Source organism: Lepidochelys kempii, chromosome 20, assembly GCF_965140265.1.
Source record: "Lepidochelys kempii isolate rLepKem1 chromosome 20, rLepKem1.hap2, whole genome shotgun sequence".
NCBI lineage: Eukaryota > Metazoa > Chordata > Testudines > Cheloniidae > Lepidochelys > Lepidochelys kempii.
In genome coordinates this window covers 20,140,330-20,282,924 of record NC_133275.1, presented here as the reverse complement: position 1 = coordinate 20,282,924, position 142,595 = coordinate 20,140,330, and the positions used below count along the sequence as shown (strand labels likewise).

General features: G+C 52.7%; 2 protein-coding genes across 2 annotated transcripts; both read left to right on the top strand.

Annotated features, from left to right (window-relative positions):
• Positions 1–25,063: 25,063 nt before the first annotated feature.
• LOC140901066 (syntaxin-binding protein 2-like) lies at positions 25,064–45,882 on the top strand. Its single transcript, XM_073319223.1, has 19 exons — positions 25,064–25,100; positions 28,816–28,865; positions 29,831–29,912; positions 30,513–30,589; positions 31,559–31,637; positions 32,371–32,474; positions 33,618–33,766; positions 34,099–34,183; positions 37,107–37,237; positions 37,381–37,488; positions 38,483–38,540; positions 39,049–39,114; positions 39,840–39,920; positions 40,258–40,396; positions 41,803–41,909; positions 42,412–42,501; positions 44,618–44,703; positions 45,109–45,266; positions 45,803–45,882. Exons 1-19 carry the CDS (start codon positions 25,064–25,066, stop codon positions 45,880–45,882), a joined length of 1,767 nt encoding a protein of 588 aa, XP_073175324.1.
• A 23,227-nt stretch (positions 45,883–69,109) lies between these two features.
• GTSF1 (gametocyte specific factor 1) lies at positions 69,110–139,209 on the top strand. The gene is made up of 7 exons (XM_073319222.1): positions 69,110–69,131; positions 74,915–75,015; positions 78,273–78,399; positions 79,761–79,847; positions 80,307–80,370; positions 85,085–85,179; positions 139,004–139,209. Exons 1-7 carry the CDS (start codon positions 69,110–69,112, stop codon positions 139,207–139,209), a joined length of 702 nt encoding a protein of 233 aa, XP_073175323.1.
• Positions 139,210–142,595: the final 3,386 nt, after the last annotated feature.

The window sequence follows — 142,595 nt, the reverse complement described above, 5'->3', positions numbered from 1 at the left end:
CGTCATAGGGTTTTGTGCTTTTTCACAATGACAGGTGGCACAGGCGTGGAAAAGAACACCTGTTAAACTCTAAGGCTGTGTGTACCCTGTCAACACTGGCATAACCGTCTAAAGAGTAGGAGCCTACCTGTAGTTCCCCACCCTGTAAAGCATGCCGTATTTGTATAGTTTCTTTGTGAGAGGTATACAACAGCCACTGAACAGATGGGGTCGAATATCTTTTTCCTGCCTGTGATCATTGTCTGGAGGGAGAAGAGCTACCGTGTTAGGCTCCAAAAACATAAACCTGTACATAGCCATGCAGACAGATGCCAGTGTTATGTACCAGAATGGATCTATACACAGTTTTATCTCGGTGAATTTACCAGGTTCTCTCTCTACTAGTTCTCCCTTCTCCATGATTTTCAAAATCTCTTTTCTGTAGAGGATACAAAGCTGTCTCAAAATTTTGACATCCTGCTGACAGTAATATGCGAGCTCTTTCTGCAAGTCAAACGTCTCCTACCTGTGGGCCTGCTACCAGTCGAGAAACTCTGCTTTTTCCCTGGGCATCATGCTTTCTACGCCATAGTGCTCCACACCGGGCATAGGCCCCATGTCATTTTGATTTTCTAAAGTGTTCAAAAAATGTGGAAAATACCCTTTGCACCCTTCAAACCCCATCACCTGCGGGAGCTTACCAAGCTTCATGGGTAAGAAGTTTAAAGAGTCTATAAAACGAATGCCCAGGACCTTACCTTCCACACACATTACTTTACTGCCCTGAGTGATCAGTTCTAGGCACATCTTTTCCTTCATTAACTGTCTAATGATGAAGTATGCATCGTAACCTTTGGAATTGTGCGCCTGGAACGTGTAGACCCGGAACTCTTTGCCAATAAAGGTCTGAACAAACACAGAAAGACACTCATCACCCTTAAATTCCCAGGACTTTTCCGGCTTGAGGGACATAGCAAAAATGTAATTGGGAGTGTGCAACCCAGTCTCCTGTGTGTATTCAGAATCATAACAAATACACTTTTCTGAGGATTCGGGCTTTCTAAGGCTGTCCATAAAACCGAGGTGACCGTCTACATCACCAGCGATCAAAGCCTGACCCCGCTTATAGCGCCTCCCTTTACACCTGTGCCGCTTGTCCACGGAAGACTGACCCTTATCGCACAACGTTTTAGACAGGCATTCAACTTGTTCTGTCGACGCCCAGTCGATGTGTCTGTCTAAACGCTCTCTGGACTGACAATACAGTCTACAGCGAGGAGACCTCAGCTGCACGTCCACGCTGTCTGAGCATGTTATGCTCAAGCAGAGGCAGCAGCTGGACCTGCAAGAGTGGCCGTGACTGTGCACCGTGGGGCAAAACTCACCGTAATTTTTTGCTCCAAACAACTTTTTCACAACCAGAACCCCCTAGTAATGCTCATCGTGCAACAGGATGAAATAAGTCTTGGGGTAAACTGCCCCCCCCATTTTAAAAAAGCCCCTTTCGCCGCATACAGCACCACCTGTATGTTGACTCCTAAATTCTGTTCAGACATTGCTACGTCACTGAGCATAATCTTTCTTTGATCTGACCAGCCCAGTTTCTCATGCAACTTTCTCGCCCCCGCTAACGATTCCGCGTCCGTAGGTTTATGGTCGGACATGACAGCCAAGAGTCCACGCGCAAAACACAGATGGGTACCCGTGTAAGTCAGGTCTACTAAACATTGTCTCTTTTTTATGGATGATTTGACTACTGAGGATAGAATTTAAAACTCTATGAGCGGTCCCCACCCCTGTTTTTTTACAACTGTCACAACGAGGTGCAATGTCCCATTGACATGCAACTCTATTGCTCTGTGGCAGCTTTGAGGTCTGATTGAAGAAATCTTCAGCAGACAGCTCATCCCTAGTTCTTCAGACCAAAAACAACGGTTTAGTTAAATTACAGCTCTCTAAATGTAACTGAACATAATCATCAGGGCCTACCCTACCATTAACGTCATTGAGAACTAACTGTATCCCCCTGTGTATGGCTTCAACAACCTGCTGAGCTGAATTTATTCGCTCAAGATTGACAAAATGAAATTCCTCACAATACACCGACCCCCCAAATCTAGGTAATTCACGTTGCCAACTTCTCACTCTCTCCATACACACCTCTGCATTTTCAGGGTTACTTGGGGGTTCCTCTACGGGACCATCAGCGGCATCTTCTACATCAGATGCTATTTGAGAGTCAGACTCCGAGGCGCCTCCGTGAGGGTCATCGGGAGAAGATGGGGACCCATCATTCTAAAGAGCCCTCTGGGGAATTTTCTAAACCAGACTCTGTGTGAGAGTCTGATTCCACCTCCCCATTTTCAGACATGCCAGTTAGAGAGCCTCCAGTCGAGGGCATCTCTTTTTGTCCCCCCTCCCCATTACCTCTTTAGCTCTTTTTAAAATTTTTACAGCGATCCTGGCCTGGAACTTTTTGGCAGCCATTTGTTTGTCCACCAAGCGCTATCCCCCCTTTTGTTTACACCTGAGCTGATGTGTATCCTTGCGGGTGCCCTTTTCCATGACTAGTCACGCCTGCGCAGAGCCAAAAATTGAAATATTTTTCAAAAAGTCACCCACCAAAGCTTTTGCTTTGTTGATGTGCTTTCCAGCCCTCCGTTCTTTTAGACCCCCTGAAGATACACCATTCACCGGTATTCTGAACGAGGCATCATATTTTCCCCAAACCTTTTTTAGAATGCCGTTCTTTTAGAACCCCCGAGGATACAGCGTCCCTCAGTCTTCTGAACGAAGCATCGTAGGTGGGCGTTTTCACTCACGGTTTTCTCAGGGCTTGGTGTGGAGGTGGCCGCTGAGGAACTGGAGTTGTGTTTGCGTGGTTGGTTTTCACCAGAGTTTTTTGTTTTGTCCTTGGCTTTGACGTAATTGAGGTTTGGACTGCCCTGATGCTTCATCTGCACTCTTGTGCCGTTTTGAGTTGTTAAAGGTCTCAAAGCAGATTTCTGGTTCTTTGGCTGGTCTGGTGGAGGTGTCCCTGTAGCTTTGACTACAGCATTGTCAGGAGAACTGCACATACCCGATTAGGGGGGAAGGAACATATTACAAAACTTAACTTTACCATCTTTCTCACCCACACCGATGTATTTACTTAAAATACAAAACCTCATAACCTCACAAACACAATATATTTACTGGGCTTCATCCATACATCTGGGGAATTTTTCTTTTCAGCTGTCTCTTTTCTTTTTCTTTTAAGCTTGTTTACCCTCTGGTCTGAGGGTCTCTCATGTTTTGATCGTACTGTGGAGCAGACAATATTATTATGATTATTATTATTATTATAATTATTATAAATCACATGAAACTGTCTTGTAAACTTAAAAATAAAATATTCATTAGGGTGTTTTTCTATTTAAAAAGTCAGAGCTTTCAAACAAAATAATCCATTTCAGGCTGTACAACAAACAGGAGTTTTGAGTTTATTTCTACCACTTTAAAACAAAAAACAACAAACCCGCAAACATTTTTTTTAAATACACCTCATTTTGCAAAATAAAAACCAAACTGCTTTTAAAATCAACTTTTAAAATCCAGTTTAAAACACATTTTGCACAGTAAAAAAACACCCTGTTAGTTTGAAACACACCATTACCATCAGTTTGCAGCCATATACTTTAAAAAAAACCCACCTATGTTTTTTTACACACAGAGAGAGAGAGAGAGAGAGAGAGAGAGAGAGAGAGAGAGAGAGAGAGAGAGAGAGAGTTTAAAACACAAAAAGAAAAGGAGTACTTGTGGCACCTTAGAGACTAACCAATTTATTTGAGCATAAGCTTTCGTGAGCTACAGCTCACTTCATCGGATGCATACTGTGGAAAATACAGAAGATGTTTTTATACACACAAACCATGAAAAAATGAGTGTTTATCACTACAAAAGGTTTTCTCTCCCCACACCCTACTGTCCTGCTGGTAATAGCTTATCTAAAGTGATCACTCTCCTTACAATGTGTATGATAATCAAGGTGGGCCATTTCCAGCACAAATCCAGGTTTTCTCAACCCCCCCCCCCCCCCAAAGAAAAACAAACCCACTCTCCTGTTGGTAATAGCTTATCTAAAGTGATCACTTACATTGTAAGGAAACCTGGATTTGTGCTGGAAATGGCCCACCTTGATTATTAATGTGTGTGGTGGGGTTTTTTGGTTGGTTGTTTTGGTTTTTTTTGGTAAATATAGTATTTTAAACTTTTAATGGCTTTGAATTGCTAGAAAGAGTGACCCATAGCATTCAAAACCACTCCTGGGTCATATTTAAACTGTCCAGTAGAGTTCTGCCAGTTCCTGGGTCATTTTCACTGTCCAGTAGAGTTCTGCCAATTCCTGGGTCATTTTCACTGTCCAGTAGTGCTCTACCAACTCCAGGGATTATATTTAAACTGCCCAATAGCATCTGCGAATTCCTGAGGTTTTATTTCATTTCATATTAATCCGAACTCACCCACCCACCTCCCTTATTATGGGTGCACACCCATCAAATTTATCCCTATAGCAACAAGGGTAAGGAATCACAGTTACCGTCACTATTCAGTGGGGGTGTGGTTAAAACCATTCAGTTCAACAGGATGAGGCAACTCTGTTGTACTCAAACACATGTCTGAACCATCCCTGTTTTGTTTTCGTGTTGTAAGGAGGCAGGATGAGCTCTACCCTGACATCTGGTGGTGAGTTGTGGAAAAGGACTTCAGGAGCTGATCTCGTTTGCACAGGCACACCCACCCCGCCTAGCATGAGCCCACAGGAGCCCAAACGGTCACTTTGGCTGCTGTGGGATCCCCAGTGTCTCTGTTATTGGGGCAGGAAGAATAAAGTGTCATTATCCTGATTATGTGAACCAAGGACAGTGGAACTGTACTTGGCCTTTTATGACGGAGGGACTCACCATCAACTAAGTAGCACTCGCTAGGCAAGGGACAAGGATTGCAAAAGCCAGTGAATTGAGAGAGTTTGAGGATGGAGGTTTGTGCCTAGTGGTGTGAGCCCCCTTCTGAGGGCCCCAAACACCAATTGCACCTTCTCTCCATTGTGTAATATCAGAGAGAATTTTAATTCTATTAGGAGTTTGGTTACAGACTGAAGAGCTGAATTCACTTTGGGTTTATGGTGCCCCAGCTCTGAGGCCCACTACTACTTAACACAGTATTCAGTGATTTCAACTTGTCGTAGGGGAGCTTCAGTGCCCCACTGGTGGGGGCTTGACCTGGTTTTGCATTGTGTTACTGGAATGGAACTCCTAGATACTGAACCTAGACCCTGTTGTTGCCAACTCTGATGGGCAGAAGGGTTACACTGTAAACACATTTTTAGGATTTGTTCCCCTCCCACTTCACAGCTTGTTGCTGTAAATGGGTCTCTTTTACACAAAGACACAAGAGCTAGGTTCTCACAAACCATTTTTTTTCAATTTAAAAGTCATACAGCTTCTTGAAAACAAACCCAGATCTCCATTAAAACTTTTAGCTCACTTAAGGGCCAGAGACCTTCTAACAGAAACACAGATAATCACAAAGCCCTTTTCATTCGATTTTTTAAAATGTACAGCGACCAAGTTTGATATTGCATGTTTGTCCTCTCATCATTCTCTCAATTAATCCTTTTAGATTTCTTACAAATAGTCTTTTTCTTAAGCAGGGTTCTGTCACTTTTTGTGTGGACCAGACGGTCAATGTAACGCTGTAAGCAGGCATCTTCCATTTTGGACATTTTCTTTAAAACACGGTCAGGGTCTCCACTGAATTGCACAGCATTTCTCAAGGTCACCGCTTGCGCTAAATGTTCTTGGGTTAGGCACAGATGTTGCATAACATAACCTATGGCAATAATAGTGTTCAATAAGCTTTCCAAACACAGCTCAGCACACAGGCCCCAGAGCTTGCAGTTTCTATCCATTGAAGTCCAAGTCACACAGGCATGGTGCCATTGGGCTGGGGCATTTATGACACAGCCCTCACCATTTTCAAAAAGCTTTTCCCCAAGACAGTGATGAAGAACAGCATAAACAGCAACGTGTACAATAGTCCGCATAACATTTTTACGCTCGTGACGTGGCACTGGCTCAGCGAGTTCCATGCCAAGCCTCTCCTACACTCCTCATAGCCGTCCTCCTCGGAGTCATCTTCAACAATTTCTAGCAGCGTTGAGCAAAAACAAGGCGGGCCTGGTTCACCTTCGCTGTTTGATGCAACGCCGTCCAGGGCCTCCGGGTCCTCTAGGCCCAGGCATCGTCAAGCTGTCGAGAGATTTTCAGACAAGAAACAAGCGTAAGTTCCCACTGCTTGTTTTTAGATTTACACAACCCCTGGTTCCTAACCCCATTACACCCAATCATCGACCGTCGCTTCTTAATCATTCATTTACCTGAGCTACGTCTTTTCCATTCACCTTGTCTGCCAGTGCCTCCCCCACGCCATGATGGCCTTCCTCCTCCAGGGTGGCGGATGACGAGAGGCCACCATGCTCATGGGGGTGTCTCATGAGCAGTTGGGCTTCAGGGTCGGATACTGGCATATCCATCAATGGCTGGGCCAAAGGAATCCCCTTGGCTTCTCTCTCATCCTCTTCAGAACTGTCGCTGCTGTAGCGCTTTCTCCACACAACTCCAAAGGTCCTCGGGGCTAAAACAAAGTCTGAAGGTCTCACAGGAGTGGTAAAGGAGTCCACGTTTCCTCTCAGCCTTTCCACAATTTCTAAAACATGTCTTCTTGGTAAGAGATGGCCTCCTCTTCCCACCGCTGGGACTTATGAGGTGATGGTGCTGCACTCTGATTGGCAGAGGACGTTGGAAGGGGTCCTTAGAGGGGTCACACGACCCTCTTCTGGGCGGTTGACCCTGTCCCAGAACCCACCCTGTTTTGGTCGAATCTCCTTTTGGGGCTGTCCTCTGTGGCCAAAACCCATCACGATTGGTAGAGGGTGGTGGGAGGAGTTCTTAGAGGGGTCGCACGAGCCACTTCCTGACGGGTCACCCCGCCCCAGAATTCCCCCCAATTGGACAAATCTCCTCTCGGCGTGGTCCCCAGCGGCTGAAACCCTTCCTGATTGGTATAGGGCAGTGGGAGGAGTTCTTAGAGGGGTCACACAAACCCCAGAACTCCCCCTGATTGGTCAAATCTTCTCTCGAGTCCTTCCTGTCAGGGCAAAATCCATCCTGATCAGCAGAGGACAGTGGGAGGAGTTCTTACAGGGGTCACATGATACACCTTCCTTCCGGACATGTGTCCGCCTTGACCCTGGAAGTAATACTCCGGACATGTGTCCGCCTTGACCCTGGAAGTAATACTCCGGACATGTGTCCGCCTTGACCCTGGAAGTAATACTCCCATGAGGTGGGACTTCCAGTGACCTGTGTGCAGGGCTTACAGGGTCAAGGGGTGGGGTTAACGTTTGATTGATGGTAGGGCCTTTATACTACTCGCTCCTGCGACCCAAAATTGGAACAAGAGAGACTATAATACTGGAGAGAAAGAAAGGAATGTTTTAAATGTTTTAAATCCTTGTACTGAGCTGTAAATTCTTTTCCCCAAATTAATTCAAAACAATCATTTGTATTTTTTATTTTTCTATTTATTTTGTTGTTTTGTAACACGATACAGCAACTATAATACTGGCCAGTATTATACTTTTATAAATAGAATACAACAACCATAATACTGGCCCGTATTAGCCATTCTCCTCCTGCTCAGATGCTGTAAGGGAGAGAAGGATCAGGCCCTGTAAAGTAGGCTGGGTTGATTTTTTATGATTCAAAGTGTTTTTATTACACATCAGGACATCTAGTCGTTCTGATTTAATTAGGGATTGGTCCTGCTTTTGAGCAGGGGGTTGGGCTCGATGACCTCCTGAGGTCCCTTCCAACCCTGATATTCTATGATTCTATGCAGCCTCTGGACAAGCTCAGTGATAAGCATGTACATTACACTGCTTGCTCAGGGGTCATTACTATAAAAACAGCCAAGTACTGGCCCAGATCCTCAAATACACCTGAGCTTTAGACTCTGGGTTGTTCTAACTTACTCTGTCTTGTAAGAGCCATTGCTGTACGGGAGATTGCTGTAGCACCAGGGTCGGTAAAGTTTGGCACGCAGCCCCCCAGGGTAAGCCCCCTGGTGGGCCGGGCCAGATTCTTTACCGGCCGCGTCCGCAGGTTTGGCCGACCGCGGATCCCACTGACCGCGGTTCCCCACTGCAGGCCAACGGGGGCTGCAGGAAGCCGTGGCCAGCACATCCCTCGCCCCGCGCTGCTTCTCGCAGTAAAACAGAAGGTTTATTAGATGGCAGGAACATGGTCTAATACAGAGCTTGTAGGTGCAGAGAACTGGACCCTTCAGCTGGGGGGTCCATTTTGGGGGGCAGTGAGCCAGACAACCACGTCTGCCTTTCACTCCATGTCCCAGCCAGCCCCAGACTGAAACTCCCTACAGCCCCTCCTCCTCTGGGCTTTGTCCCTTTCCCCGGCCAGGAGGGCACCTGATTCCTTTGTTCTCCAACCCCTTTAGCTCTCACCTTGCAGGGGGGAAGGGCCCAGGCCATCAGTTGCCAGGAAACAGGGTGTCGGCCATTCTCTGTGTCCAGACCCCTGCACACACCTGTCCTCTAGGGATCTGCAACGATCATACACCCTTACCCCACCACCTAGATACTTAAGAACTGCCTAGGGGAAACCGAGGAACCACGCACTATTCAGAGGAAACATTAAGAACAGTCCCACTTCGTCACACTGGGTATGAGATTTTGCTGTTTGTGCAGGGAGCTGGGAGCCCCAGGGCACCCTGTTTAACCCTGGGACTTGGTGCCTCTCCAAGAGGCCCTGCAATGAGTGTTGGACTGAAACCCAGCCAGCTTGGTTTACATCCGGCCCACAACAGCGTCAGATCGAGCGAACGGGCCAAAGTGAAAGCAGAGCCTCTCCCCAAGCCTCTGGGAAAGACCGACCTGCCTTGCGGGGCGGGTGTGCAATTCCTAGCTTCTCCCTCCCTCCCGGCTGCTGTTAACGGGAGGCAAACAGAGACTGCAATAAACCCCTCTGGTAGGAACGAGCCTGCGCCGCTGGGGAACGGAGCCACCCGGAGCAGATTAAAAGCCCTAGTCCCAGAGCCAGGGCAAGCACTCTCCTCTGGACAGCGGTTGGGGACGTCATACAGGGCGGCTTTCGGGCCCAGGGTTCTCATCCTGGCGCTTCAGCTGCTAGTTACCTAGGGCCTCCTCTTCTGCAGCGCTGAGTCCCACAGCTGCACTGAAGTCACTGGGGCAGATCCACTGCTCGTGTCAGTGACCACGGCTCCAGGAACGGGGCTGGAGAATGTGCTGTGCCCCTGAACAGGGCTGGGACAAACTGCCCCAGCTGAGGTCTGCCCCGGTGGGAGCTGTGGGGAGCCCAGTGTACTGGAAGCTGCTGCTGCCCCGGGGTTTGTGATGGAGAATGTGGGGTGACGGGGGTGGGGGGCAATTCAGCACAAACAGCTCCTTTCGATTTCCTCCCAGCCACCCCAGCATGCCTGGGGACTCCCCTCCCCAATCAATCAAAGCCCAAGACGGGGATCTGAAGCTCGACATGAAGTTATTCCTCCGCCAGCTGATGTAACCCACACACCTTCTGGGTGTGGTATTGTGTCCCATCGAGTGGCACCAAGACCATTCGAGAGAGAGATAAGATGAGTCTGCTCTGCAGCCGTCGCTACCAGCCAGGGGGCTTTTAGCTCACGCAATAGAGTCATGCACTAAGCTCCAGAGGCCCCAGGTTTGATCCCCACCCGCCGACGACCAGGGTCTGTGGGAGTGACGCTGGCGTGGCTGGCAAGGGGCAGCAGGAAGGGTTTCCACTGAGCGTTAAGGGAAAGGAACTTGCTGGCTGTGGCACGGTGCAGCCGGCTGGTTGGCACACCGGGAAAGGAAGATGGAGAAGAGCTCCAGCCCTGGCTGGTTCCCAGCTCTTGTCTTGGCCTTGTAAAAGGCTGACAGACGTAGTGCGAGGTTTGAAAGCGAACACACCGTGTTCTGGGCCTGGAGCAGTGGCTGGGAAGCGTTCCCAATCAACAACCGCGCCGGGATCCCTGTAATCCGCACCAGAGCGCAGGGGGAGGGGAGGGAGCTGGAGGGCCTTTGAAAACACAGACAGCTTGATGCCAGCCTTCCCTGGCTGCATGAAGCTATCCTCCAGAACCATGCCACCAAGGGCCCAGTCCTGCAGCGGGACAGCCGGAGGGTTGGTGTCACTATCCTCCTGTTCTACAGAGGGGGAAACTGAGGCACAGAGCTGGGCCACGTCAGGGCGCGGCTGGGGATGGAGCCCGTCAGATCCTCACGAGCTGCTGTGAGGCGCTAGCCCTTGTGTCTGTGCCAGGTATAAACCCAGGCCCCATGGGCAGGCCCAGCCGTCCGTCCCCTGGCGGGCAGCAGGGCCCATGCGGGAGCCCCCACGCAGCCCCCCACCGCCCTCGGCTGCAAAGCAGCCCCAGCCCCACAGCTGGCCCAAAGGAAACACCTCCACGGTCTTTCCAGGTGCCACCCAGTCCCCCGGCACCTGCAGGAAGGTTTGGGGTAATCACGCACACGCTGGGTCTCCCAGTCACCAATGCTTTGCCCGGAGCCTGGCTCGGAGGGAAGCGCAGACCCAGTCCAGCCAGCCTTGACGTCCCTCTCCGCAGAGCTGGGAACGCGCCTGGAGCTGCCAGCCCAGTCCTGTCTACTCAGCGAACGGCTTGCTGCTGCTCTTTCCCGGGTCTCCTCCTCCCTCCCCAGCCCTGGAGCCAGACGAACACCCACACACAGGCCTACTGTGCCCATGGCTGTACAGCGGCTGCAGGGCTGCAGCCATCGCGTCCTGGACATATTCAAGGGGAGCCCGATGGGATTGGCCAGGCAAGGAGGGCATGAGCCCTGCCCAGCTAGGATAGGGCACCGTCCCCAGGCTGCTGCATCAAAGCCAGCCCTGGCTAGGAGCAATTCTGCAACCCAGGAGAGATTCTGCAACCATCCGCCTGCTGGAGAAAGACATCAAGGTGAACTTGTCCCAGCTTGGGACTCCCTGTAGCCAATGGGATACATTTGGGTTAGGAAAAAGAAAAGGAGTCCTTGTGGCACCTTAGAGACTAACCAATTTATTTGAGCATAAGCTAAAGCTCCCTTCATCGGATGCTTATACTCAAATAAATTGGTTAGTCTCTAAGGTGCCACAAGTCCTCCTTTTCTTTTTGCGAATACAGACTAACACAGCTGCTACTCTGAAACCTGTCATTATTTGGGTTAGGGTGAATATATGTCAAGAAGACAAAACCACTCCTTGAGAGGGGCATGGCAGTGAGCTAGGCCCAGCCTGAGGGCCTCAGAGACCCACTTGTCCCACCCTCTCTGCCTAGCTTCGGAACAGTCTAGCGGGTTCTCTGTGTGTGAAATTCCTCTCACTCTGCCCTCATTACCGGGGCTGGAGGGGTGCTGGAATATTTAGCTGCATGCAGCACATTGGCTTCTTGGGGTGAAGTCCCATCACAGAGAGGTGCACACAGGGCTAGGGAATGGGCAGCTCCCTCAGACAGTCATAGTATTCCCTGAATCACACATGCAACATGAAGGGCCCATGAGAGTGCTGAGTCCTGAGAGCACCACAGCTCCAGTTGGACTGGATCTCCTAGCTCTCCCCCTTCCCCCAGAAGGTGGGAGTGAGCAGCTCTCAGATCACAAGGGATGCTTTGCCAGCTTATACAAGGCTATTGGAATGCATTGTTTATTGGTGGGAGAAAAGGACCTAGAGAGGTGAGGTTTATGGGCCAACAGGCTTTGCAGTCTGCACTGGGTTCGAGTGCTGATGCACACCGTCAGTGAGACCAGGGACAGCACACGCACAGGGCTGTGGACAGCTCTGGCCCACGGGCTGGGCTGGGCTCAGAAGCAGCCAGTGGAAGGAAGGCTTCGGTATTTCACCAGAAGGGGGGATAGGTCAGAGGCGAATTGCCAATTGGAGCTGGCTCACTCGTGTTGGCAGGCCCCACCCTTTACAGACACGCGACTCCATCCTCGTGTCCATGCTCCCCAAGCCCTTTAAAACAAGGGTAGCCAAAGGCAATGTTTCCTTGGCTGCCCCAAGGAGCTTGGCTGCTGGAGGTTACAGGACACAGGCAGCGATGCTCTACCTTGAACCAAGCGGCTAGGCCAGGAGCACGACATGCCAGAGACCCAAGGTCTCCACCAGCCACACCACCTACTAAAGATGATGCAGCTGGATTCTTTGCAAACTGAGCAAGGCCCTCAGGTCCTCTCACCCATCCCCTCCTGCTCCCCAGGCCTCCCCGCAGATGCTGCTGACTCTGCATTCCAGTGCTGGGGAATGGCAATGCTGGATGGAGACTCCCCTACTGGGGCTGTGCAGGAAGGTCTAGCAATGTGGGGGCATTTATCATGGGTCAGTGCTCCTGCTCTGTGGCTGATTATCAGCTTCAGTGACCAATTTCTTGCTCTAACAGCACCCAGAGAGCACAGGATTTGTTGTGCTAGCTCACTGCAGCGCCCAAAAGCCAGGTATCCTGTCTCCATAATCACAGGCTTCAAGGAAGGTACCAGAGACCCTGCAGTGTGTAATTATGGAATAACCTTCTCTTTGGGGAATCAGAGTAGCAGCCGTGTTAGTCTGTATTCGCAAAAAGAAAAAAAAAAGCATCTGAGGAAGTGAGCTGTAGCTCACGAAAGCTTATGCTCTAATAAATTGGTTAGTCTCTAAGGTGCCACAAGTCCTCCTTTTCTCTTTGGGGAATGTGCCCCCCTGTAGTCAGTGGCTGACTCCTGCCCTGTGGAGATGGTTTTATAGTCCTGTGTCTCCTGCCCTCTCTAGCTGGTGATATTTGGATTATCCCTAGCTATGTCTCATCCTTTTTTGAATCCCACTAGACATTTGGCCCCCTCAATATCCTGTGGCAGTAAGTTCCGCTGGTGAATTATGTGTTGTTAAGAAAGCCTTTCATTGGTAAGTCCTGAAAGCCCAAGGTGCCAAGGTGGCTGTGACTGGCTCATGGCTGCTGTGTTCCCTGTTGGAGGGTCAGTGGGGCATCATTCAGGCTGCCTGCCCGCACCCCCGGGTAGAAGTATGGCCGCAGGGGCTCCAAGAAGATGCCACTGAAGGTGTAGATGTGACAGCTGCCAGTCACGTTGTAGAAGGACACCTCTCCGGCCTCAAAGTCCAGGAGGATGCCAATCTGCCGAGGCTTCACTCTCAGCATAAGCTCGGGCAGGGGGGAAGTGAGCGCTGCATACTCATCCCCATTGTGCAGCCACACCGTCCCGAAACCAGTCGCTGGTGAGGCCGTGAATATTCCCTGCCTGCTCACACACTCCTCACAGACCCCCCATGTCCAACATGGCTTGTCCCCCACTTCCACCTCCCAGTAGTGCATCCCGGCTGTGAACCGCTGCCGGCCCAGGATGCAGCTGCACATGTCAAACCGCTTGGGGTTACTGGGGATGTCCCGCCTCTTGTTGCCCACCCTCACGCTCCGCTGATCCCGGGACAGGAGCAGGTAGGCATTGGCTGTGTTGGGGTCCACAGTCACACGCGCTAGGGACAGAAAGAGAATCACATGGTGCATCCCATTAGTGTCTGTTGGTTACTTATGTCCTGCCCTTTCCTAGCACCTCCCTCAGAGGTGCTGTATAGACTGGAATGAATCCAGCCCCAACCCCCAGGAGCTGGGGCGGTGTCATTATCCCCGTATGACTGAGGCACGGGGGGGGGGGGGAATTGCCCTCAGTCACACAGGGAGTCAGCTGCAAAGCCAGGAGGAGTCCTGACTCTCCATCTCCTGATCTAAACAGTAGACAACCCTCCCTCACAGATCCAGGAATAGAACCCAGGAGTGCTGACTCCCACCCCCAGCCCCCCCACTCATACCCACTAGACCTCGAAGTTTAACTTACGAATGCAGATTTTTTTTTTGGTTACCTAACCTACTTCTTATTCTGCCAATCGCTCAGACAAACAAGTTTGTTTACACTGACGGGAGATACTGCTGCCTGCTTCTTAGTTACGTCACCTGAAAGTGAGAATGCATGGAACTTTTGTAGCCAGCGTTGCAAGGTATTTACATGCTAAATATGCTAAACATTCATATTCCCCTTCATGCTTCAGCCACCATTCCAGAGGACATGCTTCCATGCTGATGATGCTCATTAAAAAAATAATGCACCAATTACATTTGTGACTGGACTCTTTGGGGGAGAATTGTATGTTTCCTACTCTGTTTTACCCACATTCTGCACATATTTCATGTTATAGCAGTCTCAGGTGATGATCCAGCACATGTTCGTTTTAAGAACATTTTCACTGCAGATTTGACAAAACGCAAAGAAGGTACCGATGTGAGATTTCTAAAAATAGCTACAGCACTCGACCCAAGGTTTAAAAATCTGAAGTGCCTTCCAAAATCTGAGAGGGACAAGGTATGGAGCATGCTTTTAGAAACCTTAAAAGAGCAACACTCTGATACGGAAACTACAGAACCCAAACCACCAATAAAGAAAATCAACCTCCTGGTGGCATCTGACTCAGATGATGAAAATGAACATGCGTCAGTCCACGCTGCTTTGGATTGTTATCAAAAGCAGAGCCCATCATCAGCATAGAAGCATGTCCTCTGGAATGGTGATTGCAGCATGAAGGGACATATGAATCTTTAGCATATCTGGCACGAAAATATCTTTCAACGCCAGCGACAACAGTGCCCTGCGATCGCCTGTTCTCACTTTCGGGTGTCATTGTAAACAAGAAACAGGCAGCATTATTTTCTGCAAATTGTAACCAACCTTGTTTGTCTGAGCGATTGGCTGACCAAGAAGTAGGACTGAGTGGACTTGTAAGCTCTAAAGTTTTACATTGTTTTATTTTTGAATGCAGTTTTATATATATATATATATATATATATATATATATATATATATATATATAATTCTACATTTGTAAGCTCAACTTTCATGGTAAAGAGACTGCACTACAGTACTTGTATGAGGTGAATTGAAAAATATTTTTGTTTGTTTTTTACAGTGCAATTATTTGTAATCAAAAATAAATATACAGTGAGCACTGTACACTCTTTATTCTGTGTTGTAATTGAAATTAATAGATTTGAAAATGTAGTAAACATCCAAAAATATTTAAAAGAAATGGTATTCTATTGTTGTTTAACAGCACAATTAATCGCGTAATTCCTTTTTGAATCGCGCGGTTAATTTTTTGAATCGCGCAGTTAATCGCAATTAATTTTTTTAATTGCTTGACAGCCCTAATTTTAATATGGCTAATGTAAACGTATACATCCAAGAACAAAACCTGTAGGCCTTAGTTAGAGGATGGGGGACTCTATCCTGGGAAGCAGTGACTCTGAAAAAGATTTGGGGGTGGAAGTGAATAAGCAGCTGAACATGAGCTCCAAGTGTGATACAGTGATCAAAATAGCTCTAGTGATCCTGGGATGCATAAATAGGGGAATTTTGAGTAGGAGTAAAGAGGTTATTGTACCTCAATAGTGGCACCGGTGTGATCCCTACTGTGTCCAGTTGCGGTATCCACAATTCAAAAAGGATGTTAATAAATTGGAGGGTTCAGAAAAGAGCCACAAGCGTGATTAAAGGACTGGAAAACATGACTTATAGTGATACAGGCAAGGAGCTCAATCTATTTATCTTAACAAAGAGAAGGTTAAGGGGTGATTTGATTACAGTCTCCAAGTACTTACATGGGGAACAAATATTTAATAATGGGCTCTTCAATCTACCGGCGATTGGAATAACATGGAAGTTGAAGCTAAACAAATTCAGACTGCAAAAAGGTGTAAATGATTGACAGTGAGGGTAATTAACCATTGGAATAATTTACCAAGGATTGTGATGGATTCTCCATCACTGACCATTTTAAAATCCAGATTGGGTGTTTTCCTACAAGATCTGCTCTAGGGATTATTTTTGGGAAGCTCTCTGGCCTGTGCTATACAGAAGACCAGACTAGATGATCCCTTCTGTCACTGGAATCTAGGAATCTATGATTTGCCTGATTTTGAGATAAAGATGGAGCTAGTAGCCCTGGGGATGATGGAGAAAGGAAGGGAGAATTGAGGCTGTGCAGCTCAAGCCAACAACCCTAATCCGATGACTGCTTCATCTTGAGCAGATACTTTTGAATAACAAATTCCCTTCCAAACTGAGGTGGCACCCCCTCTTCTCTCCCCCAGCTGATACACTGGAAAGGGCCCAGGATGTCTGGCTGCGACAGGCCCGAGGATCGCAGCCCTTCAACAGCTGCGCCAGGACCGGGGCTCGCAGCCCTTCAGCCTCTAGGCTGGGCCCGGGACACGCAGCCCTTCACCCTCTAGGCTGGGCCCGGGGCTCGCAACCCTTCAGCCTCTAGGCTGGGCCCAGGGCTCGCAGCCCTTCAGCGTCTGCGCCGGGCCTGAGGCTCGCAGCCCTTCAGCATTTCCACCTGCCTGCAACTCACAGCCCTTCTGCTCAGCTCTTTGGGACTCAACCCCAGCCACTGAAAAGTTGGAATTCTTTTTTAAGCAGAAAGTGGATTTGTGCCCATGACTCAAAAGCTGCAGGACAGATTCTGTCCCAGCCTGGCCCCAAGCACGGATTCCCCTGGGATTTGGCTGAGATGGGAGAGGAGGAACATCAAGGTCTGAGGGGATCTGGAGAGCAGCGCAGGACAGGGGTTGAGAGAGATGCTCTCTCTCAGCTTTGCTGCCAGGACTCTGAGTTGTCTGTAGCTCATATCTGGAGGCTGGGCACTGCCTGACTGCGGGACAGGCTGATGGCACTGCTCTACTCACCCGAGACAGGCTGTGTTCTTGGAGCAGGGCTCTTCCCTACACAGGTTCAGACCCTGCCTCACAGTGTCCTTACCTTTCCTGAGTTGGCGTTTATATTCCCTAGCTCTGGGCATGTTTCACTGGCCCTCATTTTCCCTAATAAGGGAAGGGTTTGCTCCTTCCTCTCTTCCCGAAGCCCTGAGGATCCTCCAGCCCTGCTGAGCTCTCGATGGTTCCCTTGGCCTTGGCCTCACAGCCTATCACGTTTCCCACTTCTGGTTTGGAAGAAACGTGCCTGCGAACATACAGCCGGCCTGGGCTTGGCGAGATGCCGGGTGAGGCCAGTGCAGCGTCTCAGGAAGGGCCATTTTCCAGTTACATAATTTCACAGAATTTAATGGGACATTGGACCATCAAGTCTGACTTCCTGTATAACACAGGCTAGACAGTCCTTCCACCCTGACACCCCTTCCACCTGGACACCCCAACACCCCAATGGTAGGGAATCTACAAGTTTAAAAATATTGACAAAGTTTAAAAGCTTCAACTCTTCTCCAGGCTGCTCCTTCCCATAGCAAGAGCCTCACAGAGAGCCTCAAAAGAGAGAGAGAGAGAGAGAGTCAGGAATGACAACAATACTGGCGGGGAAGGTACTACATTTATAAACAGCAGGTCCTGCTGTAATGTCACATGCTATGCTTGAGTTATGTCAAGGTTACAGAAGATGACGACCATGTTTTCAGAGTCAGAAGCCAAGGCATCAAATAGAAGGGTTGAGCCACTGGCTAGACCAGTACAGTTAAAGTGAGGCACCCTCGTGTTGAGGCAGTTATGCTGGTGTAGGAGTGCTAGTCCTGGGATCGCTATTCCTATAGGAGAAGCGGAATAAGCTCCACTGGTATAAAGATGTAGAACTGCAACCACACTAGGCCCTGGTCCACACTAGGAGTTGAGGTCGAATTTAGCAGCATTAAATCGATTTAACCCTGCACCCGTCCACATGATGAAGCCCTTTTTTCGACTTAAAGGGCTCTTAAAATTGATTTCCGTACTCCACCCCCAACAAGGGCATTAGCGCTTAAATCGGCCTTGCTGGGTCGGATTTGGGGTACTATGGACGCAATTAGACGGTATTGGCCTCAGGGAGCTAAAGAGCTCCAGCATGGACCGAACGGGAGGTACGGGATCTGATCGCTGTATGGGGAGAGGAATCCGTGCTATCAGAACTCCATTCCAGTTTTTGAAATGCCAAACCATTTGTCAAAATCTCCCAGGGCATGAAGGACAGAGGCCATAACAGGGACCCGAAGCAATGCTGCGTGAAACTTAAGGAGCTGAGGCAAGCCTACCAGGAAACCAGAGAGGCAAACAGCCGCTCCGGTTCAGAGCCCCAAACATGCCACTTCTATGACGAGCTGCATGCCATTTTAGGGGGTTCAGCCACCACTACCCCAGCCATGTTGTTGACTCCTTCAATGGAGATGGAGGCAATACAGAAGCAGGTTTTGGGGACCAGGAAGATGATGATGATGAAGTTACAGATAGCTCACAGCAAGCAAGTGGAGAAACCGGTTTTCCCGACAGCCAGGAACTGTTTCTCACCCTGGACCTGGAGCCAGTACCCCCCGAACCCACCCAAGGCTGCCTCCCGGACCCACCAGGCGGAGAAGAGACCTCTGGTGAGTGTACCTTTTAAAATACTACATGGTTTAAAAGCAAGCATGTGTAATGATTAATTTGCCCTGGCATTTGCGGCTCTCCTGGATGTACTCCCAAAGCCTTTGCAAAAGGTTTCTGGGGAGGGCAGCCTTATTCTCTCCACCATGGTAGGACACTTTACCACACCAGGCCAGTAGCACGTACTCAGGAATCATTGTAGAACAAAGCATTGCAGTGTATGTTTGCTAGCATTCAAACAACATCTGTTCTTTATCTCTCTGTGTTATCCTCAGGAGAGTGATATCATTCATGGTCACCTGGTTGAAATAGGGTGCTTTTCTTAAGGGGACATTCAGAGGTGCCCGTTCCTGCTGGGCTGTTTTCCTATGGCTGAACAGAAATGTTCCCCGCTGTTAGCCACGGGGAGGGGGAAGGATCTAGCCACGTGGTGGGGGGAGGCAAAATGCAACCTTGGAACGAAAGCACATGTGCTGTGTATGTAATGTTAACAGCAAGGTTTACCGTGAAAGAGTGTAGCCATTGTTGTAGAAAATGTGTCTTTTTAAATACCACTGTCTCTTTTTTTTTTCTCCACCAGCTGCATGTATTTCAAGGATCACAGGATCTTCTGCTTCCCAGAGGCTAGTGAAGATTAGAAGGCGAAAAAAATGCACTCGTGATGAAATGTTCTCTGAGCTCATGCTATCCTCCTACACTGACAAAGCACAGACGAATGCGTGGAGGCAGACAATGTCAGAGTGCAGGAAAGCACAATATGACCGGGAGGAGAGGTGGTGGGCTGAAGAGAGTAAGTGGCGGGCTGAAGAGAGGGCTGAAGCTGAAAGGTGGTGGCAGCGTCATGAGAGGAGGCAGGATTCAATGCTGAGGCTGCTGGAGAATCAAACCAATATGCTCCAGCGTATGGTTGAGCTACAGGAAAGGCAGCAGGAGCACAGACCGCCGCTACAGCCCCTGTGTAACCAACCGCCCTCCTCCCCAAGTTCCATAGCCTCCTCACCCAGACACCCAAGAAGGCAGTGGGGGGGCCTCCGGCCACCCAGCCACTCCACCCCAGAGGATTGCCCAAGCAACAGAAGGCTGGCATTCAATAGGTTTTAAAGTTTTAAACTTTTAAAGTGCTGTGTAGCCTTGTCCTTCCCTCCTCCACCACCCCTCCTGGTGCTTCTCTCCTCCACCACCCCTCCTGGGCTACCTTGGTAGTTATCCCCCTATTTGTGTGATGAATGAATAAAGAATGCAAGAATGTGAAGCAAGGATGACTCTATTGCCTCTGCAAGTGGTGATCGAAGGGAGGAGGGAGGGTGGTTAGCTTACAGGGAAATAGAGTGAACCAAGGGGCGGGGGGTTTCATCGGGGAGAAACAAACAGAACTTTCACACCATAGCCTGTCCAGTCATGAAACTGGTTTTCAAAGCTTCTCTGATGCGCACTGCGCCCTCCTGTGCTCTTCTAACCACCCTGGTGTCTGGCTGTGCGTAACCAGCAGCCACGCGATTTGCCTCAATCTCCCACCCCGCCATAAACGTCTCCCCCTTACTCTCACAGAGATTGTGGAGCGCACAGCAAGCAGTAATAACAGTGGGAATACTGGTTTTGCTGAGGTCTAACCGAGTCAGTAAACTGTACCAGCACGCTTTTAAATGTCCAAATGCACATTCTACCACCATTCTGCACTTGCTCAGCCTATAGTTGAACAGCTCCTGACTACTGTCCAGGCTGCCTGTGTATGGCTTCATGAGCCATGGCGTTAAGGGGTAGGCTGGGTCCCCAAAGATAACTATAGGCATTTCAACATCCCCAACGGTTATTTTCTGGTCTGGGAATAAAGTCCCTTCCTGCAGCTTTTGAAACAGACCAGAGTTCCTGAAGATGCGAGCGTCGTGTACCTTTCCCGGCCATCCCACATTGATGTTGGTGAAACGTCCCTTGTGATCCACCAGTGCTTGCAGCACTATTGAAAAGTACCCCTTGTGGTTTATGTACTCGCTGGCTTCGTGCTCCGGTGCCAAGATAGGGATATGGGTTCCGTCTACGGCCCCACCACAGTTAGGGAATCCCATTGCAGCAAACCCATCCACTATGACCTGCACATTTCCCAGGGTCACTACCCTTGATATCAGCAGATCTTTGATTGCGTTGGCTACTTGCATCACAGCAGCCCCCACAGTAGATTTGCCCACTCCAAATTGATTCCCGACTGACTGGTAGCTGTATGGCATTGCAAGCTTCCACAGGGCTATTGCCACTTGCTTCTCAACTGTGAGGGCTGCTCTCATCTTGGTATTCTTGTGCCTCAGGGCAGGGGAAAGCAAGTCACAAAGTTCCATGAAAGTGCCCTTACGCATGCGAAAGTTTCGCAACCCCTGGGAATCGTCCCAGACCTGCAACACTATGCGGTCCCACCAGTCTGTGCTTCTTTCCCAGGCCCAGAATCGGCATTCTACCGCATGAACCTGCCCCATTAGCACCATGATGCCCACATTGTCAGGGCCCGTACTTTGAGAGAAGTTTGTGTCCATGTCCTCATCACTCACGTCACTGCGCTGACGTCGCCTACTCGCCCGGTATCGCTTTGCCAGGTTCTGGTGCTGCATATACTGCTGGATAAGGCGTGTGGTGTTTAATGTGCTCCTAATTGCCAAAGTGATCTGAGCGGGCTCCATGCTTGCAGTGGTATGGCGTCTGCACAGGTAACTCAAGAAAAAAGGCGCAAAACGATTGTCTGCCCTTGCTTTCCCAGAGGGAGGGAGGGAAAGGGGGCCTGACGATATGTACCCAGAACCACCCGCGACAATATTTTAGCCCCATCAGGCACTGGGATTTCTACCCAGAATTCAAATGGGCGGCGGAGACTGCGGGAACAGTGGGATAGCCACCCACAGTGCAATGCTCCGGAAGTCGACAGTTGCCTCGGTACTGTGGACACATTCCACCGACTACATGCACTTAGAGCATTTGTGTGGGGACACACACAATCAACTGTATAAAAACGCTTTCTACAAAACCGACTTCTATAAATTCGACCTAATTTTGTAGTGTAGACGTACCCTTAGAGACTAACCAATTTATTTGAGCATAAGCTTTCGTGAGCTACAGCTCACTTCATCGGATGCATTCAGTGGAAAATACAGTCAGGAGATTTATATACACACAGAACATGAAAAAATGGGTGTTATCATACACACTGTAAGGAGAGTGATCACTTAAGATGAGCTATTACCAGCAGGAGAGCGGGGGGAGAAAATCTTTTGTAGTGATAATCAAGGTGGGCCATATCCAGCAGTTAACAGGAACGTCTGAGGAGCAGAGTGGGGTGGGGGAAGACAGTGGCAAGAAGATTTTGAATGGCCCCTAACTTTGGGTGCCCACGTTGAGACACCTGGGGCCTAGAGTTCAGAGGTGCTAAATACCCGCAGCTCCCAGGGGGGCTTGTGGGCACTTAGGGTGTGTCTACACTGCAGTTATGTGCCCACGGCTGGCCCGGGCCAGCTGACTCCGGCTAACAGGGCTCGAGCTGAGCAGCTGTTTATTTGTGGTGCAGACGTTCTGGCTTCGGCTGGAGCCCGAGCTCTGGGAACCTCCCACCTCGCATCGTCCTAGAGTCGAAGCGCCAGCCTGAGCCCCAAAGGCTACACCGCAGTTAAACAGCCCCTTAGCCCGAGTCCCGGGAGCTGGAGTCAGCTGGCCTGGGCCAGCTGCAGGTGTGTAATTGAAAATCAGCCCCCAGCCGTCTCTGGGTGGGCACCAAAACCTGAAGCATCCAGTGCTGGCCATTTACTCCCTACTGAATCCCTGGACCTGAACTCCATGGGCGAAGCCACCTTGCCTGGCCTGCGTTTGGCTCTAGGCTACATCTACTGGGAGCTTAGCAGGTCCTCTAGATTTGATGTATCGTGAGGGCAGCACCTGGCTCTGGGAAGGCTCAGTAATTGGATGAGTCTGTTCAATTCCACGGATCTGCTTCTAGCCAGGTTGCTGCTTGCGTTTTGCTTGGGTCTGTAAAAGAAAACAAAATCAAAGTGGCTGGTGGAAGCAGCACAATGAACATTTAAAAAGAATCAGTGGCAGAGCTAATAGCGGGCCGGGGGGCAACTGCCCCCCTCACCAGCCATTAGGTATACGTGTGGCGCCTTTTCAAGCCAATAGGTATAACTGAAGGTGGAACCACCAATGACCCAGCTGCCTCCTGGTTCCACCACTGCTCAAAATGTAGCTCCGCTGATGCTAAGAATCCAGAGTCTATTGAGCAGGAACATGGGACAGACAGCACCCTTGCTTGGAGAACCCATGCTTTGCAAAATGAGACATGGACTTTCATTCACCCTGCACTGAATTGCAGTCACTTCTGGAGTGGAGCATAGTACCTGCATAACAACACACGGATTGCTCGCCCAGCACGGAAATGCAGATACCTCTGGGGTGGAGCGCAGCAGCGTATCATAGAACGTGAGGGTTGGAAGGGACCTCAGGAGATCATCTAGTCCAACCCCCTGCTCAAAGCAGGGCCAATCCCCAATTTTTGCCCCAGAACCCTAAATGCACCCCCCCCTCAAGGATTGAACTCACAACCCTAGGTTTAGCAGGTCAATGCTCAAACCACTGAGCTATCCCTCCCCCCCACAACACAATACAGGGATCACTCACCTGGCATTGAAATGCAGACAGCTCTGGATGGAGCATAGCAGATGTGCAACAGCACTCAACAACACTACACAGGGATCACCCACCCAGCACTGAAATGATGCCACCTCTGGGGTAGGAATGCAGCAGCTGTTGAACAGCCACAGAGCGACACTCCTCACAGTTTAGAGCAGGATGTGAAGAAGACTCTCACTTCCATTCGAAAGCTCTGGGGGAGTTCACAGAAACAGACCATGCTGTTAACCTGAGCTGAACAGCAGCCAGGACACAATAGATTGGGTCTGCACTGCGGGTAACCAGACAACAGCTCTGCCATGAGGGATTCGTTCTGATTAATGGAGGGAGGGATGGGGCAGGGAGCCAGTCAAGCTGGGGAACAAATTCCTTCTCCAGGACGCTTTGCTCCAGGATCTTAGAGCCCAGGCTCTACGCCATTAATTCCTGCACCACCCAGCCGGAAGGGAAGGGCTGGGGCAGGTCTCTGCGCTCCACATGTCACAGGAGGACAAGGCAGAACGAACCATGTCACAGAATGAATCAATTGCATCGCCTGGACTAGAACCCAGGAATCCAGCTGCCAGCTCTCTGCTCTAACCATTAGACCCCACTCCGCTCGCAGTCAGGATAGACCCCAGGAGTCCTGATTCCTAGACACACACACACACACACACACACACGTTTCTCTAACCCTCTGGTTCTCAACCAGGGTTACGGGTGCCCCTGGGGGTACGCAGAGGTCTTCCAGGGGGTACATCAACAGGCTACACAAAAAGCATTAGCGAAGTCAGGACAAACTAAAATGTCATACAGACAATGACTTGTTTATACTGCTCTGTATACTGTTGGGTGTGTTTTGTTATAGGATTATAGTCTGTTAAAATATGTGTATATTAAATTCAATATGGGGTTTGTAAAGACAGAGCAGCAATCCAAGATGGCGTCGGAACGGCCATCTTGTGACCGCCATCTTGTTGTTTACGGTGATCATGGCCCAGTCACAACTGGATCCAACCGGTTTTTCCCGCCATTGGCAGCTCCCAGGACAATTTTACCTCAGACTGTTTCCACCCCGCTGGGACTGTACCATGTTTTCCCGCCGCTCCGTGCAGGAGGGGCCGGGACTGGCTGAGCAGTGGTACAGTCCGTTCCCTCCGGCCCTCCCCGCCCCCGGCAGCGCTGAAGGACGCCATTCCCGACAGGGGCGAGACGGGCAGAGGCCGTTCGCTCCATTCGACCTGCTCCTGTTCCTGGGTACAACACGGGGCCTGGCTGAGGGGGGCTGGGTGGAGGTGGGCGAGGGGCCTGACCGAGGGGGGAGGTGCGTGGAGGGGGGGGCGAGGGGCACTGCTGAGGGGGGGACACTGGTTGGAGGGGGGACTTGCAGCTCACTGGGGGGCCCTGACTGGAGTGGGCTGAGGCCCCACTACCCCAACCCAGTCCTCGCTTTAACCCTGCCCGAGGCCCCCGCCTCCCTCTGCGCCCCACATGACCAGGTGGGGGTTCAGTGGGGACCTGCGTGGCCCTGTCACTGGGCACCCGCCCCTTGGTGCCCAGGCCCAGCCCTCGCAGCGCCAGAAGTGGGGGGCTGCGGCGTTCGGCCGTCTTCAGCCTTGCAGACATCGACCCGCCAGCACCCCAGTTGCTTTATACTGAAATCAGTCACTGGGGGGGCTGGGCCCGTCCATCAGTGACACAAGGGGGGGCCGGGCCCATCCACCAGTGACTGATTTCAGCGTCACTAGGGGCCGTCGTCCAGCGTCACAGACACTCCCCAGAGCATGGCAGGGAGAGGCCAGGGCGTGCCCAAGGACAGGAGCAGAGCCGGGGCAGGACCCAGGAGTCCTGACTCCAGCCCCACCCCGCACACAGCTGAGTCCCACTTCTACCCACAGGGCTCGAGGGGATGTGGCAAGAGGCAGAAATGGCCCCGTCCGGACTGAAGGCGGTGGTGCGCAAGAGTGAGTGCGGAGCCGGGGGGTCTGAGTGCGGAGCCGGTCGGGGGCAGGGTCTGGTTGGGTGTGGGTCTGGGGGGGCAGGGCCCAGTTGGGGGGCCCTGGGGAGGGGCGCTCCTGGGGGTGTCTCACCCTCGGGGAGGATTAGGAGTCAGTCGGAGCAGAGAGCTCCCCCCCGCCTGCCTGTCACACACCAGGAAGGGGAGGAGGCTGTCTGCCCCACCCCCAAGGGCTGCCCCCTCCCATAGGAGCTGCATTTTGCGGGGGCGTCATCGTCGTCATCTCTTTCCATCAGGATGACTCCCACCAGGGCCGGTGCAAGGATATTTTGTGCACTAGGCGAAACTTCCACCTTGCACCTGTCCCTCGACAACCTCTGAAAACTAGTAAAGTTAGCATTATAAACAGCCTGTCAGAACGGGTAACGGCTGCGCGCGAGGAGAAAAATGACGTCATAGCCGCTTTGTAACGTAGTGAAGCAGTACACTTCTGCCCGGCCCCAACACAGAGCTGGCGTAGGCTATAGCTGTAATGTAGGAGAGAGCAAGTTAAAGCCTTACACTTCAGAAGCCCAACCCACTTCTGTTACTTCAGAAGCCCAGATCCACTGCTGAATCTCCAGCCCAGGCTGCAGTGGACGGGGCCTGTGGCTAAATCCAGACCACAGACCTGGGGTTTAAAAGACTCTTGGAAAGTGGATTCAGTTCTGATGTTCCATGGTTGCCCCCAGAACTGGGACAGAGCAAAAGTGGCCCACAGCTCAGGACGGCCGGTGGTGCTAATAACCCTTACGTCTTCTCTTAGCTTTTCCTCACTAAATCGCACAATTAGGTGGGCCTGACACGTGACTTTTGAATACTTGGGGTGGGCCATACTGCCCTGGTTCAAGAGGGGTCTCTGAACAGGAATAGCAGGGGGCTGCGGGTCAGGAGTGAGGGGCATCTGCAGAGCCGTGGGGAGGGGGGAACCCAGGACTGGAATAGCTGTGGGTCAGGAGTGAGGAGCACCGGCGGAGCTGGGAGTGGGGGGTAGCCCAAGGCTGCCATAGCAGGGGGCTGCGGACAGGAGTGAGGGGCACTGGCAGAGCTGGGAATCGGGGGGGAGCAAAGGGCTGGAATAGCAGAAGGCTGCGGACAAGAGTGAATCATAGAATCATAGAATATCAGGGTTGGAAGGGACCCCTGAAGGTCATCTAGTCCAACCCCCTGCTCGAAGCAGGACCAATTCCCAGTTAAATCATCCCAGCCAGGGCTTTGTCAAGCCTGACCTTAAAAACCTCTAAGAAAGGAGATTACCTCCCTAGGTAACGCATTCCAGTGTTTCACCACCCTCTTAGTGAAAAAGTTTTTCCTAATATCCAATCTAAACCTCCCCCACTGCAACTTGAGACCATTACTCCTCGTTCTGTCATCTGCTACCATTGAGAACAGTCTAGAGCCATCCTCTTTGGAACCCCCTTTCAGGTAGTTGAAAGCAGCTATCAAATCCCCCTCATTCTTCTCTTCTGCAGGCTAAACAATCCCAGCTCCCTCAGCCTCTCCTCATAAGTCATGTGTTCTAGACCCCTAATCATTTTTGTTGCCCTTCGCTGGACTCTCTCCAATTTATCCACATCCTTCTTATAGTGCGGGGCCCAAAACTGGACACAGTACTCCAGATGAGGCCTCATCAATGTCGAATAGAGGGGGACGATCACGTCCCTCGATCTGCTCGCTATGCCCCTACTTATACATCCCAAAATGCCATTGGCCTTCTTGGCAACAAGGGCACACTGCTGACTCATATCCAGCTTCTCGTCCACTGTCACCCCTAGGTCCTTTTCCGCAGAACTGCTGCCTAGCCATTCGGTCCCTAGTCTGTAGCGGTGCATTGGATTCTTCCATCCTAAGTGCAGGACCCTGCACTTATCCTTATTGAACCTCATCAGATTTCTTTTGGCCCAATCCTCCAATTTGTCTAGGTCCTTCTGTATCCTATCCCTCCCCTCCAGCGTATCTACCACTCCTCCCAGTTTAGTATCATCCGCAAATTTGCTGAGAGTGCAATCCACACCATCCTCCAGATCATTTATGAAGATATTGAACAAAACCGGCCCCAGGACCGACCCTTGGGGCACTCCACTTGATACCGGCTGCCAACTAGACATGGAGCCGTTGATCACTACCCGTTGAGCCCGACAATCTAGCCAGCTTTCTACCCACCTTATAGTGCATTCATCCAGCCCATACTTCCTTAACTTGCTGACAAGAATACTGTGGGACACCGTGTCAAAAGCTTTGCTAAAGTCAAGAAACAATACATCCACTGCTTTCGCTTCATCCACAGAACCAGTAATCTCATCATAGAAGGCAATTAGATTAGTCAGGCATGACCTTCCCTTGGTGAATCCATGCTGGAGTGAGGGGCATCTGCAGAGCCATGAGGCGGGGAACCCAGGACTGCAATAGGTGCGGGTCAGGAGTGAGGCAGAGCTGGTGGGGGACAGACCAGAGCTGGCATAGCAGAGGGCTGTAGACAGGAGTGAGGGGCACTGGCAGAGCTGGGAATGGGGGGGAGGAAAGGGCTGGGATTGCAGGGGCTCCAGTCAGTAGTGAGGGGCACTGGCACAGCTGGTGGGGGCAGCCCAGGGCTGGCGTGGGGAGCTGTAACTGCAGTTCAGGGTCAAAATGCCTGGGCGGAGTTGCGTGGAGAAAGCAGGTTCATGTCTGCCTTCACCATGTCTGGATCCAGGCTGTGCTGCCGGCCCCTTACCTTGCACTAGAGCTCCACGTGCCCCGCTGAACGGGCGTCCACATGCCACAGGTGTAAAGGAACTGCAGGAAAGCAGCAGGGAAGCCAGTGCGTCCTGGTGCAGAATAGCCCCTGGAGCCTCATTAGGACCGAGCAGCCAAGTCCTGATGGGCTAGAGGTGGGGTAGGGAGAGGCATTGCTTGAGTTATGTTGGAAACATAGTGTGTTGGGCAGTGCACTCACGCACACCAGCTACCGGGAGTGGGAGTGAGAGTGAGAGCACAGGTCAGGGTCGTGGGGCTATTGCCCTACGGGGCCAGCCAGAATCAGGTGCTTCGTAGGGGTAAAACAAACAGATGTGTTATGGTAGCACCCAGGAGCCCCAGTCATGGACCAAGGCCCCATTTTGCAAGGCGTTGTACATTATTCATTAGGTGTATTACGGTAGTGCCCAGGAGCGCCAGTCATGGGTCAGGGTACCATTATGCTGGGCACAACAAAAAGATGGTGCTTGGCCCAAAGAGCTGACTATCTAATTGCTTAGCTGGGCCGTGGAAGGTGCCCAGGAGACAGGCCGGCAGTTCTCTGAGCGGGGCATGCCCTGGAGGGGTTCTATGTGCAGGACTCAGGATTTGAAGTCTTTGTTGTGTTGTTGTCCCCCACACACTGTAGAGGGTCCCTGGATCCCCTCCAGTCAAGAGGTGCTGGACAGAATCTGTTCTCTTGCTGCACGGGGCCAGATCCTTAGTTCAGCTGTGCTCGTATCCAGCCTGGCAGAAAGGAAGGGGGATCAGACCCATGGCCCATCTAGCCTGTCACCCCACCACGATCGCCGACTGGGGGCTCGGCTAGGAGCACATCGCTAGCTGGCCTGAAAGCAGCCTCTGAGCCACTTCCCGGAGGGGTCCTTCCACCAGCCAGTGGGTCCTGGCTCAGGGCACAGCCGTCCCATCCGAGCCCCACCACTGATCCTCATCTCTTTCACTCGCAGAGATCCTCAGCGTTGTCCTTCACAGCGTGAAGAAGGAAAGAGAATGGAAGGTAAGCAGGCCGAACCTGTTGCCCTGGTGTCCCCCTGGGGATATGCTGTATCCATATATCATGCTCCTCCCCCTCCAGCCTCTTGAGATTCATTAGGAACCTGAGCTTTTCCAGGCTGGATCAGATCCCTGCTCTGTCTAGCCCATCATCCGTCCCCAGCTAGGCTTGGGTATGTCTGCCTTCCCACTGCGCTGGATCAGACCCAGCTTGTCCAGCTAGCCCCATATCTCCCCCCCCACACACACACCGGATCAGACCACTGGGACCAGTGAATCAGCCTGGGTGGGAGGAGGAGCAGGAGAGTGCCAAGCATGGGGGCAGTATGCACCATTGGGCAGGCAGGTTATTGAGCCCCCGGCATGGACTGGGCTGGGGGATGTGGAGCAGCGGGTTAGGCCGGTGCGGCAGAAGGAGCATTCGGCACGGCAGGAAGGTGGTGGAGATGTTGGGCCAATGGCCTACAGGGCTTTCCTAGGGGAACACGGAGACTCCCCTCGTTCCATTTCTTTGTGCCCTGATCCTGGTTCTGTCCGAGAGAACAGGGCTGGGGAGCGGATATCTGGTGGATTGGAGCAGGGGACTGGGAGCTAGGACTCCTGTTCTGTCCCTGCCTCTTGCACTCACCCTGTCACCTGGGCGAAGAGGCTGATCTCCTCCAGTCTAGGAGGATGGAACCATTCTGAATGGCCGGGTGTCCCAGGTTTGTCTCCTACATCTCGTACCAGCCACTCTGCTCGGAGCCGCTCTCCCTGTAGCTCCTCACGCAGTCCTTAGCACGGTCAGCTCAGCAAAGTGCAGGCTTGGTACCGGCCCTGCTGCTGTGCTGTGAAAGGGCTGTGGAAGGGCTCTGCCATTAGCAGTCGCTCTGCTCCCTTGGCTGTGCTGTGGATGATGATGGTGGGCAGCTGGGCTCAGGGCAGTGACTAGTTCATCCGAAGTGGAGCGCTCCCCTCTCGGTACCCCAGGTGCTGATCATGGACAACCCCAGCACACGCATCCTCTCATCATGCTGCACGATGTCCGACATTGTAGACGAAGGCATCACACGTGAGTGGCCCCTCCCTCCCGTCTGCTCCCCCCGCCAGGGCTCCCCTCCCCATTGGATACACCTCACAGTCAGGGAGTTGACTTGTCTACATTCACGTTTGCATCTAGTTTCCCCGCTTTGCAGCCCCCTAGACGCCCTCCTTGCTATCGGTACCTTCCCAGCCAGGTCTAGTTCCCTTAGCCCGGCACTTTCAGCCCGTGGAGCCTCTTCACCGCTTTTCTCAGACTCCCGCTAACTCCTCGCTGCTCCTCCCCCATGCTGTGGGCAGGGTCCTGGCTGGGGAGGGCGAATGCTGGCTCCCTGCTTTAGGGTGGAGGAGCCCTTGGGGTTGAGGGGCACAGAGCTGAGCCAGCACTCTAGCGGGGTGCCCCCAGCACAGTACAGAGGGCCATTCCTTCCCTGCTCCATACTGTGGCAGCATCGCAGCCCACGGCCCCACATCGAAGCGGCTGCTGCATTGTCGCCTCTGGAACGCCCCGGCCTGCTGCCAGCGAACATCACTGTGCCCCTTGGCTTCCCCTCCCCACATCCTGGTGGAGAGCGGCTGGGGCGGGTGGCTAGGACACACTGACCCGCGCCCAGTGTCTGCTCTCTCCTAGTTGTGGAAGATATTAACAAGTGCCGGGAGCCAATCCCCAGCCTGGAGGCCGTCTACCTGCTCAGCCCAGTGGAGGAGGTAGGAGCTCGGGCCTGGGGCAACTGGATGGGGAGCAGGGGAGACCCCGGGACAGCTCCTAGTGCTGCCTGGAGGTGGCGCTGTCCGGGGGGATGCGCAGCACAATGTCAGGAGGGGAATAGGGCCAGTCAGGGCTCCCCAAGAGGCTGCTTCCCCAGAGCTGGGCTTCATGTTCTTTGCCACGTGAGGCACAGACTGTCCCCCAGACCTCTCCGCAGTGCAGTCCTGTGGGGGTTGGATAGGCAGGTGCAGCAGGTGGAGAGAGGCAACCTCAGCTGAGACTCAAAGCGAAGGAGACTCGCTGAGGCAGAGGCTCAGGGAGCAGGGGCTGTTGGGGAGGAGGCTCCTGCATCTGCAGCAGCGAGGTGAGTGGAGGGAGACCAGGGGCAGGGGCGCTGGCAGAGCAGGGTGAAGCCCAGAACCCGCAGGGGCTGCCCACGGAGGGAGCGCTGTAGGAGAGGACTGCGAGCTAGAGCCTGGGGCTTGGGACAGGGCAGCCAGGTTCTCACCTGTCACAATGGCCGGTCGAGGGGTCTGAACAGGTTCCAAACACCCTGCCAGGCTAGCTGGCGTGGCAAAGCTGCAGGTGCCCAGCATGGCGCCCGGGGAGGGAGGAGGCCCTGATGGTAGTTGCCTGGGATTGCTGCTCGGCCGGCTGTTCCCTGGACACTGCTCAGAGCCCACTTAGTTCAGCAGCAAGGCAATGCCAGGCCTCATCTGTGGCCGGGCATGGACACTTCTGTGCCAGTGAGAGATGTGGCTGGGCTCTGAGGATGTCCCGGGCACATGGGCACAAGCCCTGCTCCAGGCAGGGAGGGAGCCCAGAGCCAGGGGGGTGAAAACCAGCCCACCTCCCGATGGCATCATGCTTGGCCCTGAGTCCCCAGGGCCTGGGCATGGGCTGGGCCATTTGAGCAGCAGGGAGGGGCCTCAGCAGGTGCTGACAACCCCCCTCTCTCCGCTTTGCAGTCGGTGCAGGCTTTGATCAATGACTTCCAGGGCACCCCCACCTTCAACTACAAGGCAGCTCACGTCTTCTTCCTCAGCCGTGAGTATTGGGGGTCGGGGGATCCTCCAGCTGGGAGCCTGGGCAGCAGCACACTGGAGCCTGTGGGCGGGGGGTCTCTCTCTGCCGGCAGGCCAGTGCGCAGCACCCTGATTATGCTCTGCCCTCCTGCAGGGGGATGCAGCCCCAGCAGGCCAGACCGAATGACTCCACCTATCCCTTCCCCCACTTCTTCCCCACGGGCCTGCCTCCAGCCAGCACGGCTCACAGACACCTGCAGCGTGTGCCCAGAAAGGCGGCCTCTGGCTACCATTCCCAGCATGCATTGCTCCATCAGTCCCAACTCGGTGGGGGGATGGGACACCACCAGAATACCCAGTGTGTCAGGGTCATATCTGCTTCTCCCCATTACAGCGGCAGGGGGAGCCCAAGTCCCCGTTCCTCCTTGTGCATCATCCTGAGTTGTACACTCCGGTCACTCAGCCCTGCGGGGGGGCTGAGGGCAGGGTGTGAGACAGGGGCTGCATCGGAGAGATTGTGGCTCCCTCTCGCTGCTGATGCTGCAGAAGGCGAGAACCCGGCATGACTCTGGTTCGGGGGGGCTGGACTCATCGTTGACTCCTGTGTGGCCCGCTGGCTTGCCCAGGTTCCCCACAGGCGTGCAGCACTACTGCCCCTGCTGTGCCCGTCCTGGCCCCGTCCGTGGGGGTTGGCGCTGTGCTGGGGGTCCTGAGCCCTGTGCCTGTCACTCCCACCCACTGCCTTTGCCTTGCAGCCTGTCCTGAGCCTCTGTTCAAGGAGCTGAGGAAGTCACGGATCACCAAGGTCATCAAAACCCTCAAGGAGATCAATATGGCCTTCCTGCCCTATGAGAGCCAGGTGAGGGGTGGCCGGGCTTTGGAGGAGCAGGTCCACGGGGCGGATGGTGACGTACGACACCACACCCTTATTGTTTCATGTGGCTTGGCGGGGGAACCTTTCCCTTCTAGGGCCCCGGGTTTGACGCCAGCACAGGGCAGCAGGGACTAGCTGGCTGCTCACACCCTGTGAGAGGTGGAATCGCTGGCTTGCACCTGGTGGGGATGGTAGATGTATGGGGGAGGAGGGCCCTGCCTCCCTGGCTTTACCAGCTCTTACTGATGGTTTATACTAGGCCTGCAAAACAGCCCGATACTCCACACGCCTGCCCTTTACCCAACCACCCCATCCCCTCCTTGTGTCATCAGTGGATTTCCCCCCTCCTGACCCTGAGGGGCAGGACTGTGGTGTCAGCCCCATTGCATTGATGGGGAAACTGAGGCACAGAGAGACATGAGCCTGGTCTACACACAAAAGCTTTGTTGGTATGGGTTTGTTACAGGGACATGAGAGAAAAAATCCCCCCTGTAACTGATGCAGCTGTGGTGGCAGAGCCCCTGGGTAGATGCCGCTACGCTGGCAAAGCAGTCCTTTCGCCACTCTAGCTGATTTCATCTGAGGTACCGGTGCCAGCTGTGCCAAGAGAAGCTTTGGCTGGTATAAGCTGAGTGTCCGTCAGGAGGCTTTGCTGGCTCACCTGTCCTGTTGCGCCAGCAAACCCTTCATGGGCCGATACTGTTTATTGGTGTCCAAGCACGTTTGTCCCAATGGCTCGTTCTGTTCGGCCAGTGAAATAAGCGACAGCGGCAGACGCGCCTTGATGCCAGGTTTGCCCGTGGCTATGCTGGGGCTTTCGCCAGACTAGAAGCGTCGCCAAGCCCCCTCCCCCAACATTGAGGGCACCTGGGGGTCTGCAGCCAAGTAAGGACCTGAGCCTGGAGCATCTTCATCCCAGGCTGGTGCATGAATCTCTGGCTCGCTATCCCTCTACCACAACAGGAGTGGCACTGGCAAAGGGATCTCTCCCTCACTAGGGACTCACTACAGCTCCACCAGGCTGGCCTGATCCAACAGCGCATCTTAGGGGCGCGGTATGGGACACAGCTGGCCTGGCTGCAAGCAGTTGGCACCGGGGTCTGATCTCTGCTCTCCCCTGTCCCCAAGGTGTACTCCCTGGACAAGCCAAAGACCTTCCACAACTGGTTCAGCCCCCACCGCTTTTTTGAAAAGAACAAGCAGCTGGAGATGCTGGCAGAGCAGATTGCCACATTGTGTGAAACCCTGGAGGAGTATCCAGCCATCCGCTACAGGAAGTGAGTGTGCCCAGGGGAAGGGGTACCCAGCTATCCCCTATAGGAAGTGAGTGAGCCATGGAGAAGTACCCAGCCATCCTCTACAGGAAGTGAGCGTGCCCAGAGGGAGAAGGGTACCTGGCCATCCGTTACAGGAAGTGAGTGTGCCCAGGGGGAGGGGTACCCAGCTATCCCCTATAGGAAGTGAGTGTGCCATGGAGAAGTACCCAGCCATCCTTTACAGGAAGTGAGTGTGCCCAAAGGGCGAGGGTACCTGGTTACCTCCTACAGGAAGTGCGTGTGCCCCTCGGGGAGGAGCTGTTTCTGACCCACAGGGTTTGTCTTTGCTGCAGGGACCATGAAGATAACTTCCACTTGGCGCACGCTGTGCTGGCCAAACTCAAGGCGTTCAAGGCATACGAGCCCAGCATGGGAGAGGTGAGTGAGCTGTGTCGGCCACACCCTTGCCATGGGACAGAGCCACGGGGGAGCACATGAGAAGTAGAAGGAAGGAGGAGTGATTTAGAACCTGCTCGGAGATACTGGTGGGGGGAGGGGTGGGGTCTAGACACCCTTGGAGATCCTGAGGGGTTGGCAGAACAATAGCATTCCCTGTGTGGCTGGACTAATGGCCCCAGCCCTTCTCTAACACTGGCTGTGGGCAGATCTCAAAGTGCTCTACAAAGGCTAGTGTCCTTATCCCCTCTGTATAGATGGGGAAACCGAGGCACCAACTGGGGAAGTGTGTGCCCAGCACAATCTCTCTGTTTATAAACAGGGTAGTTCGGTCAGAGAACTAAGCTTCGCACACAGAGCCTCTTCCACACCTGGACACTCCTGTCTGTGTGTGCTCCTACACTCATCACCATGGTATCAGAATCTCACTAATGAATTCAGCCTCCCAGGGGAGGCAGGGTGGCCTGTGTTACAGATGGGAAACTGAGGCATACAGGGAGTCTGCCAGAGCAGGAATAGAACCCAGCTCTCCCGAGCCTTAGCCACAAGTCAGCCCTGGCCTGTGGGCTTCCCCTAGCTCCTGCCATCCCCGTCCCACCCCCAGCAGAGGGGAGCTGCAAACCCACCCTGCCCTGGATTCTCACACGGGAAACCCAGTAGCTCCTACCCCCCTAGGAGAAGCAAAGTGATGTAAAATCCAAGGCCTGCCCAGATCTCTCCCTCCTGTTGCCTCTGCTCTTGCTTCCAGCCTTTGCTGAGCTGCTGGGAGACTGTGCACCTGTGACCAACTGGGAATGTTTGTAATATCTTTTATGAATCTGATGCGTGCCTCAGTTTCCCTATATATTTCCTGGCTTCTCTGGCAGGGGGTGAAGGGGAAGGATTCTCGGGGAAGGTAAGAGTCATGCCGGGGGTGGGGGGTGTCACCTCCCTGTCTTAGTGAAATGAAGAGAATCCAACACAGATCAGCCTGGGGGCCAGAAAGACCGTGCCGACTCCAATGGCTCCTGGCTGGATGCTCCCAGCAGGGAATTGGAGCAGGGCCCCCAGCTCGAGAACACAGGGTTGGGAAGGTTTGAGCTGGGGGATGAGTGCGGGAAGCTGGGAGCTCTTGCCTGAGAACTGACCAAGGTCAGGCCGAGGCCTGGTCTACACGAGGCAATTGGGTCGGTGCCACTGCGTCGCTTGGGGGTATGGGAAAGGCGGAGTCACTGAAGCGGAGCAGCTGAAGTGGTTTACATGTAGACAGGCCCTGAGTGAGAGACCCGGAGCTGAAAACAGGTTTCTCTGCAGCTCGGCCAGGCTCTGGGCTGACCAGAACGGCCTCTTGCTTTAACCTTCAGTGGGCTGGGCTGCCCAGGCTGGGGTCCAGGTGCCTAAGAAACCCAACTGTTCTGGTCTCCAAAGCCACCCAGCCCGCAGTCCTGGCACCCTGGGGCCTTGTTTGCACTAGTCCCTCTTGCCTTGATGTTTCCCAGCTGCCAGCCCTGAGAGGTAGCTGGCACAGGCAGTGCTGTGGCACCCACCAGTGCACTAACCACCCCTCTGCTCTGGGCAGGGTGGGGTGACCCGGTGGTTACGCCAGCCCCCATCTGCACTCGGGGATCCCTCCAGCAGAGCCGAACTGGCAAAGGGTGTGAGCAGAGTCCCGTGGGGGGTGGGGGCGGGGGCTGAGCATAGCAACCCATCCAGGCTGGGTAGGGCTAGAGGGGAATGATGGTGCCAGCTCTGGGTTCATGTCCCTGCTCTGCCACAGACTCCCTGTGTGACCTTGGGTGAGTCACCCAGCCCCTCTGGGCCTCCATCCCCCTCTGCAATGAGGTGACAGCCCTGCCCAGCCCCACGTGCATGGGGGGGCAGGATGCAGCAATGATAGTGCTACAGTGGTGGGGGCCAGATACTCCTCCAAGAGAGGCGCTCCCCCGTCAGCCTCAATCCATTTACCCAGAGGCTGTGGAGACCTGCCAGGCGGATGGGTGGTGGCCGGTCCGACGTTCTGCTCCCGAGCGTGGCTGAAAATCGGGCCACGTAGTGAGGTGGGACAGTTGGGATAGCATCAGGGGCTGTACGTCCCCACCCCACCCACCCCTGACTGTCTGTGCTACCCAGCAAAGAGCAGACGCAGCCCCCCCCTTGCCGAGATGCTCCTGGGTGGGCTTGGGTTCCACTGGGGCTGCTGGAGCCGGTTTCAGAGCCGTCTGCCATGAGAGCGCAGGGCTGGTCTCCTATCGCCACCTGCTGCGCAAAGAGGGCAGTGCATGCTGATCAGGCAGGAAGCGGGGGCTGGGCCAGCCCCCCCATGATGTGGGTCTGAGATGCTGACCATTTGAGTGGTCTCTGTCCAACTGGATGCTGGGGGGCCACACAGGCTGGGACTGGGGAGCTAGAGCTTCATATGGGGTCCCAGCTCAGATGCAAGGTGGGACACAGGGATAATGTCCTGTCGTCCCCCTCTGGGACCTTGTATCAAAGAGTCTCTGGGCCTGGTGTTGGTTAATGATAGACTAGCCAGGCCCTTCTGGTGTAGTTCCCTCCGTCCCCACACAGCATATGGAGCAGGGGGCAGTCAGGGAGCTGCCTTGTAAGGGGCATGCTCCCGTTGGTGGAGAGGCACGAGCAGAGAGCATGCTTGGGGGAGGGGGGCATTGCTATTTGCATGAGGGGTAGGTAGCCCGTCCCTGCAGGGGGCGTTGCAGTGCAGCTGGTCAGGGCAGGACCCCAGGGCACGTCCCAGCTAGCTTGGGGGGTGTCTCTTGGCTTCCCCCTGGGGTTGGGGGCTGGGCCACAGAGAGGGTGGGTAGTGAAGTTTCAGGCCACCAGGGCCCATTGGATTGTGCCGTGTAAGCCAGGCCAGGAACCCTCTGCCAGAGCAGGAGGTGACGGGTTTCTCTCTCCTTTGCCCCAGGGCCCCAACAAAGCCCGTTCTCAGCTGCTGATTGTGGACCGAAGCTTCGACCTGGTGTCCCCGCTGCTGCACGAGCTCACCTACCAGGCCATGGCCTACGACCTGCTCAGCATCGAGAAAGACACCTACAAGTAGGGCCTGGCTGCCAGCAGGGGGCGCCCCGCACCCCTCCTCAGGCGGGCTGGGGGGGATGTGGCCCAGGCACCTGCACTGCTCCGCAGCCCCCACGCTCGGGCGAGGGGTGCCGCAGCCTGACCCCATCTCTCCCCTGCAGGTACGAGACGACGGGCATCAGCGACTCGCAGGAGAAAGAGGCGCTGCTGGACGAAGACGACGAACTCTGGGTGCAGCTACGCCACATGCACATCGCTGACGTCTCCAAGTGAGCGCGCTCGGCCCCGCCCCCTGACGCACCCCTCCATGCCCCGCCCATCCACCGGACATACCCCCCCGTGCCCCACCCAGGGCCAGGACCCATCCCCCCCGGACACACCACTCCGTGCCCCACCCAGGGCCAGGACACCCCTGGACACACCCCTCTGTGCCCTGCCTAGTGCCGGGTCTCGCTACTCCCCCCCACCTTCGGCACACCTCTCCCCTCCCCACCCAATGCTGGGACCCCCTACCCCCACTTTGGCACAGCCCTCCCCTCCCCGCCCGCTGCCAGGACTCCCCCCTTGGACACACCTCTCCCACCCAGTGCCAGGACAGCCCACCCCGTTGACACACCCCTCCCCCTCTTTTCCAGTGCCGGGACTTCCCCCATCCTCCCCTTCAGACACACCCCTCCCCTTTCCTTCCCACCCAGTGCTGGAACCCCACTACCCCTTGGATACACTCCTCTCCCACCCAGTGCAGGGACACCCACCCCCCGCAACACACCCCTCTCCTGCGCAGTGCCAGGGCCCCCCTCCCCCTCCCACCCAGTGCTGGAGCTTGTCCCTCAGACATACTCCTCTCTGAGTGCTGAGACCCCCTGGACCCAGCCCCTCTCCCCAAAGGACCCCTGAGCGCTCCCTTCCAGAGCCACTGTCCACATCTCCTCTTGGGGATCCGCCTGGACACTGTCTTCCCCCGATTCCAGGGTCTCCCCATGCACCTTACAGCTCCCTTGAGTGAGTCCCTCACCGACCTCTTGCTGGGCCTGCCGCTGCCCCCAGACCCCCCCAGCAGGGCACCAGGAGCCCCCAGAGGTGCACTGAACTCTGCCTTGGGGTAACTTAGGAAGAGGGCCTCCCCCAGCCTGTCTGAGGCTCTTGAGGCAGAGAACCCTGGTGCCTGTGGGGCGGGGGCTCCATCCCCTGTAGCATAGGACAGGGTACCCCCTACCTCCAAGGCAGTGCCTGGCTCCGTCCTGACCCCTCTCCCTGCTGCAGGAAGGTGACGGAGCTGCTGCGCACCTTCTATGAGAGCAAGAGGCTGACCATGGACAAGGTGCGGCAGGGGTTGTGGGGAGCGATTGGGGAGTTCAGGCCGGAGGGACAGGGGGACCCATTCCACTGCCACTGATGGGGAGGGGAGGCTTCCCTGCTGCCCCAGGAGGGGTTGGCGGGGGCAGGGGAGCTGTCCCATTGTTCCCAGGGTTTGCCTGTAAAGGGCTTGGAGGTGTATGTGGAGTCCCCTGCCCCCCAGCCAGAGTTCTGGAGCTCCCCACAGTGGGGGAGGGCAGAGGCCCATGGGGCGGGGTCAGACAGCAGGATCGGGACTGCGCAGGGAGAGCTGCAGGGAACCAACGCTGGCATCTCCCTGGCCCGCTGCTGCATTACACCTTGAGGGGCGCTCGGGTTGCGGGGCTCCCGTCTCGTTCCAGCTGGCCTGGAAAGGGCAGGTCTAACCTAAGCCGCAGCCACGCATGGCCTGAGTGACCCGCCCTACTGCCTCTGCCCTGCAGGGGGCTCCAAGCGCTGGGAGCAGCCGGGATCTCACCACCGCCTCCCTCCAGGCCAACATCAAGGACCTGTCCCAGATCCTGAAGAAGATGCCCCAGTATCAGAAGGAGCTGAACAGGGTAACGGGGCTGGGCTTTTAGTGGGCAGGGGGCAGGCCATTCAGTGGGGCTGATGGGAGGGGCAGGGTGCTCTGTGGGGCTGGTGAGGGACAGTAGGGACTCTCTTGGGGGGCAGGGCACTCTGTGGCACTCCGCTTTACTGCCTGATGAGAGCTGCTGACCTGTCCCGTTGGGCAGAGCCATTTTCCCCCCAGGTGCTGTGTGGCACCATGGGCAGCAGCCTGCCCATCAGTGCCCAGAGCTGCCACGTTAGCCCCACCAAGGGCAGCCCTTGGGTAAAGCCCGTGCCTTGCTGCTGCAGCTCTCGGGAGAGGGCCTTGGTGGGCTTCCAAACCAGCCTATTGGAGCCACTCCTGGTGCCACTGAGCCATGTGCCAACAGAAAGCTCCTGGCCACTGGCACAGGTACCCCGACACCTGCTGATCTCCAGCCCCCAACCTCGTGGTGACTAACAGAAAAGCCGTGGGCTGTTTTGGAAGCTGCTCCCTCCTCCTGATCCTCCCCTCCAGCTGCCCCACTCCACCCCAGAGGTGGCTGCACATCAATCCCTATGTGGCAGCCCTATATGGTGGCTGGGCAAAACAATCCCTATATGCTTGGCTTCTACAGCCAATTGGGGCTGCCCGTCTGGCTGAGGGGCCCTCCTTGTGGGTTGGGAGGTGCAGGTGCTCTGGACCAGCCAGTGATACGGTAAACTCCCCCTGTGCCCCGGTCTCTCCCCGCAGTACTCCACGCATCTGAACCTGGCCGAGCACTGCATGCAGCACTTCAAAGGAAGAGTGGAGAAGCTGTGCAGCTTGGAGCAGGTGGGTCTGTGGGCAGAGCCTGGCTGGTGGGCAGAGTCTGGCTCATGGACTCAGCCCGGAGAGAGGGGTCTCAGAGCTGCAGGCTCGCTGGAGCCAGGGTCAGCCCCCCCATGCAGCACCAGGGGTGTAGAAGGAGGACATGGGGCTCGGGTTACTCCCTGCGGACCAGTTGCTCACCCCAGAGGGAGCTGACCCCAGGGAGGAGGGGGCCCTGGCACGGGGTAGGCGAGCTGTGGGTCAGGGGGCCGTCACATCTCCCATCCTGCTGCATGGGCGGGAGGAAGCAGAGTGGCCTGACCTGGGCCTTGTGTGTGCGCCCCCTTCCCCCCGCCCCCAGGACCTGGCTATGGGGACGGACGTGGACGGGAAGAAGATCAAGGACCCCATGAAGATCATCTTGCCTGTCCTGCTGGACCCCAGCGTGCAGGCCTACGACAAGATCCGCATCATCCTGATCTACATCTTCCTGGAGAATGGTAACGCCACAGGCCTGCAGGGGGAGCACTGCGGGGCCTGCTGCTGCAGGGGGGTGCTCCTGGAGGTGGGGCCCAGGCCTGTGGGGCTGGTGGGGAATAGCACTGCTCAGACTGGCAAGCCCTCCTGCTATGTAGGGCGCCCCCCGGCCAGCCACTTCCCAGGGCCTGTGTCCAGCCTGGCTTTACAGCCCTGTCTTCCCTCTGCCCACCTCTCGGTGCCTGCAAGCCTGCCAGTGCGCCATGCCCATGCTCCGATCTGGGGTCAGATCTGGGGTCAGATCTGGCGGCCTTTGCTCCCTACTACTGTCTTCCGAGCAGTGTCCGCCCTCCATGCTCCCCCAAGCCCATTCTCTACAGGGAGGGAGGGAGGATGGAGACACACACCCAGAGCAGCCCCCCAGCCCGTTCTCTGCAGGGAGGGGGGACTTCCCTCCCTTCCTGCAGGCTGTTCAGATACCATGTTGTGTCTCTGAGCCTCCTGCAACCAGTCCCCTGCCCACCCCTTGTGTCATCCCTGCAGCAGCTCCCTGCTTTTTGCTGCATCCAGCCCCTTCCCCAAACTCACCAGGGCCTGGGGAACCTCCCTGACTCTGACACTTGGCACAGTCCCTCTTCCCCCATCGGTTCCTATCCCATGCTGGCTCGGTGGGGCAGGGCCCTGCTCCGGGGCCCTTCCTGTAACCCTGCTCAGGCACTGCCCCTGTGCCCATTGCTCAGGCCAGGGTGCCCTCATGGGGCTCCTCTGGCTGCCTGGCTGCCCAGTTTCCTGGCCAGGGGGTGCTGTGGAGTTGCCAGGCCTCCCCGTCTGCACTAAGCAGCAGTAAATGGTTTGGGGGGGCAGGGGTGGGGCACGTTGCCCTCCCTCCAGCTCAAGGCCTCACAGCCTTTAAGAGCCAGGCCTCGGCTCTGACTCTGCACCTGACTGGCCGCAGAAGGGGGAGCCCAGATCAGGGGGATGGGGGCTCCCATTGCACTGCCAGGGGGAACTAGAGAGACCCCTGACCCCAGCGCCCGAGAGAACCTGTTGAGGGAGGAGCAGCAAGAACCTAAATTCGATCATTAACTGTGTGGGGTCCAGTGGGTTAGAGCGGATGGTGCTGGGAGCCAGGATTCCTGGGTTCTATCCTCAGCTCTGGGAGGGCAGTGAGGTCTAGTGGGTTAGATGGGGGCTGGGAGCCAGGACTCCTGGGTTCTATCCTCAGCTCTGGGAGGGCAGTGGGGTCTAGTGGGTTAGAGGGGGGCTGGGAGCCAGGACTCCTGGGTTTACCCCCAGCTCTGAGAGGGGTGGGAAGAGCAGGATCTCAGGATTTGATCGGGGAACTAGGACTCCTGGGGCCATGGACTCATGTGCCTGGGCTGTGGGTGCGTCCCGGGGTGCTAGGGCTGACCTGTCTCTCCCCGTGAAGGTGTGGACAAGGAGAACCTCACCAAGCTGATCCAGCATGCCAACATCCAGCAGCAGAGAGACATCATCAACAACTTGCAGTTCCTGGGCATCTCTCTCACGCCTGGGGTAAGGGACTGGGGCCAGAGGCCAGGGGCCAGCAGCTGTACCCATGCCAGGGGGCAGATCTGTGCTGCACAGGGGAGCCCAGGCCATCCTGGAGGTGCCCCTCTATGGCAGTGACCTACTCCCAGCACAGAGGTGGCCTCTGTCCCTGTACAGTGGGGTGACGCCCTCCCCATAGGAGGGTGACCCCCGAGTTACTCCCCATCTGGGGTGACTTCTTCTTCCCCGGCAGAGGATACTGGAAGTCAGGACCTCAGATCGCCAGCGAGCTGGAGCTGGTGACCACTGCATGGGGTGGCCATGCGGCGAATGGGGGGAAGCAGCTCTGTTCTCCCATCAGTCTCTCTCCCCTCCTCTCCCTCTCTCTCTCGCTCAGTGATCCATTCTGTTCTTTTCTCTGCCTCTCCCCTGCCAGCCTGGTAGGCCGCGCTCTCCCTGTCTGCCCCCGTTCCCACCCCGCACCTCCTCCCTGCTGCCTCTCACCCCCTCTCCCTTCCTCCCCCAGAGCAGGCCGCTGCGACCGGAGAGGAAGGTGCGGCTGGAATCCAGCTACCAGCTCTCCCGCTGGACCCCCATGCTCAAGGACATCATGGAGGTACCGGGCCATCTGCTTCCTGGCCTTGGGGGTGGGGTTGCAACTGGCAGGCTGGGCCCAAGGGGGAGGGGTTGGTTTGGGGTCAACCATGTGTAGAGCCCTGCATATCTGCACACCATTTCTGCGGATAGTGGATCAGCTGCAGATACAACCGTGCAGGGCTCTACTTCCCAGCAGCACCTGGCCCGTGGCGTCTGGCTCAGGCAGCCTGGGGGACGCAGCGCGCTCGGGGCCGCTGGCCCGCAGCCAGTGGCTGGGCGACAGGTCAGAGTCGGGGCTGTCCAGCACCCACTCGCTCTGCCGCGCTGCTTCCTGTCCAGCAGCTCGAGCAGCACCAGTGTCCCCACCAGCTCCTGGGCAGCAGGATTTGGGATTGGAGTGGGTGGGGCCCCGGCGCCCCACCCCTCCACCCCACTGTGATGCAACATGCTCTGCTGCTGCTGTGTACTGTTGCTCGTGACCCCCCAGGAGGGCACGTGATGAGACACCCCTTCCCCCCAGCCCCCACCCCCTCCACACTGCCCCCTTCTCCTCGAGACCCCGCCCCCTCCACGCTGCCCCTTTCCTGCGAGACCCCTTCCCCACCCTCGCTAGCTGCTGCCGGTGAGGATGCGGATACAGGTAAAAGGCGGCTTGTGGATCGCGGGCTGATGCACATCCACACTTTTGTATCTGTGCAGGGCTGTAGCCATGTGAGGGGCTCATCAGAGAGTCCTCTCCTGCTGCTGTCCTTAGGGGTCTTAAATCATAGACACGAGTGCAGGGGAGTTGTCTTACTCGGTGCTGAGATGCTGCCACCTCTGGGGTGGGCCATGGGCGGTTTATACAGTGGTCCCTCACCGGGGCTGAATTCTTCCTAAGGAGTGGCAGGCAGCTCTTAACAGCCGCCCAGCAGCGCTGCCCGAGAGTCTAGGGCAGGAGGTGATCAGTGTGTGGGGCTGGAAGTGCAGGGGATCCAGGCAGCACACTGTCATGACTGGCACTGGAATCTGAATGGCTGGCAGGGTCCTTGGCCTAACCTCCAGTGAGGAGCAGCTGTTTGACGCTCATCTAAAGGATGAACTCCTGCAGCACAGTACTGGTCACGCCCCCTGCAGACCCCCGCCCCGCCTGCTCTCTGCAGTACAGCGCCCCCTAGCGCCGCACTGGGGTCATAGAGCACCCTCTGCTGACTCACTCGCACCCCCCAGCACCCAGTAGCTTTTCCCTAGAGGTCTCCTATCCAAGCACTGCCTGGGCCCAAACCTGCTTAGCTTGTGAGAGGTGACATGGTCACTCCATCCCCTAACCCTTGCAGGGAGCTGAGCCCCTCATCACCCTGTCCTGTGGGGCACTCCTCAAGAGGGTGGGGGGGCACACTTAGTTGCCTTCAACCTACTGGCTTGGGGCTCCTCCAGGCCAAGAATTAACCCCCTGACCGGAGCTCCTGTCCCTGGCAGATCACAGGTGGGAGGCTCCCAGCCCCTTGATCCAGTGTTGTGATGGTTCCTCCTGTGGGATTTTGGGGCAGGCAGTTGCAGTAGCCTCAATCCCACGCCTAATCCAATCAGGGGTGCCCCCCTCTGCGCCAGCCACAACTTGGCAGGCCTTAAGCTTCCCTGTACAAGTCAATGCAGCAGACTAATGTAAAAGCCCCTATTATGTGGCATTAGGATGTATCATATCCTGGGCCCCCTGCGTGCCTGGGACACACCTCATGGAGCAAGAGGCAGGGCCTGGATCTGCCCGCAGCAGGAAAGGGGCACTGAGGGCAGCCCCCTGCCTCTTCCCCCCCACCCCCCAAATGAGGGGCCCTGGATCTGGCTGCAGGAGGTCTCCGCCCTCCTCATAACGGTGGACGGGTGGAGAGTTCACAGCAGGGCACTGAGCAGCTGAGGGGGATGTGGGGAGATGGGGGGGCATTACTGGAGGAGTCAGCGTGTTCTTTGCTGGCTCCGCATGCCCCCCCCTGGAAAGGGGGCCCCAGGCTGCTCCCCCCAGGGACTGTCAATCATTCAGTGAGGAGCCGTCCCAGCCCCTCCACCCCAATGGGGCCTGGCTTGGCCACCAGATCCAAGGTTCCTGCTGCTTGGCCCCTGCTGATCTGTCCTCCCCCCACCCCCCCACCCCCTGCCAGGACATCATTGAGGACAAACTGGACAAGAATCTGTGGCCCTTTTTGTCGGACCCGGTCCCTACCACCAGCTCCCAGGCTGCTGTCAGGTAAGGCTGAGCCTGGCTGGGCTGTGGGGGGCAGAGCCCTGACACACACACCCCAGAGTGTAGGAGCCTCTGTGCCTGGGAGTGTGTGGTCAGGACCCTGCCCTCTAGGGGGGAGGGGATGTCCAAGAGCCTGGAGCCCTGGAACCCTCTTACCATGTCCCCCGCACCCCAGCAGTCCCTCAACACACCAGGGCCCAGGATGGAGGAAAGGGACTGGCCGAGCTTTAGACAGACCCCCAGCCCAGCGCAGGTGCCACCCTCCCCTACTCCCTCTGGCCTGCTTTGGGACTCCTGTCCCACTCCCTTGGGCAGGGCCTGCCCCGCAGCCTCCTCCAGGCCCTGCCCTTCCATCTGGCATTCCCTCAGCGAGCCCCTGGTATCCACACTGCCCCTCTCTCCCCCCAGCGCCCGCTTTAGGCATTGGCACAAGAACAAGCCAGCGGCCGAGTACCGGACGGGCCCGCGCCTCATCATTTACGTGCTGGGTGGGGTGTCCATGTCTGAGATGCGCTGCGCCTACGAAGTGACCCCGGCCATCAAGGGCAAGTGGGAGGTGGTGATCGGTGAGTGGGGCGAGTCCTGGGGGGAAGGGCGGCTGGAATGCCCAGGTCAGGGAGAGTTGGGACCCCCTGGGAGGGGGAGACCCTAGAACTGCCTGCCCAGCACCCACAGGGCTCCCATGCTACCCTCTGTCCTCCCACACCCAGGGGCCTGGGAACAGATGTGCTTGCCCCACATGGCCTGTATCTAGCCGCCTGATCTCCTGGCCTCTGTCTCCCCAGGCCTCTCATTGCCCAGGGACCATGTGTGGGGCCCCAGTCAGACACCCCCAGTAACTCCCATAGGGATATGGCTCACCCCCTGCACACACCCCTCGAAGACCCAAGGGTGAGGAACACTGTCAGCGCATGGATTCTTGCCTGGCTGTGCAGGGTACAGCGGCACGAGGGGTGCGGTGCCAGGCCAAGGGGGATAGGAGACAGTCCCTCCCCCCCTGCACTAGAGCAGGGTCCAGCTGCAAGGATGGGGGTGATGGTGATGCCAGCCACATACCTGCCTCACTGTGCCCAACACTGCCAACCACCTCTCTCTCCCCCAGGTTCCAGTCACATCCTGACCCCCAAGCGCTTCCTGGATGACATCCAAACCCTCAACCAGCTGGACCCCGAGGAGGCCTAGAAGCAGCCCCCTCCCCCCAGAGACTCTGCCCCCCACAGTTTGCTGCCCCCAGCTCCACCTCCTCTTCTCAACAAGGCATCTTCCCCCCTACTCTTGGCTGCGGTGTCAGTTCTTGGGCGGGGGGAGGACCCCCAGGCTGCTTGGCTGTTCGGGCAGGGGGCAGGCCAGGCTTCCTCCCTCTGGCACAGCCTCTAGGGCCATTACCCTTTGTGCCCCGTGGCCACCCTGCCCCCGATTGGGTAGGAGAAGAGTCAGGCTCCATTATCTACCAGCTTCAGCCATTCCTACCTCCCCTCCCTGGGACCCAAAGCACAGCCCCTCTCCCTCCCCCTCCTGTCACCCCTCTGCCAGCGATGGGGGGCGCACAGAGGCTGCTACCAGCATCTGGCTTTGGGGGGGTATGACCCAGCAACTGAGCCCCAGGCTGTGTCTGTCCAGTCTGAAAAGAGTTAAAGAAACCCCCCCCCCCCCTTCTGCCCCCATATCATCCCCATTCATCGCCTTGAGGTGCTGGCCCAGCCCTGACTCCCTGCACCCCTCCCATCACAGCCTGGCACCCTGGCCTCTTGGCCCTGTCCCCCAGTGGGGACCTCGGCTCCCGAAGGGGGGAGGGGTCCTAGCAGGAGTTGCAGTCAGAGTGCCCAAGTAAGTGGGGGTGGAGCCAGGACTGCGTAGGAGGCGCGTCCAGGGTTGGTCAGCGGCAGGTAGGGTGACCAGATGTCCCGATTTTATAGGGACAGTCCTGATATTTGGAGCTTTTTCTTATCTAGGCTCTTATTACCCCCCACCCCTTGTCCCTATTTTTCACACTTGCTGTCTGGTCACCCTAGCAGCAGGGCAGAGCGGGCTCGCCACCTGATGGGCCTGGATCAAATGCCCCTGCCCAGTGGCAGACACCTCCCCACTGCCTTTCCCTGGGTATCAGAGCCACGCCCTGGGCACCTGGAGCCCCAGCTCCATCTGAGGCAGCCAGCTCCAGCCCCCTTGGGTCTGATCAAGCCCTGAGCCACGCCTCACCCCTTGAATCCCACGGGCCCTAGAGATCTTCTCCCTCTTGCCTGCCAGGCGGGCTGTGCTGGGGCAAGCGCTGGCAGGAGTGATCCCAGGTAAAGGCAGTGACCTCCTTTACTGGGAGTGACCTCCAGGGGGTGGGGGGCGCAGGGGGAGAGTTTGTTTGTTCGGAGCTCTGAGCCCCTGCCCCCCCCATTATCACAAAGTCAGTGCTGGCCCTGCCCCCGGCTACTGCCCTGCTGGGCATGTGCCTGGGCCAATGAAGTGCATTGCCAAAGGCTGGCCGAGGTCTCTGCTGCTGTTCACAGGCAGGGGAAGGGAGGGCACAGGGCGGGGCGGGTGGCTGAGGGCCCAGGGAGCGGGATCTCCCCAACTCCCCCTCCAGCCCTGCTGCAGGTCCCAGGTGTCCTGGCTCCGAGTCACCCGGCCAGCGCTGCCTCCCCGCACCTGGGAGCAGGGTGGGGCAGTGGCTGCTCCTTTCACTGTTGGACCAGGGCCTGGGGGCTGCTCTGCTCTGGCCTGTGGTCGCCCCCTGCTGGTGCAGTGCTGGCTCACCCAGCCGTGCCCCAGAACCTCCACAGTTCCCTGTGGCCCCCTGCTCCTAGTGCCTTGTTCTGCCTCTGGTCCGTGTGCCAGGGGGACCAGGAGGGAGCCTCAGGAGTCCCCTCAAGCCAGCTATGGGGTCCCCATCAAGTGTGGGGTTGGGACAGGCACTGAGCGAGCACCAGGGCCCAGCCCCCAGGCTGGCCCCACAGGGAACCATACCCACCCAGCCCCTGCCCCTCCCAGAATCAGCGCTGGAACCCAGCCCTCTGCGTCCCAGCCCCTGCTCTAACCACTAGCCCCTGCTTCCCGCTCAGATGTGGGACAGAACACCTGCCTCCTTGGTCCCCCTCTAGGGCCTGGCCTTTGCCCCAACCCCCACCTCCTCCATCCTCCTGTGCCTAGAGCTGCCCCAGGGTCCCGCCACCCCGGCTGCTGCTGGCCCCCAGTCCTTGGGGCCCTGGCTGGCACCTGCATTGTGTGAGCAGCTGTGTAGGCTCGTCCCGTCAGCCAGGCCAGGGCTCCCCTCTGGCACCCTCTAGCCTGTGCCAACAGCTGGGGGTGCAGTGGCAGTGTCCCCACCCCCCTCCTTGTTGGAGGGTGAAAGGAGCCAAGGAGGGGCTGTGAGAGAGCCCCATTCTCCTACCCTTCCCGCACCCTGCTCCCCCGGCTCAGCTCGGAGACTCGTCCTGCCTCTGTAGTCACTGGGCATGGGGGTTAGCGCCCTCAGCAACCCCACCCCCACCAGCTGGAGACAGTGAGAGACCAGTGCCAGGTCAAGGACCTGCCCCAGGTCCCGGAGGAGTATTATGGGGGATCAGGGCCCAGAGCAGGGGTGACCGTGGTGGGGGATCAGACCCATCACTCATGAGGGTTGGGGGTTGTCTAACTTCTCCTCTCAACCTGCTCGCAGGCTGTGGCCCCTCCTGCCCTCTCCCAGCCCATCCCCTGCTCCCTTGGTGCCCAGGGGGCACTCAGCCAGCCACACATGGTCGCGCACCCCATGAGGTGGGAAGGAGGCTTCAGGCCTGTGAGCTGTGCTGTGCCAAGGACCAAACCCAGCTTACCCAGGTCCTGGGAGATTTTTGTGATGCACAGAGTCACTGCTCTGGTTGCCTGTGACCCCTCCCGCCCTGACCTGCGGTGTCCCAGCCAGGCCAGTTGGGGCGGGGGGGGGCGGAGGGGGGGAGTAGCACGGCTATTGCAGGCAGTTGGGGAGGGCGGGGGGCTGGAGGGCACTGACTTGGCCATGCAGCCATGGGTTGGGGCCTGGGCTGAGCCAGGTTTGGCGCAGGGATGGCCTGGCTGGGCGCGCCCTGTTTGTGATCATCTGGGCCTGGCCTAGGCCGCGTTAGGCTAGCACCCCTTCAAGCCCAGTGCCCCTGGCTGGTTCACGGGAGGGCAGGCGGCTGCTTCCCAGCCCAGCTGGGGGCTGCCCTGGGTGGGAGACAGGCAGAAGGAGAAAATGCAGTTCCTCTCCGCAGCAGGAGGGGACCTGCCAGGTCAGACACTCTCAGCCTATGCGCCCCCCTGCAGCCCAGACTCTGCATTGCACCCCTCCTGTGCCCCTACCCATCTCACCCTGCCATGGCTCCCCCGCACCTGCCAGCCTCAGAGTGCCCCAGGCTTGGCAAAAGACGATCCCAGCCCCCCAGGGGGCTTGGAAAATGCCCAGCAGCACCCATGTGACATGAAACCTCAATAACAGGCACCCAGAGCGGGAGTGACTCACATGGATTTGGGGGCAGAGCTGGGCATGGAACCCAGGAGTCCTGCCTCCCAGCCCCTGATCTAACCCCTAGACCCTACTCCCCTCCCAGAGCTCAGCACAGAACCCAGGAGTCCTGCCTCCCAGCCCCCCTGGCTCTGCCCATCCTTCTCTCCCCTCATACTCCTGCTAATAATTGCACACGCAGCCTGCTGGGGAACGTGCCCCGGCACAGGTCAGTCCCGTAGAGCCCAGCAGGCCCCGTTTCCCCTCCCCCTGGGCCAGCTCCTGTCTCCTTGCTGGGCACACGAGCCCTGCCAGCACTGCGTGCCTGCTGTGGACGGGGTGAGAGACCCTGGCACCTGGGATCTGCTGCTCGGGCCCAGCCCCAATCTGCTCAGCTGCGGAGCTTTCCATCCCTGATCCCCGTGGGGAATTATCAGCCGTAATTAACAGCCATTTGGATAATTGCTGCGCGGCTGCCAGGCAGGTGGGCGGCGAATTGGGGGCGCGGAATTAAAAAGCTCCGGTGGAGACACCTGCCCGACTGTGGGCTCGCCAGCTCCCCCCATGGCTGCCCTTACAGCTGGGCTGCCACCGGGGCTCCGTGTGCACCCCGGGCCTGCACCTTGAGCAAGGGGCACCCCAGCCACACACGCTGTACCCCTCAGCCTGCCCCCAGAAGCAGGAGGGGGGTGCAGGCCTGAGACAGCTGGCCATGGGCCTGGTCGGTGCCAGGAGGGAGGGTGGGTCCAGCAGACAGGCCCAGCCCCTCTGCCCTGGCTCTGCCATGCTCTGCCCCAGGCCCTGGTGAGGGAAGCTGGAGAGGGCTGCACGCATCAGCCCATGCAGTGGGCCTGGGGGAGCTGATCACTGTGCTGGTCCCAGCCCTGGGGGCTGGTGGGAATGGGGTGCCAAGATGCCACTGTCTCCCAGTGCCAGCTGTGCCAGGGCCCCCAAGACCTTTGGGCCTGGATTGGGGGGATCATGACTAGGGCGGAGCTGGGACCCAGGGACAGGTGAAGCTGCACCAGGCTTGCAGAAGAGCTCATCCTGCAGAGACCTGCATGCAGACCCTGCTGGAGGGAGATTGTTTGGGGCAGAGCGGGGTGACTTGGGGGGCTTACAGCAGGGCTGAGGGGAGGCAGTGGGGGTAGCAGGGAGGGGGAGAGGTTTACAGTATCTGCAAGCTGTATACAGTGCATGGGTGGAGGGGCCAGGGGGTGATTTGGGGTGGGGCAGTGGGAGGCAGGAGGTGCGGGTGGGTGATACCCCCATGCAGCAGCAGTGCCCCCTGTAGGCAGTACGGGTGCATCCAATGGGCCCTAGAGGAAATATTGTCTAAAGATCAGAGTTCACCAAACCCAGGCTGAGCTAGCCCTGTCCCCAACCTGCCCATCCCTTGTGGGTATGGACTGCTGGGTCCCTGCCCTGGGCCAGGCCATGCTGGGGGCTGAGCAATCCCAGAATGATGCCCAGCACACACCCCTTCTCCCGGGCAGGGACCCAGCATCTCGTTCCCCAGCCCTCCCCAGAGTCGGCCCCCAACCTCCTGGGCTGGGCGGGGGTGGGGAAGGCGACCAGCCTGAGCCAAGTTCACAATTATGCAACCAACCAGCCCGTGTGATGCTGCTTATCATCTTACCGCACAGCCCAAAGCCGGCTCACCCGCCACTTTCGTGGCATTTTGTTGCCTGAAATTAAATCTCATTTCCTAATTACTGGGTGGGCTCCAGCTGCTGGGCTGGGCTGGGCTGGGCTTTAAGAAGGGGGCAGCGTAGTGTGATCAGCATCAGTCACAGAGACAGCTTGTTGCAGAGAACCCCCCCAAAGCCTAAGACCCCCCTCACCACAGCCAGCCCCCCAGGCTGCATCTAACGAGGCCCACTCACCTCCCTCTGCCCTGCAGGAAACTCAGCCTGGCTGGTTCCTACAGGGCCTATCCAGCCCAGTATCCCCTCTCCCTGCTGTGAGCAAACATCAGGCCCTGCCCACTTGCACGTTCCCAGAATCTGGCCAGCCCAGCGCTGATCATGCAGAAACACACAGTCCTGGACAGTGCTCGCCACAAAGGACTCACACAAACACATTCCAGAAGCGTGGTACAAAAACCACAATATCAAGAATGGCACAAAAACATTCCCCAAGGATAACAGGAACACACTGAGCCCTCCTAAAAGATAAGGTCAAATAGCAACGTAATAAATACAAATGTTTTAATCAAACCAACATGTTCAAAAAAAGTGGACAATAACTAGCCAGGTCAGAGGGCAGTATCTAAGTCAGAGGGGCAGCTTGTTTGTATCAGGGTATCTCTGAGAGAATGTGTTGGTCCAGCCAAGGGGGCAATGGAAAGTCCCACCATTCACTGAGCTGCGTCCATTATCACAGGCATACGTGTCTTAGTATCCTCGTAGAGTCTGCCAGGTGCTATTAGCATGCCTTGTCAACAATAAACCTGGCCGGGTGCCTTCGTCCCTTAACGGATCTTGTGGTCATTGGGCGGTTCACTCAAGGTCTGCTGTGCTGGCTGTCTGCACAGAGCTGGGGCAGCACACAGGGAGAATACACACACATGCAGTGAAATATCTAACAACAGAGGCAATCAGTAAGGATGTTTCACAATGGCTCGTTTGGTTTCAATGGGCAGGCCCAGCACTTTACACTAATTCATGCTTCTCCCCTGTTGGGGGAGTTACACAGGCCACGGCTATACTACAAAATCAAATTGCCCTGCATGCAGCCTCCACAGTAGTTACAGCACTTGTGTGTGTGTACACCTGGCTCTTTGTGTCTGTGGTGTGTGGTATCGATTGCACTGTCAGTGTGGGGCATTGCGGGACAGTCGATGTAAGCAACGCAGTATGTACACTGACACTGCATTGACCTAACTACGCTGACTGGGGGAAGTGGCATGATTAAGTCGGCAAAGCAGGTGAGTTACATCAGCGGGAGCCAAATTTTAGTGAAGACGCAGTGTTAGGTGGACGTAAGCTGCCTTGCAAACTCAGTGGTGTAGAGCAGTTACAGAGGTTTACAATGCAAACATTCATTCTAACTTTATACCACGGGCTACAGAGGTTATGGGAGAGATCAATCCTGCAAGCAATTCCACAAGTCGAAACACTCCACACACGCTGATCAGCAGCTGTTGTCACACGGCTAACACACAGGCTGGGTCAAGCTCTGCATTTGCCAGTGTTCAGTGAGGCCTAAGGGCCTGGGCATGAGCTGGCACCTGGTCTGCTAGCGTCACAGGACCCATCTAGCCCAGTACCCTGCCCTCTCCCTGCTGCCTCCTTCCCCAAATCAGATCAATGGGGCCAGCCACCCCAGCACCAGCTACTTCAGAGGAAGGTGCAAGAACCCCCTCCTAATGGCTAATGATGACATAACCAGTCGGGGGAGGAGGGGAAGGGAGGCATATCTCCCTCATCCTGACAGTCAGTAGTGGCCTTGTGCCCTGTTTTCTAAATTCTGTCCTGACACCCTTGCTCCCCCACCCCCCACCATCCTTGTTTGAATCCTGCCAGGCTCGCAATGTCAGTGACATCTAGTGGCAGTGAGTTCCCCTGGCTAATTATGTAACTTCCCTTGACATTTGCTTTCACAGAGCGTCCCATTGCTCTTGTAACACTGGGGCAGGTGAAGGGGGGGGGCAAATAGGAGCACCCCCCTCCTTTCATTATATTCTGTACCTATTTCAGCCCTGCTTCTTTCGCTCCTCTTTAAACTAAAGCCTGAGCTTTTTTGTTGGTAAATTGGCCGTTTTCTTGACAGTGTTGTAGAAAAAATTTGCTTCTTTCTAAACATTTCAGGTTTTTGATGAGCAATTTAAAAAAAGCCTTCAAAAAATTACCCCTCCCTCCCCCATTTCTCTGCCCTTTGTCCTTTTCTCATTTGCCACTGGAAAGTGGATGGGAGGGGATGAAAAAAACCACACACACACACACACACACACACACACACACACATAGACATATTTTTGGCTTTTGAAAATTTTTTGCAAGGGGTGAAAACATAAGGGTTCCACACACACCCCCAAATTTCCAAGGCAGCTCAATTGTGGGGCTGCTGCTCTTCCTGCTGCCCTTCTAGTGCCAGGGTAGACCAACACCGTGTCACACTTTAACCCTTAAATGGCCAGCATTGCCAACGCCCATCATTGCATGGTGAGCCCAGCAGTGGGTGGGTGGGTGAGTTGGAATGGGATCAGTAACGAAGAATCTTCGCTTTCGTTAGATAAAGTGCCCACCCTCGGCATGGAGGAGAAGCCCCAGACCTCGCACCTCCCAAACACAGCCGTGCCAGAATGCAAATGAATATTAAAATCTTGTGATTTTTTAAGCAAATCTCATGATTTTGAGGCCTGACTAGTGACTTCTGAATGTTGAGGGGCAAGAGGGGCACCAAAGCTGATGGGCCCGCTCGGCCTTTGTGCCATCTGGACAGAGGCACCTGTGTGGGACCCGGGGTGGCTCGTGCCTCCCCACACTTGGGACAGACAATACTAAACATCTCATGCCTCCCCCTGGTGGTGCGTGGAGGGAAAGCCGCTCCCGAGCTATGGCCACAGAGTCAAGGGAGGCAGTGTGGCCTAGTGGGTAAAGCACTGAACTGGGATGCAGCAGACTTGAGGTCTATGTCTGGCTCTGCCACTGGGTGACCTTGAGCAAATCCCTTCCCTGCCCTCTGCCTCAGTTTCCCCATGTGTACAGTGGGAATGATGACACCGACCTCCTTTGGGAAGTGCTTTGCTGGACAGTGCTATGTAAGTTGAATAATAATATTCTGGGCTGGCGGGGTAGGGGGCGTCTCTCCCCTCTGGGGCACGGGTTCGAATCTGTCCCAGGGGAGCAGTGTCTGACAGTGGGTGGTGGCTGTGGAGAGGGGCTCAATCCAGTTCCTGTTGGGACAGCACCCGCGTTGCCTGCCGGCTGTGGGACTGGCACGCTGGGGCTACAGAGCCTGAGCTCCGCTCTGCCCCTAGATGGGTCCCTTCAGGGCAGGGCCGTTGGCGTGGGGGATGGGGGTGTGATGCAAGCCTTGGGCTCTGGGGCAGTCGAGCTGGCCCTTTCCCCAGTGCTGGAGTCCCCTCCACAAGGCCCAAAGCTCCCCAGGCCTGAATCCTGGCCCCACGGCCCCAGGCACAGCTCTCCTCTTTCTGCATCTTCCCCTCCTGCTCTTTAGGATCTGGCCCCCTGGGGTACCCAGGTGTCAAGGAAACCCGCTCCCGGCTGGGGAGCCATGGTTGGCTTTTGGGCCCCAGGCTTCTGCATGGCCCTGGCTAACGAGCCCCCTGGGAGGGCAGCGCTGCCCGGCCTGGGCCCTGGGGCCTCGGCAGGAGCTGCCACAGAGCACCAGCGGCAAAGCTGCCAGTGGAGGCTTCTCCAGAGCCCTGCAGAGTGGGGGAACGGGGCTGAACTGGGGCCAGCGTCAAGGCCGTGGGAGGGACCAGCAGTTCCCCACTGTTGGGCCCTATGGTGGGGCTGGCTGAGGGTCCCTGTGCCCATGGTGGTAGAGGGATCGCAGGGACGAGGCCCTGGGGGCTGCTGGGAGTTTGGAGAGGGGTCCGTGTTCAGCTCCCATCTCCCCACACACGCTTCTGATCCAGAATGGCCTGGGTGCGAGACCTTCCCCTGGCTGGTGCCGAATGACCGACTGGCTAATAACATATTGGGCTGCATTAGTAGGAGCATTATCATCAAGTCGAGGGGTCCCCTCACCCTCCTCCTATACAACAACTCGAAAGGGGAAAACCCTGTGGATTCCTGGGGCACTTCCCTGTATGTGAACAGCAGGTGGGTTAAATACTTCTCCCAGTCCTGTGGGTGCTGGTCCATAAAGGTTTTCAGCATCATCTTTAGGGTCCCATTGAACCTCTCCCCCAGCCCGTTGGACTGAGGGTGACACACTGAGGCCCAGGTGTGTCCAACCCCACACTTCTCCCACAAGCACTGGAGCAGGGTTGACTGACATGAAGTTGGACCTCTGGTCTGTAAGGACCTCCTGGGGGAACCCCACTCTGCTGAAAATGGTGAGCAGCGCATCTGCCACGGTGTCTGCCTCCATAGACGACATGGCCACTGCCTCGGGGTAGCGCATAGCGAAATCTACCACCACCAGAATGTATTTCTTCCCCGACCGGGTTGCCCTGCTGAGGGACCCCACTATGTCCATGGCCACCCTCTGGAAAGGCTCCTCTATGATGGACAGAGGTCTCAGAGCTGCTTTACACTTATCCTGGCCCTTCCCCACCCTCTGGCAGGAGTCCCAGGCCCTGCAATACTGTTGGACAGCGTCAAAGGCCCCGGGCCACTAAAAGTTCTGCAGCAGCCTCTGCCTGGTGCGCCAGATGCCCTGAAAGGGGAATATTGTGGGCCAAGTACAACAGTCTGTGGTGGTACCTCTGGGGGAGGACCACCAATTGCCTCCTGGCTTTCCAAGGTTCAGTTGGCCCTGAACCAGCCTGTCATAAATATAAAGGGAAGGGTAAACCCCTTTAAAATCCCTCCTAGCCAGAGGAAAAATCCTCTCACCTGTAAAGGGTTGAGAAGCTAAAGGTAACCTCGCTGGCACCTGACCAAAATGACCAATGAGGAGACAAGATACTTTCAAAAGCTGGGAGGAGGGAGTAAAACAAATGGTCTGTGTCTGTCTGCATGCTGTTTTTGCCGGGGACAGAACAGGAATGGAGTCTGAGAACTTTTAGTAAGTAATCTTGCTAGGTATGTGTTAGATTATGATTTCTTTAAATGGCTGAGAAAAGAGCTGTGCTGAATAGAATAACTATTCCTGTCTGTGTGTCTTTTTTGTAACTTAAGGTTTTTCCTAGAGGGATTCTCTATGTTTTGAATCTAATTACCCTGTAAGGTATCTACCATCCTGATTTTACAGAGGTGATTCCTTTACTTCTATTAAAAGTCTTCTTGTAAGAACACTGAATGCTTTTTCATTGTTCTAAGATCCAAGGGTTTGGGTCTGTGGTCACCTGTGCAAATTGGTGAGGATTTTTACCAAACCTTCCCCAGGAAGTGGGGTGCAAGGGTTGGGAGGATTCTGGGGGGAAAGATGTGTCCAAACTATGTTTTCCCAGTAAACCCAGATAAAGTTTGGTGGTGGTAGTGGAAATCCAAGAGTAAAATAATTTTGTACCTTGGGGAAGTTTTAACCTAAGCTGGTAAAAGTAAGCTTAGGAGGGTTTTCATGCAGGTCCCCACATCTGTACCCTAGAGTTCAGAGTGGGGAAGGCAACTTGACACAGCTCATTCCCGGTACAGGAATCCCTCCCGGCAGTCCTCCCCCTGGGATCCTGCACCACTGTGGCCAGCAAGGGCCCTCGGCTTCTCTAAGGAGGGATCCTCCTGCAGCTCCATCTGGAATTTGGCTGCTGGGTTTGAGGGTACAGCCCCGGTTGGTGATGCCTCAGTTTCCCCACCTTGGGACAGAGGCTCTGGCCCAGCACTGTCAAGCCCTACCCTCACTCAGTGTCCCCCCCCCACTCCCAACATAGCCCTGTGGACTGTGGCCCCCTGGACCCGCGGTGCCCCCTCTTGGTGGGCTTCGGTTGACCCCCCACGGGTTCTGCTTGGCTGCCATTTCCTCCATCTTCAGGCACTGAGCCACCTTGTGTCCTTTTTGGCTACAGTAATTACATTTCAGGTCCCTCAAGTCCCACGGGGGGTCAGCCTGCCCCAGCCTTCAGGGGCACCTGTGAGTTGGGCTTCCTGGAGTCCCACCCTAGAGAGGTCTCTGTGTGACTCCCCTTCTGAGTCATAGAATATCAGGGTTGGAAGGGACCTCAGGAGGTCATCTAGTCCAACCTCCTGCTCAAAGCAGGACCAATCCCCAACTAAATCATCCCAGCCAGGGCTTTGTCAAGCCTGACCTTAAAAATATCTAAGGAAGGAGAGTCCACCACCTCCCTAGGTAATGCATTCCAGTGCTTCACCACCCTCCTAGTGAAAAAGTTTTTCCTTATATCCAACCTAAACCTCCCCCACTGCATCTTGAGACCATTACTCCCCGTTCTGTCATCTGCCACCACTGAGAACAGTCTAGATCTATCCTCTTTGGAACCCTCTTTCAGGTAGTTGAAAGCAGCTATCAAATCCCCTCTCTTCTGCAGACTAAACAATCCCAGTACCCTCAGCCTCTCCTCATAAGTCATGTATTCCAGTCCCCTAATCATTTTTGTTGCCCTCCGCTGCACTCTTTCCAATTTTTTCACATCCTTCTTGTAATGTGGGGCCCAAAACTGGGCACAGTACTCCAGATGAGGCCTCACCAATGTCAAATAGAGGGGAACGATCACATCCCTCGATCTGCTGCCAATGCCCCTACTTATACATCCCAAAATGCCGTTGGCCTTCTTGGCAACAAGGGCACACTGTTGACTCATATCCAGCTTCTCGTCCACTCTCACCCCAGGTCCTTTTCTGCAGAACTGTTGCCGAGCCATTCGGTCCCTAGTCTGTAGCGGTGCATGGGATTCTTCCATCCTAAGTGCAGGACTCTGCACTTGTCCTTGTTGAACCTCATCAGATTTCTTTTGGCACAATCCTCCAACTTGTCTAGGTCCCTCTGTATCCCATCCCTACCCTCCAGTGTATCTACCACTCCTCACAGTTTAGTGTCATCTGCAAACTTGCTGAGGGTGCAATCCACACCATCCTCCAGATTATTTATGAAGACATTGAACAAAACCGGCCCCAGGACCGACCCTTGGGGCACTCCACTTGATACCGGCTGCCACCTAGACATGGAGCCATTGATCACTACCCATTGAGCCCAACAATGTAGCCAACTTTCTATCCACCTTATAGTCCATTCATCCAGCCCATACTTCTTTAACTTGCTGGCAAGAACACTGTGGGAGACCGTGTCAGAAGCTTTGCTAAAGTCAAGGAACAACATGTCCACCGCTTTCCCCTCATCCACAGAGCCAGTTATCTCGTCATAGAAGGCAATTAGATTACTCAGGCATGACTTGCCCTTGGTGAATCCATGCTGACTGTTCCTGATCACTTTCCTGCCCTCTAAGAGCTTCAGAATTGATTCCCTGAGGACCTGCTCCATGATTTTTCCAGGGACTGAGGTGAGGCTGACTGGCCTGTAGTTCCCAGGATCATCCTCCTTCCCTTTTTTAAAGATGGGCACTACATTAGCCTTTTTCCAGCCGTCAAGGACTTCCCCCGATCGCCATGAGTTTTCAAAGAGAATGGCCAATGGCTCTGCAATCACATCCGCCAACTCCTTTAGCACTCTCAGATGCAGTGCATCCAGCCCCATGGACTTGTGCTCTCCCAGCTTTTCTAAATAGTCCCGAACCACTTCTTTCTCCAGAGCGCTGGTCACCTCCTCCCCATGCTGTGCTGCCCAGTGCAGTAGTCTGGGAGCTGACCTTGTTCGTGAAGACAGAGGCAAAAAAAAGCATTGAGTACATTTGCTTTTTCCACATCCTCTGCCACTAGGTTGCCTCCCTCATTCAGTAAGGGGCCCACACTTTCCTTGACTTTCTTCTTGTTGCCAACATACCTGAAGAAACCCTTCTTGTTACTCTTAACATCTCTTGCTAGCTGCAACTCCAGGTGTGATTTGGCCTTCCTGATTTCACTCCTGCATGCTTGAGCAATATTTTTATACTCTTCCCTGGTCATTTGTCCAGTCTTCCACTTCTTCTATGCTTCTTTTTTGTGTTTAAGATCAGCAAGGATTTCACAGTTAAGCCAAGCTGGTCGCCTGCCATATTTACTATTCTTTCTACACATTGGGATGGTTTGTCCCTGTAACCTCAATAAGGATTCTTTAAAATACAGCCAGCTCTCCTGGACTCCTTTCCCCCTCATGTTATTCTCCCAGGGGATCCTGCCCATCAGTTCCCTGAGGGAGTCAAAGTCCGCTTTTCTGAAGTCCAGGGTCCATATTCTGCTGCTCTCCTTTCTTCCCTGTGTCAGGATCCTGAACTCAACCATCTCGTGGTCAGTGCCTCCCAGGTTCCCATCCACTTTAGCTTCCCCTACTAATTCTTCCCGGTTTGTGAGCAGCAGGTCAAGAAGAGCTCTGCCCTTAGTTGGTTCCTCCAGCACTTGTACCAGGAAATTATTCCCTACACTTTCCAAAAACTTCCTGGATTGTCTGTGCACCGCTGTATTGCTCTCCCAGCAGATATCAGGGTGATTGAAGTCTCCCATGAGAACCAGGGCCTGCGATCTAGTAACTTCTGTGAGTTGCTGGAAGAAAGCCTCATCCCCCGGTCCGGTGGTCTATCCCACCACAACATCACCCTTGTTGCTCACACTTCTAAACTTAATCCAGAGACACTCAGGTTTTTCTGCAGTTTCAATCTTGAGCTCTGAGCAGTCATACTGCTCCCTTACATACAGTGCAACTCTCCCACCTTTTCTGCCCTGCCTGTCCTTCCTGAACAGTTTATATCCATCCATGATGGTACTCCAGTCATGTGAGTTATCCCACCAAGTCTCTGTTATTCCAATCACATCATAATTCCTGATGTGGAGCTCCCTCCTGCCCCCATCTGCTGTTCACAAACTCATCCACTAGTGCCCCTGCACTGCGCAGATCTTTAGGCTTCCAGTCCACTAACCACATCTTAAGGTCTGGAGGGCAGATGTCATACAGCTGCCCCAACCCCACCGGGTTACACACCTCCTCTGTGGTAGTGGCCCCTGTGACCTTCCCACACCTACGGAGATATTCCCCCAGCAGATTGGCGACCTTCTTGTGACACCTGGGGTCTTGCGTACACCCCGGAATTGTTTCCTGTACGCCTCAGGGGTCAGTTCATACTTCAGCAGCAAAGCCTCTTTGAACAGGTCATAGTCCCCCATCTCAATACCATCCATTTGGCTGAATGGCTCTATGGCCTTGGGACCCAGCATGGGGGTCAGATAGTGTCATAACCATACAGCTCAGGGTAGCCTAGAATTCCTCCTTATCTAGTGTTGGCCCATTCCCAGCTTCTGGCAAACAGAGCCTAGGTACACTTCAGAGCTTGGTTTTGCATCCCTGCTCATCCTGACTAATTCATGAACTTATCTAGTTCTTTTTTAAACCCTGTTATAGTCTTGGCCTTCACAACTTCCTCTGGCAAGGAGTTCCACAGGTTGACTGTGCATTGTGTGAAGAAATACTTCCTTTTGTTTGTTTTAAACCTGTTGCCTATTAATTTCATTTGGTGACCTCTAGTTCTTGTGTTATGAGAAGTAGAAATAGCACTTCCTTATTTAGTTTCTCCACACCAGTCATGATTTTATAGACCTCAATCTTATCCCCCCTTAGTCATTCCTTTTCCAAGCTGAAAAGTCCCAGTCTTCTCTCTCCTTATAAGGAAGCTGTTCCATACCCCTAATCATTTTTGTTGCCCCTTTCTGTATCTTTTCCATTTCCAATATATCTTTTTGAGATGGGGCAACCACATCTGCACACAGTATTTAAGATATGGATGTAGTGTGGATTTATATAGCAGCAATATGATATTAATTCTGTTAATGTTGCATTTGTTTAATCACTATACAGTGCCTAGCACAACAGATCTTTGTCCATGACTAGGGCTCCTGGGCACTATGCTAATACAAATAAATAATAACAATGATGATGCAGAATACACCTGAGCTCTCTCTCATGTAGCTGGGCTGGCTCTGCAGAGTTAAGACGAGCAAAATGCAACAAATCCTCCCCCTGCTCATTTTTGTCACTACTGTCACAGCTCTGATTCTCACACACACACACACACACACACACACACACACACACACACACACACACAGCAGGCCAGCTAAGGAGATGCCATTTTTAGCTAGTCACGTTTCAGAGCAAAAGCACATCATGGTACTGAAGTGACAACTTCCAGAGGCCCCAGCATGGGCCAGGCAGCTTAGTCTAAGCAGGGCAGCCCATAGCTCATGAGCAGACACCCCTCCCTACTTGACCACACTCCCAGCGTACATAGGGTTGCCAGGTGTCTGTTTTTTGACCGGAACGCCCAGTTGGAAAGGGACCCTGAAAAGGGTCCTGTTAAAAGTCCGGTTGGCAGTGCTGCAGGGCTAAGACAGGCTAGTCCCGACCTGTCCTGGCACTGCGTTGAGCCCCAGAAGTGGCCAGCAGGTCCAGCTCCTAGGCGCGGGAGCCATGGGGCTCTGTGTGCTGCCCCCACCCTGAGCACCAGCTCCACACTCCCATTGGTTGGGAACTGCAGCTAAAGGGAGCGTAGGGGGTGTCAGTGCTTGCGGGTGAGAGCAGCGCACCGAGCCCCCAGCCTAGGAGCTGGACCTGCTGCTGGCCACTTCCAGGTCAAGCGCAGAGCCAGGACAGGCAGGGAGCCTGCCTTAGCCCTGCTCACTGAGGTAAGCATGTGCCCCAACCCCCTGCTCCAGCCCTGAGCCCCTCCCCCAAACCCAGAGCTCCCTCCTGCACCCCAAACCCCTCATCCCCAGCCCCACCCCAGAGCCTGCACCATTAGCTGGAGTCATAGAATATCAGGGTTGGAAGGGACCTCAAGAGGTCATCTAGTCCAACCCCCTGCTCAAAAGCAGGACCCATACCCAATTAAATCATCCCAGCCAGGGCTTTGTCACACCTGACCTTAAAAACTTCTAAGGAAGGAGATTCCACCACCTCCCTAGGCAACGCATTCCAGTGTTTCACCACCCTCCTAGTGGAAAAAGTTTTTCCTAATATCCAACCTAAACCTCCCACACGGCAACTTGAGATCATTACTCCTTGTCCTGTCCTCTTCCACTGCTGAGAAGTCTAGAACCATCCTCTTTGGAACCACCTCTCAGGTAGTTGAAAGCAGCTATCAAATCCCCCCTCATTCTTCTCTTCTGCAGACTAAACAATCCCAGTTCCCTCAGCCTCTCCTCATAACTCATGTGTTCCAGACCCCTAATCATTTTTGTTGCCCTTCGCTGGACTCTTTCCAATTTATCCACATCCTTCTTGTAGTGTGGGGCCCAAAACTGGACACAGTACTCCAGATGAGGCCTCACCAATGTCGAATAGAGGGGGACGATCATGTCCCTCAATCTGCTTGCTATGCCCCTACTTATACATCCCAAAATGCCATTGGCCTTCTTGGCAACAAGGGCACACTGCTGACTCATATCCAGCTTCTCGTCCATTGTCACCCCTAGGTCCTTTTCCGCAGAACTGCTGCCTAGCCATTCGGTCCCTAGTCTGTAGCTGTGCATTGGGTTCTTCCGTCCTAAGTGCAGGACGCTGCACTTATCCTTATTGAACCTCATCAGATTTCTTTTGGCCCAATCCTCCAATTTGTCTAGGTCCCTCTGTATCCTATCCCTGCCCTCCAGCGTATCTACCACTCCTCCCAGTTTAGTATCATCCGCAAATTTGCTGAGAGTGCAATCCACACCATCCTCCAGATCATTTATGAAGATATTGAACAAAACCGGCCCCAGGGCCGACCCCTGGGGCACTCCACTTGACACCGGCTGCCAACTAGACATGGAGCCATTGATCACTACCCCTTGAGCCCGACAATCTAGCCAACTTTCTACCCACCTTATAGTGCATTCATCCAGCCCATACTTCCTTAACTTGTCCATACCCACTCCTGCACCCCAACCCCCTACCTCAACCCACAGCCCCATCCCACACTCTGAATTCTTCAGCCCCAGCCTGGAGCCCCCACCTGCACCCCAAACCCCTCATCCCTGGTCACACCCCAGAGACTCCAGCCCTCACTCTCTCCCACACCCCAACCCCTTGCCTGAACCCACAGCCTCCTCCCACACTCTGAATCCCTCGGCCCCCAGCCTGGAGCCCCCTCCTACACCCCAAACCCCTCATCCCTAGCCCCAACCTAGAGCCCGCACTCCAGCTGGAACCCTCACCTCCTCCTGCACTCCAATTCCCTGCCCCAGCCCAGAGCCCCCTCCTGCCTGACCCCCTCATTTCTGGCCCCAGCCCAGCCAAAGTGATGAGGATGGGGGAGAGCGAGCCACCGAGGGAGGGGGAATGTAGTGGGGGGGGGAAGGGGAAGAAGAAGGGCTCGGGTGTTTGTTTTTGTGCAATTAGACAGTTGGTAACCTTAAGCATAAACAGCTCCCAGACCCTCAAGCTGCACTCCCAGAGTACACTGCTCCCCTGTCAGCTGCTGTCCCAGCATACACCGCTCCACCTCTGACCCACGGTCCCAGCATGCACTGCTCCTGCCCCTCAGCTGCTGTCCCAGCCTGCACCGCTCCACCTCTGACCCACGGTCCCAGCATGCACTGCTCCTGCCCCTCAGCTGCTGTCCCAGCCTGCACCGCTCCACCTCTGACCCACGGTCCCAGCATGCACTGCTCTACCATCCAGGCTGCGCTCCATCCCCTGCCACCACTGCTGTCCCAGCCTGCACCATGGCCCCTTAGCCGCACTCCCCCTATTCGCCCCGCCCTCCCAACACGGCCTGCTCCAATCCAAGCCCGACCCTGGGGGGCGCCAGCTAACCCCTGCGCCGAGTGCTCAGGCCCCTCCCACTCCGCCCCTTCCGCGGGCGGGCTGACTTGAGCAGCCTCGCTGGGGTGCCCGAGGGGGGGGGGGGTCGGAGCCTCGCTGTGGTGCTGGAGGGGAGCCTCGCTGTGGTGCCTGAAGGGGGGCGGGGGGTCGGAGCCTCGCTGTGGTCTCACGGCGCGGGACGCGGGAGCTTCGCGGTGCCTGCTCCGGAGCTGCAGGAGCCGCCTTCGCACTGAGACCACGCGCCCCCGGTTCGGCACAAAGTCTGCTGGGTAATGCCTCCCGCCGGGTTCCCTTCCCCTCCCCCGGGCGGTAACCTCTTCCCTCCCCCCGGCCGGGTAGCCCTTCCCCCTCCCCTCCTTCTCCCTCCCTCTCCCCCCGGCCGGGTAGCCCTTCCCTTCCCCCGGCTGGGCCGGCGGGGTAGCAAACATATTTTCTGATGGGCAACCAGATCTGAGATTCAGGTTGTCTCTAGACTGTGCAGTCCTTTAAATTCTGTCTTATTTAGACTTATAATCTTGGGGGGGGGGAGGATTTTTTTTAGATGACCGATGCATTCAAATTGTATGAATTGCAGTGAAGACAGGAGAGAATCTAACTCTTTGCGTTTTTTGTTTGTTTTAACTTAAACATCAGGAACAAAGTTCTTCATACAGATGTGTAAACGTGTTGACCTCTCAGGCAGGTGGAGGGGCTCAAGATGGAGTATTACTTTAAATGTGTATAAGAAAAGATAACTGAGCTGCCCAAATACATGGCTTAATTTTTCTTGGGAACTGGTTCTTTGAATCCTCTTAAATGTATTGGGAAAAGAGGATGTTTCAGACAAAAATCTGTGGATTTTAGCATCTTGGAGGAAACCTTTTCTCTGTGGAGCACAAGAATACGTGGTTTCCGGTACCCTACATTATACGTGGGCCCCCAAGAATAAGCTTGTATCCTATGTTTGCACAGCGTAGCTGTAAAGTCTACCACTTGCTGTAGTGCAGTTGATTTTTGACACTTAATAGCTGTGATGGATAAATTGAAATGACTTTAAAGTTATTTCCAGTGCCTGGAAGTTGAAGCTAGAAAAATGCAGAATGGAAGTAAGGTTTATTTTTAACAGTGAGGATAACTAACCACTGGAAAAATTACTAACTGTTGTAGATTCTCCATCAAATTTTAGAAAGACTGTTAGGGGGCTTATTCCTTCACCCACTTACTTCCCTGGTCCTTCTCGCATGAACAGAGAGCAACAATACCCGAAGTCCAAAGGTGCAAACAATTCGATGTTTATTGGGGTGAACTTCCAGCAAGCATGACTCCAGTTTCCTTCCTTAGTATCCTCCTTCCCAGCTCTGACACCACAGAGCCTTACACCTGGGTCCCTGTTCCCATTCCTACCCTTAGCCAAACATGATTCCAATTTCCCCACTCCCATTCCCTGTTCCCATTTCCCCCTTTAGCAAAACATGATTCCAATTTTCTTACCCCCATTCCCTGTTCCCATCTCCCTCACCCGCATGCCCACCCCCACCCCCCTACTTCCTGATTGACTGCAGACTATATAGAAAAACTTGAGTTCTGCTTTGCTATACCTTAACCAATCATTTTCCTGAAATTTAACTAACCAATCCTAACATATTGTAACATGATTATGTAACCAATTATATCCCACCACCTTAATTAGTTTACACCCAGCAAAATTAATTATACAGCAGACAGAAACAGTCACAGAACCAGACAGAGATTATACAGACAAACAACAGCAAAGTGGGAACTATAATGACAAAACAATACAGAAGTGAGGATTCCACATCCCAGCTATTGATAAGTGAGTTCTTGCCAGACAGGATGCTATCAAACTAAGTTTCCTTTTACATTTTCTAGGCACTTCCCTTTCTCTGGAAGTGATAGGCATACAATCCTGTCCTGATAGTGCCTAACAGCCCAATAGCACCTTATTTCAATGTGACTAGTTTGGAATGTGAGGATGTGACTGTTCGCTTCCCAGCTTATGGCTGCCTCTGCTGCTTAGCCAAAGGCCTTAGCCTAAGAACAGGGCCTCAGACTGTCACAGTAAGAGAAGGCCCTTACACTGGCAGACAGTGGTTTTGATTCTTTCTTTTATACCTCTATAACTAGCCAAGTGATAAGAATACACCTAAATTCTTAAAGTACAGGCCTTTGCAGACTGGCCTGAATATCTTTATCCTAACACTCCACCCCTTTTTTTTTCTTTTGGGATCCTCCTGCCCAGGTATCCCTGGAAAAGCATAGGACATATGGCGACACATTTCCTGATAGGGCCAGGCATCAAGGTGGAAGGTGTCAATATTCCATTTGTCCCACTGCCCCTTGTGTAGTATAGTGCCCTGCACCTTCTCTCGTACGGGCATACCACACCTATTCCAATTGGTGTTCCAGACTTCCCATTATAGTGGGCCCAAGAAGGCTGGGTCCGGGTTGTCTAGTACACTGCAGGGTTTGGGGGGCTTATTACATTACTTATAGGTTATCTCCCTATGCAACGTAACACAAGTACAGGTAACAATTCAAAATCCACAGCGACACTGAGTCCTGACCACTGCAGTATGATCCAACATCCGAGACACCACCAAAACACTGCCTCTCCTCCTCCGACGAGGTCACGATCTTATTTGTCCCGTTGCTGGTAGTTGCAACAAGCTGCTCCTGCAAGTTTTGCATGCTTTTGTCCATATCATAAGTCCATTGAATGTTCACAGAGAAATGGGATATTGTCCAAACCAGCTTGACCACTTGGTATGGAATCAGGCAGTATGCCCTGGTTTGATTATTCACAGCAATAAGATTGACAGATCCATTTGTGCACCAAAGTCCAGATAGCAGCATGTAGATGTGTGTAGTTTGGTTATGGGCTGGTGTAATTGTGCCCCCAGTAATATGTACATTCCCAGCAAAACACCTTATACACAGTACACCCAATTGTCCACCCCTTGCATAGGCTTCTCTATAGTCACAGGAGAGGGGCACATCCAAACATCTTCTATTGATTTACACTATTTTACACACCCCTCCATTGATTCCCAGTGAGCTTCTCCCCTTCTCATTAGTTCCATAGGGCTTGTGGGGGCCACCTTAGTTGCCATTCCATTTCCAGGTACCACGGTAGCTATTACACAGATGCTGGCCTCCTAGTTGAGCATTTTGCATTCCCATACACATCTTCCCCCACAAGGTCAGCCTTTTGAAGCCATCCCCCACCCATGTCATGAGGTTTTCTGTTCACTAAAACACAATAATGCTAGAAACAAGACAAACACCACAGACAAACAACACAAAACATAGATCCATGGTATTCTGGGTTATTTTTCCTGCTGCCGCCAGCTTGCTTGTAGAGTGTCTGAAAAACAAAAGAAACAGTTTTCACCCCCCTGGTAGGGACAGATTATTGCTTAATAATAATAATACCACTTTCTTTTACAAATTTCCTTGCTAATAGCAGGAAAAACAGAAGAATTACCTCCAGGCTGTCCTTATTTTGTTCTATAGTCAGGCTAGTGAATTACCCCACTCACTGGTCATTTATGAAATTCATGAGGTGGTGTACCTCAGTTTCCCCTCTTGTACAACAGACCAAGTTTGCAATAGTTTCTCTGCTGTACCAAGCTTTAAGTTTATTCTCAGGTAATAGCTGAGACACAGCTTCAGATTTTAGCACTGTACACACACACACAATTCTCTTTTGCCTAACGTCCTCCTTGCACTGTGATTACTTTTTACACAACTGTACCCCGATTACACTTCCATCTTGTACAACTAGACACAACCAGGGGCAGCCAAGTTAAGTTCCAAAAGAAACCCCTTCCATCCTTTAGTGATTTTGATTACATTACCCAAAAGTCAGATAATTTTGATCAGATTCTCTCTCTGCCTGCTGCCTGCAGCAGTCCCTTATAGACCATTTTTGTGGGAAAAGGGCCCATTTTCCCTCAGAATAGCTGTAAAGGCTTCTGGGGACAGAAGCATAGTGGTGATAGTAGCCACTCTACCTGATCCCCTTGGAAAATTTAATTACCAAGCTTACATCCAATGTGACTCCACAGAGTTGCACATACAGTTACATTTATATAACTGGGTTTTATCGTTAAACAAAAACTTCCTTCTTGACATCTCACATAAGTATCCAAAGTACCCTCCATTAAAACTTCAGAAAAACAAGAGTGTGGAAAGGCAGGTTGCACTTTGAAACTTTCTTCTTTTTTTTTTCTTTTTTTCCTTCTTTCTCTCCACTTGGATACATCGCATTGGATAGGTGAGTGGCAGCCTGTAAGTCCCCCTCCACAACAGTCTGCGCAGCTGCTTGGAGGGAGTATTGCGAACTCTCGTGATGGTAGTTGCGGGTTCTGGCAAGCCAGGGTAAAGGATTTTTTGGATAAATGGATAAGGGAGAACCAGGACCCATACCAGGTACAGGGGTCAACCTGGGATGAGATTAAAAAGGAAATGGAGAAAGTGTTAAGGGACCCAGAGGGATGGGGGTTGGCTGAGGAGCCCACCCTCCTTGGTATATGGGTAGTAGAAGGTCCCTTCCCATGGGGACTGAATGCCTTCCATGGAAAGGAGGCACTTCAGTCTGCTTATGAGAGGTTTGAAGTAAGGGCAGCATTATGGGAAGCTGCCAGTAATCTTTCAAGTTTGGTGCTGCTTCAGCAAGGGCTGCTGAAGGTTTGTAAATTAGTTAGGGGTAGTGAAAAATGATTTGGCACAACAGGATTTAAAGTCAAAAGCAGAGTTAACAGACCACCTTTAGAGACTGGATCTGAGACTTGGTCCTGGGGGAGTGGGGGTGCGGGGGGGAGTGGGGGTGGGTGTGGGAGATGGGAACAGGGAATGGGAGTAGGGAAATTGGAATCATGTTTTGCTAAGGGCAGGAATGGGAACAGGTGTACGGCTCTATGGCGTCAGAGCTGGGAAGGAGGACACTAAGGAAGGAAACTGGAATCATGCTTGCTGGAAGTTCACCCCAATAAACATTGAATTGTTTGCACCTTTGGACTTTGGGTATTGTTGCTCTCTGTTCATGCGACAAGGACCAGGGAAGTAAGTGGGTGAAGGCATAAGCCCCCTAACAAAGACATCCAATTTTGATTTCAAAAGGATCTGCTCTAGGTCAAATGGGAATTAATTCATGGCAGTCCTATGCCTTGTGTTCTACAGAAGGTCAGCCTAGATCAGTAGTTTTCAACTTTTTTTCATTTGAGGACTCCTAAAAAATTTTGAATGGAGGTGCAGGACCCCTTTGGAAATCCTAGACATAATCTGTGGACCCCCAGAGGTCTGCAGGTGACAGGTTAAAAACCACTCCTAGGTTATCATAATTGTTTCTTCTGGCCTTAGAAATCTGTGACTCTCCTCATTTTTCGTCTGTAGGGTTGATATTTTTAGGAGGAGAGTGACACTCAGAGACTGGCTCAAAGCGTTCTCCAACAAACCTTCAGTTCTTTCCGCATCAGTAAAATGGATTTAGAAGGCAACTATGGTAAGTGTTTCTTTGCTGGCTTCTAATATTCATGCAGGGAACTGGACTAGATGACCTCTCGAGGTCCCTTCCAGTCTTACAATTCTATATTTCTATTCATGGTTCCTGCAAAGATACAGTGAGAGACCGCTTAGATCTTTGAAAGTATGAAAATATCTTAAACTTGGTTAAAGGAGGGAGTGGAGTAACTTTCCGCTATAGGCATTAAGTTTGGTGAATATATGCTTCTGTGTATTAGAGCAGCAGTTCACAACTTCTTTCATTCTGGGACCCAAAACCAGGTGCAGTGGTGGTCTTGCAATTCAAAACCACACAAACGTTAGAGGCAATAAAGGATGATGTGGGTCAATATCACCGCAAGAAACAATACCTAGGTTTTGCAAGGTGGGTGTGAGACTGGCTGGATAATATGTAGTTGTTGGGTCGGGGACTGGGTGTTCTGAGACAAATGCTTCTAGGCAGTGTATTGGGTGCAGATACTCTACATCATGGCCCAACCTTTGTGAGCCAGGAAGGCTGGAGTGGGGGCATAACTCAGCTGTGTGTGGTTCGTTTTATTTATTTAGTGTTTGCAATCCGGCCAAGCCGCAGCCTTCTTATCAGTGATGTTCAAGGCATGAAGACCTCCAGGAAGTTGCCATTTTGCAGTCCTCCACAGTGTGCATCATGGTTTGTGGGTTCCCACATTGACCTAGTAGACTATGTCCCCCAGCTGCAGCATGTCTGTGGTCTGGAGAAATGGAGGATCCAACTAGCAGATCAAATTTGCTGTGTGGGGTACAAACTGGTTATAAAGCTACAGTCATGTCTTGTGCAGCCAGGGCCTAAATCAGTTTCCTGGGGATCATCCCAGTGAAGTGACTGTTCTTATTAAGGCCCTGTCCTTGCCATAATTCATAATTGATTTTATTACCAGTGGCTGGCTCCAAAATGCGTTTTGCTACAGACGCAACATGGTTAATATCCTGTTAGTACAAGGGCTGTCAAGCAATTTAAAAAATGTAATCGCGCACTTAAAAATAATAGAATACCATTTAAACATTTGTGGATGTTTTCTACATTTTCAAATATATTTTTCAATTACAACACAGAATACAAAGTGTGCAGTGCTCACTTATATTTATTTTTTATTACAAATATTACAAAAAAACAAAAGAAATAGTGTTTTTCACTTTGCACTATATTACTTGTATTAGGTCATCTCTTTATCATGAAAGTTGAACTCGCAAGTGTAGAATTATGTACAAAAAAAATTGCATTCTCAAATAAAACAATGTAAAACTTTAGAGCCTACAAGTACACTCAGTCTTACTTCTTGTTCAGCCAATTGCTAAGACAAACAAGTTTGTTTACATTTGCAGGAGATAATGTGTCCATGCTGATGAGTTCTGCTCAATAATGATCCAAAGCAGTGTGGCCCAACACATGTTCACTTTCATGATCTGAGTTGGATGCCACCAGCAGAAGGTTGATTTTCTCTTTTGGTGGTTTGGATCTGTAGTTTCCACATTGGAGTATTGCTCTTTTAAGACTTCTGAAAGCATGCTCCACACCTCGACCCTCTCAGATTTTGGAAGGCACTTCAGATTCTTAAACCTTGGGTCGAGTACTGGAGCTATCTTTAGAAATCTCAGATTGGTACCTTCTTTGTGTTTGGTCAGATCTGCAGTGAAAGTGTTCTTCAAATGAACAACCTGTGCTGGGTCATCATCCGCGACTGCTATAACAGGAAATCTGTGGCGGTGTGCGGTGAAACAGTGCAGGGGGCGCACCGCTCTCCCCCAAGGAGTTCAGTCACACGTTATTTAACCCATTATTTTTTTAACAAGCGTCATCCGCATGGAAGCACGTCCTCTGGAACAGTGGCCGAGGCATGAAGGGGCATACGAATGTTCAGCATCTCTGGCATGTAAATACCTTGCAATGCTGGCTACAAAAGTGCCTGTTCTCACTTTCAGGTGACATTGTGAATAAGAAGTGGGCAGCATATCTCCCGTAAATGTCAACAGACTTGTTTCTCTGTGATTGACTGAACAAGAAGTAGGAGTGAGTAGACTTGTAAGGTCTAAAGTTTTACATTGGTTTGTTTTTGAGTGCAGTTATGTAACAAAAAAATCTACATTTGTAAGTTGCACTTTCATGATAAAGAGATTGCACTTCAGTACTTGTATGAGGTGAATTGAAAAATGGGATTTCTTTTGTTTATCATTTTTACAGTGCAAATATTTGCAATAAATAGAATAGAGTGAGCACTGTACCTTTTGTATTCTGTGTTGTAACTGAAATCAATATATTTGAAAATGTAGAAAACATCCACAAATGTGTAATACGCAATAGAATACCAATTGAAATGTAACTGTGCGATTCATTTTTTTAATAATTTTTTTTTTAGTTAATCGCGTGAGTTAACTGATTAATCGACAGCCCTAATTAGTACCATGGTCAGGTAAGGGTGCTGCCCTCTCCAGAGGCCTAGCCAGGTATATGGTGTTGGTTTGATGCACTGGGGACTTTTTTCCCCCCTATAGTAGATCATGGATGCACGGGCTTGGTGCTCTGGAACCACTGAATGAAGTTCAGGGCTTGTCTACGCTTCCGCTTAAGTTGATGTAACTTATGTCAGTCAAGGATATGAAAAAGCCACCCCCCTGAGCTGTCCGCACCAGCACTAAGTCAGTGGGACACTTTCATTCTCTCATAGCTTCCACCTTTCACCTGAGGTGGAGTAATTATGCTGACAGGAAAGCACTCTCTGGTCTTCATAGTGTGTTTACACTACTGCCCTACATTAGCGCAGCTGCAGTGAGTCTGGTGAAGACTAGCCCCCGGACCAGGACCCTTTTGCAGTGTGACTACCCCTCGGGGCACACTCTCGCTAGGACAAGCCTCCTGGGCTTCAGCTCCTCCTTGCTCTGACCTCGGAGCATTCAGCATCCCTGTCTCACGCCTGCAGTGAGCCACCTGAATAGGACAGCTGGGGAAACCTTACACGCCCTCCAAAGGGGCCATGCACCCCCGACTTCAGCAGTCAGGAGTGACTCTCAGCCAGCGGTGTAAAACAGAAGGGTTTATTAGTCGTCTGGAACACAGCATAGAGCAGAATCTTGTTAGCACAGAAAGCAGGAAGTTACAGCAAAGTTCAACTTGAGGAGACCCAGAGCCATGGGTCTCTCCTCCTGAGTCCAAAACCAGGAGTCTGGCCCGGCAGTCAGTTGCCAGGATACAACTATTGTCTGGGCCCAGGGAGCTAGATGGCACTTGCACCTTCCCTCTCAGGGTATCTGCAAAGGTCACACACCCTTATCCCACTACCTAGATACTTGTGCAACACATAGGGAAAACTGAGGCACGCACAGTATTCATGCAAACACTAGGACATTTTCCACTTTGTCACAAGTAGCCATTTGTCCTAAGTACCTGTGTCAGTCTTTCTCAATGGCCTGTCCCTCAGATCTCCCTGACACTGTTAGAAAGGCTGCAAGCTTTGGATTCACCAAGGGCAAGTGATGCCTGACCAACCTGATTGCCTTCCATGATGAGATAACTGGTTCTGTGGATATGGGGAAAGCAGTGCATGTGATAGATCTTGACTTTAGCAAAACTTTTGATACGGTCTCCCACAGTATTCTTGCCAGCAAGTTAAAGTAGTGTTGACTGGATGAATGGACTATAAGGTGGATAGAAAGCTGCATGATTGTCGGGCTCAACGGGTAGTGATCAATGGCTCCATGTCTAGTTGGCAGCTGGTATCAAGCGGAGTGCCCCAGGGGTCAGTCCTGGGGCTGGTTTTGTTCAACATCTTTATTAATGGTCTGGATGATGGGATTAATTGCGCCCTCAGCAAGTTTGCAGATGACACTAAACTGGGAGGAGAGGTAGATACGCTGGAAAGTAGGGAAGGGTCCAGAGTCACCTAGACAAATTGGAGGATTGGGCCAAAAGAAATCTGATATGGGCCCTCACTATGTTCAGTGAGTGTTGGGCTCTTAAGCACCTGCCAACCTCTGCACTTTACAGGGCCAAGTGCACTGTAGTGCAAATTGCATCCTTAACTCCAGGACAAGGACAAGTGCAGAGTTCTTCACTTACGAAGTGCAGTGCAGAAAAGTGCAGTGCAGAAAAGGACCTGAGGATTACAGTGGATGAGAAGCTGGATAAGAGTCAGCAGTGTGCCCTTGTTGCCAAGAAGGCCAATGGTATATTGGGCTGTATTAATAGGAGCATTGCCAGCAGATTGAGGGAAGTGGTTATTCCCCTCCATTTGGCACTGGTGAGGCCACACCTGGAGTGTTGCGTCCAGTTTTGGTCCCCCCACTACAGAAGGGATGTGGACAAATTGGAGGGAGTCCAGCGAAGGGCAACGAAAATTATTAAGGAGCACATGACTTACAAGGAGAGGCTGAGGGAACTGGGGTTACTTAGTCTGCAGAAGTGAAGAGTGAGGGGGAATTTGATAGCAGCCTTTAACTACCTGAAGGGGGGTTCCAAAGAGGATAGAGCAAGGCTGTTTTCAGTGGTGGCAGATGACAGAACAAGAAGCAATGGTCTCAAGTTGCAGTGCGGGAGGTCTAGGTTGGATATTAGGAAACACTATTTCACTAGGAGGGCGGTGAAGCACTGGAATGGGTTACTTAGGGAGATGGTGGAAACTCCATCCTTAGAGGTTTTCAAGGCCCGGCTTGACAAAGCCTTGGCTTGGATTATTTAGTTGGTGTTGGTCTTGCTTTGAGCAGGGGTTTGGACTAGATGACCTCCTGAGGTCCCTTCCAACCCTGATATTCTGTGATTCTAAGCTGGTCCCTGGTATCAAAAAGGTTGATTACATAAATCAGTGTTTTTTCAATCTGGCCCGTCCCCCTTACTTCCAGCTATCTAGAAAACCTCACACAGTCTGTTGGCCCATGTTCCTTTCTGTGCATGCCCTCTGTACACTGATACAAACGTGGATAAATAGCATGGAAGGTGTGAGGGGAGACACATTTGTGATGGCAAGAAATCTGCTGCATGGACACAAACTGAATCCTGAAGAAGAGGTCTATGTATGCTTGAAAGCTTGTGTCTCTCACTATCAGAAGTTGGTCTTCCCCTACCTTGTCCCTTCTGTGTAACTGTTAAGTGATTAAGGTGACTTGTGCCTGTCTCTGGGTCATAGTATGGACTAGGAGGGAACATTTTCAAAAAGTGCCTGTGACTTAGGCCCTCACTATGTTCAGTGAGTGTTGGGCTCTTAAGCACCTGCCAACCTCTGCACTTTACAGGGCCAAGTGCACTGTAGTGCAAATTGCATCCTTAACTCCAGACATGTTTGTTTTAGTTTGATTTTTTCTTAATCCAGCAGAGATGGCCTTGGAGTCTGAAGGTAAATGCAAAAGGATTTACTTCAGAATGCCGTGCTTCTGCCAATCCTTAGCATGTCACTGCTGTACAACTACCTAATTTGGTAGCTTCAAGGGTTTTTATAGTAATGTTTATTTCCAGCTCACTGTTCTGCATAAGTATAGTCATTAATATGTACTGGCCACTCTGCCCTACTGATTGCGCTTTCCTCATTTTTAATTGAATATTCCACTCACCCAAAATCCGAAGTGAATTTGGTTGGGTACACACAGAGTGTGCCAACTTAGCAGTTTGGCATTTTTGTCTCGGCTATTAAAAATTGATGGCTTAACCCGTTAGAGGGCAGCTCCAGTACCTAGTATGTTTCCACTCTTGTTAATTGTGTTGATGATGAACTTGTTTTACAGAATGTTTTCTTTTGTCTTTTTTTATTCCTTCTCTTCCAGTTGATGCTTTGGATCCAGAGAGGTTAATACAATGTCCCTATGATAACTATCATCAAATCAGGGCCTGTCGGTTTCCCTATCATCTTATAAAGTGCAGGAAGGTAGGATGGGATGTTAAGGTCTCTAATGCACTTGGGAAATCATATTTTTGTAAATGCTAATGTATGGTGAGCTCAGTACGCTGTGCTGCCTTTTGCTAGAAGGATGCATTCACTTGCTATTAGGCTGGAAGAAGCCTTCTTTATTTCATATTTACATCGCTCATCCATTTACCACTTCGTAAAAGCATCCAGTTCATATTTAGTAATGCCCTTCAGATCAGTGCATTTACCCTGAAGAAAGGCGAAACAGATTCTTCAGAATACCTAGCTCAGTGATGGGATTCTATTCTCTTCCAACAGTTCACTCATGGGACCAGGGTATTTACTTCCCACTTCAGGCCATGGAGCAAATGCAGCCAGTGTTAGATGGATGCCTTCTGGCTGGCCAAAGCAGAAGTGATCTGATGTTGCAGTTAATTCTTTACTTTGCAATCAGAGCAGGAGAGCTGCTAAGCCATCTTTTTTTATATTGCTAATAACTCTATTCAGTGTACATCTGTCTGCAAGTCCCTCTTCTCAGTCTTCTATCCTGGGCGAGAATGCTGTATATTTAAGAGGAGAATCTGCTCCTTTCTTTTGTCCTCTGTTTAGTATCTTATTTTAAGCTCTCTAGTGCTAGTGTATATTAGTTGTACAGGTATAAGCACACTTATACCGGTATAACTGCATCCACGTTTTAAGATGATTTCCTGGTGTGATTGTATTGGTTAGGAATCACACCCCTAGCCAACATCGCTATAGTGATAGAAAAGCCATGCAGAGCAAGCCTGAGCAGTGGGTTCTTCCTCTTTGTATTCTTGCTCTTTTCTAAGGGTAAAGGCTCTTCATTCAGTGGGGGACAGTAGTGCTCTTCTATGTCCGCACTAGTTTACCTATACTGGCAAAATGCTCCCAATATAGATGTGGCCTCAGCTGGAACATTGAGTAACTTTCCTCCTGTTTCAGAAGGGTTAAATTAAGTGCAAAGACTTAAGCTCTAGCGCAGGCAGAGACTTATCATAGAATATCGGGGTTGGAAGGAACCTCGGGAGGTCATCTAGTCCAACCCCCTGCTCAAAGCAGGACCAATCCCCAACTAAATCATCCCAGCCAGGGCTTTGTCAAGCCTGACCTTAAAAACTTCTAAGGAAGAAGATTCCACCACCTCCTTAGGTAATGCATTCCAGTGCTTCACCATCCTCCTAGTGAAAAAGTTTTTCCTAATATCCAACCTAAACCTCCCCCACTGCAACTTGAGACCATTACTCCTCGTTCTGTCATCTGGTACCACTGAGAACATAGAATCATAGAATATCAGGGTTGGAAGGGACCCCAGAAGGTCATCTAGTCCAACCCCCTGCTCAAAGCAGGACCAATTCCCAGTTAAATAATCCCAGCCAGGGCTAGATCCATCCTCTTTGGAACCCCCTTTCAGGTAGTTGAAAGCAGCTATCAAATCCCCCCCTCCTCCTTCTCTGCCACAGACTAAACAATCCCTGTTCCCTCAGTTTCTCCTCATAAGTCACGTGTTCCAGTCCCCTAATCATTCTCATTGCCCTCCGCTGGACGTTTTCCAATTTTTTCACATCCTTCTTGTAGAGTGGGGCCCAAAACTGGACACAGATGAGGCCTCACCAATGTCGAGTAGAGGGGAATGATCACGTCCCTAGCTCTGCTGGCAATGCCCCTACTTATACATCCCAAAATGTCATTGGCCTTCTTGGCAACAAGGGCACACTGTTAACTCATATCCAGCTTCTCGTCCACTGTCACCCCTAGGTCCTTTTCTGCAGAACTGTTGCCGAGCCATTCGGTCTCTAGTCTGTAGCGGTGCATGGGATTCTTCCGTCCTAAGTGCAGGACTCTGTACTTGTCCTTGTTGAACCTCATCAGATTTCTTTTGGCACAATCTTCCAACTTGTCTAGGTCCCTCTGTATCCCATCCCTACCCTCCAGTGTATCTACCTCTCCTCCCAGTTTAGTGTCATCTGCAAACTTGCTGAGGGTGCAATCCACGCCATCCTCCAGATCCTTAATGAAGATACTGAACAAAACCAGCCCCAGGACCGACCCTTGGGGCACTCCACTTGATACCGGCTGCTAACTAGGCATGGAGCCATTGATCACTACCCGTTGAGCCCGACAATCTAAACAGCTTTCTATCTACCTTATAGTTCATTCATCCAGCCCATACTTCTTTAACTTGCTGGCAAGAATACTGTGGGAGACCATGTCAAAAGCTTTGCTAAAGTCAAGGAATAACACGTCCACTGCTTTCCCTTCATCCACAGAACCAGTTATCTCGTCATAGAAGGAAATTAGATTAGTCAGGCATGACTTGCCCTTGGTGAATCCATGCTGACTGTTCCTGATCACTTTCCTCTCCTCTAACTGCTTCAGAATTGATTCCTTGAGGACCTGCTCCATGATTTTTCCAGGGACTGAGGTGAGGCTGACTGGCCTGTAGTTCCCTGGATCATCCTCCTTTCCTTTTTTAAAGATGGGCACTACATTAGCCTTTTTCCAGTCATCTGGGACCTCCCCCGATCGCCATGAGTTTTCAAAGATAATGGCCAATGACTCTGTAGTCGTATCTGCCAACTCCTTTAGCACTCTCGGATGCAGCGCATCCGGCCCCATGGACTTGTGCTCGCCCAGCTTTTCTAAATAGTCCCGAACCACTTCTTTCTCCACAGAGGGCTGGTCACCTCCTCCGCATGCTGTGCTGCCCAGTGCAGTAGTCTGGGAGCTGACCTTGTTCGTGAAGACAGAGGCAAAAAAAGTACATTAGCTTTTTCCACATCCTCTGTCACTAGGTTGCCTCCATCATTCACACTTTCCTTGACTTTCTTCTTGTTCTCTAGTTTGTCTCTTACTTAATTTAAAAATAAAGTGGCTGAATTATTTAGGGTTTCAAAGCACTTACTCCCTATGTAGGGTTTTTAGGGCAATTTCATCTGTGCACTGAACCATGCCAGTGATGACGCTGCAACAGTTTCACTGTGCTTGTTCTGGGGCTGATCTTCAATCAGATAAATTCAGGGCGTAGTTTAAATGTGAAAATAAACAAACATAGGCTGTATCATAAAGGATGCATATGCTTTGCTGTTTTTCCACTGCTTTTGTGCTCAGGACCTGAACTAAGTTTGACTTTCCTTGTTTTAATTTTTTCAACCTATTTCAGGATGCAGATTGCACAAACCCTTCTCTAGTGATTAGAAAACACAAGGGTTTGGGTGAATTCAGTGAGATAGCACATGCTTTTTCTGTTTCTCTAGAACCACCCTGAAATTGCAAAGCAGCTAGCCACATGCCCCTTTAATGCCCGCCATCAGGTTCCCAGAGCTGAGATCAGCCGTCATATATCAAGCTGTGATGACAAAAGCTGCATTGAGGAAGACATTGGTGAGAAAATATTAGACTCCTTTGGCTCTGTAAACTCACTTTGGGAACTCTTGGGCTAACGGAGTTCTAACGTAACTTCTGCTGTTAATGTTAGATTGTTTTAATGCTCTATTATTCCATAAGCAACCCTTTACCTATAGTGCTTCATGATCCTGAAGCAGTAGGAATCCTTTAAGGCTTGAGTTTCATTCATTCTGTGTCCATGCAAATTCTCCTAAGCATCTGAGAGGCAACTGGCTTGCATTACATGTGTTATCTGCCAGAGATTTTAGCATTAAAATGGGAACTGTGCATTATGCCATAAACTGTGTGTGTTGAATGAGATCTAGTTGGGAATCTGGATGGCTTAGAGAGGAAAGATAGTGGCCATGAGAGGGGTGGGTCTCCAGTGCAGATCTGACCTGATAGTGACCAAAAATCTTTATAGCCTGTCTAGTGGCATATGTGAAATAAATTGGTCTCAGTCCAGTTCTTAATGGACAAGTGTCTAGACCATAACAATCCTCACTTCTGTTACATCCTACTTAGCAGAAAAGCCATGACTGAGCCAGGGAGGCTGAACAACTTTCCCAACAGGAGTTGGGTTCCTCCAGTTCAGAGTGGGGCAAGTTGGGGAGGGGACTATGGAGAAGCTTCCCTACCACTGCCCATGCTGTCTCCTCTGTGATGAGGAGTTCACTATCCAGGTCTGTCAGCCCAGCACCTAAATCACTTGGTTATGTGGGTCGTGTTCCAGTTCTTCCCCCCACTGATATCTATATGGCTATCACTACACTGGAAAAAGTACCTATTCTCTGGCAAATGTAGAGTTGTACTGAAGATAACAATGATGTGCATGTTAATGTAGACAGGGCTTAGAGCATGACAGTAGTGAAAAAACCCTGAGAAGATTTTTGTGACATGACAGTAGAAACACACCTGAACCCTCTCCCAATTCGTATGTTGGAGCAGCTGCACCATTGCTGAAAAATGTGTGCAGAATTGTTTAGCTTTAGAAAAGGCCTAAAACAGGCATTGGCAAATGGGGGCCACATCCACCCTGCCGGATCATTTGATTTGGCTTGCCAAACATTCGGTGTTGTAGCAAACCTTTCTTAGTTAGACAATATATAGCCTCTATGGCCCACTAAAGGGTTCTCATGGATTTTGTATCCCTTTGCTACCTTCAAGATGCCCATCCCTGGCCTCAAGAGTTTTGCTCCTAAGACTAGGGGAGTACCTGATCAGCTTCCAGTGTATGCTGCTCCTCGCCAAGGCCTAGAGCTATTCTGCAGCTAGGTCAAAAAATGATTAATGTACCTAAAATAGGATTTTATTTTGTCCAAAAAGATTTTCTCACTAAGACTCTTCTTTCCTTTAAGTGAGTCAGTCAAATAACTGCCAGGGAGAGAAGATGAACATTGTCAGCATGTGGCAGCCGCCCCCATGTGACGAAGATTGGGATAGAGGTAAGGAAGTAGGTTGATGACATGGGCTGTCAGCGCCTGCTGTTCCCTTCTTCTTGTCCCCGAAGAAGTCACGTGGACTAGGAGAGAGAGGTCCCATAGATCCTTCTGCACAGATCATGTGTGGGACACCCAATTATACTGTCCCTGAACAAATGAAGTTCTCCTGCTTCACAGGCTCTTCCACATGCCTTCTATTCTCTACAAAACTTCTGTTGTTTTCCATATAGTCTGTTGCACCATCTGTGCTTTGATGAAAATGGAAATTGATGATAACCTTTACACTTCATATTTCTCAGTTAAATGTCTGCTTTGCTGTCACTTACGCCAAGCCTTAAAAAATTCTCATTCCGTTTTGTAAACCTAGCAGCGTCTCTGCCATATTTCTTATTTGATGTTGCTATGACGCTTGCAGAAGTTACTCGGTACTGAGCCACAATGATGTCTGTTTCCTTTTGGCAGATCTACAGGAGCAATCAAATTCTGCTTTCGTTTGGGGCACGTTCAGTAGTGGCATAAACAACAGGTAGCAAAAGGTGTATTTCTTGTGACAGTGCTTTCCATAAAAGATGTGCTTTCAAACTACTTTGAACTCATGCTGCTGTGTTGTTGGGAAGATGCAATTTACTTTATGAATTCTATTTTTGGGGTGATGGTGGGGGCGTTCCCACTGGCATGACTCAACATTCCTGTGCCCCGGGTCAATGTTTCCTGTCTCCTTTTAGTGGCAGATCCATAGGAGAGTATAAGAACATACTGTTGCTACCAGATAATGGTTACTCCTCTAGTTCTACTGTAGTACTATTAGTGTGGATGGTCCTGGGTTCAATCCCCACTGGTTCTGTATTTGTTGGGGGGGTTATTAAACACTAAACTGTTCTGCTGGGCTTGATAGAAATGCAGACTGATGTCAGCTGTTAAGCAATTTAGGCTTAAACTTCTGACAGCTAATCTAATCTCTCATGACCTGAGTCAGAAATAATCATTTTGTTGTTTGTGTAATCACAATGCAGGATTGGAAAATGAAGCATAATGTGTCTGGTCATTATCTCTGTCTCACCCCTGAACACCCAAATCATTGTACTGTGCCTTACCTCTCTAATCAGAGGTCATCAACATATGAACTTCTACAGCCTGTAACAGTGACATAGAATTGTAGGACTGAAGGGACCTCGAGGTCCTCTAGTCCAGTCCCATGCACTCATGGCAGGACTAAGTATTATCTAGACCAGTGGTTTTTCAAACTGCGGGTTGTGACCCAGAACTGGGTTGCGGAATGAAAGGCACTGGGCCGCGGCGGCTCTCGTCAGCACTGCTGACCGGGCCGTTAAAAGTCCCGTCAGTGGTGCTGCCCAGCTAAGGCAGGCTAGTCCCTAGCTGTTCCAACACTGCACTGTGCCCTGGCAGCGACCGGCAGCGACCAGAAGCAGGTCCAGCTCCTAGGTTGGGGGTAAGTCCCAGGGCTCCATGCGCTGCCCCCGCCCAGAGCACTGGCTCTGCACTCCCATTGGCCAGTTCCCGGCCAGTGGGAGCTGGGTGGGGCAATGCCTGTGGGCGAGAGCCATGCGGAGCTGCTTGCACCCCTGCGCCTAGGAGCCGGACATGCTGCTGGCCGCTTCCGGGGTGCAGCGTTGTCCGCAGTGCCAGGAAAGGCAGGAAGCCTGCCTCTGCACCCCAGCTGCACCGCTGACCAGGAGCCTCCCCAGGTAACACCACACCCCTGTCCCAGCTCTGAACCCCCAAACCCAGAGCCCCCTCCTGCAGCCCCAGCCCAGAGCCCTGACCCCCTCCCACACTCTGAGCCCCTCATTCCTGGCCGCAGCCCACACCCCAGACTCCTCATCCCCAGCTCCTTTGGATCGCGGGCATCAACAATTTTTTTCAACTGGGTCACCAGAAAAAAAGTTTGAAAACCACTGATCTAGACCATCCCTCACAGCTGTCTGTCTAACCTGCTCTTAAAAATCTCCAGTGATGGAGATTCTGCAACCTCCCTAAGCAATTTATTCCAGTGCTCAACCACTTGGACAAAAGGAAAAACTTCCTGTCAAACCTAAACCGCCCTTGCTGAAATTTAAGCCCATTGTTTCTTGTCCTATTCTCAGTGGTTAAAGAGAGCAGTTTTTCTCCCTTTTCCTTGTAGCAACCTTTTATCTACTTGAAAACCGTTATGTCCTTCCTCAGTCTTCTCTTCTCCAGGCTAAACAAACCCAATTTTTTTCAATCTTCCCCCATAGGTCATGTTTTCTAGACCTTTAATCAGTTTTGTTGCTCTTCTCTGAACTTCCTTCAATTTGTCCACATCTTTCCTGAAATGTGGCACCAATCATTGGACACAATCCTCCAGATTTCAGAGTAACAGCCGTGTTAGTCTGTATTCGCAAAAAGAAAAGGAGTACTTGTGGCACCTTAGAGACTAACCAATTTATTTGAGCATAAGCTTTCGTGAGCTGCAGCTCACTTCATCGGATGCATACTGTGGAAACTTCAGAAGACATTATATACACAGAGACCATGAAACAATACCTCCTCCCACCCCACTCTCCTGCTGGTAATAGCTTATCCAAAGTGATCGCTCTCCTTACAATGTGCATGATAATCAAGTTGACACATTTCCAGCACAAATCCAGGTTTTCCCACCCCGCCCCTTTCCAGATGACATTTAATCAGCATGGACTAGAGCAGAAGAATTACTTCTCGCGTCTTGCTTACAACACTCCTGCTAATGCATCTCAGAATGACTCCTATTTAGCTTGTGATCCAGTTTGACCCTCAGATCCTTTTCTTCAGTACTCCATCCTAGGCAGTCATTTCCCATTTTGTATGTGTGCAACTGATAGTGGAGTACTCTGAATTTGTTCTTATTGAATTTCATCCTGTGACGGGTTCCCCCCAGGGGTGCCACCTGGGACTGGGGTTCCACTGAGCCCACTGACTCACCAGCCTGGGCTCCCTCTCAGCACTGTGCTGCTGTCACAGGCTATAGACTGCTCCTGGACCTACACTCCCAGCAGCATTCACACAGGCAGGGACACACCCAGCTGCAGTTTCATGCAGGCTTTGGACAGCCACTGCATGATCCAGCAATAGAGAGGCTACAGCCAAAATAACCCCCAGTCTGGGACCCCAGAGCTGTACCATCCCGCCCTGATCAAAACCCCAATCAGTATGAATTTATTACCCAGTTCGCCATTCCCTCAATGTGGAGAGGACAATGCATACTTGTGTTAACCAGGCTGAGATTTTTCCCCAGACACTTTGATCACAGCCATTCCAGTTTAGATAAAGCAAAAAAGTTTAACTACAAAAGAGAGATTATAAGTGGTAGAAAACAGACCAAAGCAGATTACCTAGTAAATAAACAGAACTGCAAACTATAAGCCGAAAATACTAGAAAGATTGGATCTGAATTAACAAATTCTCACCCTGGTTGATGATACAGTCAGGCTTGCAGATTCTTAAGGGACAAGCTGCATTTGTTTTGCAGCTTGGGATCTCCTACCCTGTTCCAAGACTTTTTCTTTTAGAGCTTCTCTCTGAGTTGTGGGGAAGTGAAGAACAACCAACGATGTCACTCCTTGCCTTATATAGCTTTTTCATATGGCAGGAGCTCTGTTTCAAACTTGGTTCCCAGACCAGTTTGTGGAAAAATTCAGGTACCCCAAATGGAGTCCAGAAGCATGGTCTGGTCACATGCCCTTGCAGAGTCATAGCAGCCATAACTTAGACTGGCCTTCCACAGGAAGGCTAAGCTATTCCACAGCCCATTGTCTTTGTTGATGAGCCATTAGCACTGTTTGGCTTCTTCATTGTTGTACCTGAAAGGCTGGCTGTGGGTGTTTTCCAGAGTAAGCCCCTTTGAAATACAGATACCTAGTCAATATTCATAACTTCAGATACAAAAATGATACATGCATACAAATAGGATAATCATATTCAGCAAATCATAATTTTTCCAGTGACACCTTACATGACCGATCTCGTACAAAACATCATAATTATGCCATAATCATCCTAATAATAATACTATGACGACTATGGAGTGTTGCACATCCTATTTACTTCAGACCATTTCTCCAGTTTGTCCAGATCATTTTGAATTTTAATCCTATCCCCCAAAGTACTTGTAACCCCTCGCAGCTTGGTATTGTCTGCAAACTTTATAAATGTGCTCTCTATGCCATTATCTAAATTGCTGATGAAGATACTGAACAGAACTGATCCCTGTGGGACCCCACTCAGTATGCCCTTCCAGCTTGACTGTGAGCCACCTACTCTCTGGGAACGATTTTCCAACCAGTTATTCACCCACCTTGTAGGAGTCCATCTAGGTTGTATTTCCCTAGTTTGTTTATGAGGAGGTCATGCGAGACCATATCAAAAGCCTTATTAAACTTAAGATACACCACATCTACCATTACCCTCCCCCATCCACAAGGCTTGTTACACTGTCAAAGAAAGCTATTAGGTTGGTTTTGCCACGATTTGTTCTTGACAAATCCATGCTGATTGTTCCTTATTGCCCTATTTCTAGGATTCGGCAATTTGATTGCTTAATTATTTGCTCCATTATCTTCTCGGGTACTGATGTTAAGCTGACTGGTCTGTAATTCCCCAGGTTGTCCTTATTCCCCTTTTTATAGATTTGGCGCTATATTTGCCCCTTTTCCAGTCCTCTGGAATCTCCTGTCTTCTATGACTTTTCAAAGATAATTGCTTATGGCTCAGATATCTCCTCAGTCAGCACCTTGAATATTTTAGGATGTATTTCACCAGGCCCTGCTGACTTGAAGACATCTAACTTGTCTAAGTAATTTTTAACTTCTTTCCCTATTTTAGCCTCTGATCCTATCTCATTTTCGCTGGCATTCACTGTTAGACGTCTGCATGTATAGAGATGACTAGGGCATGTGTGCTGAGATGCCATTTACAGTTGAGGGCAGCGCAATACTGATAATCAAGCTTTAACTCTGGTTTTTCTTGCTGTCTTTAGCTTATTTCTTTCTTGTCTGGATGACTGATTCTGGGGATTTTAGTCAAAGTAGATGGCATCAACATGTTGTTCACTTTTCTCTAGCCTTTGCGAGGAGTAGTAACTGTTCTGATTGCATGAAGATTTGTTTAAATTAACATACTCTGTTGTCTTCAGTTTTAGAAAAATACTTCAATATTTATAGTAAAAGGTACTTGACTAAAAGAAGTACACATGTGTAGGATAATTCGTATTTGATCTCTTTCAGCCCTGGGTCCAGCGTGGTAATGGAACAAAAGAGTAACCTAATGTCAGGCATGAGAGCACCCAAGTCCTTGCCATATAGCCTATCCTGGAAAAGCAGTAAGTACAACAGCTGGTGGTCTCCTCGTGCTGTAAGCTGGGACCTACATGTTAGCTCAAAGTGGAACGGGATAACTTTTCTCTGTATTTTTATTCCGTGTGTCAGCATTCTCCTCCATAAACTGAAATGCTTTTATTACCACCATCAGCAAGTGGAGATGGAGAGCTCTGTAACACAATCCTCCCTAGAAGCAGCTGCATTTCTGTAGTGTCTTCTGTATCCAGGTTTTATTTTGCTGTAGGTGGCATTGTGTCAAAGGTTGTCAGGCTCCACGTATTGCCCCCATTACTGTAGCATCTGACATTTAACTTATTCACCGCTATTGGTCGAACAAAAGTCGAGGCTTACAAACAGGTCTGAGTCTGGCACAGTGGAGCTCAACACAGTTGTAGCTCTTCGGGTATAGCTGCTACTGAAGTCAGTGGAAGCTGTACACGTGTGTAGCAGCTGTAGCATTTGGTTTGGTTTTTCCAAGGGGATGTAATCTAAACTAAAAAGGCCATTGTTTGGAATAAGTGTTCATGTCGGAAGTCACCCACATAGTGGTGTAGTAATGTGTATTCCTGAGGAAATTCTGCACTAAAAAATTAAACGTTCTGCACACAATATTTTAAAATTCTGTATATTTTATTTGTCAAAATAATAATATAATCACACCAGTTTCAATTATTTTGGGATCTTATTTCAAAATACCTGTCAGTCTGTATGTCTGTAACAATACAGACCGCAAAAAAGATTCCCCCAGGAGTAGAGAGTCAAAGAAACTCCTACAACAACCCAGTTCCTGTTTCTCTGTTATGCTTTTGTTGGGCACCTGTCTGAGTGTGTCACACACATCAGCTGGGCCCATCTTGGGAGAAATCTCTGTCCCTCCAGTCTTAGACATCCACACCCCCTACCCTCCCAGAGTCCAGCTGTGGGGCACCCCCTTAGTCCCCCAGACACCTGCACCCCCTACCACCCAGAACCCAGGGATCCAGAGGGAGAAACAGCCTGATGCTGGGTCCCAGGCTTGTACAGAGTTTCCTGCATGCCACTTCCTTCCTTCAGGACCTGCTGGGAACTGCACCTGCATGGAAAAGTCCAGCTCCCCCTCCCCCTGGCAGTGTCATGTAGTTGCAAGCTGGAGAGCCAGGCTCTGCTAGGTCCCGCATCTGCTACTGACAGCCAGCAGCTTTGCAGCACTAATTCTGCTCTGGGGGGGGTGGGGGGGAATGAAATTGTGTGCAAATTCTGCACTGTGTTGTGGCACAAAATTCCCCCTGGAATAAATGTTGGTAAATTTCCCCTATATACAAGCCTGGGTCTGTTCCCAATGGTGTCTATGGATGAGTCTAGTGTAGTTTTGGGGAGTGTGGGCTCAAGACTTGGCATTTTCTCAGTCATCTGAGTCCATCCCTGATGAGCTGAAATGGCTGTTATCCCTCCCAAAGTCAAATCCTGAGCTTCAGCTCCATGCCTTACTCTGAATGCCCTGTCTCAGCCCTTTGCTGCATGGCTGCCGTGCTTTCCTGTCCACCACATGTCCTGCTAGTGGAGGGGACGAGGATCTCCAAACCGCAGATGTCAGGCTGTGGGGACTGGAAACGGCTCAGAAAAGGAAGCAAAAATTACCCAGGGTCTGGAATGGCTTCCATACAAGGAGAAAAGGAGTACTTGTGGCACCTTAGAGACTAACCAATTTATTTGAGCATGAGCTTTCGTGAGCTACAGCTCACTTCATCGGATGCATACCGTGGAAACTGCAGCAGACTTTATATACACACAGAGAATATGAAACAATACCTCCTCCCACCCCACTGTCCTGCTGGTAATAGCTTATCTAAAGTGATCATCACGTTGGGCCATTTCCAGCACAAATCCAGGTTTTCTCACCCTCCGCCCCCCCCCCCCCACACACACACACACACAAACTCACTCTCCTGCTGGTAATAGCCCATCCAAAGTGACCACTCTCTTCACAATGTGTGTGATAATCAAGGTGGGCCATTTCCTGCACAAATCCAGGTTCTCTCATTCCCTCACCCCCCTCCAAAAACCACACGCACAAACTCATTCTCCTACTGGTAATAGCTTATCCAAAGTGACCACTCTCCCTACAATGTGCATGATAATCAAGGTGGGCCATTTCCAGCACAAATCCAGGTTTTCTCACCCCCACCCCCATACACACACAAACTCACTCTCCTGCTGGTAATAGCTTATCCAAAGTGACCACTCTCCCTACAATGTGCATGATAATCAAGGTGGGCCATTTCCTGCACAAATCCAGGTTCTCTCACCCCCCCCCCTCCCCCGGAAACACACACACACAAACTCACTCTCCTGCTGGCAATAGCTCATCCAAACTGACCACTCTCTAAGTTTTTAAATCCAAGTTTAACCAGAATGTCTGGGGGGGGGGGGTAGGAAAAAACAGGGGGAAATAGGCTACCTTACAAGGAGAGACTAAAGAGATGACTAAGCGGGATGTGATAGAGGCCTATAAAATCATGATTGTTGTAGAAAAAGTGAATAGAGAAGCATTATTTACCATTTCACACAATACAAAAACCAGGGGGTCACCTGATCAAATGAATAGGCAGTAGGTTTAATACAAACAAAAGGAAGTACTTTTTCACACCGTGCACAACTAACCTGTGGAACTCATTGACATGGGATGTTGTGGTGACCAAAAGTGTAACTGGGCTTAAGCAAGCATTGGATAAGTTCATGGAGGATAGCTCCATCAACAGCTATTAGCCAAGATGATAAGGGATGTTACCCCATGCTTTAGGTGACTCTAAATCTGTAACTGCTAGAAGCTGGGAGTGGAAGAGAGGGGTGGATCACTCCGTAATTGCTCTGTTGTGTTTACTCCCCTTGAAGCTCTGGTAGGGGCCACTGTTGGAGTCAGGATACTGAGTAAGATGGAATATGATCTGACCCAGTATTGCAGCTCTTATGAGCTCTTGCCACATATGACTCTTCACAAGGTTTTGTTCTTTAAAAACTGATTCAGTTGCCCAGTGTCCCAAGAGCCCGATTCCCAAAGCATTGAGTTCAGGGTATCTATTATTAAACAGCCTGGTGGTATTCCATGCCATTTGGATCTTAGGGAGGGAGTTTCATGTATTTACACTATACTTAATTGAAAATCTTTTACCCCTTAAACAGCAACAAGCATTAACTGGAAGGAGGTGTGACCCATTGAGCGCTTTTCTTGGTCCCCTTGTCAAACTGTAGCTGTGACGGACTGGCCATAAAGCTGCCCTGTTCCGGGGATGCCTGTGGCTTGAAAGAAAGCAAGATTTTGCAAGAGAATTCCTTTGAAGTAGCCATTAGTTTAAACATTAGGGAGGATTATGGTCTTTTACTTCTGAGTATATGACAGAGTTTCTGTAATCTGAGCATCTGTTCCCAGTGTGAGCCCCACTTGCTACAGAGACTGTCTCCTTGATCTTGGGCAAGTTACTTAAGCTCCCCGTGCCTCAGTTTCCCCCTCTACAGAATGGAGGGATAGTAATTTTAAGGTCAGGCTTGACAAAGCCCTGGCTGGGATGATTTAATTGGGGATGGGTCCTGCTTTTGAGCAGGGGGTTGGACTAGATGACCTCCTGAGGTCCCTTCCAACCCTGATATTCTATGATAATACTTACCCTGCGAGTTAAGTATTACTAGTTATCTGAGAAGATAAACATGCAACTTATAAAGCATCCTCAGATGAAAGGTGATGGAGAAGCACAAAATAGCATTATTACGGTTTACACTTTGGGTAGGAATTTGCCAGTTTAAAAAAAAAAGGCCTCAACTTTTGCAGGAGATCCCCATTGAAATACACATGCTACTTGACGCCTGCTGTAAATTGCCAGGCGAAAGCGTGAATGAACTGAGAATGCAGCATCATGGACACAGTTATTTGCAGTGCAAAACACACTCCACATAAATGGGGGCTTGGTATGAAGCTTATTTCTGTAGTTTATTTTTATCACTGCATTTTGAGCTAGTAGGTCAGGATTCATGTAACTGTAACTCTCTGAGGTGCTGAGTGATGAATACGTTTCAAAAGCATAACGTCTAATAGTCTGGTTGTAATCTGATTTAAGAAAAATCTGAAAATTGTAACACACTATGCTAATCGACTCCTTCTTTGCACCAAGCAGGATATTTTTTTTTACCCTTTAAGTGCAGTTCTCCTGTCAAAAGCAGCCTTACATAAAACACATGGGCGGGGGAACAAGAGAGAGGTGATTAATTCCCAAGTTTTCCTCAGGTGTTAGGCCAGAAAATTCATGACGATATTATTTATATCGTTGTTACAACCAGGATCTCATGGTGCTAAGGGCTGTACAAACAGAGAACAAAAAGACAGTCCCTTCCCCAAAGAGCTTAGAATCCAAGTAAGAATCTGAAAGTCATGCTGCCTTGTGCATTGCCAAGAATTAGAGATTCTGCAGCTGGAACTCAGTTTGACTAATCTGGCTATACACAAGCCAGCTCTCCCTCTCAGCTTTGCTGGCTTTGCAGGGCTAGCAGAAGTAGTTTGGTCAGTAAAGTAAGCAGAAAGATAACAAACAAATGCACATAAGTGGCAGGTCAGAGTAAAGGGAACTGTCTAATATCCTCGCTTTTCAAGCCAGAACTAAACTTTAAAAATGTTCCAGTACTTAGAGCAGCAGTGAAGCTTGCATTTTGCCTTCAAAACACCTCTTTTGGACTCCTTTTTAAGCAGACCTGTTAGGTACAACCAGATGCTTAATCACCTCCCATGATTAAAAAGCCAGGCAGCCCAGGATATTGTACCAATTTCACAATAAAATCTGCTGGGTGCATGTGTCTAGGGAGTACAGGGATGCGTTGTCGGCAGCCCTCTGCTTTTTTTTATGCTGAGGTGCATGGATGGGAAATTGATACTTGAAAAATGACTGCTCATCAGCTTTTGCTACGGTCATCACTATGGGCTGGCTGGCTGTGGTATGGAATAGTCGACCATTTCCAGATGCTGGACAGTAGGTGTCCTGATTTCAGGTGGAGAGTCCACATGAATCATTGGAGAGGTACTGGAACATTTCACAGACAAAACCTGCAATCAGTCTTGTCACTGTATGGGCAGGCCACCTTGAAATTGTGTGCACCTGTATCTGATTAGATTTTCTAGTACATTAATCTTGTGAGATGAGGTTTTCTAAGGAGGATACTTGGGTGAAAGGGGGAATGGCTTAGCTCAGCGCCTGAAGGTCACAGCATTGATAAACACACACTGGAGATGAGTTCAGATGTGTCTGTGTACATTTGGATTGGTTGAGAGTGAGCTAAAGCAGAACGACTTACTCCAAGTGTGTGGTAAGGACCCTTAGCGTGCCCAAATAGAGCAGCTGGTCATATAAAGCTTTAGCCAGCTTTCTAGCCAAGGTGTGGTGAGGATCCAGTCTAGCAGGGCTTCCTGGAGACCTACAGAACATACCTGTGCTTCATATTTGATCTTTCTTAATGAACATTGCACTATGGGCTGATGCACGGGATCAGCCTTGTTCTGCTGGGTCGGCTCCCAAAGTCACAGCAGTAAGGACGGTTGCTTGGTTTTCATTCCACTGAAGGTGTTGGAGCTCCAGCCAGTCAGGCTGGGTCTATTTTTGGGAAGGAACTAATGCTGAGCTCTGGGCTCAGGTTGGGCACTAGTCCTGATCTTGCATGAGCACAGCCAAAGGGGCAGGAATAACAGCATCCCACCATACATTGGGACTCTATATAGAGCAGTGAGACACCTGCTTCCCCCAGTTAAGGAGCTTTTCCTGCATGTTGCTTGTAAACAGAGAACGGTTTGTCTAATAAACTCCCCCCCTCTCTGTGTATATGAAAGGGCCCCATAGCCCGTATCCAGGCCTCCAGTCCCATTCCCCTACTCCCTGGTATGCTGACCAAGGAGCAAAACGCTAGCTCCCCTGTGCTCGTACAGGTGTTGCTTGTGCTCTGGGGGTGGTAGCATGAGGAGTGCTGCGTCGCTGCTTTGGGGAGACCGCAAACTGCCTGGCTGTGAGCACGAGTGTGGAAGAACAGTCCAAGTGTCTGCGTTTCAACACAGTGATTGACTTTGCTGAGGGGGCAGCTTATGGACCTAGACTGAGTCCAAAGCAGCTTGTCTGATGCTTACAACTGGGGGATGATGTTAGAGCTGCTATTGTTGATTATCTAAAATCTCTTGCTTTTTCATCTAATTGCAGGAGCTGGTAACTGAAGACCAGAGAAGAGGCTGCTATTGAGTGCTCATCATCTGTTTCCTTTAGAAATGTGAGGTGCTGGTTAGGAGACTCAGACTTATAAATTCCCTCTGTGTTGGCTAAGCACTCGCAGCCCTAACCTTCCTGCAGAACTGTCCTTCATGTATCGACTGCTGTCCCGAAATTATCCCAACCAAGGTAATTAGACAGAATGCTGTTAACCCTTGATATCAGAGATCAAACCCTCAAAAACTAACTCCATACACGCTGATGCCAAGGAGCTAGCAGAGTTCAAACTGTCTGGATCAGCATGCTCTACAAGTTACCTCCTGCAGGGGGTTTGCGTAAATCATTGCTCAAGCCCTGCATGTCTTTGGATTTAAATGTGTTGCAGCTGTTTACCACTGCATGGTGCTGATGGTACGTCCCTCTCATAGGGATTGCTGTGCCAGGTCAGACCATTGGTCCATGTGAGCCCACACTGGGGGTAAGCTCTCGGTGGTACATCTCTCCCCGATGGGGAGTTAGGCACCTGAATGTTTGGTTCCCCTCTGTTTCTCTCCAGAGACCTTGAATGTGTTTGTGTGTCCCAGGGTCAGATCAGCTGCAGCTCTAAGGCCTGCCTGTTATGCGCACCCACCTAGATGTGAAAAAGGAGCTGCCATTCAGACTGTAGATGGTGTATGGGGGAGTCAAAGCAAAAAGTCTTTAAAACAAAATATTCTCATTGCTGTTTAGATTAGGCCTAAAAGTTCATCTGTAAGGGAGCTGGGATGGGGGATTCTGCTGAAAAGTGGCTGCCTTATCAATAAAACAGTTGCACTGTGCCCTCCCACTGTGGCAGCCCTAACACCACACTTCTCATATGTGATGCCCAGTGCATGCTGCTGCTTGAGCACCTCTGGCCTGGTGCCCCTCTCTAGTCTTGCTCAGACTCTCTTGGGCTGTGGGGACTTGCAAATGATTTTTGTACTCCGTCACAGGGAGTGCCATTTAGTTCTGAGCAGGAGCATGTGTGGGTGTCCTTGTGCTTCATGGAGAAGGTGAGGGAACGTTAATTGTTGTAAGGACAGGGCTGGGGTGGCAGGAACGTTACGCATCCTGGAACATCCCCCCCAGTCTAACACCTGGTGTCACGTGATCTGGATAACATTAAAGCGTGAGACTATCCAGCCAGATCCTGGTCTGTAGCTCTGTCCCATCTGTGTCTGTCCAGCAGAGCAAAGGGAACAGAGGGCAGCCAGGAATTTCCCTGACATCAAGCTGGCATAACGAGTTTCATGCTACCTGCTCCCTTCTCCTGGGGCAGAGAAGTGCTAGAGTGGGCCTCCCTAAAGCATCAGACACTCCAGCCATTCTTGGCCCAAAGAGCAGTCTCGGGAGAACTGTGGTAGTCAGCATAGTTTCAAGTAGTCCTTAGCTTACATTAATTACACTAGAAGATATTTCTATCCCCGGCTTGCTCCAGCATCTGCATGTCAGCCAGACATAGGATCTGGCCATCACATTCTAGTCAAACCTGTCTTGTCCTGTTCCCCTCCACCACACAAAAGAGAAGATTTGATATTCTGAGTAAAGAGCAAAGGCCCCTCCTTGCTCTTAGGCTAGCATCACTGCTCGATCCTGTACAGGAAGAATAATCCTGCACTTGACATCCGCTTGTCACCGTGGAAACAACTATAGGGCTGGCCCTTTGAGGGAGTGAAGTGTGTTTGGTCAGAAGGCAAGTGTAGCAAAATCCGTTTTTGCCACCTTGCCATTCTGACAAGAAATAAATATGTGCTCTGGTTAGTGAGCTCTTCATACACCCATTGTTGCATCCACGAGATACTCTGCTGGGAGGGATTTCAGTGTTCCACTCCTGGCATTGTGGTTTAGTAGGTCCCACTTGCAAACCCGATGAGAGAAATGTCTAAAAACTTGTGATAACGGGTAAGTAGCACCTTCCCCTCCATTAGCAGCAGCTCTGTTATAAAACTTGTTACGTAGTTTTTTTAAGTCTTTGCAACTTGAACATATTTCTCTTGAGGGCAGAGTTAAGTAGTCAACTTCTTAGCAGCAAAGCAAACTCTACATCTTTAGTTTGGCCATTAAAACTAGTCTGTGAAGATCCCAGTGTATGCAGAATAACTCTCCCTAACAATTGTACATAGTGGCAGCATGTCACTAACCTCCGCACTTCAGACTGGCGCAGTCTGCAGAGCCTCCAGAGAATACATTCTGCGTGTGCTGTTAGGTCAGCATGTTCACCTCCAGAGGACAGATGTCATGGGACTTCTTTTAGGCTAGCTATTCTGATGCATGGCCTCAAAGATTTGTGGAGGCAGGAAGGTGCACAGACCTCAGACACTGAGCGTGCCCATCAGCACCAGGGCAGGAATTGAAACAGCGTTGCGTGGAGCTACCTCTGGGATTTCCCAAAGGGCTTGGTGTTGGCCTTCAAGCTTGTCTACAGTGGGAAAGTTATTGAAATAGCTGTTCCGGATTAACTCCCTCTGTGGACATTTACTGCTGAATAAGAGTATCGTTTTCTAATTTAGTTTAAAACTTAATCCACCTCCAAAGTGGATTATATTTTTCCAAATAAGAAAAAGGCACTCGTATTCTAGAAGAGTATGTCTGCATGGGGCCTGAGATAGACGTCGCTATTCTGGGAGACTTCCGTGTGTAGAGACCCTGACTGCTCCTGGTGACACTAGTGGAAAGCGCTGGCTTCAGTGGAGCAGTTAGGCCAAAGCTGCATGTGTCTCAAACTCCCACTCTCCAGTATTAAAGGGCAAGAAAATTCTCAGCTGGGTTTAGGGCAGAGTACCCCTTCCCCCACTATGGGATCATGGAAATAATCCCCTGTTGTCAGTCAATGCTGTGTCTTGTCCCAGCCTGTCACCTGCAGCACTCATACTGACAAGCTCTGACCTTACCCTGCCTGCCCCACCTTAGTAGGGCGTTAACAACATGTACATGTGACCTTACAGCTAACTTGTTATCAGAAGCTGGGTTGAGTTTTGATCTAAAAGACCCATGCAATAAATAACCAACATACACACACACACCCCTTTCAAAGCATATCCAAAAGGGGTCTGGCAGTTTGGGGGAGCCTAACTGAAATAGAAGCAAGCTGTTTATAACCTGTTTATCTAGTAGATTGCAGATAAGGAACTGCAAGGGGACATCTTAGAGAAAAGGAGACCTACTCTGATGTCCCCTCTGCTCTGGCAGAGTTAGGCAAAGTGCTCCTGAACTCTGCACTCAGCTGTTCTTGTCTCTTGAGGTTACAAGCTCTCTGCTGCTCTAACACCCGCAGGTTTTTCATTTGTGGGTTTGGATTGTGAGGAATCAATCCTATTGATTCTTTTCAACCCTCTCTCCATGTTAGTTATCCTGGGCTAGTTAGGATTAGTTAGGACCCACCAAAGGCACTTGTACCTGAGCTGGAAACCAGGGCTATGCTGTCAGAGACTGCCCAGCACGATCTGCCTTGTGTAGAAATACAGCCCTTTTCCAAAATCAGAGCCAGATCTGGTGTTTGGAGAGTGCCTCCTGCAGAGAGAGACGGGGCCCAGTTCCTTGGTGCCCTTGCACTTGTGGTAGCATGTCGCAGCAGCTTCACGGTGGTGGGAGTGACTGTCTCAAGGCACAGGACAGCAGTGAGCTGGGGCAGAATGTCTGTATGCAGGATAAATCAGTGGTGGTCTTCCTTACAAGAAAGCTTCACCTGACCACCCAGCAACTTGATGTTCCTCCAGGGTTAGAAACAAGGGGAAGTTTGAGAAGCCCGTTGTCAAAAGTTACTCTCTGGTTTCCTTTATTAAAAAAAAAAACAAAACAAAAACAAGTGCATTGAGCTATAGTTTTATTTGTGGAAGTGTTCAGGATGGGCTGAAAACCTAGAGCTTGCTAGTCTGATTATGGGTACATAGGGCGATTAGCAACAGTGGTACTAGCTAATAGCCATTGGGCCACCATTCCTGCGCTGGTTAGGTGCACTTCTGAAAATGGGGTCCCACAACTTGGTAGCAGATTTTCAAGATTACCCAGGAGCAACCCTGAAGAAGAATGGAGGCTACTGGGAAACCTGGCCAAACGCGCTCAAACCAGCATTGTGGAGGGAGCTGCTTTGATTGCACTTTAAGTGCTTTTGGGGACATCACTGTGCGTTTGTTTGCGCGTTGCACAGCGCAGTAATGTTACACTGCATAAAGCTAAAACAATGAGGCATGTAGAGAAAAGAGACACAGTTAAGAGTTTAGTTGATTTCTCAGGGGTGAAAATAACCCGAGTTTGAGCTTTTGTTTTGTTTCCCATGTTTTGGTAATGCTGTTCCTAAAAGCTGTCCATGGCTGTACTTTTGTTCGTATTTCAATAAAACCTGCTTTTTGGATTGCTCACACTGCCTTGTCATCTTACACCACTTTAGCAGGCCATTTTATTTCCTTTTCCTTTGTCTTCCAACAAAAATGAAGAGAAAAATAACCTGTTTATAGCATCTCTCTAATCCTATAAGCAGCCCTGTCTGCTCTCAAGAATTCCATCGTCTCAGAATGGTAGATTACATTATCTCCAGCACCGACTGGTGAATTCTAGATTGTAGTGAGATTGGTGTGATTGAGCTGTGTATGCCTTTAACAAGGTGGTGCATTGAAGAATAAATCTGATTTAAGGAGGTAATTGATCCAGTCTAGCAAGAGGAAAATGAGCCCCCAGTAGTGGCAACCTAGAACAGCACAAATAGATTTTAGGCTGTAGGTAACATTTCCAGTGCTTAAATTACTTAAGAGCCTTTGGCCTTGTTGGTGTGGGAAAATATTTTTTGGTTTAAGTGAATGGTTAAAATTCAGACTTTCTAGCTGCATGGGTCTGATGCTCATGGACATTGAGTTCAGTATCCAAAGGGCCTTGGTTTGGTTTATATCAATTGAGGAAGGGGTTTAAGCTAAACCACCCCCAGTAACCCACTCTTCTACTGGAATAAGAGTGCCCCTGCAGGGGTGTTCACCACTGGCATCACTATTCCCAAACAGCTGCATTGACCTGAGTTTCAGTTATGCCCATCACTCATTTCTCAGTTTCCAATGCAAACAATATTAGGAAATACAAAATTAAGATTTAAACATAAATTCCATTGTCTCATAAAACAGCAAGACTCCTAATTTATTCTGTCACAAAACCAACCCCACCCCCTGAGCCTTAGCTTGAACCAAATTACCAATTCTAATGAACGTGATGTTGAGTCGGAAGTGCACTAGCTACTGCAGTATACTGTCAGTATCTTCCTCCCTTTGTATAACTTATGCTAAAGTAATAACACAGACACTGACCTTACATGTAAACAAAATACCAATCACAATGACTAACCTAATCTTCAGCCTTGGCAGTCTGCAAAGCATATCAGTCAGTTTCATGGTATTCCCTTGATAGCCAAGACCTAAATCCCATTTTCAAAAGTGAATGAGAAACTTGAGTCTAAGCTCAGTGAAAATCAAAGGAGTTCACCATCCTAAGTCAGTTATTGAAAATATGAACCTGTTACCAGTTTAGTTTAAACAGAGATTGTTCCTTGAACACTTGTCTGTAATTCTTCACACTTTTCTTTTGGAAGCTATTTCTAAAATCTTTTATGAATGAAAGAAAAAATCCCCATAATTTTGAAGCCTGTGACACACAATTTAAAACAGAAGGACATCATCAGCTAGGGGAAACTGTCAGAACTCTACATTGGAGCGATGGCAATCTATGTCAGCAGCCAGCTGTGGCCGAGAGCTAACAAAGAAGGTAACTTAAACCTGGCTGTGCAAAGGCTTATCTAAATGTGCTTCGCTGTAGTCACGTGTGGTCCCATTGAATGGGACTCTGCACATAGCATTAAATACATGTTTGCAGGACGCAGGCTTACAAGTCAGCCGTGCATGTCACACGAGTTTGGCTTTCAGAAGCAGAGAACTTTTACGTTGGGATAGGTTTGTTCTGTTGCTGTTTGGTTCTGTGCCCTTAGAACTTGAGCTGAAGCGAGTTTGAATAGTCCCTAGGACAATTCCGCTTTGGGAAGGTTCTTTAAGAAAGTGTTAAGTTCCCTGGTGCTGCGGTGCATTAGCTCTGCTGTCTTTGCTTTGATCACATATTTTAGCTATCAGTTTAAAATAGTCTCAACATTGTGTTTTGGGTATTGCAAAGGGACACAAACACTTCACGCACCTGCCAGAATTAATCCAGGTAAAAATGTCTGATTTGGGGAGGTGGGGGAATAAACTTTTAAATAACCCCTCCCAGGTCCCTGCAGAGCTGGGGTTCTCATAATGTGTGTGACTCCTTGTTTATCTTTGCTGCCTGTGACTACATTTTTTAAAGCACAAACGGCTCCAAGGCCTGCAGCTGTGCTTGTCAGACAGGAGTTTGAAATCCCCTTTATTTATGTGCGGCGCATTTAGAGCAGCCTGGAAGCTGAGCATCCATCCCACCAGGCTGGAGAAGCATCTCAAACACTGTTGACCCCTTTATGGCACCTTAAGAAGAGGCATATTTCTGTCAATAGCTTCAGCAAATTGTCTATTTCATGTTTGGCTGTGAAATACAGACCGCCTGATGGAAACCTTATTTCAGAATGTCAACGCTGGGAGCTTTGAAGGGCAGGCAGCGTTTGCAGCCCTTGCATTCGCTCCTCTCACATGCGGCGGGCACCCCATGGGTCCGAGAGTTGCTTTTCTTTCTTTCCACGCTTTCCGAGGCGCTGTGTGGCTGGAAGGCTGCAATTGAGGCTTTGGCTGTGCAATCTCCTTCTGGGCTTTGCTTCCAGACTTGTTTAAATTGGGTTCTTTGCAGACCTGCTTTTCTCAGCCTCATGTCTGTGTTTCAGCCTGAGAGGATAAAAGCATTTAGCCACTACCCACTCCACTGTGGAGCGAATAATCCCCACGAAGCCCTGCAGGTACGGGGAGGGTGGCAGGTATACTTCTTAATTGCAAAAATAAAGTATCGACCCAACTGTTAATTTGGCATTTTATCTGTAATCAGCGAGCGCTAGGGCAGGCCTGTTCCTGAGGTAAGCTGCAGCTGATGGCAGAAGGGCAAGCTAGGGGCCTTATCCTGTTACTGCGGATACAACGAGCCGGGGGGAACCGTTTAAGCTCTGGGGTGGATGTTGCCCAGTGAGCTGAGCCAAGGTCAGATTCCAAGGCTGGGTGGCTGGCTGGAGTCACTAGGTTTGGGAATGGCAGGATGAGTTTTAGAGTGCCTGGTTTGTTTCTGGGTCCCTGGGAGACTCCCCATTCACTTTGGCTTGGGAGGGCGGCGAGGTGGCAATTACCCCTCAAGATGCTGTCCTGGTAGGCATGGCCCTGTGGCATTGTGGGAGACAGGACAGGAGTGACCTCTGGAGGGAGGGTTTGAGCCTGCCCCTTACACCAGCGACCCCTCCCCAGCCACGGCAGAGTGCAGCCCACCCTGTGGGCGTGAGGGGGAGCTGGGATCTGCGTGCCCCTGCGCAGCAGCCTCCCTCAGGGCAAAGCACCCCTGACTCCTGACGAAATGGCCTGGCTCCTCGGCCTCAGGCACTGTGCAGCCTGTCACACCCCAGCCCTTTAACACCAGCCCTGGCTATTGGCCATGGTCCTTGCCCCAAGGACAGCACAGTCTGGCATGGCCAGGAGAGGGGGGAGGGGAGAAGACAAAGAGCCCCCTGCTCTTCCTCCCCCCCCCCCCCCCAGTCTCAGGGCTAGTCTACACTGGCACTGCTGTGGCAGTGCTTTAACGTGGCTTGTGTGGTCACGGCACAGCGGTGGGGCTCCCAGCGCTCTAAAAAACCCACCTCCACGAGGGGAATAGCTCCCAGCGCTGGGGCCTTGTCTACACGGGCACTTTGCAGCGCTGAAACTTGCTGTGCTCGGGGGGGTGGGGTTTTCACACCCCGGAGTGAGCAAGTTGCCGTGCTGGAAAGTGCCCGTGTAGACCAGCCCTCACCCTCTTCTGCCGAGTAGCAGGGCCCCGTGCCAGCTGAGCCTTTCTGGAAACCAGGAGGATGGTGGCGTAGTTCATCTTAACCTCGGAGGATGGAACAAGAAGCAATGGGCTTAAATTGCAGCAAGGGAGGTTTAGGTTGGACGTTAGGAAAAACTTCCTACCTGTCAGGGTGGTGAAGCACTGGAATAAATTGCCGAGGGAGGTGGTGGAATCTCCATCATTGGGGATTTTTAAGAGCAGGTTGGACAAACCCCTGTCAGGGATGGTCTAGATAATATTTAGTCCTGCCATGAGTGCAGGGGACTGGACTAGACGACCTCTCAAGGTCCCTTCCAGTCCTACGATTCTATGATGTTCATCAAAATAAGAGACTCAAACATTTTGCCTCCAAAAAAGGCTACAATAAGTTATAATGCCATTTGTTTTGCAGAATGACTCTGTTTTAATATGACAGGTTTCAGAGTAACAGCCGTGTTAGTCTGTATTCGCAAAAAGAAAAAGGAGTACTTGTGGCACCTTAGAGACTAACCAATTTATTTGAGCATGAGCTTTCGTGAGCTACAGCTCACTTCATCGGATGCATACCGTGGAAACTGCAGAAGACATTATATACACACAGAGAATGTGAAACAATACCTCCTCCCACCCCACTGTCCTGCTGGTAATAGCTTATCTAAAGTGATCATCAGGTTGGGCCATTTCCAGCACAAATCTAGGTTTTCTCACCCTCCACCCCCCACACAAATTCACTCTCCTGCTGGTGATAGCCCATCCAAAATGACAATTGTTAGTCTGTATTCGCAAAAAGATGGATGGGCTATCACCAGCAGGAGAGTGAATTTGTGTGTGGGGGGGGTGGAGGGTGAGAAAACCTGGATTTGTGCTGGAAATGGCCCAACCTGATGATCACTTTAGATAAGCTATCACCAGCAGGACAGTGGGGTGGGAGGAGGTATTGTTTCATATTCTCTGTGCGTATATAAAGTCTGCTGCAGTTTCCACGGTATGCATCCGACGAAGTGAGCTGTAGCTCACGAAATCTCATGCTCAAATAAATTGGTTAGTCTCTAAGGTGCCACAAGTACTCCTTTTCTTTCTGTTTTAATATAAACACTTGTTTTGATTTTGTTCTTGTGTTTCATCCAAAAATTTTCATCTTGAAAATAAATGCTTAAGCCAGGGCCTCTGTAAAGCAAACCGGGCTGCTGGGGCAGCAGATGGCGCTGGAGAGCTGGTATAGGGAATCCCTTTGTCAAGTCTCCCTTGCCTTCTTCAGGGGTGGGAGGGCAGGTGGTCAAGTGATTAGAGCAGAGGGACAGCGAATCAGGTCTCCAGGACTCTGTTCCCAACTCTGGGGTGGAAGCGGGGTCTAGTGATTACAGCAGGAAGGGGGAGGGGCTGAGAGCCAGGACTCCTGGGTTCTATTTCCTGGCTCTGTTGCCTGGGGAGGTGAACACGGCTTCCCACATCAATAACAACATGGCTCTACAGAGTGCACTGAGCACCCCATCACCGCCACCCTGGAACGGGTGCCCGAGGGATTGTCTGCCAGGCTCAGGGGGGCTCCATTCCCCAGTGCCCCCCCCCACCAGAACCTGCATTTCCAGGTGCCAGGCATGCCTGGAAACCTAACTCTCCCTGGGCCAGGAGCCTCGGAACATGCCAGCAAGTGATGGCACCCAGGCCAGCTGGGAGAGGCTGGAAAAGCTGGCTGACTCAGAGAGGAGATGGATGAAATGGGACCTGCACTGACCCAGCCCCTGCCTTGTTCTGCCCCCACCGCCATCCTGCTTTGGCAGGGCAGCACAGGGAATGGGGCTGGCAGTGCAAGGGGGCAGCAGTGGGTTGGGGGTAGCAGTAGCAGGGTGGAGGGGCTGCAGTGCAGCAGTGACTCCGGGACGAGCCCACGTCCTGGGCTGGCTCCCGATGGGGGTGGCTCTAAGGAGTTTTCTCCAGACTGCAGGCCATGGGGCTGGGCATCCTGCTGGAGAGGGAGAGGGGGGTTCCCTTGGCATCGCTCAGGGTCTCTCCCAGCCCTGCAGGTCTGGGCCATTGTGAGGCAGGCAGCCCAGGGGACCCCCTCCCAGTGGCTGGGCTTTGGTGAAGCATGTGGGAGGGCAGGGCTGGGGGCTTTCTCTGGGGTAGAGCAGTCACATAAACACCTGCCCCAGGGGATGCTTGGAGGCTGCTATCTCCTGGGGGGAGTGGGAAGGGGGCTGTCCCTGTCCCAGTGCCCTGGAGCTGCCAGTCACTACAGCTATACTGATCCCCTAAAGATGAGGTGGGAGCCCATCCCCCACAAGCTGCAGACTTAACTAAAAACCGCTTAAGAAGTGCTCCTGTCTCCAGCACTCAGACACCCAGCTCCCAATGGGGTCCAAACCCCAAATAAATCCGTTTTACCCTGTATAAAGCTTATACAGGGTAAACTCATGAATTGTTCGCCCTCTATAACACTGATCGAGAGATACGCTCAGCTGTTTGCCCCCCAGGTATGAATACTTACTCTGGGTTAATAAGTAAAAAGTGATTCTATTAAATAAAAAAAGTAGGATTTAAGTGGTTCCAAGTAGTAACAGACAGAACAAAGTAAATTCCCAAGCAAAATAAAATAAAACGTAAGTCTAAGCCTAATACAGTAGAAAACTGACTATAGATAAAATCTCACCCTCAGAGATGTTTCAATAAGCTTCTTTCACAGACTGGACACCTTCCTAGTCTGGGCACAATCCTTTCCCCTGGTACAGTCCTTGTTTCAGCTCAGGTGGCAGCTAGGGGATTTCTCATGACTGCAGCCTCCTTTGTTCTGTTCCACCCCCTTATACATCTTTTGCACAAGGCGGGAATCCTTTGTCCCTCTCTGGGTTCCCACCCGTCCTAAATGGAAAAGCACCAGGTTAAAGATGGATTCCAGTTCAGGTGACATGATCACATGTCACTGTAAGATTTCATTACCCACTTGCTAGCACACGTACACAGGAAGACTTACAAGTAAACAGAGCCATTTACAACCAATTGTCCTGGTTAATGGGAGCCATCAAGATTCCAAGCCACCGTTAATGGCCCACACTTTGCGTAATTACAAATAGGACCTCAGAGTTATATTTCATATTTTTAGTTTCAGATACAAGAATGATACATTTATACACATTGGATGAACACACACAGTAGATTATAAGCTTTGTAATGATACCTTACAAGAGACCTTTTGCATGAAGCATATTCCAGTTACATCATAGTCACGCTTATTAGCATATTTTCATAACATCATATGAGTGCACCGTCACAGTTAGCAAATGGTGGAAGGGGCCAGGAGAGGTAAAGTGGCCTGTTAACATAGGACAAAGAGGGGGGGCTAGTGGTTAAGGCTCAATTCCTAACGGCTAGACACTGAAAACCATGGGCTGATCAGACACTGGCTCTCCGACTTATTACAACCACCTGTAACCCACCAGCCCCCTTGTTCTCCTGCCCCTGCAGCGGTGTTAACGCACCACCACACCTCACATGGTCACTTACAACATGTGCTAACTCCTTACGCTGAACAATCTGTGCACTTGCCCATTGCTGTGAGCTGGGAGAAGAAGGGCTTGGTGTGGCTCTGAAGCTTCTCTCTCTCCAGCAGAAGTTGGTCCAATGAAAGAGATCCCCCCCTGCCCCCCCTCTGTATGCTGGGACCCACTTGGCTACAGCTACACTGCAAACACTAAGACCCCTGGGCATAGACAGCTGCCCCTTGCCCATTGGCTGTCTGTGAGGGTGCCATGGGGGGAGAGGTAGTCTCCTCCCACCCATTGGGTTCCACTGCACCATGCACCTACCTGGCCTGGACTGGGGACATCAGCTGTAAGTTCAGCCCTGTGCTTCCCTAGCCAAGCTGGTTGCAGCACCATGGAGGCAGGTAGCTTGGTACTGCCAACCCAGTCACCTCTACTGCCCACCTCATTCTTCCACACAAGCCCACAACACCAACTGGCTACAAGACAATCCTTGAGCAACACGGTGAAGACAACCTCTCTCCTCTACTACAACCCCCAGCTTTGTAGCTCTACTACAACCGAGCATCCCTCCCAGCTCAGCCCAGCCCAACCCTCTGTTGCCCCCCACCATCCCCCGCAGCACGACCCTCCATCACCCTCCCAGCTCAGCCCAACCGTCCGTCACCCCACGACTATCCCTCCCAGCTCAGCCCAGCCCGACCCTCCATCACCCTCCCAGCATCCCTCCCAGCTCAGCCCAGCCCAACCCTCCATCACCCCCCACCATCCCTCCCAGCCCGACCCTCCATCACCCTTGCAGCATCCTCCCAGCTCAGCCCAGACCTACCCTCCATCACCCACCCAGCGTCCCTCCCAGCTCAGCCCAGCCCAGCCCAACCCTCCATCACCCCCCACCATCCCTCCAAGCCCGACCCTCCATCACCCTCCCAGCATCCTCCCAGCTCAGCCCAACCGTGCGTCACCCCCCGACTATCCCTCCCAGCTCAGCCCAGCCCGACCCTCCATCACCCTCCCAGCTCAGCCCAACCGTCCGTCACCCCCCGACTATCCCTCCCAGCTCAGCCCAGCCCGACCCTCCATCACCCTCCCAGCATCCCTCCCAGCTCAGCCCAGCCCGACCCTCCATCACCCCCTACCATCCCTCCCAGCCCGACCCTCCATCACCCTCGCAGCATCCTCCCAGCTCAGCCCAGACCTACCCTCCATCACCCACCCAGCATCCCTCCCAGCTCAGCCCAGCCCAGCCCAACCCTCCATCACCCCCCAGCATCCCTCCCAGCTCAGCCCAGACCTACCCTCCATCACCCCCCCACCATCCCTCCCACTTCAGCCCAGCCCAATCCTCCGTCACCTCCCATCCCTCCCAGCTCAGCCCAGTCTGACCCTCCGTCGTCCCTCCACCATCCCTCCCAGCTCAGCCCAGTCTGACCCTCCATCACCCCCCCACCATCCGTCCCAGCCTGACACTCCACCACCCTCCCAGCATCCCTCCCAGCTCAGCCCAGCCAGACCCGCCGTCACCCCCCAGCATCCTCCCAGCTCAGCCCAGGCTGACCCTCTGTAGCCCCCCAGCATCCCTCCCAGGCTGACCCCTCCATGGCCTGCCTACAAGCCCCACTCACAGGGCATCTGAGTGCAGGAGGTGGCTTGAGAGCAGAGAGGTGCCTCCCCACTGGCACAGGCGCTGATCCCCCCAGGGGCTGCCCCCCCCCCAGCCCAGTGCCCTGGGGCCGAGGTGTCACTCAAAGCTGAGCAGAGCGCCAGGCCCAGATTCAGATTGTGACCCAAACAGCTTCCCCGGGGGAAGGGCAGCGGCGACCCTGCCCCAGCGGAGAGTGACCCCGTTCCCCACACTCTGCTATCATGGCCACAGGCCGCGGCTCCTTCTCCCCATGGCTGTGGCTCTGCCCTTCTCGCCATGACCCCGGGGCTCCCTGCTAGCGCAGGGCCCTGGGGTGTCTGTCGTAGGAAAGGGGCTCACAGGCCTTCCTGCGCTGGCAGTTTCAGGCCTCAGTAGCCCAGTGGCGCTGCTGCCCCAGCACAGACAGGCGGAGCTGCCCCAAGTTGCAGTTGGCACTGGGCCACGCCCCGCCGGCTGCAAAGGGCAGGTCCCCGCAGCACACCTAGCGCAGCTGTGCACCAGGGAGTGGGCGGGTTGTTTCGCTGCACGGTGATGCCAGGATGGTGCATTGAACTGGATAAAACCCACAGCGACAACAGTCAGCTTGTGGGCTCTGGGGAGGAAGGCAGAGGTGGCTCTTTGAGCCCTGCTGTAGGGCGCACCCAAACCCAGCACCACTCCCATCCTGCCAGCTTTGGGTAAGGTGGCCCCCATACCTCCAGTGCCTGGGCCCCTCAGGGGCTTCAGTGCCTTTATCCTCACAATCCTCCCCCAACTGCAGGGCCACTACCCTCATCATGTGAGGGAAACTGAGGCACGGGAAACTAAGGGCTGGATTTAGGCACCAAAGTCCCACTGAACCCCAGGAGTTCAGCACCTACATACCTGTGGAAGCCTGGCCTGAAGGGCAGTGCCAGGGCACGGCTCCCCAGGGACTGCACAGAGCTCAGCAGGGACAAGTTTTTCCCTGCCCCGTGGACTCACCAGCGAAGCTTTGGGGCAGGTTCTTGTATCTGCACTGGCCAGGTGAGTCCCATGGCTCCCTGAACGGGCAGGACCCCTGTGCAGCCAGCAGGAGGCAGCGCAGCACCTGGGAGCTGCACGTGGCTCTGTGGGCAGGGCCTGTGCACTGCACGGGGGAACAATCCCCTCTGCAGCCAGCCAGAGCAGCCAGTGGCCTGGGCAGGGGGGATTCTGCACCCCTGGGGGCGGAGGGGCAGCTCATGGAGGGGGGTAATCCGGGGGAAGGGGGGGGCTCTGGAGCCATGTTTGGCCCAAACAATGCCTCAGTAAGGAGATGAACTTGAGGGTTCCCCAAGCTAAACCAAGCCCCGCCACAGCTGTACCCTGTGCCCCACCCGCCTGCAGATGGGGCTGGCTGGTGCAGAGGGACCTCTCTCTCCTGGAGGGTGACACAGCATCAGTGATCTCCAGCGGCTGCTGCTCCCATCCCGGACAGCTCCTGACGGCTGTCACAGGGTGAATCACGCCCTGAGCCTGCAGCCAGTGGAAGTGACTCTGAGGAAACAGAACAGCGGCCTCCAGCTTCCGGCCCATCAGCTCCCCACTCCCCCAGGCCACGTGCCCCACGTCCAGGCTGCCACATGCTCCATGGCCACGCTGCCCATGCTGGCGCCAAGGGGTCAACCTGCCCCACCTGCCGACAGGCAGGGTGCAGGGGCATGGTGCTCTTTGGCCTGAGACCCGAGCTAATTCTGTGGAGGGCCAGAGCTCAGGCCTGGTGCCATTCAGCCTCCTGGGCTGGCTCTAAGCACTTTCACTAGCCCGTGCCTCAGTTTGCCCTGTTGCTAAATGGGGGTGACAATCCTGACTCCAGTCCTGTGTGAGAAGGACTGTTACGCACACAATTCTCCGTTACTCACACACTCTAGGGGCACCAACCTGTACCCAGTTCCTAGGGCTCAGGCATAACCTCACGCTCTAGGGCACCCACCGTTACCTTTCCGTGGGCTCAGGGCATAACCTCACACTCTGCAGGTTTGTGGGGTCTTTTACCAGTGAAAGAGCCTTTCACAGGAATACCCTTAACCTCTATTTATTGACAGTCACCAAAACAGAATGCACCTGCTCCGCATACAATGCTCACCACTCACCACTCCCAATAAGGCAGCTGACCTTTTCTTGATTGCCAGCCAGGGTCAGGTCATCTGGGGGACTCCAGCTTCCACATGATGTGACTGGCAGGTGTTGAGGTCTGGCAGCTCTGACCTTGGGGCTGTGTCCTGGAGTTGGTTCCAAAGAACTTCCTTTTGGACCCACCTTTACGTAGTGAAACTTGAGTCTTGCTTAGCTCTACCTTAACCATCATTTTACTAAAATATTAGAAAACAATTTTCTAACTAATCCTAGCACATTGCAAAACAATTCTTTAACCAGTCATACCCCAGCACCTTAATTGATTGACACCATCGCTCGCTCTCCCCCACCCTCACTCACTTTCACCAGGCCGGGGCAGGGGGTTGGGGGAGTGGGGGTGAGGGCTCCAGTTGGGGGTGCAGCCTTTGGGGTGGGACTGGGGATGAGGGGTTCAGGGGCTCTGGGCTGGGGCCAAGGGGTTCGGAGGACGGGACGGGGCTCAGAGCTAGGGCAGGGGGTTGGGGTGCGGGGTGTGTGTGCGCGGGCAGTGCTTACCTCAGGCAGCTCCTGGAAGTGGCCGGCATGTTCCTGCGGCTCCTAGATGGAAGTGTGGCCAGGCAGCTCTACAGACTGTCTCTGGCTGCGGGCTCTGCCCCCACCGCTCCCATTGGCCACCGTTCCCGGCCAATGGGAGCTATGGAGCTGATGCTCAGGGTGAGGGCAGTGCACAGAGACCCCTTGGCTGCCCCTGTGCCTAGGAGCTGGACATGCCGGCCGCTTCCCAGGATCCACGCAGAGCCAGGGCAGGTAGGGAGCCTGCCTTAGCCCTGCTGTGCTGCTGACCGGACTTTTAGTGTCCCAGTCAGCAGTGCTGACCGGTGCCGCCAGGATCCCTTTTCGACCGGGAGTTCAGGTTGCAAACCGGACACCTGGCAACCCTAGTTCTGTCCCGGCTCTGGGAGGGAAGCAGGGTCTGGGGGTTAGAGCTGGGGGGCTGGGCATCAGGACTCCTGGGTTCTCTCACCAGCTCTGTCCTCCCCCAGCTGACTCACTCAGCTTCCGGGGGTGAGGGCCTCTGAGGTGTGGCCCAAAAGACGCAGAGGCGAGCTGGTCTCAGCCCAGTTCCCCGCAGCACAGGGCTGACAGCACAGACATCCCCCACCCCCAGCAGAGCCAGAGGGCACAGAAATGCAGCCAGAGCAGAGCTCCGAGCTTCTCCCTCCGAGCTGGGGCACTCACTGGCTCCTCTTGCAGCTTGTTCAATGGCCTGGTCACCTGGCGGGTGGGGGGTCCTCGATAGGGATGCAGTACACAGGGGCGGGGGGGAATGATTCACTGACTGACATGGAACAACTGACCCACACGCTTCCTCCCTGCACCCACCCAACTGATCCACTGCACTGACCCACACGCTTCCTCCTCCTTGACCCACATGCTTCCTCCCTGCGCCCATCCCACTGACCAACGCACCTCCTCCTCCCTGCCCCACCCTACTGACCCACATGCCTCCTTGCCCCAACCACAGCCCCACTCCCCCCTTACTCTTCATGCCCCCCACCCACGACCGCAGTTCCACCCCCTCCTCACCCCTCATTTCCCCCACCCCACCTCCTTACCCCCTGCCGCCATCCCACTGCCTCACCCTGCCCCCCCACTTCTTCCAGTTTCTCAAGTCAGACTAAAATGAAAAGCACATGGTGGAAAAAGGGAGGTCGCTGACGGGTGTGATTCCCTGGAGCTGGGGGGACGGGCCTGGGGTAGGGGGCTGATGCAGGGGGCAGACAGAGAAGGCAAACAGGGGACTCTTTACTGAGCTGTTCCCAGGACCTTCTGGGGGGCGCTCCAGGCTGGACACTCCAGGAGGGAGCTGCTGGTGCTGGGAGGGGCCTTTGTTTTGGGGGTTGAGGCTGGTGAAAGGTGCTGGGGTTGCAGCCTGTTCAAACTAGGGGCTGCAGCTGTCCTGCTGCATCCCCTTTGCTAGCCCGCCCAGCGAGTGCCAAGGGGGTGGGTGTTTGTCTCAGCACAGGTCTGGGAGCCAGGAGCACCGAACACTGGCTCAGGCACCCACTGGGCCAGGCCCTCACCTGCTCTGTGCCTCAGTTTCCCCCTCTGTGAAATGGGGGTGATGACACCCATCACATGGGGGAGCCATGTGCTAAGCATCATCTGAGTGGCCCAGCTACATCGGCCTAGCAGGCAGAAGCCTGGGAGGCAGGACACCTGGGTTCTATGCCTGGCTCTGACCTGCTACTGGGGGAGAGGGCCGAGGGGTTCGTACTGTGGGAGGGGTCTCCAGGCTGGGGAAGGGGGTGAGGGCTCCGGCTGGGGGGTGTGTGGGCTCTGGGGGGGGGCTGGGGATGAGGGGTTTGGGGTGCAGGCAGGGGCTATGGGCTGGGGCCAAAGGGTTTGAAGTGCTGGACTGGGCTCAGGGCTGGGGCAGGGGGTGGGGTGCGGAAGGAGGGGGTGTGGTCACTCCCCTTCCCTATGCCTGTTTCCCCCCCTTGGTCTAGGAGCTCGCCTCTGCAGCGGCACCTGAAGAAGGATGATGAGACCCACCCAGCTCATGGCACCTATCAGCCAGTGCAGTGTCGCTGATGGCTCCTAGCCAGGGCTGCTTTGATGCAGCAGCCTGGGGACGGTGCCCCATCCTAGCTGGGCAGGGCTCATGCCCTCCTTGCCTGGCCAATCCCATTGGGCTCCCCTTGAATATGTCCAGGACGCGATGGCTGCAGCCCTGCAGCCGCTGTACAGCCATGGGCACAGTAGGCCTGTGTGTGGGTGTTCGTCTGGCTCCAGGGCTGGGGAGGGAGGAGGAGACCCGGGAAAGAGCAGCAGCAAGCCGTTCGCTGAGTAGACAGGACTGGGCTGGCAGCTCCAGGCGCGTTCCCAGCTCCGCGGAGAGGGACGTCAAGGCTGGCTGGACTGGGTCTGCGCTTCCCTCCGAGCCAGGCTCCGGGCAAAGCATTGGTGACTGGGAGACCCAGCGTGTGCGTGATTACCCCAAACCTTCCTGCAGGCGCCGGGGGACTGGATGGCACCTGGAAAGACCGTGGAGGTGTTTCCTTTGGGCCAGCTCCAGCCTGGCCAGGCTCCAAGCTCAGCGCTCCCCTGCCAGCCTCGTGAAGGGTCCTGGAAGAGCCAGAACACAGGGCAGGGGAGGAGAACGTAACCCTGCCGTGGGGCTGGGGCTGCTTTGCAGCCGAGGGCGGTGGGGGGCTGCGTGGGGGCTCCCGCATGGGCCCTGCTGCCCGCCAGGGGATGGACGGCTGGGCCTGCACGCGGGGCCTGGGTTTATACCTGGTGCAGACACAAGGGCTAGAGCCGCACAGCAGCTCGTGAGGATCTGACGGGCTCCATCCCCAGCTGCGCCCTGACGTGGCCCAGCTCTGTGCCTCAGTTTCCCCCTCTGTAGAACAGGAGGATAGCGACACCAACCCTCCTGCTGTCCTGCTGCAGGACTGGGCCCTTGGTGGCATGGTTCTGGAGGATAGCTTCATGCAGCCAGGGAAGGCTGGCATCAAGCTGTCTGTGTTTTCAAAGGCCCTCCAGCTCCCTCCCCTCCCCCTGCACTCTGGTGCGGATTACAGGGATCCCGGCGTGGTTGTTGATTGGGAACGCTTCCCAGCCGCTGCTCCAGGCCCAGAACATGGTGTGTTCGCTTTCAAACCTCGCACTACGTCTGTCAGCCTTTTACAAGGCCAAGACAAGAGCTGGGAACCAGCCAGGGCTGGAGCATTTCTCCATCTTCCTTTCCCAGTGTGCCAACCAGCCTGCTGAACCGTGCCACAGCCAGCAAGTTCCTTTCCCTTAACGCTCAGTGGAAACCCTTCCTGCTGCCCCTTGCCAGCCACGCCAGCGTCACTCCCACAGACCCTGGTCGTCAGAGGGTGGGGATCAAACCTGGGGCCTCTGGAGCTTAGTGCATGACTCTATTGCGTGAGCTAAAAGCCCCCTGGCTGTTAGCGACGGCTGCAGAGCAGACTCATCTTATCTCTCTCTCGAATGGTCTTGGTGCCACTCGATGGGACACAATACCACACCCAGAAGGTGTGTGGGTTACATCAGCTGGCGGAGGAATAACTTCATGTCGAGCTTCAGATCCCCGTCTTGGGCTTTGATTGATTGGGGAGGGGAGTCCCCAGGCATGCTGGGGTGGCTGGGAGGAAATCGAAAGGAGCTGTTTGTGCTGAATTGCCCCCCCCCCCGTCACCCCACATTCTCCATCACAAACCCCGGGGCAGCAGCAGCTTCCAGTACACTGGGCTCCCCACAGCTCCCACCGGGGCAGACCTCAGCTGGGGCAGTTTGTCCCAGCCCTGTTCAGGGGCACAGCACATTCTCCAGCCCCGTTCCTGGAGCCGTGGTCACTGACACGAGCAGTGGATCTGCCCCAGTGACTTCAGTGCAGCTGTGGGACTCAGCACTGCAGAAGAGGAGGCCCTAGGTAACTAGCAGCTGAAGCGCCAGGATGAGAACCCTGGGCCCGAAAGCCGCCCTGTATGACGTCCCCAACCACTGTCCAGAGGAGAGCGCTTGCCCTGGCTCTGGGACTAGGGCTTTTAATCTGCTCCGGGTGGCTCCGTTCCCCAGCGGCGCAGGCTCGTTCCTACCAGAGGGGTTTATTGCAGTCTCTGTTTGCCTCCCGTTAACAGCAGGTGGGAGGGAAGGAGGAGCTAGGAATTGCACACCCGCCCCGCAAGGCAGGTCGGTCTTTCCCAGAGGCTTGGGGAGAGGCTCTGCTTTCACTTTGGCTTGTTCGCTCCATCTGACCCTGTTGTGGGCCTGATGTTAACCAAGCTGGCTGGGTTTCAGCCCAACGCTCATTGCAGGGCCTCTTGGCGAGGCACCGAGTCCCAGGGTTAAACAGGGCACCCTGGGGCTCCCAGCTCCCTGCACAAACAGCAAAATCTCATACCCCCCAATGGCAGACATATCTGGGCAGAACAATGGGTTCCAGCAGATCATGACTTTTCAAATCATACCTTCCATGGCAGGCTTTGTATGAAATATCAGAACTATGCTGGCTCTGAGGGTTACAGGGTGCTCTTTGGAGGGATGGTGTCACACCTTTGTTAAGGACAGAGCTGGTTGCCAAAAGCTGTTTGTGCAGGCTGTGGTTTGGAACAGGGGCTAATAACACCATGCTGTGCAATCTTATAACGGCAACAATGTTGCCACCACATTGACAAAGACAACAGTGACCAGCAGACGATGAGTTTTCAGAGGAGCCTTCCCCAGTCATCCTTGTACAAAGATTATGACAATAGTGCACAAGGGGTGAACTCAGGGGTACAGTCAGTCACAGCGACTCCTGTGCCCAGAGAGAAGCACTGACAATGGGGGCACCTCGCCTTGAACCCTCCCCCAGGCTGGAACAAAACCATCCTCACTGCGCGGGCAACAGAGGTGAAATGGCAGCAAAGCAACAGCCGGGCCTCAACAGTCGTCTGAGTGCTGCCTTCCTGTGCAGGAGAGCAACGATTGGACCCCGCACAGGCGAGAGCACTGGCTCTTACAGAGCCAATGCCCACACTGCAGAACCCAGCTCGGACCACATCCCGCGCCCGAGCCCCCGTCCCCTGCCTGCAGCCCGCGCCCGAGCCCCCGTCCCCTGCCTGCAGCCCGCGCCCGAGCCCCCGTCCCCTGCCTGCAGCCTGCGCCCGAGCCCCCGTCCCCTGCCTGCAGCCTGCGCCCGAGCCCCCGTCCCCTGCCTGCAGCCCGTGCCCGAGCCCCCGTCCCCTGCCTGCAGCCCGCGCCCGAGCCCCCGTCCCCTGCCTGCAGCCTGCGCCCGAGCCCCCGTCCCCTGCCTGCAGCCTGCGCCCGAGCCCCCGTCCCCTCCCTGCAGCCTGCGCCCGAGCCCCCGTCCCCTGCCTGCAGCCTGCGCCTGAGAGCCCGTCCCTGTCATGGAGTCCCTGAGCGATGCTCTTGAACTCCTCCCCATGAAGCCAGGCAGGACTCTGGGGAAGTCTCCTTTCTGTGAGCAGCCTGTCTTCAGGATACACAGCTCACACAGCTTCCACCTTCCTGGGTCTGACCTCGGAGCATTCAGCCTCCTCTGCCCCTCCGTGCGCTTCCCACAGCGAGTCCGCCCAGGCGGGGTCTTGGGGAAGCCAGAGGGTCCTGCACCCCAACTCTGCAGTCAGATGGGACTCTCAGCCAGCCAGTAAAACAGAGGTTTATTAGAGGACAGGAACAGGGTCTAAAACAGAGCTTGCAGGTGCAGAGAACAGGACCCCTCAGCTGGGTCCATTTTGGGGGGCAGTGAGCCAGACAACCACGTCTGCCCTTCATTCCTCGTCCCCAGCCAGCCCCAAACTGAAACTCGCTCCAGCCCCTCTTCCTCTGGGCTTTGTCCCTTTCCCTGGCCAGGAGGTCACCTGATTCCTTTGTTCTCCAACCCTTTAGCTCTCACCTTGCAGGGGGGAAGGGCCCAGGCCATCAGTTGCCAGGAAACAGGGTGTCGGCCATTCTCTGTGTCCAGACTCCTGCACACACCTGCCCTCTAGGGCTCTGCAATGATCATACACACTTACCCCACCACCTAGATACTTAAGAACTGCACAGGGGAAACTGAGGCACCCCCACACTATTCAGAGGAACCATTAAGAACAGTCCCACTTCGTCACACCCCCTGCATGGAGTTCTGTCCTCCACAGCAGCCTGCCGAACCCAGCTGGGGCTGGGGCAAATGAAACCCAGGAACTGACAGTGGCCCTTGGAGATGGGGATTCCCGAAGGGGCTGTTCCGAAGGCATCGGCCAATGGAGGGAGTGCCCAGTTGTCCCGGCCATTTTACTAGTGCTCTGGGTGCTGACCTTGGGCCGATCTGTGTTGGAGCCACAGCCATGAACCAGCATGGAGCCTCCACTGGGCCTGCTGCCTGCCTGCCTTTCTTTGTTCCTGTGATACTCCATTAGCCCCAGGACACCTTCCCCTGCGGTGGTTAAATGGGGAATATCTGGATGTCTTTCCCAAGCCCCCATCCCCTTCCCCTACTAGAGGCACGTCGCCAGAAGTGGTGGAGGGCACAGACCCCTGCTGCTCCACAGCCTTGTCCAGCAGCCTTCACAGTCCCTTCCTGCTGTAGCTGGTCCAGGAATGGGGTCAATGGGTTCCACAAAACCTCTTCCTGGGCTCTGCGTCAGGCAGAAGCAGATAGAGTGAGGCCAGAAGGCTCCTTGCTGCTCCTTGCTCTGGTTCTGCATCACCAACAGGAGCTGCTGGTTCCTTGGACTCCCTCCACACAGCAGCTGGGCTTGCTTAGAATCCAGCACACTACAGGCTTCCCACTCAGGGTGGTCCAGGTGGGACAGCTGGGGATGGGGGATCTGGCTTGGATCAAATCAAAACCAATATGAACCTATGGCCAGACCCCAGGGCTGTTCTGGAGAGCCTCTGGTAAGAGTTTTTGAGTCCGCTTCTCATTTCTGGGCTTCCTTCCAGGGCCAAACACTGCAGGGGCCAAGGGATGCTCTTCTCAGAGATGCCAACACTAGACGGGCCATTCGGATCATCTAGTCTGGCCTCCTGCACTGCACAGGCCAAAGACCCTCCCCCAGGGATTCCTGCATCCGGCCCAGGGACTTGTGGGAAATTAGAGCAGATGTTGGAGGAAGATCCAGTCTTGGTGCCAAGACTCAAAGTGGAGAGTCTGGGGAAGTTGGTTTCCTGGTTGGTTCCCCTGGATGTGAAACACGTGGGCTTTATTCCCAGTTTGGACCTGTCAAGATTCAGCTTCCAGCCATCAGATCTTGCTCTGCCTTTGACTGCTCGATTAGAGCGCGCTCTGCTCCCAGAAATCTGCCCACACACAGGTGCTTTTATACCAGTCACTTCTTCACCACCTCTTGGGCAAAGTGCTTCAGTCTCTGCCATCAGGCTGGTTTTCCAGGCCTCAGATCATTCTTGTAGCTCTTTTCTGAACCTTCTCCAATTTTCCAACCTCCTTCTTACAGTGTGGACCCCAGGCTTGCATGCAGAATTCCAGGCGCTTCTTCCTTGGATCCTTCTAGGAGGAAGCAGCAGTGTGACGAGAGCCGGATCTGGTGAGGCATGCAGCCCAGCTTCCAGACCAAAGGGGAAAACCCACAATAAATCCACACAGCAATTCAACATCCGCGGCTGGCCCGGCTCGGCTGACTTGGGATTGTGCTGCGGGGCTAAAAATTCCTACGCAAACATTCAGGCTGAGCCTGGAGCCCGTGGTCTGGGACCCTGCGAGGAGGGAGGGACCCAGAGCTGGGCTCCAGCATGAGCCCGATCTTCTGCATGGCAACTTTTAGCCCTGCAGCCCTAGCCCGAGTCAGCCGAGCCGGCCGGCTGCAGCTGTGCCCAGGTCTGTTAACCAGTGACAGACTCTGCAGGCTAGATTCACAAAGGGATTTAGGTGCCCAACTGCCACTTTATGCACCTAAACTGCAGAATCGGGCCCCACTGGCATTCACAAAGGCCCCGATCAGCTGCGGCTGAGCCCGGGAGGTGGCTAAACTCACTCAGCACCCACCTTTCTGCAGTTAGAGTTCCCAAAGTGCCCATGTGCTGCCGCTGGGCACATGCCCTGCAGCCTCACACTCTGCAGGGCCCCTCTGGCACGTGGGGCTCAGAGCTCACCTGCTGGATCGGGCTCCTGCAGAGAAGCCTAACGCCAGGCGAGGGCTCACAGCTGAGAACGCCAAGCAGAGGGAGGCACCTCCCTGCAGCCAGGACTTAGACACCTGGCCCGGGAGAGGGGCAGGACTTAACGCACGCCCCTTGGCTCAGCACCCCACATAAGGGACCTTAGTGAGGCGCTGCCCAGCCTGCTGGCTTTTGGGATTCCCATTCAGAGGCCCGTCATTGCACAGGGAGCCTAGATGCCAAATTCCAGCTTTGTGAATCCCAATGATTTGCTAGGCGCTGTGACGCTGACCATCACCCTCTGGGGATGCAGCCCTGGGGTAGCAAACCCAGCCGTGGCAAGTGCGGAGCCATGGACCTTCAGCAGCAGTGCACAGACCGTGGCCACTTCAGTTAAGCAAGTGACTCCATGGAGCTGCGGCACTAGTAGACTGGTGTCCTCTATGTGGATGAGCCACAAGGAGGAGCTGTGACATGCTGCGCTTCACGTGTGCCACTCGCTGCTCAGAGACTGGCTGCATCGTCTCTTTGGGTTTGAACCGAGGGTGAGATCCACAAAGGGACTCCAGCATTGCAGACCCTGATGCCGAGGCGCCTGGTGCCCAGTGGAACCCTCACCCCATGCTAGGCAGGCAGAGGGAGGAGAGTTAGGTGCCTAAGAAAATGACTCACAGAAGCCAGCTGTCATAAATATAAAGGGAAGGGTAAACACCTTTAAAATCCCTCCTGGCCAGAGGAAAAACCCTTTCATCTGTAAAGGGTTAAGAAGCTAGGATAACCTCGCTGGCACCTGACCAAAATGACCAATGAGGAGACAAGATACTTTCAAAAGCTGGGAGGAGGGAGAAAAACAAAGGGTCTGTGTCTGTCTGCGTGATGCTTTTGCCGGGGACAGAACAGGAATGGAGTCTGAGAACTGACTAAGTAATCTAGCTAGATATGCGTTAGATTATGATTTCTTTAAATGGCTGAGAAATTAAGTTGTGCTGAATAGAATGAATATTCCTGTCTGTGCCCTGGTCTACACTAGGACTTTAGGTCAAATTTAGCAGCGTTAAATCGATGTAAACCTGCACCCGTCCACACGATGAAGCCCTTTATTTCGACTTAAAGGGCTCTTAAAATCGATTTCCTTACTCCACCCCTGACAAGTGGATTAGCGCTTAAATTGGCCTTGCCAGGTCGAATTTGGGGTACTGTGGACACAATTCAACAGTATTGGCCTCCGGGAGCTATCCCAGAGTGCTCCATTGTGACCGCTCTGGACAGCACTCTCAACTCAGATGCACTGGCCAGGTAGACAGGAAAAGAACCGCGAACTTTTGAATCTCATTTCCTGTTTGGCCAGAGTGGCAATCTGCAGGTGCATGCAGAGCTCATCAGCACAGGTGACCATGATGGAGTCCCAGAATCGCAAAAGAGCTCCAGCATGGACTGAACGGGAGGTACGGGATCTGATCGCTGTATGGGGAGAGGAATCCATGCTATCAGAACTCCGTTCCAGTTTTCGAAATGCCAAAACCTTTGTCAAAATCTCCCAGGGCATGAAGGACCAAGGCCATAACAGGGACCCGAAGCAGTGCCGCGTGAAACTTAAGGAGCTGAGGCAAGCCTACCAGAAAACCAGAGAGGCGAACGGCCGCTCCGGGTCAGAGCCCCAAACATGCCGCTTCTATGATGAGCTGCATGCCATTTTAGGGGGTTCAGCCACCACTACCCCAGCCGTGTTGTTTGACTCCTTCAATGGAGATGGAGGCAACACGGAAGCAGGTTTTGGGGACGAAGAAGATGATGATGAGGAGGAGGAGGTTGTAGATAGCTCACAGCAAGCAAGCGGAGAAACCGGTTTTCCCGACAGCCAGGAACTGTTTCTCATCCTGGACCTGGAGTCAGTACCCCCCAAACCCACCCAAGGCTGCCTCCTGGACCCGGCAGGCAGAGAAGGGATCTCCGGTGAGTGTACCTTTTAAAATACTATACATGGTTTAAAAGCAAGCATGTGAAAGGATTAATTTGCCCTGGCATTCGCGGCTCTCCTGGATGTACTCCCAAAGCCTTTGCAAAAGGTTTCTGGGGAGGGCAGCCTTATTGCGTCCTCCATGGTAGGACACTTTACCACTCCAGGCCAGTAACACGTACTCGGGAATCATTGTAGAACAAAGCATTGCAGTGTATGTTTGCTGGCGTTCAAACAACATCCGTTCTTTATCTCTCTGTGTTATCCTCAGGAAAGTGAGATATCATTCATGGTCACCTGGTTGAAATAGGGTGCTTTTCTTCAGGGGACACTCAGAGGAGCCCGTTCCTGCTGGGCTGTTTGCCTATGGCTGAACAGAAATGTTCCCCTGCTGTTAGCCATGGGGAGGGGGGAGGGTTGATGGGGTAGCCACACGGTGGGGGGAGGCAAAATGCGACCTTGTAACGAAAGCACATGTGCTATGTATGTAATGTTAACAGCAAGGTTTACCCTGAAAGAGTGTAGCCACTGTTTTATAAAATGTGTCTTTTTAAATACCGCTGTCCCTTTTTTTTTCTCCACCAGCTGCATGTGTTTCAATGATCACAGGATCTTCTCCTTCCCAGAGGCTAGTGAAGATTAGAAAGAAAAAAAACCGCACTCGTGATGAAATGTTCTCTGAGCTCATGCTGTCCTCCCACACTAACAGAGCACAGACGAATGCATGGAGGCAAATAATGTCAGAGTGCAGGAAAGCACAAAATGACCGGGAGGAGAGGTGGTGGGCTGAAGAGAGTAAGTGGCGGGCGGAAGACAGGGCTGAAGCTCAAATGTGGCAGCAGCGTGATGAGAGGAGGCAGGATTCAATGCTGAGGCTGCTGGAGGATCAAACCAGTCTGCTCCAGTGTATGGTTGAGCTGCAGCAAAGGCAGTTGGAGCACAGACTGCCGCTACAGCCCCTGTGTAACCAACCGCCCTCCTCCCCAAGTTCCATAGCCTCCTCACCCAGACGCCCAAGAACGCAGTGGGGGGGCCTCCGACCAACCAGCCACTCCACCACAGAGGATTGCCCAAAAAACAGAAGGCTGGCATTCAATAAATGTTAAAGTTGTAAACTTTTAAAGTGCTGTGTGGCATTTTCCTTCCCTCCTCCACCACCTCTCCTGGGCTACCTTGGTAGTCATCCCCCTATTTGTGTGATGAATGAATAAAGAATGCATGAATGTGAAGCAACAATGACTTTATTGCCTCTGGAAGCGGTGATCGAAGGGAGGAGGAGAGGGTGGTTAGCTTACAGGGAAGTAGAGTGAACCAAGGGGCGGGGGGTTTCATCAAGGAGAAACAAACAGAACTTTCACACTGTAGCCTGGCCAGTCATGAAACTGGTTTTCAAAGCTTCTCTGATGCGTACCGCGCCCTCCTGTGCTCTTCTAACCACCCTGGTGTCTGGCTGCGTGTAACCAGCAGCCAGGCGATTTGCCTCAACCTCCCACCCCGCCATAAACGTCTCCCCCTTACTCTCACAGATATTGTGGAGCGCACAGCAAGCAGTAATAACAGTGGGAATATTGGTTTTGCTGAGGTCTAAGCGAGTCAGTAAACTGCGTCAGCGCGCCTTTAAACGTCCAAATGCACATTCTACCACCATTCTGCACTTGCTCAGCCTGTAGTTGAACAGCTCCTGACTACTGTCCAGGCTGCCTGTGTACGGCTTCATGAGCCATGGCATTAAGGGGTAGGCTGGGTCCCCAAGGATAACTATAGGCATTTCAACATCCCCAACAGTTATTTTCTGGTCTGGGAATAAAGTCCCTTCCTGCAGCTTTTGAAACAGACCAGAGTTCCTGAAGATGTGAGCGTCATGTCCTTTCCCGGCCATCCCATGTTGATGTTGGTGAAATGTCCCTTGTGATCCACCAGAGCTTGCAGCACTATTGAAAAGTACCCCTCGCCGGCTTGGTGCTCCGGTGCCAAGATAGGGATATGGGTTCCGTCTATGGCCCCACCACAGTTAGGGAATCCCATTGCAGCAAAGCCATCCACTATGACCTGCACATTTCCCAGGGTCACTACCCTTGATATCAGCAGATCTTTGATTGCGTGGGCTACTTGCATCACAGCAGCCCCCACAGTAGATTTGCCCACTCCAAATTGATTCCCAACTCACCGGTAGCTGTCTGGTGTTGCAAGCTTCCACAGGGCTATCGCCACTCGCTTCTCAACTGTGAGGGCTGCTCTCATCTTGGTATTCATGCGCTTCAGGGCAGGGGAAAGCAAGTCACAAAGTTCCATGAAAGTGCCCTTACGCATGTGAAAGTTTCGCAGCCACTGGGAATCGTCCCAGACCTGCAACACTATGCAGTCCCACCAATCTGTGCTTGTTTCCCGAGCCCAGAATCGGCGTTCCACAGCATGAACCTGCCCCATTAGCACCATGATGCATGCATTGGCAGGGCCCATGCTTTCAGAGAAATCTGTGTCCATGTCCTGATCATTCACGTGACCGCGCTGACGTCGCCTCCTCACCCAGTATCGCTCTGCCAGATTCTGGTGCTGCATATACTGCTGGATAATGCGTGTGGTGTTTAATGTGCTCCTAATTGCCAAAGTGAGCTGAGCGGCCTCCATGCTTGCCTTGGTATGGCGTCCACACAGAAAAAAGGCGCGGAACGATTGTCTGCCGTTGCTCTGACGGAGGCAGGGGCGACTGACGACACGGCTTACAGGGTTGGCTTCAGGGAGCTAAAATCAACAAAGGGGGTGGCTTTACATCAAGGAGTATTTCAGGCAGGACTTCACGGAGGGTTCCAATAAGAAATGGTGCACCTAAGTTATTGTTCTTAGTGGAACAAGGAGGTTAGTCTGGCCTCTGATTGATACATGGCTAGATTTACCTCGCTGCACCTTCTCTGTGAGTGACTGCAGTGTGACCTAGAGGAATGAGTCCCCTAGACGGGGGAGGGGGGGAAGCAAATGAGTACAAAACAAATCTGGTCTATTTCTTGTTTTGATACACTCCATCTATCTTTTACATCTTTGGCTGGCAGCAGACAGTGCAGAAGGACTGCATGCCATCCACATCTCAGGGTTGCTCGGCAGAAGATGGTACAATACGACTGCTAGCCATCCTCATCTCTTGCCAGCCCGGCAGAAGATGATGCAATAGGACTCCTAGCAATCCATATCACCTGCCTGCTCACCATAAGATGGTTCAATAGGATTGACTGCAGGACTAAAGAGAATGACTTGATCAAGTCACTCCAAATTTAGTCCCTGCGCCCATGTCTGCCCAGGCGCCCTGATCGACCTCACACAGGCGACCAGGAGCACCTCGGACATGACGATGACAGCTACCAGTCCTATTGCACTGTCTGCTGCCACGAGGCAATGGGTTGCTGCTACTGTGTAGCAATGCAGTACTGCGTCTGCCAGCACCCAGGAGACATACGGTGACAGTGAGCTGAGCGGGCTCCATGCTTGCCGTGGTATGGCGTCTGCACAGGTAACTCAGGAAAAAAGGCGCGAAACAATTGTCTGCCCTTGCTTTCACGGAGGGAGGGAGGGAACGGGGGCCTGACGATATGTACCCAGAACCACCCGCGACAATGTTTTAGCCCCATCAGGCATTGGGATCTCAACCCAGAATTCCAATGGCAGCGGAGACTGCGGGAACTGTGGGATAGCTACCCACAGTGCAATGCTCCGGAAGTCGACTCTAGCCTCGGTACTGTGGAAGCACTCCGCCGAGTTAATGCACTTAATGCACTTAGAGCATTTTCTGTGGGGACACACACACTCGAATATATAAAACTGATTTCTAAAAAACCGACTTCTATAAATTCGACCTAATTTCGTAGTGTAGACATACCCTGTGTGTCTTTTTGTAACTTAAGGTTTTGCCTAGAGGGATTCTCTATGTTTTGAATCTAATTACCCTGTAAGGTATCTACCATCCTGATTTTACAGAGGTGATTCTTTTTACTGTTTCTTCTATTAAAATGTTTCTTTTCAAGAATTGAATGCTTTTTTCATTGTTCTAAGATCCAAGGATTTGGGTCTGTGGTCACCTATGCAAATTGGTGAGGATTTTTACCAAACCTTCCCCAGGAAGTGGGGTGCAAGGGCCAGGAGGATTTTGGGGGGAAATACGTTTCCAAACAACGTTTTCCCAATAAACCAGATAAACGTTTGGTGGTGGCAGTGGAAGTCCAAGGGCAAAGGGTAAAATAGTTTGTACTTTGGGAAAGTTTTAACCTAAGCTGGTAAAAGTAAGCTTAGGAGGTTTTCATGCAGGTCCCCACATCTATACTCTAGATTTCAGAGTGGGGAAGGAACCTTGACACCAGCCCATGGAGCCAGCCAGTAGGAAGCGCCCAGGACAGGCGTGTGGCCTAAGCCCCATCCCTCAAGGGGAGGGAGACGCTGCAGGATGTACAGCTCTGAACACCTATCTCAGAAACACCAGAGGGAGGGACAGACCCCCTGTTTTCAAATCCCTGCTCTGCTGCCTGGGGCAAGGGACTTGAACCGGGGCCTCCCATTAGGTAAGCAGGTGATTGCTCCCCGCTATTTGCGGGGAACTTTCCTGGCTTACGCATAGTCTGAGTCTGCGCTCCCACTCCCTTTACCCAGAAGCTGCCTGACCTTGAGGGCTCCCCTTCCACTCTCCTGTGGCAGAGACCTTGTAACCTTGACAAGGCTGGGCCAGGGGTTCCTGGGGGGCTCCACCCCCAACCTTGTGGTGGTCACTTAGGGCAGGGGCTAGGGTGTCCCCACTCCGGGGTGCTCTCTCTGCTCTGGATGCTTCCCTGACCCACTGATCATCACATACAGTTCAAAACAAATACAGTTTATTAAACAATCAATTTAAAAGATAAGGAAAAATCGGGAAAGGTGAAAGGAAAACACGTTGTCACGGAGTGTGGGGGAGTCCAGGCCCCGCACCCCTCTTCCTGGGATTCACCATGACTCTCAGCCAGCCAGTAAAGCAGAAGGTTTATTGGACAATAGGAACACAGTCTAAAACAGAGCTTGTGGGTACAACCAGGACCCCTCAGTCAAGTCCTTCTGGGGGGGGCAGGGAGCTTAGACCCCAGCCCTGGGGTTCTCTGCGTTCCAGCACCAAACTGAAACCAAAACCCCCCAGCAGGCTCTCTCCTGCAGCCTCTGTCCAGTTTCCCAGGCAGGTTACAGGCTCAGGTGACAGGCTCTCAGGTATCCCATCCCCAGTGAAACTCCCCTGCCACATTCCCAGGTCAACACTCCCCCCTCCCTGCTGCATCACACACGTCAACCCGCTCTGTGGCATGGGGACACCACAACCAGCGTCTCTGGGATGTCCGGGCAGTTCACAGTCCGTCCCTCACACGTCTCAGGCCTCCTACCCAGGCCCTGGCTGTGCTGCAGGGACAATTGCTCTGGCGGTGGCCACACGCTCTCAGGCTCTAGGTGGCTGGACCCTTCTTCCCAGCGTCACACCCCCTCTCCCCCCCATCAGGGTTACAATCCCCCTCCAAGTCTTGCCTGCAAGGCCCCCTGGCTGGAGGCATCTCCCCGCAGTGGGCCCGCTGCCCAGGGTCCCCCTCGCTCTCCCCAGCTGCTCACCACACCCAGCCCCGGACTGCTCCAGCCCCAGCTGCTGCTCTGCCTCCAGCACCCTGGGCTGCTTCTCTGGCCCCTCTGGCTCTGGTTGCTGCAGCTCTGCTCCCAGGACAGGTCTGCTCTGCAGGCTGCTTCTGTGACTCTGCTCCCAGCACTGATCTGCTCCCTGGGCCACTTCTCTGGTTCTCTCTGGCCAACGCAGCCCCTGCTTCCCAGCTCAGCTCGGCCCCCAACTCTCTCCTTAGCTCTGCCCGCTCTGGCCCAGGCAATTCCAGCTCACAGGGAGGACAGGACCCCCCTGGCCTCCTGACTCCCTCATTAGCCTGCCTGCCCTGTCAATCAGGCTGACCTAGAGCATTGGGCTCTCCCCATTGTCCCTGGAGACTGTCAGTCTCAGGGTCCTGATTTCCCATTGACCCTTCCCCTTTCTTTGGGACTGGGAGCTAGCAACCAACCCCCCCACCACTGAGTTTTAGTAAGGGGACAACAGTCCCCTCCCACATACCCACCGCCCATCTCCTGGCCACTGTGCAGTGTTGCTTTCGCTCTCTGGTTTATTTTGCCCAAAAGGTCCAAAGGTCTCAGTTTGTCCCAGCGCAGAACAGGAACGTTTCTGAAATCTCGATAGTGTTTGTGGGACTGGAACATCATTTCCCAACGTGCTCTCCTGGGAGGATTTTCTCAGGGATGGCAAGATATATGGGCTCGTGGTGCCCGGGCTCCAGCAAATTCAGGGCTCGGGGGCCTGGATCCACCAATGTTCAGGGCTGGATCTCTCCCCCAGCCCCGCCTGCCACCCCCACACGCCTTCCCTGAGCATCCCTGCCTGCCCTGCTGGTTACAAAGGCTGAGGCAGCTGCTGTGCCTGTGGAGGGAGAAGGGAGGAGTTGCCTGACGGGGAGAGGGGGGGAATTCATTTATAAAAAACTTTGTTAGGGTGGAGTTGAGGTCATTGCTGCAGACAGAGGTCTTCAGCTGCAACCATCCCCACTCACAACCTGAGACTGAGGACCCCCAGACTCAGACACCAGACAAACAGAAAATGCTAGTTAGAGTCACACACAACACGACCACAAAACCTTAACTCTGCCCTCTCGAGGATAGCCATAGGAACTGGGAACATCTCCCCTCACCCTCCCTAATAAAAAAGCCATGTACACAGAGTACATGCCCACTGCAACTCTAGATCGGGGCTCTGACCCATATGGCCCAGTGGGACCTCCAGCAGGGTCTGTGTAATACCACTGGCATGGGGATTAATTGTTCCTGACTGGCATAGATCCCACCGCACACACCAAGATATATCTCCTTGTTCCCAGCTGCCCAGCCCCAATTTGCCAGGCTAGCAAGGCGTTAGAGGACCCCCACAATTAATTTCCTGAAGTTTAGGCAAATGGAGATATTTTTCAGATATTCAGGCACTGAACGATGCAGATGGGCACCTTGTGGGATTTTCAAAAGCACCTATTTTCTGGATCTTTAGGTGCCTAACTACCCTTAAAGATCTGTCCATGCTCCCCAGCCCTAAAACAGCAACCCAGCCAGGTGCTGGCATCCCTGGGGGGGCAGAGGTGAGGCGGTGCAGTGGCGTTGTGTTGGGACCAGAGGGCAGGGGGCGCTGCTGTGCAGCAGCTGCCTGAACTCCACGCAGTGAAGTGACTGTAAGGGGACAGGCTCCTGATTGATCAGAAAATCAAAGCCTGATGCCCTGCCAATTACTAGGCCTACTGTCACCCTCTCCCCATCTCCCCCTCTCTTCCACTGGACAGAAGATGTGGCAGAGCTGCATGCTGTTACCCAGGATGCTCAGCGTGGCGTGCAGGGCCAGGCCAAAGAGGAGGAGTGCAGACCGAGCTAAGCTGCTGTGTCTGAGCCTGGCCAGCTGGAGCTATTCGAAGGGGCTTCCTCCTCCTCTGCCCCTCCCGGACTTTTAGCTTTATGGCCCCAGCCCAAGGTGCAGATGTGCATGTGGAAGCCTCCAATGAAAAGTTTCTCGGCTCCCTCTGCTCAGCACGCAGGCCGAGCTCAGGAATTTCACTCGGAGCCGTTTGGCTCCTCTCCTCCCGTCCCGTGACTCCCCAGAACAGAGCAGCGCGGCAGCGTGCTTTCCCAGCCGGGTGCTTGGGGCCAGCCCACAGCACCATCCGTACCGTCAGCTGCTGCCTTCCCTTCCCAGAAGGGCACACAGAGCTCCAGGACTTATGGCTCCCAGCTGGGCTCCAGGTGCGGCAGCTTTTGCCCATATTTTGCTTCCTTAAAGGGAGACAATCAATTAACGCTCACTCTCTCTTTTTACGGCCAGCTTCTTGCTGGCGAAAAATGCCGGCTCCGCAGCACACCAATAGCTGCAGGGCCTTCCTCCAGCCCCCCTGCCCCCATTTACAACACCGCAGCACCTGCAGGCCCTGAGCAGAATCGTGACCTCCTGGTGCCAGGTGCTGCACAGACAGAGTGAGAGAGAGTCCCTGCCCCAAAGTGCTACGGTCTGACTAAACAAGACAGCCACACAGAGGATGATTATCCCCATTTTACAGATGAGGGGCTGAAGCATCAAATGCCTTTGCCAGAATCGCGCAGGGACTCTGGCAGACCCAGGCAAAGTTCCAGCCTTGTCCCTTAGCCCCAAGCCTGGCCTTCCTCTCTAACCCCTCTAAAGTGCAGGGGGCTCAGCCACCCCAAGCCCTTGGGGACAGGAATATCACATGTCCAGGGGAATCCCTAGGAGTTTGGTGCCATAGGGAACACAATGTATCGGACCCAACCAAATTCACGGTCCATTTGGTCAATTTCACCGTCATAGGATTTTTTAAGTCATAAATTTCATTATTTCAGCTATTTGAATCTGAAATTTCCCATTGGTGTAATGGTAGGGGTCCTGACCCACAAAGGAGTTGGCGGGGTGGGGGTCGCCAGGTTGTTGTAGGGAGGGATGCCGTACTGCTACCCTTACTTCTGCGCTGCTGGTGGGGGGTGGCACGGCCTTCAGAGCTGGGCGGCTGGAGAGCAGCAGCTGCTGGCCGGCCGCCCAGCTCTGAAGGCAGCGACACTGCCAGCAGCAGCGCAGAAGTAAAGATGGCCTGGTACAGTATCGCCACCCTTCCTTCTGCACTGCTGCTGGCGGTGGGGGGCACTGCCTTCAGAGCTGGGTGCCCGGCCAACAGCTGCCACACTCCAACCGTCCAGCTCTGGAGGCACTGCAGAAGTGAGGGTGGCAATATTTCAACCCCCATAAAATAACCTTGTGACCCCCCTGCAACTGCCTTTTGGGTCAGGACCCCCAATTTGAGAAATGCTGGTCTACCCTGTGAAATCTGTATCGTTTAGGAAACTTTAGGGTAAAAGCACAAAAAAGACCAACTTTGACGGTCCGTGATGCATTTTTCATGGACCTGAATTTGGTACGGCTCTAAAAATGTGGCATTTGCATTTGCCATATAAACTCCAGCCAACACAGACACTTGTGCCCAGTGCACCTTTTGTACCATCTGTTTTCAGAGCATAAACTTTCCTGCCCCCCAGAAATACCTAATCCGTCTGTGTCTTCCTGCTCAGTGAAGCTTTGCTGGTTTACACCACCTGGGAATCTGGCCCTTACAGACTGCGCAATGCTTCTCAGGAGAGAAAACAGGAAATTCCCAGACAAAAAACTCTGTTAAATGGAAGTGAAGATTGTGACAGCAAATAATTGAACCTTCATGTTCAGTGACTTTTAGAAAACATTATAAAAGCTGACCACTGACTGATCAAGGTCATTCATAGAAATAGCCTATTGCCTTCGAAGTGCCTTTATTTGACCTGCAATGTAAACACGTCCAATCTCACTTCACATGTTTCCAGAACAGCCTGCCCCAGACAACCTACATTTCCCGCATCCACGTCACTAATTACATCCTCCTGCCGGATGTTTCTGCTTCTACCTGCCACTCTTTCCCAGGGCTTGGCTTTGTGCTGTGCAAATTGCAGACACTTGCTCTGCTGCAGGGTTCCATGAGAAAACCCTGCAGGGAGGATTTTTCTTTTCCTGAGTCAGTAAGAAAGGGGCTGCGGATGCGTTTGGGGCTCTGGTTCACCCTCTGCTCCCCCCTTTGGGGTCACTTGTCCCTGCTCCCTCAAACCGAGGCCTTCATGCCTCACAGCCAGACTTGTATTATCCAATAGGCCAGTTCCCAGTGTTTCTGTGCTTTGACTTTCCCCACTTGTGTCAGGCACAGTTTAGGCAGCTCGTCCTTGAGAATGCTAGATTTGCCTCAGCAGCCACCCCTCGCTCCGCTCCCCCTACTTTGCTCCCCTTCCCAGAATCCCTCCCCAAGCTGGACTGAAACAAACAAAACCGGGTCTTTAGGAAATGCCACATGGAGGAAAGCAGGTTTGCTGCCTCCCAGCTCCCATGTCTTTGTGGGTCTGCCCCTCTGCCTTCGGGGGTGCAGTATGGCTGAGTGTGCTAGTTGGCATGTTTGTGAACATGTCTTTGTGTGTGATTATCTGCCTCTTTGTGTGTGCACCTCTGCGTGTGTGTACCTGTATTGCTGGGTGTCTGTGTGTAGCTGTCTGGGACGGGTCTGTGTTTGCGTGTCCATGACGTCTCCCCCTGCTGCAGCACTCACTCTCTATTCCCTGTTTGTCCCTATTAAAGGGGGGGAGTGGGGTGTGGGAGGGGGATGCCCAGAGTCCTGCAGTGCAGACTTGCAGCTCCTCCCAGAGACAGCGAGAAGCCGAACACAGACACACCTTTGCTTTCTGTGTAAGCAGGGTTTGAATGAACTTTCCCCTGACAGCGAGCTGGGAGCGGGAGAGACTTCAGGAGCAAACTGTATTTGCATGAACACACCTACTCTGCGTAGGTGTCCAGCAGACAGGAGCTGTGTTGCACAAAAGTGATCAACTTTGGCTAGAGTTGGGTTACAAATCACTTTAGTACTGAATGCAGAGATAGTGAAATGCTGTTACCAATGTTGTTGTCTTTATTGTATGAATAAAGGGGAACAGAACTGTGCTTAACCCAGGGGTTCTCAAACTGGGGTTTGGGACCCCTCAGCAGGTCGCAAGGTTATTACTTGGGGGGTCATGAGCTGTCAGCCTCCACCCCAAACCCCTCTTTGCATCCAGCATTTATAATGGTGTTAAATATATAAAAAAGTGTTTTTAATTTATAAGGCGGGTCGCACTCAGGGATTTGCTATCTGAAAGGGGTCACCAGTACAAAAGTTTGAGAACTACTGGCTTAACTTGTCCCAAATGAAGGGTTCACCCTCAGCTGAAAGAACCTCATTAAGCCAGGGGCTCAAATGCCAGAGCCCTGTGAAAGAAGGGTAGGGACAGCTGTTTGAGGTAGGAGGTGTGGACTCTTCCCTAAAGGTCTCTGGTCTGGTTTAATCTCTTTCTCCCCGTTGTTCAAAGATAGAGCTAAATAGGCTTCATTAGGAGTCTTTTGTTGCTTCAAGTCCTCCATAAGAACACTTGTGAGGCCGCAGTGTTTCTGCCCAGCCTGATTAGTTTTAAAAATCGCTAAGAGACAGATGTGCGGAAGTCATAGCAGAGAGGCAGGTGGCAGCAGAAGGTAACTGATGGGAAGTTGGCAAAAGTAGCAAGCAGTTGGGAGCAGCTGGTGGGGAGGCCAGCGGCAAGGAGCAGTGGCTGGCAGGGTGGCCAGCCAGTGCAAGTGCTCAGATGGCAGAGCAAACAAGGTGCCTTCTTCCCCGGGTGGAAGGTGAACTCACACAGGTGCACCTCTGAACCCTGGGTCCTCACTGACCAAGGACAACCACTATGAGGGGGGGGGGAGTAGAGGGGGGCACAGAAAAGGAACTTTTGGTTGTACAACTTAAGAACATGAGGCAGAAGACTCTGCCCCACTCCGGGGTGGGTGTCCTGCTCATAGTTTTACGATTATGAATCCTGAATTATGATTGTGGCATTTTCCCTAATTAATGTTGGGTGACTTCCCTCCTTTGTTTAAAAGTTTCTTTTCTACACTCACACTCTGTGCATGTGAGCATGGAAGTATTGCTTCACAGAGGCGCCCAGGGGCCGTGTGTAATTTTCCCAGGTTCCTGGGTGGGGGCTCGAGCCGGTTCTGTGTTGTATTGTTGAAAAGGAACCACTAGATATTGAACCCGGCCCTGGTTGCTGCCAGCTCCACCTGGCAGAAGGGTTACATCTGTAACTTGTCTAGACGCTGAGCGGAAGCAGGAAGATATTTCCTCCTGGGTTCACAAAAAGGGATTTCTCTGTGAGTCTGGAATAGTGTTTCAGGCAAAAGGAGGGGCCACGAGGAACAGGGGCTGCCCCTAATGGGGGGTGCAGGAGTCAGGGGCTGTAACCAGCGGGGAGTGCAGGAGTCAGGGGCTGTCCTCAATGTGGGGTGCAGGGGCCAGGGTCTGTCCCCAGTGGAAGGGGCCAGAGGCATGAGGCTGTCCTCAATGGGGGATGGAGGGGCTGGGGGTGTCCCCACTGGAGTGTGCAGGAGACAGAGGTGATCGAGGAGTTGCAGACTATCCCCATTCGGCTGGGGGGGGGGGGCAGGAAGGGGGTCAGTGCAGTGGCTGTGGTCTGCCTCCATTGGGAGGGATGGAAAACTACAGTCCTGGCAAACTCACAACGATTAACAATGTCATGGCACCGTTCCCAGAAGCCAGGGTGTTAACTCAGAGCCCTGGCCTGATGCCCACACTGCTTGTCATGTTCCTCCGCCTTCAAATTCCCATTGCAGTGCCAGCTGGATACAGGATTCCTCTTGCCTCTCTATCCTGCCCTGCTGTGCAGCACTGCTGGGCTGCTCCCTAGCACTGGCTGTATTTCAGCCGCAGGTAAGAGGTTCATGTGAGCATTCTACACAGAGCTCTGGAAGCCCTTGAAAGACAGTGGAGAGATGATGCACTTGTTTGTCTGTGACTCCAAACCTGGGAAAGGCTGGCTCTGTGGTCTGTGATTTCTAGTGCTATTCATTTTCTGTATCACGGTCATGCCCCGCAGCCCCACTCATGGACCAGGCCCCCATTGTGCTGTGTGCTGCACATTTATTAGTGTGATGGGATCCCTGGGGTACAACCTGGAACTGGGATACCCCTTAACTCTCCAGCCTGGGCTGTCTCTCACAATGCTTTGCTAGTGACAAGCAGCAAACCCCTCCAGGTGCTGTTACCACTCAGCACAACAGCAGATGGAGCCCCACACCCAGCTAGATTGCATGAATTCTTCCTGAGTCACTCACAAATCACACGAACCAGAAAATGTCCCAAGCCATGCACCCCTGGAATATATTGTCTTGCCCTGGTCGGAAGCCTGAACACTGTAAGTTTATCTCCTAATCTGCCCCTACCTCGATGTGGAAAAGACACACACTAGCCTTTGTAAACTGAGCTGAGATTTCCCAAGCACTTCAAGCAAAACACACTATTTTAGGTAAAATATAAAACAGATTTATTAATGACAGACAGCTAGATTTTAAGTGATTATAAGTGGTAGGTACAAAAGGTCAGAGATAATTATCAAAGACAATAAAAGGTAAGTGCGTGGTCTAAATCTTAAACCTTATTACACTAGGCAGTATTTGGATCAAGCAGTTTTTCTCACCCCACTGGATGTTGCAAGTAGGTTATAGTTCTTAATACACAGGTTTCCCCTTTAAGCCTTGGACCAGTCTCCTCAGTTCAAGTCTTTGTCTTCCTAGTGTTCTTGTTGCTTCCAGCATAGGTGAGGGAGGAGAAAGGTAAAAACATGATGCCACTGTCCCCTATTTTATATTCTCAGTCTGTGTGCCTGGAAGACACTAGCCCAGAGGCGTCCTGATGAGCTTTGCTGAGTCACAGAGTTGAGCAATCCCCCTTGTGTGGTACTTACAGCATTGTAAATCCCTTGTTTACAACTCCCCTGCTGATTACTGGTCACTTAAAACCTGCCTGGGAGTGGATCACCTCTTTTCTTGTCACTGGAGAACTAACAGTGGACAACTCCCAAATTTACCACATATTTCAGTAACAACCATACAGCAAAATCTCACAACTTCACACACACTAATGATCAACACATTTTGACAGAACAATGGGTTTCAGCAGATCTTGACCTTTCATATAAAATCTTACCTTGTATGCTTTGTATGAAATTTCTCATAATCATATGACAGGAGTGAATAAGGGGGTTCCAGGGTGCAGCTTTGAAGGACAGAGTGCCACAATTAGGTGTATTATGATATTTTAGAGAACTATCCACAATGAATCCAAGATCTCTTTTTTGAATAGTAGCTGCTAAATTAGAGCCCATTATTTTATATGTATAGTTGGGATTATGTTTTCCAATGTGCATTACTTTCCATGTATCAACTCTGGATTTAATCTGCCATTTTGTTGCCCAGTCACCCAGTTTTGTGGGATCCCTTCGCAACTCTTCGCGGTCAGCTTTGGAGATAATTATCTTGAGTAATTTTGTATCATCTGCAAACTTTGCCAACTCACTGTTTATCCCGTTTTCCAGTCATTTTGAATACATTGAACAGCTCCAGTCCCAGTAAAGATCCTAGAGGGACCCTGCTATTTACCTCTCCACTGTAAAAAGAAAAGGAGCTGTAGCTCACGAAAGCTTATGCTCAAATAAATTTGTTAGTCTCTAAGGTGCCACAAGTCCTCCTGTTCTTTTTGCGAATACAGACTGACACGGCTGCTACTCTCCACTGTGAAAACTGACCGTTTATTTCTACCCTTTGTATCATATTTTTTAACCAGTTACTGATCCATGAGAGGACCTTCCCTCTTATCTCATAACTGCTTACTTAAGAGCCTTTGGTGTGGTTATTATTTTTTATGCCTTTTGCTAGTTGCTCTTCAAACTCTTTTTTGGCCTCCCTAATTATACTTTTACACTTGGCTTGCCAGAGTTTATATGCCTTTCTTTTCGCCTCAGTAGGATTTGATTTCCAAATTTTAAAGGACATATTTTTGTCTCTCACCACCTCTTTTACTGTATTGTTTAGCCATAGTGACATATTTTGGTTCCTTTTACTGTTTTATTATTATTATTTTATTTGGGGTATACATATAGTTTGAGCCTCTATTATGGCGTTTTTTTAAAGTTCCCATGCAGCTTGTGGGCATTTCACTGTTCCTTTTAATTTCCATTTAACTCCTCTGTTTTGTGTAGTTCCCCTTTATGTCATGAAATGCTCCTGGGGTGGGTTTCTTTAGTATTTTCCGCCCTACAAGGATGTTATATTTAATTACATTATGGCCTCCATTGCAAAGCAGTTCAGCTATATTCACCTCTTGGCCCAGATCCTGTGCACCACTTAGGACTAAATCAAGAATCACCTCTTCCCTTGTGGGTTCCAGGCCTAGCTGCTCCAGGAAGCCGTCACTAATGGTATCTAATGGGTTTCAGAGTGGCAGCCGTGTTAGTCTGTAGCCGCAAAAAGAAAAGAAGGACCTGTGGCACCTTAGAGACTAACAAATTTATTTGAGCATGAGCTTTCAATTTTTGCGTCTGATGAAGTGAGCTGTAGCTCGCGAAAGCTTACGCTCAAATAAATTTGACTCTAAGGTGCCACAAGTCCTCCTTTTCTTTTTAATGGTATCTAGAAATTTTATCTCCACATCCAGTCCTGAGATGGCATGTTCTAGTCAATAGGGGGGTAGTTGAAATCCCCCATTATTATTGGGTTTTCTGTTTTGTAGCCTCTCTAATCTTCTTGAGCATTTCACAGCCACTGTCACCATCCGGAGTGGTCGGTAGTATATTCCTACAGCTATATTGTTATTATTCAAGCATGGAGTTTCTATCCATTTCTCTCTGTACGTTACTGGTGTATTACAGTAATGCCCTGGAGCCCCAATCCTGGACTAGGACCCCATTGTGCTGGGTGCGGTACATTATTAGCTGTAATATGGTAGCGCCCAGCCGCTCCAGCCAGGGACCAAGGCCCCGCTGTGCCAGGCACTGCACAAACACATTGTCTGATAACCTGCCAGCATTCACAGCGCACCCGGCACGCTCTGGGTATTCGCGCCACACAACAGATTGTACATGGTTAAAGCAGAGACCAATCCCAGAGGGAAACAAAACGGGATCTGACTATCCCATCCTGAGGGTGCGGCCGCTCGCTGAGCTTTGTCCCTCTCTGCTCTCCATATCCGGCACCCATCTCCCACCAGCCTGCTAGTGGCATGTTCGGCTCCTCCCAGCTGGTGGGGTAAATGGGCTACAACTCTGTGAGAAACAGTTTAGTGGCGATCTTCTGCTCTGCACCAAGTCATGTGCAGACCGCAAAGGCATTCGTCTGGTTTTCAATTGCACTGTCAAAGGAGCAGAGCTGCCAGTCTGTTCCTGAAGGGCATGCATAACCCTGGGGCTGGACAAGAGAGCACGGGCTGGGCCCTGGTCCGCACTGCCAACCTGCATCGGTGTCACCACCTCACTCAGGGGTGGGGACAAACCCGTTATAGCGACCCTAACTCCCGGGGAGACAGCGCTGTGCCACAGGAGGGCCTGTCCCGCTGCCATAGCTGCCACCTCTCGGGGCAATGGGTCCACTGCGCCAACAGGGGGAGCCCTCGCCCCGGGGTAGGCAGCGTCCTCACAAAGTGCTGGAGCAGCAGCGCTGTAAGTGTCCCCGAGTCGGAACTTCTGGGGCGGGGGGGAGGTTGAAGCTACACACGCCCGCAGACACACACAGCCCAGACCTGTGACACACACACACACGCCCGCAGACACACACAGCCCAGACCTGTGACACACACACACACACACACACGCACGCACACAGCCCAGACCTGCCACGCGTGTGCATGCACACACACACACACACACAGAGTCAGACCTGCTAGACACACAAATACACACAGCCCAGACCTGCGACACACACACACACACACACACACACAGCCAGACCTGTGACACACACACACACACGCACACAGAGCCAGACCTGCTAGACACACAAATACACACAGCCCAGACCTGCAACACACACACACACACACACACACACAGAGCCAGACCTGCTAGACACACAAATACACACAGAGCCAGACCTGTGACACACACACAAACACACACACACACAGCCAGACCTGTGACACACACACACACACACACGCACACAGAGCCAGACCTGCTAGACACACAAATACACACAGCCCAGACCTGCAACACACACACACACACACACACACACACAGAGCCAGACCTGCTAGACACACAAATACACACAGAGCCAGACCTGTGACACACACACAAACACACACACACACAGCCAGACCTGTGACACACACACACACACACACACACACAGCCAGACCTGTGACACACACACACACACACACACACAGAGCCAGACCTGCTACACACACACACACACACAGCCCAGACCTGTGACACACACACACACACACACAGAGCCAGACCTGCGACACACACACGCACACAGAGCCAGACCTGCTAGACACACAAATACACACAGAGCCAGACCTGCTACACACACACACACAAACACACACACACACAAATACACACAGAGCCAGACCTGCTACACACACAAATACACACAGCCCAGACCTGCGACACACACACACACAAACACACACACACAAACAGCCAGACCTGTGACACACACACACACACAGCCAGACCTGCTACACACACACACACAGCCCAGACCTGTGACACACACACACACACACACACAGCCAGACCTGTGACACACACACACACACACACATAGAGCCAGAACTGCAACACACACACACACACACGCACACACAGAGCCAGACCTGCTAGACACACAAATACACACAGCCCAGACCTGTGACACACACACACACAAACACACACACACACACAGCCAGACCTGCAACACACACACACACATAGAGCCAGACCTGCTACACACGCACACACACACACACACAGCTGACCTGCTACACACACACAGAGCCCAGACCTGCTACACACACACAAAGCCCAGAGCTGTTGCATAGACACAGCCCAGACCTGTCTCTCTCTCTCTCACTCACACACACACACACACAACCTGGTCCTCTTACACATCCCCACACACCTTGGCCTGGTTACACACACAGCCCAGACACTGGGAGCGGCAAGAGACTCACAGTATAAACACATTTTTTTCAGATTGGGGAAAAAATCAACAGAAACCAAAGTCTCCTTGAGAACGAGCAGGGCGTGCATGTGGGTGGGCGCATCTCCTGTGTAAGGCAGTGGGTGTGTTGTATGTTTGTGCACCTGTTCTGTATCATGCTGTCTCTCAGCATGTGTGTGTGTGTGTGCGATGCATGCACTTCCTCTGTAACACTGCATCCACTTGGCTTCACAAAATGGCAGAGCACATGGAAAACACATTCCCAGTAGTTGCGTAGCTGCAGACGCACTAATTACACCCAACCCCAAAGCCTCTCACAAGCAGACAGGTGGGGAAGGTGGCCTGGTGGGCAGGGCACAGGAATGGGACTCCAGAGAGCTGGGCTCAGCATCTGGCTCTGCCACAGGCTTCCTGTGCGGCCTTGGGTGAGTCCCTTCATCCACCCTGAGCCTCAGTTCTTCCGTAGCCGGGAAAGTGCTTCCCTTCCCCCCACCCACCCCCCATGGAGCCGATGGGGCTGGTGGGGACAGGGGCGAGATAAAAACGATCATTTTCATCACAATTTTGCATGGGGGAAAAAGCCCTTTTCCTGCCCAGCTCGACTCATTAGAGAATCTTGCTGCAACAGGGGCCTCTACTGAACCAGCTTCCACTGTGACCGAGCACGCAGCTGGCAGCTACTTCTGAGGAGCCCAGCCCCTGGAAGCTGTCTCCTCCCCAGATGTTCTGTTATGTGATCTCGCTTCCCCTCGCCTAGAGCCCAGCAGCCCACGGGCCTGGGCCCATGGTGGGAAAAGAAGATTCCTGATTTTCTCCAGGCCGGGTGTGACTCACAGCTGGAGTCTGTGAATGAGAACTGTCCCCTGAGCTGGGCGAGCACCCAGGAGGGCATGGGGGAGGGCCAGCTGAAGCCCCCTGTTTTCCCACGTGTAGCCCTGAGCACCTTTGCCAGTGGGGAAAAGGAGGAGGTGATCTGCATCTCCCCAAGGCCTCTTCCTGCCCTGCGACACGGAGAGGACCATGAGGAAGGGGTGAGGACACCTCTCTCCAGGGGGCTCTGCTGCCTTCCTGCCTCTGCTCCTGTCCCGCCAGTCGCAGCTGTTTCCAGTGTTGCCCTTCCCCTCCTCAAATCCACAGGCAGGTCAGCCCCGCCATGGGTCCCTCGGATCTGGAGACCAGGTGAGCGCAGTGCCGCCCACCCTGACTGCCAAACTCGGGAGGCAGGGCCCAAGCAACCCTGGGACTAGTTTAAAGGTCTCAGACCAGAATCCCCTCGGGGTCTGGCTTCTGAGCCTTTCAGTCCTGCTGGGGTCAGCTCTTCAGTCCTCATCCCCTGCCTGGTCACACACATGGGAAGGGGCTTGGGCGGAGTGTGGGGCCAGGGATTTGGGGGTGATGTGGGGTTAGTTTGGGGGGGAGTATGCGGGGAGAAGCGTTGGAGTGACGTCTGGAGGGTTTGGGGCAGCATGTGAGGAGGGGTTGGGGGAACATGTGGGGAGGGTTTGGGGGCACATGGGGTAGGTTTGGGGGCACCACGTGGGAGGGATTTGGGGGAGCATGGGGGCACGTGGGGAGGGTGTGGGGGCACCATGTGGGGAGGGATTTGTGGGAGCATGTGGGAAGGATTGGGGGGCCTGTGCAGAGGCTGTGGGGGCACTGTTCAGGGAGATATTGGGGGAACACCCTTCCTCTGCCCCTGCTCCCCACACTATGGCTCCCTGGAGCTCCTGTGGAATGCACTGAACTGGCCATGACCCCCACCCCCAATTCCCACTGCCCCAGCCTGAAGTCATCTTGGTTACCAGTGTGTTTGTTTACCCTCCTCTCTTAGGGCGGATGCAAGGCCTCCCCTTCCCTGCCCGGTCCCCCCTGCCCGGAGCTGGGAGCAGGGTGGTGGAGCGAAGGCTCGTGGTGCGAGTCATGGGGGGGCCAGGGGAGTGGCTGTGAGGGGGATTCCCAATTAGCCCCAGAGCCAGGGGCTCCTGCCTTCGTTCCTGCCTGGCCACATAGAGCAGCAGAGTGCAGGCCCTGGGTCCCTTCCCAGCCCCCCACCATGGCACTGACCCCTGGGGCAAGTCACCAGCAGCAGGGTCGCTGTGGGACACAGGATTGAATCAGAGTGGATGAAACCCAGCGACCCACCCTTATGTTTGGGATTCAGCACAGGACCCTGAGCCACCCTTGGAAGCTGGGTGCTGGAAACCACCCTCCTGTTTGTGCAGTAGTGCCTAGAGGCCATGGCCCATCCGTCTGTCTGTCTGTCCGTCTAGCACGGGCTGTGATTGCAGCTAGCTCAGGTACCAGGGCAGTGATTGGTACCAAGTGACGGCTCAGCAGACTGGCCCTGCTGCCGCAGCACCGAGCTAGCTCCGCGTCTCCACTCGAGCTGCAATGACACCCCGGGAAGCAGGTGGGGTGTGTAAAGGCTAGCTGGGTCATGGGAGCTCCCAACCTGCAAATCCAGGCTCCAGCCAGCTCCTGAGACTGCCAATTGAATGGCTCGCACTGATTTGGGTGGGTTACCTGGGACCCCGAGCTCACTGAACCAGCTGGACCAGAAGGGAACCCCCGCCCCATTCCCTCCCCCACTACATACAAGAGCTCTGTGGCCCTGTGGGACAGGGCAGAGGGAGCAGCCGGGGCTGTGGTCTGACAGATGCACTAGGCAGGAACCCATGTGCATGGTCAAAATCTCTTGCCAGGCATTTTTATTGCTGTGGGGCTGATCCCTGGGTCTGCCCATGCCGGGAAGTGACGGCTCCAATCCTGCACTGTGGCTTCACCATTCCCAAGGAGCGGATCACTAGCTACGTCCCCCTAACCCAAATACGGTATGTGCATGTGTATGTACTGGGGGGAGAGATCAAGCGGCAGCTTATCCACTGCTCTGCCTTTATGCCTCCCACACGGTGGGAAGGGGCCATCCTGCCAAGCCCTAATCCAGGCCTGGGCTCAGGCGCAGCCTGCTTGGGGAGGCTGCACAGCCTGAGCTTACTCCTCTGCAGCTTTAGGCACATCATGGCACCTCTGTGCCTCAGTTTCCCCCTCTCTTTAATGGGACCATCAATCCTGCGGGGGGACAAGGAGGCTATGCAATGGCTACAGTCACCTCTCAGATGCAGATGCTGCCCTGTGGCAAGGGGCTTCTGTCCCAGCCACGTGGGGCCTGCTTTGCTCTATTGGATGTGCACGTGCAAATCAGCAGTGAGTGTGCACAGCCATGTGGAAAACTGGGCCGACTAATGTAATGTGGAGAGAGGCAGCTGGCTGTGATGCTTGGGGGTGCCTCTAGCTCTGTGGGGCAAGAGATCCCAGATCTGGGTCACCCAGCGTCCCCGGGGGCTGCGAATGCAAACGGCGAGCCATTAAATGCGCTTCACTCCTTAACTAGCCCAGTGGGAGTGCAGATTAATTGGGTAATGGATGTTAGCAGATGGAGCCCAGACCACAAACCTCCAGCCTATATATAGCCCCTTGTTAGTGGCTGTATGGAGTGAGCAAAGAAATCAGCCACTCACTGAGCCTGCTCGGCAAGTGCGGGCCGGGGGGGAGTCTGCCCAGGCGCGGGGGTTGGGGCAGTGGGTGCTGGGCCAACAGGCAGGAGGAGGAGGAGGAGGAAGGGTGGGAGTGCAGCATGGGAGCCAGGGTTACAACGTGCTCAGCCAGGTGAGGAGTCGCTTGCTCAGACCATCTGCTCCATCCAACAAGCTTAGCAAACTGCACTGCCCTCTACGGGTAAGAGAGGGACTGTGTGTGTGTGTGTGTGTGTGTGTGTGTGAAGGGTGCACACTGCCCCCCACAGGCGAGACAAGACAGCCTGTGTGGATGTGCCCCATGTCAGGCCTTGGAATCTCAGCCATGTAGTTCCCATCCCGAGTGGAACATCCCAGATTTGGGAGGGGTCAGACACAGGCCTCCCTTCTCTGGAAGTGGCTCTGGGCCAGGGCTCGGGTGTCCCTGCCCACGTGTCTGGCTCTGCGGTTTCAATTCATGCCCATTTTAGTATCAGTCAGGAGCTACTGAGCCCTTTGGTGAGTGCAGCTGTCAGGCCCGACTCAAAACCCCCAACCCCCACTGCCTGGCTAACTGGGGCTTTCCTTGGGCAAAGCTGCAGAGGCCGTGGGGGTGACCCTGGGGCCGCACCCATGGACGGCGAGAACACGCGTGGGCTGTGGCTGATGCCCGTGTGCTTACAGGGAGCATTGCGGGTCCCTGCAACGGGGCAGCTGTGCCCTGGCGGGACCTCGCGTGTAGCCCGGCCTGTAACCGATCCCAGCCGCACTCTGCTCCCACTCTGCCCCAGCCCAGGATGATCTGCCTGCATGTCACCCAGAACCGCCAGGGTGAATCCGAGCCGGCAGCAGATAATTCGAGTGTCAGGGGCCCTGTGACAACGCTCTGAGGGGCCCTGATTTCCCTCCCAAGCGCACCACGATGCCGGGCGCAAGGTCAGCGACTGCGGTGAGTCAAGCTGGCGCAACGGTCCTTGGAGCGGACAATGGGCATTGGATGATGGTGCAAAGGGTATTCCTGCCCGCAGCGACCCCTCTTGCCACCATTTCCCCTATAGCTTTGCTGGGATGAACTCCCTCCACCTGCCGAGTGAGCAGCACAGTCCCTGTTACGCAGCTGGGGAAGGCCCTGGAGGTCCAGCAGCCTCTCCTGCTGCTCTGTCTCCAACACAAGGGAGCCAAGGGGAGGTGAGAGGCCCCTCCACAGTGTGACTGTGTGTGTGTGTGTGTGTATTTGCACACACAGTAGTGTGTGTGTGTGTGTGTGTGTGTGTGTGTGTGTGTGTGTGTCTTGCGTGGGATGTCGCCCTCTAGTGGCTGGGTCAGTAGGGATACAAACGGGCCATTCCAATCCCTAGTGCTGGGTGCTGGGGCTGTCCCCCCTCCCCCCGTCCCCAAGGAGAGCCCTGCCTTCCCTTTTTGGGCAGTGAGGTGCGAGTCACTGTGCTGCCTGGCAAGGGGCCAGCTCTCTCTAACGGCTCCAGGCGCCACAGGTCCTTTTTGGGACGCAGCCCCTGGAAACGGTTCTCCCTGTTCTCTGGGAGACAAAAGCAGGGCTCCAAGCCAGCACCCCCCAGGGGGGTGCGCAGCTTGGGGCCTGCCAAGCAGGCCTCTCAGGAGAGAATCCCTGGCTCCCAGGTCAGCTGTTTGCTCCAGCATGTTTCCTCAGCCCTGGGCAATGCTTGGATGCCCCACAGCTCAGACACTGGTGTGAATAGCACAGCTCACCCAGAGCATCTTTCACTGGGGGAAACTGAGGCAGGGCCACCCAGGGGGTCAGTGTCAGATCCTGGCCTGCCTGATTCCCCATTGCACTCAACCTACACCTTCCGCAGCTGCCCCATGGGTCCCAAAATCCACTTGGGGGGCTCTCATGAGCTTTCCCACAAGCTCCCTGCTCCCAGCCAAGGCATTCTCCAGGCACAGCCACAGGGCCCCCCAAACAGGAGAGCATTAAAGGGGACTGGGCATACTGGGAGGGTCCCATTATCCACCGCTTCATCCCAGATCACATAATCATCTCTCCCCAGGAAACGTGCTGCCGGACTGTGCCCAGCCTCCCTGAGGGGCAGAGCAGACTTCTGCTGGGTCCAGCTCCATAGAGAGATTGGCTCAGTGCCGATCTGTCCACCTCCCGATCTAGGGCTGGTCCGCAACTGGGCAACTGTCCCCAACCTTCCCTAATAGGCTGAGCCAGTTCATCATCCACACCCCAAAATCCTGGAGAAGAACCAAGAGCCCAGCCTGCCCCCTTGGCAGGGGGAATGGACCACCCGGAGCACACAATGGGACTCCTGTGCTGCCCCCTGCAGTGACACCCTGGTACCCACACAGCCACAGGCAGCATTGGGCACCCCAAAGCTGTAACCGCCCCAGGAAGATCAGGCTGCAGCATCCCCTATGGGCAAGCTTCTGTGCAGGGCCTGTCCCTGAGCCTTGCAAAGCCAATGGCCCCACAACCAAGCACAGGGAGCCCTAATGCCAGTGCACCCTCAGCCTCCTACCTGACCCAAGGACACACCCCTTCTTGGCCCAGGGGCCCCCTTAATCCCCATCCGCAGCTCAGGGCACCCTCAGCCTCCTCTCCAGCCCAGGGCTGTTCCCAGTCCCTTCCTCAGCCCAGGGCCACCGTGACACATGGATAGAAAGGGTTAAAACAAATAACCCACAGAAGACGTGGGGAGATAATATTTGTGTTTTTGCCCTGAATATGAGATTTGGACATTGGACTATAACCTATGAACTGAATTCTAAAGGAACTCTTTGCAACTACAAAGCTCACCATCTCTGCTGTGAATCTGAACCTCAATGAATTGAACTCATGTCTGTATGTATATTGCAAAAAGAAAAGGAGGACTTGTGGCACCTTAGAGACTAACCAATTTATTTGCGCATGAGCTTTCGTGAGCTACAGCTTACGTCATCAGATGCATTGATCTTTTAACCAGACTTTCTCTCTTTTGTTTTTTAATAAATTTTAGTTTAATGGATAAGAATTGTCCATAGCGTGTATTTGGGTAAGATCTGAAACATTCATTAACCTGGGAGGTAATGTGTCCAATCCTTTGGGATTGGTAGAACCTTTCCTTTTATATGATGAAATAAGATTTACAGACATTTTCATCATATTTGACGTGGGTACTTAGATGGAGGCCTGAGGCTGGATCACTTTAAGGGAACTGTGTTGTTTGGACTTCTGAGTAACCAGTAAGGTAATAAAAAAAGCTGTTTTATGCTGGGTTGGTAAATCTAAGTATTGGAATATCCACCAGCTTTTTGGGGTTTGGCTGCCCCATTCTTTGCAGTTCACCCTAATTGAGTGACCACAGCTGGCTCCACCCTAGGACCCCAGTCACAGTGGTGCAGGCCTGCTCGGATAAACATTACCAGAGGTTAATTGGGTTTTTGGATAAGAACCACACGCTTGTCAAAATTTAATTTTGATATTGGAGAGTTTAAGGGTTAAAAATCAGTTACAGTGAGTGACTCATGATCAAGATCCTGACAGAAAAAGCCTGGAAGAATTGTGCTCACAGATAGGGTTGTATTTTAAGCAAAAGGCTCCAGAGCAGCAACTGAAAAATCTGTTAATTGCCAGTGATAAGGAAGCAGACCCAGCAAAAATGCTTGGGGTGAGAAACTAGCACCTAGAACTTGAACAAAAGCAAAAAGATAGCTGATATGGAAGGAGAAGTTGCTAAAAGAGAACACCTGTGTTTTGAACATGAACAAAGAATGGCATATATTCGATTGCAGCAACTAAAAACTATGGCAAAAGTGGACAGACTTAAGCTCCTATTCCAGAGAACAAAGAACAACAGGAACTGTATCATCCTGAAAAGCAAGCTCCTCTGAACAGCAAAAATGGGGATAGAATCTATCCAGTTTGTAACAATGTTGGTATGTTGTTTAACTCTAAGCAGTTGTCTGTGTGTAACCAAATTTACCCCAACACTGCCACCTTTATGTAAATGCTTTTACTGTGAGCTCGGGTGAAGGTAACCACATAACTTGTGTACAGAATGTAAAAGTCAATGGTAAAAGCTGTTTAGGGCAAATTACAGTGTAACATTGGTATACGGACCTGTGAGTTGCTCGGTCACTCCAATCTAAAAGGTGGACTATAAAGTGGATAGAAGGCTGGCTAGATTGTCGGGCTCAACGGGTAGTGATCAATGGCTCCATGTCTAGTTGGCAGCCGGTATCAAGTGGAGTGCCCCAGGGGTCGGTCCTGGGGCCGGTTTTGTTCAATATCTTCATAAATGATCTGGAGGAT

Excerpts from the sequence above, each read along its gene's own strand:
- LOC140901066 (XM_073319223.1), top strand. The coding sequence starts at position 25,064 with ATGGCCCCGTCCGGACTGAAGGCGGTGGTGCGCAAGA. Across the intron at positions 30,590-31,558 it reads TGCTCAGCCCAGTGGAGGAG|TCGGTGCAGGCTTTGATCAA; the intron begins GTAGGAGCTCGG and ends TCCGCTTTGCAG. Across the intron at positions 42,502-44,617 it reads TGCTCAAGGACATCATGGAG|GACATCATTGAGGACAAACT; the intron begins GTACCGGGCCAT and ends ACCCCCTGCCAG.
- GTSF1 (XM_073319222.1), top strand. The coding sequence starts at position 69,110 with ATGGATTTAGAAGGCAACTATG. Across the intron at positions 69,132-74,914 it reads GGATTTAGAAGGCAACTATG|TTGATGCTTTGGATCCAGAG; the intron begins GTAAGTGTTTCT and ends CTTCTCTTCCAG. Across the intron at positions 85,180-139,003 it reads TAGCCTATCCTGGAAAAGCA|GGAGCATTGCGGGTCCCTGC; the intron begins GTAAGTACAACA and ends GTGTGCTTACAG.